Below are 144,179 nucleotides of genomic sequence, written 5' to 3'. Positions count from 1 at the left end.
GATAACCATTAACAAAAAGAAAAATTTAATACTACCACCAGCTCGATATCGTCAAGATATAGTGGGTGTAGCAACAGCCGTATTCCCAATCATATTGGTGGAAAAGAGAAAACAAAATAAATACAAATAAATTGAGCAATGCAGGAATGAGATCTGTACAGACAGAACAATACCATACATTATCATGTAGTGAGGGCTAACCAGGATAACGCATGTGTTAATATGTTGGCATAACATAGCTAGCAAGAGCTGTCATAAGATGACTGTAAGTAACTGATTGGAACCATATACTCTGCTCGAGAGTGACTAAAGAACACTCATCTGTGTTAGAGACAATAGAAAGGTTGCCGAGCAGCAATCAGGGAGGCAGGGGTACCGGGTCGCTGATGTCAGTAGCATTGTCCCGAGAGAGTTCCCGCAGATAGTCCTCGGCATCTTTAGGAGAGAGGAAATCTTTGTGGGTGGAGCCATCGTAGATCCGTAAACGGGCTGGGTATAGCAAGCTGAATTTGCGGCCCTCAGTGACTAGCTTTGAACATAACGGAGAAAAGGCCTTGCGAGCCCTAGTCAGTTCCACGGAGTAGTCCTGAAAAATGAACAATTTATTGCCTTCCCACTGAAGATCTTTGACACGTCGGGATGCCGACCAAAACGCCATTTTGTGTAGGTAGTTTAAACATTTAAATAGCGTGACACGTGGTCTCGGTTTCGAGGGAGTCGGTGCAGGGCCCACCCTGTGTGCCCGTTCAATCACTAAGTCCCGGCATTCCTGAGCAATTCCCAATAAATCAGGTAGCGTGTTTCTGACAAAATGAGCAATCGCTGGCCCTTTAATGGATTCAGGTAAACCGACCAGACGTATATTATTACGTCTCGAGCGATTTTCGATATCGTCTAGCTTGTTCCATATCTGGTAGTTATCAGATGTTAATGCTTTAACACTGTGACGCATGTCAGCAACTTCATGTAGTGTAGCCCCCAGCTGATTCTCAGCCTGTGTCACCCTATGTGTAAGGGCTTTCAATTGGGAGGAAATGTCTGTTACAGCCTGGGAGAGGAGCGGTGCCATGGTGGACCGTATTGCTTCCACCACATCCCCATAGGTAACAGGGGAGTCAGGAGAGCGGCATACCTTATGAGGTGAGTCTGACAGCTCAGCGGCCGTCTTTTTAGAAGCAGGGGCTGCAGCGTCCGTGCCTCGCTCCGGCGCCATATTCCCCTCAGAGCGGCGTTTCTCCTGACGTGGCGCGGGCTGTCCCGGCTGAGCTCCGGATGTCACAAAGCGGTCCATCGGGTAGCACCCGGATCGCAGTAGAAAGCTGGTGGTTTTGGAGGCTGTAAACAGCCGTTAGAAGGTATCGTTCGCGGGCGGGAAGCGGAGCTCCGGTGTTAGCCTGTTAGCCCATGCGAACCCGGAACCGGAAGTCCCTGTACAGCTATTTATAGGTAATTTCTGTATGCACATGGTGATCTTGTATGGTACTGAGGACAGGTGTATGCTCCGAAACGGTTATCTATAATACAAGTAAATTCTGCTACAAAACAGTCTCCAGTGCTCTGTCTTTGGGTGAACTGAATATGTTTGTATTATTTATTACTCAGGCACGGAGACCAGCTGAGATTTTGATTGGGAGTGCCGGCTGCTATGGATCTTGTTCATATATATATATATATACATATATATATATATATATATAATATCTATCTATATATCTATGTACACACACACATATATATATATATATATATATATATATATAAATATATAGCACTGTGCAAAAGTTTTAGGCAGATGTGGAAAAATGCTGCAAAGTAAGAATGCTTTCAAAAATGGAAGTGTTATTAGTTTATTTTCTTAATTAACAACATGCAAAGTGAATGAACAGAATAGAAATCTAAATATAATCAATATTTGGTGTGACACCTTTGTATGCAAAAAGGAATAAATTGTTGTATGTACACTTGCACACAGTTTTTGAAAGAAGTTGGCAGGGAGGGTGTTCCAAACATATTGGAGAAGTAACCACAGATTGTCTGTGGATGTAGGCTTGCTCAAATCCTTCTGTTGCTTCATGTAATCCCAGACAGACTCGATGATGTTGAGAGTTGGACTCTGTGGGGGCCATATCATCACTTCCAGGACTCCTTATTCTTCTTTGTTAGCAAACAAACATGGGTTAGCAATTAGACAAAACCATGTTGTAGTGCAGGTAGGGCAGATTTAATATGTGCAGAGAGATTTAAATTTGGATGGGTTATATTGTTTCTGTGCATAGTAAATACAGGCTGATTAATTTCTACAATGCTATTTAGATTTCAGTTTGAATACACCCCACCCAAATCTAAATCTCTCTGTACACGTTACATCTGCACCACTTGCAGTGCAACATGGTTTTGCCTAATTGCTAATTTTTGGGGTTTGCTAACAAACCTGAATAAAGCCCATTGGCTGTATGTTTGGGATCGTTGTCCTGCTGCAGAATAAATTTGAAGCCAAACACCTCCCTGATGGTATTGAATGATAAATAAGTACCTTCCTGTATTTCTACATTGGAGGAGATACTAACTCTCAGTAGTAATCCAACTTAAACTGAGGGGTATATCCCAGATGCTGCTTAACCCACTGGGATACTGAAGTTGTTATTAGTTCCAGAGATTAGCTAAACATGTATAGACTGAGATTCTGTGTGAATGCCTTTACTTGGAATTAAGAAAGGATTCAGTGATCACCATCTAAGTCTACATAAACATCAGGGAAGTCAAGTACTATCAGGCCCAGGATTGTACCTTTCAAGTACCCAACATATCAATGCCAAATCTGCTACTGTCAGGATTCATTGTTGATGCATAAGCTATTGTATAGGGACTGTAGCTCTACTTTACTAATTTCAAGGAAATGGATCTCAATAACTTTTCACCTAATGTGCACCACCAAAAAATGTCTGGCCAGAATATGCAAATATAATATTCACTCTGTTATATAATGTGACCATTGTTAAGTATAGTGTTAGTGTGTCAGAGTACTTTTATTAGGATTTAAGAGAGTACTAGTAAGGAAAAGGTTATCGTACTTAAAGTAGAAAAGTAAATAAATTGATAATTTGTAAGAGATCTTGCTGTGAATATGCATTTTGTGCATGTATCTTTTATTTGACTGATTAATGGTATTCACTTCTACAGTGCAAGCACCTAAAAAGGTCCAATGTAATAAAGATTTTATTTTTGTTTTGTGTGTCCATTATCTAATTACTATGTCTGTCAAAATTACTATTTATCTCCCTTGAGGACTAAATTTCCCTTAAATAAAATAAATGTACTTTAAGGAAAACTATGATTTACTGTGTTTGGGAAATTGTTATACCTTCACCTCTGTGCATGGTAGGGGAAAATATTGCTGTATATACAGTAGCGTATATATATTGACAAGTTAAGGGCAGTGTGTTGAGAACTCATGTGGGGATCCATTCAGAATACCAGCATTTGGCATCCTGACAGTTGGAATGCCGGCGCTGGAATCATGACACTGCTTGGAATGTCGACACTGGCATCCTGACAAGGATCAAAATGGAGACGCCGGACTCCTGAACACCAGAATCCCGAAAACACTGGAATCCCGAACAAGGTCTGCCGGGCCTCCATATTGATAAGCCGTGGTGATGGTGATGAAGGCGAGGGGGGGGGGGGTGTTGGTTTAGGCTGTGGGAGAAGAGTTAGGAAAAGTCTGTGGGGAGGGGAGGGTTAGGTAGTAGCGGTGAGGGTTAGGGTTAGTCTGCAGGGGTGGCAGGGTTACGTTTGGGCTGCGGAAAGAGGGGGTTAGCGTTATACTGCGGGAGGGGGGAATATTAGGGTTAGGCTGTGGGAAGGAAGGGTTAGGGGGGTAAGGGTATACATACTTACCCATACCTTGTTGGTATTCTATGCTTTGGGATGCCAGTGTCATACAACCGCTGGCATCACAGCCGTCTGGATATCGTATGTATCTCGCTGTGTGATTTAATTGATCATGGGTTTAATGAAAACATGGGTACTGTAAGTTAAATGATAGAAAGTGAGGTTGTTTATTTCCATCATCCATTCATATGTTGCTTTCAATGCATGGAGTTGTGTTTATTTGCACTATAAAATCAAAAATAGTTTCAATAGTTTCTAAATGCTAAGAAGTACAGTATGTCTGTTGCTTTATTATTCTGTTTCACTAACTCACATCAACTTTTATGTTAGTCTCAGAATTGCAAATAGCTTTGGCTAACATTGTAGGTAATATTGAATTACTGCATATCTTTGGCTGACACAAATGATTGATTACACTTTGTCTGTTCTGGACTTAAGCATTGCTGCTAACTCACTTTAAATATTCCATTAAAAGTTTATGAAAGACAGTGTATTCTTTATTCTCCAATTTTATAAACTTTTAAAGTTACAGATTGATCCTCTCTGGTATTGCAAATAACTTGCTTCATTTCTGAAATACTTTTAAGTGTTCTGAAAAATCACTTTGTTGCAAATGTTGGTGATGGCATTTGCTAGCACATAAAAGGTAGGATATTACCCAGATAGACTCCTTAGAGCACATAAGTCCTCCAAAACAAAAAATATATACAAAGTGCAATAAGACAGAAGTGTCACACAAACCCCTCGTTTGTTTTAGATTCCACTTTAAAGCAAGATGGCGGTGTTTGCAGCAAATCATCAATTGGCGCAGGTTTATGGAAGGCGTTAAGCATGAAATGCACTACCACTTCCACTTTCCAAAAAGTATTGCTTCGAGCACTAGCTGACAAGTATTAATAAGTGTAGGGTCTTTCCCTAATCTCCAACCACTGAAGTACATTTCAATCTCTCTTCCTACAAAATAACATATTAATTTTGCATTCAATCACAGTCCTGCACCCAGTTCTCAATCAGCAAGGATCTCCCCAATCTTCATATTACAAAGAACACATTTTTTCACCACTGTAGTTGAGACTATGGGCCATATGTAATGATGCCCGAGATTGCGACTTGCAGGCCAATCTTGGACTTTTTTTTAAAGGGGCAATCACTTAGAAGGCAAAAATAAGTGATTGCCCCTTTAAAAAAATGTTTGCACCCCATGCGATCTCAAGTGCTTCCTCAAATAAATGGAAAAATAGGTGGGATTTCCTCTGCAGGCTGGCAGAAATATTGTTAGAATGTTGAAAACAACTTCAGTGGCGCTGAGAGGGGGGGAGCAGGTACTAATTACCTGGAACTGGGTAGCTGAAGGGGTCCAACAGGGGCCGGAATCGGTTGCATTCCCCTCCCCCTCCTCCCCCTGTATATTTATTCTAATGGCAAATGAACAACTGGACAACTCCTTACTGCCAGTCGAAACAGAGGTTAAAGAAACACTGCTGTGCTGATAACCCTACCCACTCATACTTAGGGCCGGCGCCATCTTCCCAGTGACATCTTCGGGAAAGATGGCCGCTGCACATTGAAAGCAAAGATGCTGGCACTGTACCAGAGTCTTTGTTCTCTAGTGCACAGCCAAGGAAGGCCTCCCCACTCCACCCTGCATGATAATGGTGCCCCCACTCCCCCCGTGAAGCATGGCCCCACAAAAATCATATTTTTAAATGAAATTATTTTAATGGGATGTGGTCACGTCCACTTTATAGGCTACACTTCCTATTGTTCTACACCTATAGGCTATATCAACAGTAACACTAAACAATGGTATATACTTTTTATTGGTTTATTTAATTTTTTTTTAGGTTTAGTAGTCTTTTAAAGTTGTTGTTGTTATTTTTATTATTATTATTATTATTATTATTATTATTATGTTGTTTGTGTCTTACAGAACATTGAAAGTGGTGGATGATGAGAGTCATTGTTGATGCAATACTGATAATAAAATGGTAGGTCACTGCTAAATTATTATTAAAACATTCTTCTGATTAAATACTTTGTGCTTCTGTGGGCATTGTGATTAGGAAAGATCAAAATTCAGATGTGATTAAGCTTAAACGCTACCATTGTGTAGTATTTTTCTTTTTTTTCTTTTTTTATTAAAATGACCAACCAACTTCAAACCCGAACAGAGGGGGAAAAAATACAAAATAAACATAAAACATGGTTAAATACTTTACAATATACAGTGTCTTCTGATGAAACAGCCTCATTACTAGAGATGAGCGGGTTCGGTTCCCCGGAATCCGAACCCCCCCGAACTTCACCCATTTTACACGGTTCCGAGGCAGACTCGGATCCTCCCGCCTTGCTCGGTTAACCCGAGCGCGCCCGAACGTCATCATCCCACTGTCGGATTCTCGCGAGATTCGTATTCTATAAATGAGCCGCGCGTCGCCGCAATTTTCACTTGTGCATTGGAGATGATAGGGAGAGGACGTGCAGCGTTCTCTCAGTTGTGTTCAGTGTGCTGCAAATATCTGTGCTCAGTGTGCTGCAAATATCTGTGCTCAGTGTGCTTGCAAATATTTGTGCTCAGTGTGCTGAAAATATCTAAGTTCTCTGCCTGAAAAACGCTCCATATCTGTGCTGCATTGTAGTATATAGTAGGAGGACAGTGCAGAATTTTGCTGACCAGTGACCACCAGTATTATATCAGTACGGTACAGTAGTCCCCTGCTCTACCTACCTCTGTGTCGTCAAGTGTACTATCCATCCATACCTGTGGTGCATTTTAGTTGTGCGCAGTATATATAGTAGAAGGACAGTGCAGAATTTTGCTGACCACCAGTATATAATATATAGCAGTACAGTACAGTAGTCCACTGCTCTACCTACCTCTGTGTCGTCAAGTATACTATCCATCCATACCTGAGGTGCAATTTAGTTGTGCGCAGTATATATAGTAGGAGGACAGTGCAGAATTTTGCTGACCACCAGTACATAATATATAGCAGTACGGTACAGTAGTCCACTGCTCTACCTACCTCTGTGTCGTCAAGTATACTATCCATCCATACCTGAGGTGCAATTTAGTTGTGCGCAGTATATATAGTAGGAGGACAGTGCAGAATTTTGCTGACCACCAGTACATAATATATAGCAGTACGGTACAGTAGGCCACTGCTCTACCTACCTCTGTGTCGTCAAGTATACTATCCATCCATACCTGAGGTGCAATTTAGTTGTGCGCAGTATATATAGTAGGAGGACAGTGCAGAATTTTGCTGACCACCAGTACATAATTTATAGCAGTACGGTACAGTAGTCCAATGCTCTACCTACCTCTGTGTCGTCAAGTATACTATCCATCCATACCTGTGGTGATTTTAGTTGTGCGCAGTATATATAGAAGGAGGACAGTGCAGAATTTTGCTGACCACCAGTATATAATATATAGCAGTATGGTACAGTAGGCCACTGCTCTACCTACCTCTGTGTCATCAAGTATATTATCCATCCATACCTGTGGTGCATTTTAGTTGTGCTCAGAATATACAGTAGGAGGACAGTGCAGGATTTTGCTGACCACCAGTATATATAGCAGTACGGTACAGTAGGCCACTGCTCTACCTACCTCTGTTTTGTCAAGTATACTATCCATCCATACCTGTGGTGCATTTTAGTTGTGCGCAGTATATATAGTAGGAGGACAGTGCAGAATTTTGCTGACCACCAGTATATAATATATAGCAGTACTGTACAGTAGTCCACTGCTCTACCTACCTCTGTGTCATCAATTATACTATCCATCCATACCTGTGGTGCATTTTAGTTGTGCACAGTATATATAGTAGGAGGACAGTGCAGAATTTTGCTGACCACCAGTATATAATATATAGCAGTACGGTACAGTAGTCCACTGCTCTACCTACCTCTGTGTCGTCAAGTATACTATCCATCCATACCTGTGGTGCATTTTAGTTGTGGCAGTATATATAGAAGGAGGACAGTGCAGAATTTTGCTGACCACCAGTATATAATATATAGCAGTACGGTACAGTAGTCCACTGCTATACCTACCTCTGTGTCGACAAGTATACTATCCATCCATACCTGTGGTGCATTTTAGTTGTGCACAGTATATATAGTAGGAGGACAGTGCAGAATTTTGCTGACCACCAGTATATAATATATAGCAGTACAGTACAGTAGGCCATTGCTCTACCTACCTCTGTGTCGTCAAGTATACTATCCATCCATACCTGTGGTGCATTTTAGTTGTGCGCAGTATTATATAGTAGGAGGACAGTGCATAATTCTGCTGACCACCAGTATATAATATATAGCAGTACGGTACAGTAGTCCACTGGTCTACCTACCTCTGTGTCATCAAGTATACTATCCATCCATACCTGTGGTGCATTTTAGTTGTGCGCAGTATATATAGAAGGAGGACAGTGCAGAATTTTGCTGACCACCAGTATATAATATATAGCAGTACGGTACAGTAGGCCACTGCTCTACCTACCTCTGTTTGTCGTCAAGTATACCATCCATCAATACATGTGGCGCATTTTAGTTGTGCGCAGTATATATAGTAGGAGGACAGTGCAGAATTTTGCTGACCACCAGTATATAATATATAGCAATACGGTACAGTAGGCCACTGCTCTACCTACCTCTGTGTCGTCAAGTATACTATCCATCCATACCTGTGGTGCATTTTATTTGTGCACAGTATATATAGTAGGAGGACAGTGCAGAATTTTGCTGACCACCAGTATTAATATATAGCAGTACGGTACAGTAGTCCACTGCTCTACCTCTGTGTTGTCAAGTATACTACAAAAGTTCAGTAAAATGACCCAAAAATCAAAATTGAAAGCGTCTGATGAGAAGCGTAAACTTGCCAATATGCCATTTACGACACGGAGTGTCAAGGAACGGCTGAGGCCCTGGCCTATGTTCATGGCTAGTGGTTCAGATTCACATGAGAATGGAAGCACTCATCCCCTCGCTAGAAAACTGCAGTGCCACTCCTAGATGGGCCAGGTGTTTGTGTCGGCCACTTGGGTCGCTTAGCTTAGTTACACAGCTACCTCATTGCACCTCTTTTTTTCTTTGCATCATGTGCTGTTTGGGGACTATTTTTTAAATCTGCCATCTTGTCTGACACTGCAGTGCCACTCCTAGATGGGCCAGGTGTTTGTATCGGCCACTTGTGTCGCTTAGCTTAGTCACACAGCTACCTCATTGCACCTCTTTTTTTCTTTACATCATGTGCTGTTTGGGGACTATTTTTTAAATCTGCCATCCTGTTTGACACTGCAGTGCCACTCCTAGATGGGCCAGGTGTTTGTGTTGGCCACTTGTGTCGCTTAGCTTAGTCACACATCTACCTCATTGCACCTCTTTTTTTCATTGCATCATGTGCTGTTTGGGGATTATTGTTTGAAGTGCCAACCTGTCTGACACTGCAGTGCCACTCCTAGATGGGCCAGGTGTTTGTGTCGGCCACTTGGGTCGCTTAGCTTAGTCACAAAGCTACCTCATTGCACCTCTTTTTTTCTTTGCATCATGTGCTGTTTGGGGACTATTTTTTAAATCTGCCATCTTGTCTGACACTGCAGTGCCACTCCTAGATGGGCCAGGTGTTTGTATCGGCCACTTGTGTCGCTTAGCTTAGTCACACAGCTACCTCAATGCACCTCTTTTTTTCTTTACATCATGTGCTGTTTGGGGACTATTTTTTAAATCTGCCATCCTGTCTGACACTGCAGTGCCACTCCTAGATGGGCCAGGTGTTTGTGTCGGCCACTTGGGTCACTTAGCTTAGTCATCCAGCGACCTTGGTGCAAATTTTAGGACTAAAAATAATATTGTGAGGTGTGAGGTATTCAGAATAGACTGGAAATGAGTGGAAATTATGGTTATTGAGGTTAATAATACTATTTGATCAAAATGACCCCCAAATTCTATGATTTAAGCTGTTTTTGAGGGTTTTTGTAAAAAAAACACCCGAATCCAAAACACACCCGAATCCGAGAAAAAATTTTCAGGGAGGTTTTGCTAAAACGCGTCCGAATCCAAAACACGGCCGCGGAACCAAATCCAAAACCAAAACACAAAACCCGAAAAATTTCCGGTGCACATCACTACTCATTACCAAGGCTGAGAAACCGGTCAAACAGTGCCCTGTTTTCACGATTTCTTGACCCTGCACCCAAAGTCACAGCACAGGCTTTCAGCGCTCTGTACTGACAGCCGGCGTCAGTGCAGCAGCGTGAGCAGACCAGTGGATACAGGCGGTTCCCAGTCATCACATACGGATGCGGCTAGCTCCGTCATTCCAGCTTCTGACAGACATCTGCTAACCATGGCTCCATTCAACTTAAAGTACGTCACTCCTGCATTGGAGATTTCTAACCCCGATACAGCAATTCACCTGTATTCATCTTTAAACGACAGGTGAGGGGTATCTTAACATATGGAACTGTTGGAGCAGGAATCTGCTTAAATTGAACTGTCCTGGAAATGTTTGCCACATTGTAATTTCTATCATAAAGAGTCTGATTCAATCCCATTGTGGAACTAAAAAAGACTGGTGCAGTGTTGTCTCAAATTGGATAGTCTCATTAATATAGACTTTTTATTATTTTAATTTTTTCATTTTTTACTCATTTTAATTTTTGAAAATCGCTTTTCCTCCTGGTTATATATTCACAGCTGTTCAGTTATTACTGGAAAAATTGAAATCAGTTATTAATGCATGTGACCTTTTTAATTGCTTAATACATGTTTATTGCTGGGAGGGATACTGCAATTAATATTTGTGGTATGTCAATACATATGTGATCTATTTAATAAATCAAATAATTACACTTTTTTCTTTATGGATGGCGCTTCTTTAAACATTCCCCCTTTTTCTTGTATAATATTGAGATTTAGCAAACTCAATTTAGTAGCTGCAGTCCGGGGAACCATAGGCGTGCGCACGGGGGGTGCCTGGTGCGCACAGGCACCCCCTAATGTCCGGCACCCCCCACACGCCACGCATGCTGCAGCACGATGATAGCCGAGCTGTGATCAGAGCCCAGGCTGTAGGCAGGCCCGGCGCATCCCTCTCTGCAAGGGTATGCAAAGCAGGAAGGCGCTCTCCCCGCTTTGCTAACCTGGCTACTGTCTGCCGCAGTGCTGCGGCGCTGTGCCTGTCAAACTTCATGACAGGCAGCAGCACCGGCGATCCCTCCCACCTGCTGATCTCTGTCCCGTCCCTCCCTTCTTGTCCGTTCCGTGTGTCGTCACGCCGCAATGGCATCACATATGTGCCGCCGTGTAGGGCTCTGCGTGGGTGCCACTGATGGGATGCGCCACTTGCACTGGATCCTCTTGACTAATGGAGCGCTGCCTGGAGGAGGAGCCGCCGCAGAGTCTGAGTACAGTAAGAGAACTTAAGGGGAGGGGAGGAATACCATAACCAATACAGTGGCATGTCTGTGGGAGAACTTATTAATGGACACAAAAGGGGGGGGGGGATAATACTGGACAGAGGGGGACACATAGTAAATGACACGGGGGGGCATATAATAATGGACATGGGGGACTAATGATGAACACATAGGGGAGGCATAATAATGGATATGGGGGGCTAATAATGTACAGAAGGGGGATACATAGTAAATGACACGGGGGGGGGGGGGGTGGCACATAATAATGGACATGGGGACTAATGATGAACACACAGGGGTGGCATAATAATGGGCAGGGGGGGGGCACTAATAATAGACACAGTGGAAGAAGTGTAATGGTACAGAGGGGAGGCATAATAATGGGCAGGGGAGGACACTAATAATATACACAGTGGGAGAGGTATTATAATGGGCACAGAGGGAGACATAATAAAGGAAAGAGGGAGAACACATAATAATGGACAGAGGGGGGCGCATAGTAGTAATGGACACAGAGGGGACATAATAATAGACATGGGGGGAGATACAATGCAGAAATCAAGAGCAGACAGTTATTGCTCACTACTATCATCTATTCCTTGTGGCATAGACTATACTTATCTTCAAATATAACATTGTTGTATGGGTGGTCTTCAGTATGCCGGCTGTCGGGATCCCGGCGCACAGTATACCGGCGCCAGAATCCCGACAGCCGGCATACCGACACTTATTCTCCCTCGTGGGGGTCCACGACCCCCCTGGAGGGAGAATAAAATAGCGTGGCACGCGTGAGCAAGGGCTCATTTGCGCTCGCCACGCTGTCGGTATGCCGGCGGTCAGGCTCCCGGTGCCGGTATGCTGGTCGCCGGGAGCCCGACCGCTGGCATACCATACTACACACTTTTGTATAGTGACAAGTAAGGCTATTTCACACACTGTCGGATGGCAAAAAGCAAGACAAACTTTGTCCAGGTTTTTACCGTCTGGCAGGTCCTTACACACACAACGGTTTTGTGCCTTGTTTAATACTGTGCGCATGCGTAGTAGCAGCAACACAAGAACCCGGTGTGTGTGAAAGAACACGTTCACACACACACACTCCAGGGATGGCACGGCCCAGCAGCCGTCCTCTTCAGTGGATAGATCCGGCTGCTACACGGCGACCATGCCGCATCCGTGCCGTGTGAAAGAAGTCATCTGGCATAAGTATTGACTACAATCCCGGCATTGCAAACAACCGTCTGGGAGTTTGCTGTGCCGCTTAAAACCGGGGTGTGTGACATAGCCCTTAGACTGCAACTTGTCAGATGGCTGTTGCTTGACTGGGGGCCAGTCAAAACACAATATAAACAGGGGGGGGGGGGGAATGCACAAAATATTGTAGGTACAGTATATATCTGCTTGTTGATAAAATTGATAGAAGGCTTCTCTTTATACAAATAAAACAATATTTATTATCCTGAATACTTACAAAAATTCACAGACATGTATAAATACACAAATTTTAAAGCCCTTTTTAGCTAAATTAGCTTTATTAGGTTACTGTAGATTAAAACTCAAATGTTCGGCCCCCTAAATCTCCCATACTTATCAGAATGGCCCTTTCAAAATCAGGGTATAGATGCTGAGGGGTGAGAGGGTGCTACGGGTGGGATGCGTGTGTGTGTGTGTGTGTGTGTGTGTGTGTGTGTGTGTGTGTGTGTGTGTGTGTGTGTGTGTGTGTGTGTGGAGGGGGGAGTGCATAGGCACCTAGGCCCTCCACTCTCTAGTTCCGCCGCAGGGTCAGGGATATGTTGGGGAAGTGTAAGCAGCGATAGGGTGCAGTGACAGCTAGGACTAGAGGTTATGCCGTAGCAAACAATCATTTTATTTCTCTGGGGTTTATTATATCTACTTGTATTATTAGGAACTACGGAGAAATTAGATTAAGCAATGTGATTTTAGTGAGAGAATGTAAAATAGTGCTAGACACGCCCCTCCAGCGGTGCACCCCCTAATAAAATTAGCTGCGCACGCCTATGCGGGGAACAGGTGTAATTCATTGACAAATACCTATAGACAATTGTGTAGTAGTTTTTTCAAGTGTCTCCAAGTCATTTCACTAGCGCCCACACTCTCTTCCATTTTTTATATACAGTATCTATTTAAGTTCAAGAAGACAACATTTTATAATGTATGTAAATATTTTTAAGCGTTATGAGCTATTTGCACCTGTCAAATCCATGTTTGTACCTGAGACTCTTGAACTGGTTAAATTATATTGATCAATTCTGAACCAGTTTGAATTATTCAGGCATCTCTAATTCAGTTGACCTGATTCTTGAAGTTGTTTTATGCCTACCGAGGTCTAAACTGAGCACACATAGACAAGCAAGAGATGAAGACAAGTAACAAGAACGTGCTCTGATCAAACATTTTTAAAGAATTTTGCTCTACTAAGAGGATTCAAGAAATACTCAGTAGAATGTGCAACAGTTTTTGCCCCAGTTTGCCCATAGTTTATACCTGATCTGTTCAATTTATGCTAATCACACTGAGGGGAATATATTAGCCTGCAATGTTATTTTAAAACTGGCTCAATTCCAGTGGTTTGGCAAGTAGCCATATGTAACAGAATGTATATCGCCGCACAGTCATCAGATATTTGCCATAATGAAAGCTCCAGGCCGCAAGTGAGGTCCCCCTTGTAATTTCCATTCCCAGCATTACACATCACCATCCTGGGCTGGTGTCGCTATAGCAAGGGGGGGACACAGCATGGGGCCCACCCATCATAGTGCCTGATAAAGTAAAAGCTCATAATACTTAATAACTTCTTGTAATTAAGCTGCATTATAATAAAGATATTCTTGATATCATACATATTAGAGTTTTTATACTGAGTTTGAATGTTTTGTGCAAACACGAATGTTGTTCAGATAACAGTAAGAGCCTTTTGTAATCCATTTTGTCTGACTGTTTTGCCAGTTAATATTGTGAATTATATTGTGTTTGAAATTGCAAATGTTGAATGTGTAGAAATGGTTTTGGTTCTGATATGCCAGCAGTTGGGATGCCAGCGGTCAGAATGCCGACTGCGGCATCCCAATGGTGAGAATCCTGACAGGGGCAAGGTAAGTATACTTACCTTTCCCCAATAGCCCCCTAACCCTCCCTTTCTACAGGCTAAACTGAACCCTCCCCTCCCCCACAGCCTAACCCTAACCCTCCCCAGTGGTGCATAAACCTAACCGCCCCCTTCCAGCAGCCTAAATCTAACCCCCCAACCCTGCAGCCTAACCCTAACCCTCAGGGCCGCCATCAGGGGGGTGCTGGGGGCACATCTGTCCCGTGCCCAGCCTCTCTGATGTGTTCAACCCGGCAAACTGTGCTGTGTAAACGGTAGCTGGGTCGCGTCGACCCAGCTCCCGTTTACAGTGTTTAGATGGGCGGAGCTTGGAGATCATGTGATCTCTAAGCACCGCCCCCACCATTTCAGAGGCATATTGCCGGGTTGGTATTGCGGTGTGAAAGGGGGCTGACGCGGGTGGCAGCCGGGTAGCACCCATGTCATACTCCCGGCTGTGACCTGCGATATTTAGTCTAAAAGAGGTATAACTCAGGTGGCTGCGAAATCCCGCGATTATCATGCCAACCAATGATTGTATTACAGACAATGATAAGCATAATGAATTAAGGATGTGCATTGCTATTTGTAGTTACTGTAGAACAGTGGCATAAGTTCATTCCAGTCACTTGGAGGAAAGTTGAAGTTTGGTGCCCCCCCCCTTAAAAAAATGGAAAACAATTATGTGTGTGTGTGTGTGTGTGTGTGTGTGTGTGTGTGTGTGTGTGTGTATAAATATATTTCTGCTGCGGGGTACACTGGGCTCCACAAGTAAAGACATAGGAGTATAGAGTAAGATCTTGATCTGAGGCACCAACAGGCTCAAAAGCTTTGACTGTTCCCAGAATGCATAGCGCCGCCTCCTCTATAACCCCGCCTCCCTGCACAGGAGCTCAGTTTTGCAGTTGGTGCCGCAGATAGCAGGAACATAACAGAGCTCTGGGCAGCCCTAAGAAGACCTTTTTTGAGAAGAAAAGTGAAGACTTCAAGGGCTGTAGCAGTGTGTACATGTCTAGTGACATTCACTGCTGCAGCTCCATCTCTCCCCAGCGGCGCTGTACACACCCGAGCCCTGGTTGCCGGGTAACTACAGCAGGAGTCTCCGGTTTTCTTCTGAGTCAGGCACACACAACGGGGGCTCTCCGGGATCGCGTTGCCGCGCTTCAGGAGGTGGTGAGTGGGTCCTGCTCGCGGGACCCGTGCTTTATCACGATCTGGCGCGGTCGGTGGGAGGCGGGCCGTGTGCACTGGCGGTGGACACTGTGGCAGTACAGGCGATCCCACTAGATCACCAGGGCATGGGTGCAGGTCAGGTTTTCTCTTAAAACCTTTTTTAGTGTGTAGCCCGCAGTACCTGGTGGTTTTGCCAGCAGAGGGGATAAGGCTTAGACCTGGAGCCCCTCCCCCAGCCCCAGGGTGCCATTTCCAGCAAATGTTCCCGCCCTGGAGCTGGATATCTGTCTCTCCCTCACTCCCTGTCAGTGTCTGGGCGCCATTTCTCTCAGCTACACTGTTCCTGGGACTGCTTGGGCAAATCCTCCTGTGTAAAGCCGGCTGGTTGTCAGCGCTGTGACTTTACATGACACTTAAGTATTCTACATGTCAATTAGACAGTGTTAGTTAAGAAAGAGTGCATTTAGTCAGGGTTCTCTGGTACAAGTACCCTGTGATATACATCCAGTTCTTACTGTGCAGTGTTATATCTATTGACTACATAGCTATATATATAAGCTAGTCCAGTGCAGTATTATTGTTAGTAATAACCTCTGCATTGTTTAACTGTGACTATATGTGTGTGCATTAGCTTGCTGAGTGGTTTCCATTTCGTGTCTCTCACTCAACTTGCTATCCCTATATTCTATAACCTGAGGGGGCTTGGTGCGTCAGGTTTTATATTTATATAGGATTTTCACAAGATATACTTAAATACGTATTTTTCCCTGTGATTTTATCACTATATCTCTCCTGTATCTCTGCTTGTGCTGACTACACTGCGCAGGGGTTTGGGCAAGAGGTATTGTGCTGCTGACAATTGTACTGTGTTACCTGATACTGCAAGTTATATTATGTCTGCTTCTGAGGGTAACGGTTCAGGGGCTAAACACACTGCCGGTGTTGCTGACGCCACAGATCACTATGAGGAGACAACAGCAGCTGTCGGCTCTGGTTCTGGGGGCTTCTTGCCCCCCAGTGGGACTGTGGCAATGGGGGTACATAATGACCCACCATGGGCTACTTTCTCCACGCTTCTACATACGCTAGTTACTAAACTAACACCCCCTATGGGACCTCCTATGCCGGTGCAACCGTATGTGGTCCCCGTAGCTAACCCGCAGTGGGCGAATAATTTATCTGCTCAATTGAAGAAATTGAACCAGTCCTTGACTAATAAAAGTCTGACCCTCGCTCGCCTAAGACCAAGGGGTCCTCTAAGCGAGCTCTTTTCTCCTCACAATCCACTGCTGTCACTGACACCTCGACTGATGAAGATGGCGCTTACACTGACCCCACAGATTCTGACACAGATACTGCTGATGGGGAGGGTAGTTCACATGTGGATGTTCCTGATCTTTTGGAGGCAATTAAGTTAATTTTACAGATTACGGATGATCCCGAGCCATCCGCCCCTCCTAAGAAACCAGATAGGTTCAAGCGTCAGAAGGTGGTTAAACAAGTTTTACCTCACTCTGACCACCTAGTGGATATACGTAAGAAACCCTGGGGAAACCCGGGTAAGAAGTTTGTGCCTCAAAAGAAGATGCTGGCTCATTATCCCTCGCGCCAGAGCTGTCTATAAATTGGGAAACGCCTCCTCCAGTAGACTCACATGTGGCTAGGATGGTGGTTTCCTCAGCTCTACCTGTCACTACCGTCACGTCTCTAAAAGAGCCTACAGATAAACGCGTGGAGGGTTGTCTGAAAGTGATTTACACCCTCACGGGTGCTGCACAAAGGCCCACTATTGCAGCAACATGGGCTGCAGAGGCTATTTAAGCATGGGCCCTAGAGTTAAAAGCTGAATCTCTTCTGACCATGCTAGACAATGCTTGTCATATATTGTCACAGCTTCTCACTATATTAAAGAGGCGGCTTCTGATGCCGGTATCCTAGCAGCCAAGGCCTCTACTACATCAGTCCTGGCTCGCCGGATATTGTGGCTGAGATCCTGGTCTGTGGATCTGGACTCTAGAAAAACCCTGGAGGTACTCCCTTTCAAGGGAGATATTCTGTTTGGGGAGGACTTAAATAAGATTGTGGCTGACTTGGCTACTGCCAAAACAGCCTGTCTGCCAAGTACCACTCCTTCTGTGTTGAAGGCTAAAGGTACTTCCTTTCGCCCCATTCGTCCTTCAGGTAAAGCAAAAGGTCAGGCGTACAACAAGCAGGCCCGCACTTCCAAACCTGGTAAGCCGAAGCCCAAAAGAGCCTGGGCTGCCCGTCAGCCAGCTTCCAAGACTGATAAGCCTGCCACATGACGGGGCGGGCCTCCCCCTGGGGGATCCCAGGGTGGGGGGCCGGCTTCTAGGGTATACCCAGGAATGGTTGAAGACCTCTTCAGATGCCTGGGTACGGGAAGTCGTCACTCGAGGTTACGCCATAGCCTTCAAAAGCCATCCCCCTCATCGATTTTGCTGGACAGACGTCCCGTTGGACCAGACAAAGGCAAACACTCTACATTCGGTGGTACAGACCCTCCTGGATACAGGAGTCATAGTACAAGTGCCTCTAGCTCAGAGGGGCCGGGGGTACTATTCTCCGCTGTTTTTAGTCCCGAAACCGAATGGGTCCTCTCAACCCATTCTCAATCTCAAGGCATTGAACAGGTTTGTGAAAGTTTCCAAGTTCCGTATGGAAACCCTTCGCTCTATAGTTCTGGCCTTGGAACCTGGGGATTACATGGTCTCCCTGGACATACAGGATGCTTACCTGCATATTCCTACAGCAGTGTCACATCAGCAATACCTGAGGTTTGCGATTGGCAACCTCCATTACCAGTTTCAGGCGTTACCTTTTGGTTTAACTATGGCTCCGTGAGTCTTCACCAAAGTTATGGTGGTGATGACGGTGGTACTCCGCCGTCAAGAGGTCAGGATCCTGCCGTATCTGGATGACTTGTTAATCCTGGCAAATTCGCCAGAACTTCTCCTACGTCATCTGGATATGACTGTCCGGTTTCTACAAGCCCACGGGTGGCTCATCAACTGGAAGAAATCCTCCCTGGTCCCTGCTCAGAGCATGGTGCACCTGGGAGCGCTATTGGACACTCACAACCAGCGGTTGTTCTTGTCTCAGGAGAAAGTCCTGAAGCTTCAGGACAGGATTCGTTGCTTCCTTTCTCGTCCGCAAGTGACGATACATTTGGCGATGCAGGTGCTGGGCCTCATGATCTCAGCATACGACATAGTGGAGTATGCTCAATTCCATTCTCGCCCCCTCCAGAGGCTGATTCTAGCCAAGTGGGATGGCCTGCCTCACCGGATCAGGTCTCACATACATGATCTCTTTGACTCCGGAGGTCCGTCTGTCGCTGCACTGGTGGCTCCAGGACCAACGATTGTGCAGGGGCCGTCCCTTCTGGATATCCGACTGGGTCCTGTTGACGACAGATGCCAGTCTAAGAGGTTGGGGCGTGGTGCTGGAGCAACACTCCCTTTAGGGTCGGTGGACCAAGGAGGAATCTCTCCTCTCGATCAACATTCTGGAATTGCGGGAGGTCTTCAATGCGTTGAACCTGGCCCAGCATTTAATTCAGAACCGTCCTGTTCAAGTACAGTCGGACAATGCCACCACAGTGGCTTACATAAATCATCAAGGTGGCACTCGAAGCCGTTTGGCAATGAATGAAGTCTCACGGATTCTACAATGGGCGGAACGCCATCTACAGGCCATATCGGCATTATTCATTCCGGGGGTCCTGATTTGGGAAGCGGACTTTCTCAGTCGTCAGGACGCACATGCCGGAGAGTGGGGCCTCCATCCAGAAGTGTGGAAAAGTGGGGCCTTCAAGACGTAGATCTGATGGCGTCTCGACACAATCACAAGGTCCCGGTCTTCGGAGCAAGGACAAGGGATCCTCAAGCAGCATTCGTGGATGCGCTGGCGGTGCCGTGGAGGTTTCGGCTGCCGTACATGTTCCCTCCGGTGTCACTAATTCGGAAGTTCAAGCAAGAAAGAGGAATTCTGCTTCTCATAGCTCCAGCTTGGCCCAGACAACACTGGGTCTCAGAACTGCAGGGCCTATCGTCAGAGCGTCCACTTCTAATTCCACAATGCCCAGACCTACTCGTTCAGGGCCCCTGTGTCTACCAGGACCTAGCCCGGCTGTCTTTGACATCTTGGCTCTTGAAGTTTCCGTCTTAAGGGCTAAAGGGTTTTCTGAGGCGGTCATTCAAACTATGTTGTGGGCCCAGAAACCGGCTTCTTCTTTACTATAGGGTCTGGCATTCTTACTTTGTTTGGTGCGCATCTATCGATTATGACGCTTCCAAGTTTAGTATAGCCAAGTTGTTGGCCTTTCTTCAGCACGGCCTGGACTTAGGTCTGCGTCTGGCCTCCCTCAAGGTTCAAATATCTGCCTTGTCGGTGTGGTTTCAGAGAAAGATTGCGACCTTACCTGATGTGCATACCTTTACTCAGGGTGAGTTGCATATCCAACCTCCCTATGTCCCGCTTGTGGCTCCTTGGGACTTGTCGGTGGTTTTGGAGGTGTTACAAGAGTTTTCGTTTGAACCTCTTGGTTCAGCTGCTCTTAAGTGGCTTTCCCTTAAGGTGGTGTTTCTGCTGGCTATTGCTTCAGCTAGAAGAGTGTCGGATTTGGGTGCCTTGTCTTGTAGTTCCAATATCGGATATTTCACCGTGACCAGGCGGTTCTTAAGACTCGTCCAGGATATTTACCTGAGGTGGTTTCTTCATTCCACCATAACCAGGAGATTGTGGTTCCGGCACTTGTTTCTCCTGATCTGTCTCCCAAAGAGCGGTCTTTGGATGTGGCACGGGCTCTCCGTATCTATGTGAAGAGAACTGCTTCTCTTAGGAAATCTGATTCTCTCTTTGTGCTGTTTTTTTTTTTTTTCAAATAATTTTTATTCAATTTTTTCTCGTATAATACAGAGACAAAATGTTCAGTAGACAGAGAATAATAGAAATACATTTTTCAAAAAGAGAAAACTTAGGTACAAAGTTTCGGTTGAGATTTTGTTACTTTACATCAGTCTTCTTCATGTTAGAATTTGTTATATTAACATTAAATCAAAAGTACTGTTTCCTACCATTGAATAGTAACATAATATTAATCCTGCAAAACCTTTCACAGTTAACTAACCAAAACTGTATGTTATTCTACTATCTTGACTGATTATGTACTCCAAACTGAAATTAAAATAATCTGGATGGGGAGGGGAAGGAAAGCAAGAAAAATGGGAGAAATGTAAAGACATATAATAGGGAAGAAATAAAAGAAGAGAAAAAGAGAATAGAAGACAAGACATAACTCCACTTCTTGGTAAGCCTTTTCTAAATTGAAAGGCAACATTTCCTAAAAATCTTATCTAAGAAATCCGCTACTGATAATAAATGTCTTAATATAATGACGTCATCAGACTAAAAAAACAGACCTATCTTGAAACATCTCCAAATATTCCATAAATATGTGTTTGGACTTGTGGGTCCAAGGTGTCTATAAATGGAGCCCATTTGGAATAAAATTTATGTATCCTTGCATCTACAGTGAGGTAAGCATATTTCCGTTCATAATATAGAATATTTGTCAGCTTTTGTTTAACCTCTAAGAGCGAAGGTGCTGATTTTTTAGTCCAATGAAGTAGAATACATTTCTTGGATACAGTTATGGTAGTAATAAGCAGCGGTAATATACATTTTTTATTTTTACCCAGATGCCAAGCAGAAATACTAATTCCTAAACAAGCCTTTGGATCAGGGTATAATTGCGTACCAAACATTGAATTTAGAAAGCCTATGATCTTGTGCCAAAAAATTCTCAATTTATAACAATCCCATGTGCAATGTATAAAGTTGGCAATTGTGGTCCCACATTTACTACACATACCCTGTTCCTCCTTTACCATGTGTCTCCTTTGATGTGGGGTAATATATGCTCTATGCAGCGTGCGTATGTATACTTCTTGTAAGTATGTTGAGGAGAGAACTTTTGAGGATAAAGCCGCTAATTCTATTAGCTCAGAGATATCCGTCAGAGAGGGAATATCTGCTTTCCATTTTTGTACTAATATATCCCATTGCACATGTGAGGTTGGTCCTACTATTAATTGATATAGATATTTAATTTTATAACTGTTGGTCATAAGAAATGAAAATAGCATATCTAATGATTTTACTTGAGATAAATGAATGCCTCTCTTAGGTTTAAGAAGCATTGATGCTTTAATGGAAATCAAAAAATGACGTATTTGAAAATACATAAACATATGGTGTTTCGGAATAGAATAGGTATGACAGATATCTGAGAACGTCAAAATTGAGCCTCCTGGATCGAAAACTTTATGTGATAAATCCAGACCTTTCATCTTCCACACTATAAAGCCTGAATTAAACAATGAAGGAGGGAAAGAGGGATTTCCCCATAAGGGTATAAATTGGGTAAGGTATGGGTTAGTTTTAAGTCTTTTGTTAATTGTTAGCCAGGCTTTGTATGTATCAACAAATAGAACATGAGTTTTAATCCATTGAGGGAGTAAAGATATTTTGGATTGTAGAAGGGCACCTGGTGCATATGGATAAAATATTGCCGTTTCCAAGTCCAAATCAACATATTCAGATTTATTTAAGATCCAAGCATTAATGTACCTAAAAAAGGTAGCTAATGAATATACAGATAAATCAGGGTATCCTAGACCTCCTTTTCTTTTGTGTACGACCATCTTTGCCCTCGAGATACGTGGACGTTTACCCTGCCAAATGAATTTGGAGAACATTGAGTCTAATTTCTTGAGATCCGATTTAGACAAAGCTATTGGAATTTGTTGCATACAATAAAATAATTTTGGAAATAATATAGATTGGACAACAGCCATTCTTCCCATAAGAGAGAGAGGTAAGTCTCTCCATGACTCAAGTTTCACCCCTATTTTTGTTATTACAGAAGCGAAATTGGCTGCATACATCTGTGATAAATCTGAACAAATTTGTATTCCTAGATATTTGATGCAGGAGGGGGCGAGAGCTAAAGGAATATTCATATAGTTTAAAAAACCCGAGTCAGAATTCCCCAATAAAAGCACTTCTGACTTTGATACATTGATTTTATATCCTGAGATTTTTCCAAAAGATTCAATCAAGTTGAACAGAGCCGGCAACGAACTGGAAGGCTCCGAAACAAAAAGCAGTGCATCATCCGCAAACAATCCTATCTTTAGTTCTTCCGAATTAATTTTTATACCTTTTATCAGTGCTGAACCTCGGATGGCAATTGCTAAAGGTTCAATCGCTATAGCGAAAAGCATCAGGGACAGGGGACAACCTTGTCTGGTTCCCCTCTGTAAATAAAAGGGAGAGGATATTGTACCATTACAAGCTACTTGGGATTTAGGATTAGAGTATATAATACGTATTATATCAATAAATTGGGGAGGGAAACCAAAGTTAAATAAAGTTTTAAATAAATGGGGCCACAATACTAAATCAAATGCTTTTTCTGCATCTAATGTGACTACAATCTGAGGTGAAGATAGAGAAAAAGCATTAGAAGACACATACTGTATTGCAGCTAGGACTCTTCTTACATTCACCACCGAATGTCGTCCTGTGATGAATCCAGTTTGGTCTTTATGAATTACCGAGGGTAAAATATTTTTTAAACGTTCTGCAAAATTTTTTGTAAGTATCTTGTAATCATTATTCAGGAGCGATATAGGCCTATAAGAACCTGGGAGTTTTAAATCCCGGCCTTCCTTAGGTAACACTTTGATAATCGCATCTGAAAAGTGTAAGGGGAGTTTACCAATTCTGATGGCATGATTAAAACATTCAGCTAGTGATTTGGCTATGTGTGGTTTCATCAGCTGGTAAAATTCGGTTGAAAAGTCATCTGGGCCAGGTGCTTTTGCTATTTTCAGTTGTTGGATAATTTTAGACACTTCCTCAGGAGTGATTGGAGCTATCAGAGTACTTGAAAGAGAGTCAGAAAGTTGAGGCATAGAAAGAGAATCCCATAGGGACATAGTAGGAGGGGTATAATCTATAGGAGTAGAGGGAGAAGAATATAAATCTTCGTAAAAAGATTTCAAAATATCTGTTATATGACGATCTGTCGTAGTGAGAGATCCATCCGGGGTTTGCAAAGGGTGCACCACTGTCCTATTTCTAGAACCTTGAAGTAGGTTAGTAAGAAGCCTTCCAGTTTTGTTACCAAAACTATAAAACTTTGAGTTCACATTAAATAAATATTTATCTCCGCTTAATTGTAGCAATTCATTAAAGTGTGTTTGGGCATTAACAAATTGAGTTTTATTATGGGGGGAAGGAAATTGTTTATATACCTGAAATGCTGTAGTGAGTTGAGATTGGAGACTAATATAGGACTCATTTCTCCTTTTCTTTAATTGGGATTGTACTTGTATGAGATCGCCTCTCAGAACTGCCTTTGCTGTCTGCCAGAAAATCGAAGGGTTATTTTTGGCATATTCCTCATTGTGGGAGACATAGTCTTTCCAACTTTGCATCAACTTATCTTTGAATAGCTGTGATTTAGACAGTTGTGCTGGGAATTTCCACGAAGGAGTAAGGTTGCCCGATTTTTTAAATTGTATAACAGTATATACTAAGCCGTGATCTGATAGAACCGGTGGCTCTATATATGCTGATTGAACATTTGGAAATAGGGCATTGGCAACAAAGATATAGTCAATACGAGACCATGTGGAATGAGTCATGGAGAGACATGAATACTCTCTCTCTATGGGGTTAAGCGCCCTCCAAGAATCTATTAGATTCAATGTTTTAGCAAAGAAATCAATACCTAGCTTAGGAAGTCGTAATAATGATTTTGGGGGGGGGAGAACGGTCTAAAATAGAAGCTATCAGGTTGAAATCTCCAGCTATTATCAGCGTGGATGGGTCATAAGTGTGAAGTTTGGCTAACAAATTGGTCATAAATGGTTTATTGTATGGAGTAGGTGCGTAAACACTACAAATATTGTACCCGATACCTGCAATTTTAGTTTCAACTATTACATATCGACCTTCTGAGTCATTGACCATAGATGAAACTTGTAAATCAAGAGAGCGTTTGGCAAGAATCGCCACACCTCTGGATTTGCTATTAAAAGAGGATGAGCCTAATAGTACCCAGTTTAACATTTGTAATTTTTTGGCTTCAGGTAACATCAAATGTGTCTCTTGCAAACAAACAATATCCACTGAGACTTTGTTAAGATACATCAGTAATTTCCGCCGTTTGGCTGGTGTGTGGATACCACGTATATTCAGAGATCCAATTTTAATAGACATTTTTATCTGTAAAATGTATATCTATAGTAGATCTCCAAGTTGCAGAGTTAGATAGTAAAGATAAAGCGTAGAGGAGAAAAGAGAAGAAAAAGGGGAAGAACAATAGGGAACATAAATTAACATCACATAAACAAACCATATCGTATTGATATAGAAAGAACCTGAGCAGATTATGAGCTTTTGCAAAACGAACCTCCAGTGTCAAACCTCGGACTATTTCTTCTGGGTATTCAACCCAAGGAATGCCCTCGGTGATCTAATAATAAAAACAAAGAGAATCCGGCACAGCTCCACTTCCCACCACCAGTATCAACATGTCACAGGAAATCACCTATACATCACCTATAATCCGCCGTTACCACTTCTACATAACATTATGTAACTGACCAAGCTAGATCTACTATTTGAAAGAAACCAGCATGTTTAAAACTTTAAATTTCAACAGTTTTATAGTAATAAATCACCCATCCGTAATGTCAGAGCCATGTGTCCCGTTCGCTTCTTCTTTTAAGAAGGCAGCTGCATCAGCAGGGTTGGTAAAGTCCAAATGTCCTGAATCCGTGAAAATCCGCAATCTTGCTGGGAACATCATAAAGAACTTTCGGCGGTTAACCACTAATTCTGAACACACTGGTGAAAAGGACCTCCTTAGATTAGAAAGTTCCACCGAATAGTCTTGATATATCCTCAGAGGGTGACCTTCCCAGACCAATTCTTTAACCTTTCTTGACGCTTGCCATATTTCCTGCTTGTGTAGATAATTTAAAGTCTTGAAAATAACTGCCCTAGGGCGATTCGTAGCTTGTTTTGCAGTGCTTCCAATTCTGTGCACCCGCTCTATAATAAGGTCACTACAGACATCTTCGATACGCAACATCTTCGGGAGTGTATTCCGTATAAAATGTGCAAGGGGGGCTCCAGCAAGTGACTCAGGGAGACCTATAATTCTCAAATTATTTCTTCTTGTTCTGTTCTCAATATTGTCCAATTTTTCAGTAAGACGAGCATTATTTAGAGATAAAGTATGGACTTTCTTTTGCAGAATGTCTATATCATCTATAGCAGTGCTGATATGTTTCTCAGTGTCAGACACTCTGCTGCTAAGCTGGTGCAACTGAGATGTGATATCCGTCACAGCTTTTTTCAGCAGAGGTTCAACAGCAGCTTGTATAGCTGCTATCATGTCAGTAAAAGTTGAAGTAAAGGTACCTGTCCCGTCCGATCTTTCTCCGATTTGCAGGGACTCTGAGACTGTGTCCTGTATTATTTTCTTAGACGCTGGCGTCCCTGGAGTCGAGTCCGTGCCCGGCGCCATGTTGTGTTCTCCGCGCCGTTTCTCCTGACGCGGCTGCTGGGCTTGTGATGCTCCTTTCGGAGGCTGAGAAGCGGCTAAATATTTGTCCATAGGGACCTCTGCACGGCGCGGGGACCGGGAACGGTGTTTGCGAGTGGTAGACAGCTTTAAATATATTCTGATCTGGGGCGAGTTGCGGAGCTGGTGAGAGACGCTGCTCACGTTCTCATGCCGGAACCGGAAGACCCTCTTTGTGCTGTTTGGATTTCACAAATGGGGCTGGCCTGCTCACAAGCAAACTTTGGCCAGATGGATTAGAATGGTGATTGCACATGCTTATGTGAGGGCTGGTCTATCAGCTTCTGCTCACATTATGGCCCATGCTACTCGGTCTGTTGGACCTTCTTGGGCGGCCCGCCGTGGTGCGACCCTTGAACTGTTGTGCAAGGTGGCTACGTGGTCTTCAGTGAACACGTTCATAAGGTTCTATGCCTTCGATACTGCCGCTACCCAGGATGCTTCCTTTGGATGCTGGGTTCTTGTGCCCGCTACAGTGCGTCCCCTCCCATAAGGAACTGCTTTAGGACATCCCCTATGTCTTTCCTTGAGGAGCCCAGTGTACCCCGCAGCAGAAAACGAGTTTTATGGTAAGAACTTACCTTTGTTAAAACTCCTTCTGCGAGGTACACTGGGCTCCACAAGGCGCCCACCCTGAAGCACTTAGCTTCTTTGGGTTGGTATGGCATTAGCCGCTGACACTTCTCTTGTCGTGAGAGTGTGGTGTATGTGGCTACTAACCGTTGTCGTCTTTTTTCCTGCTACTACATTGGGCTGGTTAACTAAAAACTGAGCTCCTGTGCAGGGAGGCGGGGTTATAGTGGAGACAGCGCTATGCATTCTGGGAACAGTCAAAGCTTTTGAGACTGTTGGTGCCTCGGATCAAGATCCTACTCTACACCCCTATGTCTTTCCTTGTGGAGCCCAGTGTACCTCGCAGAAAGAGTTTTAACAAAGGTAAGTTCTTACAATAAAACTCGTTATATATCTATATATACAGTAAAGTCACATTATTATGACCACCAGCTAGTAGCCAGAGTAACTGGCGTGTGCAGCACGGACAGCTACTGGACGGGCTGAACTGTCATTTTAGACACACGTCTGGTAGCCCCCAGGTTCATTTTGACAGCTTGCTGCTTTACTGTAGCCACATCAATGGCACGTGGTGCTCTGCAGTTTCCACGTCGGTTATTCGCAATGATGCCATTTGTCCAGTCATGATACACCTTCACCACAGCAGCACGCAAACAGTTCACAAACTGCGCTGCATACTGAAATACTGCCACCCCTGGCCCGAAAGCCGATAATCATCCCTTATTGACACTCGGATAAATCGTCCCTTTTACCCATTACAGCAATGAGTGATGTGTGTGTACATAGACGGCCTATCACACACCTTATATACCCACCAAGCCAGTGCACAACACGTGACGTACTTCATGGGCTATGCGCTGCCGCCATCAAATGTAGGAGGTGGTCATAATAATGTGATTCGAACATGTGTGTATATATACGTCATGTGGACTATTGTGTACAATTACTGAAGTGATTGGAGGCGAGCACCGGGCGCAGTAATGACTGTTTTGGAGTGCCGGCCAGTACAAGTGAGTGTATATACTGTATATATATATTGCAGCAGCACTTGGATATTCTTTTTAAAAGGCAAAGTGTATTAGTACAAATGACCTGTGTATGTGACCACAGAAGTGAAGTGCCGGGCTGTCTCTGTATTCTCTATCTATCTATCTATCTATCTATCTATCTATCTATCTATCTATCTATCTATCTATCTATCTAGATATATATACTGTATATATGTCTATAGACCCCTTGATGCAGTCTTAGGATGAAACGCGTTGAACCTTCCTCACTGTGACCTCCTGCCTTGATAAGACATACCTCCTGTCTTTTGATATATATTTAAAAAAAATTTTTTATTGTTTCTCTTCTCTGTTTTATATATATATATTTTGCTTTTTCATGTACCGCTTTTTTAAACTACTTTTAATAGGCTGATTTTTTGTTCTAGTATAGCTCCACCTACAGTGTGTTGAATTTTATGCTTGTTATATACTTTGTCTAAAATAAAGTGCTCATGTTAATTTTTAAATGAATATATTCTTTCTTGATAATCAGTACTGTAACGACACCATTGGTCGCTGATATCCCCATGATATCTGTTTACATTGTTCACCCAGCAGTTTACCACTGCTACTTACTTGGGGTTACCTGACACCCTATATCACATGGAGTGTCTCTTTATCAGACTAATGAAATTTTGAATTACGTTAAGGGGGTATACCACAAGTGGCGCTGAACCTCACTATTTTATATATATATATATATATATATATATATATATATATATATATATATAGTCTAAAGTCCAAGTCTAAGCACAGAATGCATTTATCTTTCATATACACCTTATACACCTTATACACACAGCCTTAAGGACATTTTTAATAACTCTGTGCATTAAACAAAGTTTGTGTACATTGGCCCTCATTCCGAGTTGTTCGCTCTGTAAATTTCATCGCATCGCAGCGTTTTTCTGCTTAGTACGCATGCGCAATGTTCGCACTGCGACTGCGCCAAGTAATTTTGCTATGAAGATAGTTTTTTTACTCACGGCTTTTTCTTTGCTCCGGCGAACGTAATGTGATTGACAGGAAATGGGTGTTACTGGGCGGAAACACGGCGTTTTATGGGCGTGTGGATGAAAACGCTACCGTTTCCGGAAAAAACACAGGAGTGGCCGGAGAAACGGAGGAGTGTCTGGGCGAACGCTGGGTGTGTTTATGACGTCAAACCAGGAACGACAAGCACTGAACTGATCGCAGATGCCGAGTAAGTCTGAAGCTACTCTGAAACTGCTAAGTAGTTTGTAATCGCAATATTGCGAATACATCGGTCGCAATTTTAAGAAGCTAAGATACACTCCCAGTAGGCGTAGGCTTAGCGTGAGCTACTCTGCTAAATTCGCCTTGCGAGCGATCAACTCGGAATGAGGGCCATTGTGCCATCAGAAAACAAAGGTTTCACTATCTCACTCTCACTCAAAGAAGTCCGTATTTCGGAATATTCCGTATTTCGGAATATTTGGATATGGGATACTCAACCTGTGTATATATATATATATATATATATATATAGTAACCTAAGCGAATGGAACTCATGAGCTCTCGGTCGTCTGACCGGAAGCTGCGTTCCAATTACCAGAAGCGCGACATGTAGTGGGGCACACACCGCTGTGGAGGTGTGCTCCACGATAGTAATAGCCTTTGTAAGTGAAACACATGAGCACCATTTGCGTTCCAATTACCAGAAACGCGGCATGCTGTGCAACGCACACCGCGCTCTCTGTTTGGGATATCGGATATGTTGTGGACACCAGTTTACCTGATGTAAACTAAGGACAATGGCACTCACTGGTATGTTTTTACTTGTTGTGTGATTTTATACACTATTGGTATATTGTAATATGCATCTATTGTTGTAGGGGGAGGATTTTTTTTGCTAATTAAGGGGGAGGGCTATATGGTATATATGTGGGTTATTCACACTATATTGTGATCTTGACAAACTGTTATGCTGATGGTCTGATTAAATAAAGCTTTGATATGAAGACTGGTAAGTGATGTTAAGATGAACAGTCTCTCTCTCTCTCTCTCTCTCTCTATATATATATATATATAGCTCTGGATACGACCGGCACTCCTACAGCAAAGGATAAACACCAGGGTGCCCTCCCGTGGCACTACAAGGCCCAGCAGACAAGGTAAAGTAAAGGGCGGCACTCCAATGGTTTTGGGAAAAAAACAGCTCACTAGGCCAGCTTAGATTCAATCAACGTTTCAGGTGTCTTTATTAGCACCTTTCATCAGGATATCAAAATACAAACTTACATACCTTAAATAGCACCAGCGTGTACAGCAAGCCACGTTCCCCCTGCTTCCGGCACCCGGAACCGACGTCACAAACGCCGTCCCCTACTGTGACGTATGGTGTGGGCGGGATGGTAATCATGGCAACGGCCCTGGGCGTAAGAAAATCACAACAAAGTTCCACAGGCCGCGCTCGCCACGCCTAATGGGCGCGGCGGTTACCATGACAATAAGCTAAACAATTCGCCCGGTTACCAGAGCAGGGAGCCCAAGGCAACACCGTGTGATGATACCGCATAGTATAGCGGATTTTTCCCATATGGAGCATAAAGGACTGAGAGATATTTCATACAGTCACAAGCACTCCAATGGGGATAACAAAGTGACAAAACATTTATACCACCACCAGGAGGGACAAAAAAATATATATAGTAAAGAGCAGGTTTTTACGTGGCTATGAGAATAGTAGTAGAACCATAGTACAACGCACAACATATAGCATGCAAAGAGGGTTGCCTTATGGATGTATAGTGATACACTGACCAAAAAGACTAGAATCACTATTTTAGAAATAAACCAAAATATTATCTAATAGGCTGGTTACTGATAAACAACAGGTTATATGTGCACAGACACTCACAGGCCATGGACCCAACCATGTAGAAAAGAAAAAATATATTTTGAATGCAGGTAAAAAAAAAATAAAAATCTCACACAACTTCCGGAAACATGCACACTTGCAAGTGTTGACGTAGTGAGCCTTTATACGAACATCCCACATTCTGAGGGGATTGAGGCCGTGAGAACTCTACTATCACGTAATTCTATCTACACAGGACCAGATGTGGAATTTTTTCTTGCTTTACTGGAAAAAACACTCACACGTAATTTCTTTTATTTTGACGGACATTTTTATTTACAGCGGCTCGGCTGCGCCATGGGGAGCAATGTAGCCCCGGCTTTTGCAAATGCCTATATGCTAGATGTAGAGAGGCGCTTATTTCTTCAAAATCCATCTTTTTCAGAACGGCTTCTTCTCTTCACACGCTACATTGATGATCTGCTACTCATTTGGGCAGGCACTCCAGAAGAATTTAAAGATTGGATGCAGACAATCAATCATCTGGATGCCAACATTAAATTCACGTTTGAATGTAGCACTGACGTTATCCACTACTTGGATGTACAGATCACAAGACATGAGAACCATCTACAGACATCAGTGTATCATAAGTCTACGGACAAGAATACGTTATTACATGCCAAAAGCTTCCATCCCATTGCGATGAAAAAGGGACTACCGTTCTCGCAATTTCTTCGTGCCAGACGCATCATCAGTAACCAGGATGAGTGCGAATTAGAATTAGATGGAATGATCGGGAAATATTTAGAGAGAGGGTATCCGTTGAAGGACCTTGAGAGTGCAAAAAGAAAAGCTTTGGCACTTCCACGCACTCAATGTCTACAGCGGAGAGAAAACCCCCCAGAAAAGGTAATACCGTTAATTACCACCTACAACACTGCAAGTACAGTAGTGAGAAAAAAGGTTAGAAAACTGTGGCCAATCATCAAGACTGATAGATCTCTACCATCCCTTAACCAATACAGAGTGTTGAATTGTCACCGGAGGGGACGTAATCTGAAAGATTGGTTGGTACACAATGACACTACGACAGAGAAAATGGAGTTACGCTCCCATTTTTTAACTAAGAAACCTGGCTCATACAAATGTCTAGGTTGTACTACTTGCAGGTACTTAGAGGTAGGTCCAGTGTTATTACACCCCCATTCGGGGAAGAAAATTCCCATCAAACATGTTTTGACCTGCACATCCAAATACGTGATATACATCATAAAATGTCCCTGTGGCCTTGCTTATGTGGGCAAGACCTCCTGTACCTTCAGAGAACGGGCAGCGCAACACAGATCAGCTATAAGGCAGGCCTTGGAGGGGAAGGAGATGGAACAGCCTGTCGCCAGACATTTTAGAGAGGCACGACATACGATGGCTGCTCTGCGATACAAGCTCATAGATCATGTCCCCCCTATATCAAGAGGAGGCGATCGGAACAGGAAATTATTACAGCTGGAGGCATGCTGGATCTTCGAGCTCAATACTGTGGCCCCTTTGGGACTGAATGAAAATCTTTCCCTCCTTTGTTATTTATGATATGTTTGTCTACGATCTGTGTGGCCTCAGTGTACCTGTCTATTATCTTGAGCTTGCCTTTTGGATTTGAATTCCTTGAAATACATATTTTTCTCTATGTATATTTTTTTACCTGCATTCAAAATATATTTTTTCTTTTCTACATGGATGGGTCCATGGCCTGTGAGTGTCTGTGCACATATAACCTGTTGTTTATCAGTAACCAGCCTATTAGATAATATTTTGGTTTATTTCTAAAATAGTGATTCTAGTCTTTTTGGTCAGTGTATCACTATACATCCATAAGGCAACCCTCTTTGCATGCTATATGTTGTGCGTTGTACTATGGTTCTACTACTATTCTCATAGCCACGTAAAAACCTGCTCTTTACTATATATATTTTTTTGTCCCTCCTGGTGGTGGTATAAATGTTTTGTCACTTTGTTATCCCCATTGGAGTGCTTGTGACTGTTTGAAATATCTCTCAGTCCTTTATGCTCCATATGGGAAAAATCCGCTATACTATGCGGTATCATCACACGGTGTTGCCTTGGGCTCCCTGCTCTGGTAACCGGGCGCTTTGTTTAGCTTATTGTCATGGTAACCGCCGCGCCCATTAGGCGTGGCGAGCGCGGCCTGTGGAACTTTGTTGTGATTTTCTTACGCCCAGGGCCGTTGCCATGATTACCATCCCGCCCACACCATACGTCACAGTAGGGGACGGCGTTTGTGACGTCGGTTCCGGGTGCCGGAAGCAGGGGGAACGTGGCTTGCTGTACACGCTGGTGCTATTTAAGGTATGTAAGTTTGTATTTTGATATCCTGACGAAAGGTGCTAATAAAGACACCTGAAACGTTGATTGAATCTAAGCTGGCCTAGTGAGCTGTTTTTTTCCCAAAACCATTGGAGTGCCGCCCTTTACTTTACCTTATATATATATATACATATATATATACACTGCTCCAAAAATTAAAGGGAACACTAAAATAACACATCCTAGATCTGAATGAATTAAATATTCTTATTAAATACTTTGTTCTTTACATAGTTGAATGTGCTGACAAGAAAATCACACACAAATTATCAATGGAAATCAAATGTATTAACCGATGGAGGTCTGGATTTGGAGTCACACTCAGAATTAAAGTGGAAAAACACACTACAGGCTGATCCAACTTTGATGTAATGTCCTTAAAACAAGTCAAAATGAGGCTCAGTAGTGTGTGTGGCCTCCACGTGCCTGTATGCAATTTAAACATGCTTGGGATAGGCATATGAATATCCTTACAAAGAATTTAGGTTCAAAAAGGGTTGCGATTACCTAAAGGATGAAAAAAAAATGGGCAGACTAGATGGGCCAAGTGGTTCTTATCTGCCGTCAAATTCTATGTTTCTATGTTTCTATGTATGACCTCTCTACAACGCCTGGGCATGCTCCTGATGAGGTGGCGGATGGTCTCCTGAGAGATCTCCTCCCAGACCTGGACTAAAGCTTCCGCCAACTCCTGGACAGTCTATGGTGCAACATGGCGTTGGTGGATGGAGCGAGACATGATGTCCCAGATGTGCTCAATTGGATTCAGGTCTGGGGAACGGGCGGGCCAGTCCATAGCATCAATGCCTTCGTCTTGCAGGAACTGCTGACACACTCCAGCCACATGAGGTCTAGCATTGTCTTGCATTAGTAGGAACCCAGGGCCAACCGCACCAGCATATGGTCTCACAAGGGGTCTGATGATCTCATCTCGGTACCTAATGGCAGTCAGGCTACCTCTGGAGAGCACATGGAGGGCTGTGCGGCCCCCCAAAGAAATGCCACCCCACACCATTACTGACCCACTGCCAAACCGGTTATGCTGGAGTATGTTGCAGGCAGCAGAACGTTCTCCTTGGCATCTCCAGACTTTGTCACATGCTCAGTGAGAACCTGCTTTCATCTGTGAAGAGCACAGGGTGCCAGTGGCAAATTTGCCAATCTTGGTGTTCTCTGGCAAATGCCAAACGTCCTGCACGGTGTTGGGCTGTAAGCACAACCCCCACCTGTGGATATCGGGCCCTCATACCACCCTCATGGAGTCTGTTTCTGGTCGTTTGAATAGACACATGCACATTTGTGGCTTGCTGGAGGTCATTTTGCAGGGCTCTGGCAGTGCTCCTCCTGTTCCTCCTTGCACAAAGGCGGAGGTAGCGGTCCTGCTGCTGGATTGTTGCCCTCCTACGGCCTCCTCCACGTCTCCTGATGTACTGGCCTGTCTCCTGGTAGCGCCTCCATGCTCTGGACACTACGCTGACAGACACAGCAAACCTTCTTGCCACAGCTCGCATTGATGTGCCATCCTGGATGAGCTGCACTACCTGAGCCACTTGTGTGGGTTGTAGACTCCGTCTCATGCTACCTCTAGAGTGAAAGCACCGCCAGCTTTCAAAAGTGACCAAAACATCAGTCAGAAAGCATAGGAGCTGAGAAGTGGTCTGTGGTCACCACCTGCAGAACAACTCCTTTATTGGGGGTGTCTTGCTAATTGCCTATAATTCCCACCTGTTGTCTATTCCATTTGCACAACAGCATGTGAAATTGATTGTCAATCAGTGTTGCTTCCTAAGTGGACAGTTTGATTTCACAGAAGTGTGATTGACTTGGAGTTACATTGTGTTGTTTAAGTGTTCCCTTTATTTTTTTGAGCAGTGTATATAACCACGACTTACAGAATTTATAAAGATAGCACTCTCATCTGGTCTACAGGAATCAGAGCCTGCTGTGAATTGGCAGGGCTCTAGCTACACTGTGTGACAAAGGCCAGTTGATCAGGGTCAGACTCACAAGATTCAGAATCAGCTTTCTCCTGTGGGTCACATCTCACAGTCTAGCAGCAGTGACGGGTGCACCATTGCTGGCTGCAGCGCAGGCTGATTGGTACCAGGCAGGAGCCATCCTGTCACCTATTGCAGGTGTTAGTAGGTCTCCTAGGACAGAGCCGATATACTCTGCAGCAGCAGCGTGTGCACCGCAGAGATTCATTGGAAGAGCAGTGGTCACACTTGTATCCCATTGTGAACCACACAGGTGCCGTTGTACATTCAGGTGCCCCTTCAGGGCTTGGAGTCTGGAGGCAGGTGTCTCCATTGCCTCTGGGAGTTATGCCCCTGCTGTAGAATGACTTTGAGCTGCATGTAGCATAAGTAAATTGTAACTAATTGCAGTGACATCATCGTTATAATAAATTTTACATTATCTGACCATTTGGACACTGTAATTCTATTAAAAAAGAACCTTATCAGTGGATTATAGCTCTAGGTTGGCCAGCGCAGGGCTGTATTGCATTGGGGCATTATGCCCTATAATAAAGGGCAGGCAACAACTAGGAAACACTGCTACACCAAAGCCTTTTATTGGAGAAAAAAACACACTATCCTCAGCTGATCCCACATTCACCAATCAGAGCACGAGCGTTCACTTGTATGGAATTGATCTTCTCTAAGTTCAGTATCATCGCTGTGGGGTTTTTTTGTGTGTGACTGCTACATGGAAGGAGTAGGACCAACCATGTGTGAGCAATAAATTGCAAGGGATGCGAGCTATAGGTTGACATACATTAGGTCGACAGTCATTTGGTCGACCCCACATGATCGACATGGACAAATGGTCAACATAAACAAAGGATCGACACTGGAAAAAGTCAACATATCAAAGATCGACACTGGAAAAGGTCGACATGCTCAAAATGTTGGCAATGACAATGGGAAAATCAAATATGGTCGACACATGTTTTTTGTGTCCAGAGAAGCGGAGCAAGACACTGTGTGATAAGTGTGGCGAGCATTTCTACAAATGGTGGTCCCAGATGAAAAAGCTATCCACACTAATGTCAAAAAATGAAAAAAAAGGGTGTTGACCATTTTTGTTTGGATCATTGTCATGTCGACCTTATGACCCTGTCGGCCTTTTGTACATGCCGACCGTTTTTCCAGTGTTGACCTTTCACATGTCAACTTTTTGCCCCATGTCGACCTTTTGTCCATGTTGATCTTTCCAGTGTCTACCTTTGATATGTTGAGATTTTGACCAAGTCGACATTTTTTCTGTCAACCATATGTTGTCATCCTAATGACTGTGTGGGGGTGTTCTTTTTTCAACAAAAGACTTTGCAGTTAGGTGTGTTCACTGTTATTTTTTTGACACTGGAGATGTCAGCAGGTCCTGGATGCTAGGGAATGCTGGTCCTTCTGGTTCTCTAGTGCCAGGATGCCCTAGCAGCCAATAAAATTGGTAATGACAAAGCTTGTTGGGACCTGTATTGTATAAGTAGATTAAAATATTGTTTCTGTTATTATACAATATTTATTATACAGCACCCACCAGTATGGGGCTAGTTTTCCTAGGGGTGTTGGGCTCACATTGTTTGATGGCTTGATCCCTCTAGGTTCCCAAATTATGTGCTTTGGCACCCTTGGGTGCTGTGGGGAACATGCTGGGGTGTGTAGATTGGTGGTCTAAAATCAAATCAAATTATGGGGCAGATGTATTAAGCCTGGAGATGTGATAAATAAGTGATAAGTGGAAGGTGATAAGGCACCAGCCAATCAGTTCCTTACTGTAATTTTTCAAACCTGTAATGGTTGGCTGGTGTGTTATCACCTTCCACTTATCACTTCTTTATCACTTCTCAAGACTAATAAGGGGTACATTTACTAAGCAGTGATAAGAGCGGAGAAGTGAGCCAGTGGAGATATTTCCCCATTAACCAATCAGCAGCTCTGTATCATTTTATAGTATGCAAATTATAGATGTTACTTCAGTGCTGATTGGTTGATGGGGCAACTTCTCCACTGGCTCACTTCTCCGCTCTTATCACTGCTTAGTAAATGTACCCCTTAATACATCTGCCCCTCAGACTCCAAATCGCAAGCTATTACGTTGAGTGATTTGAAGGCAAAAGTCATCAAAAATACGCAACTTACTGTATTATATTGTGGCCTGAGCAATGTTATTATTATTTTCTTATAAGATTATTATCTATTCCTATATAAATGTCATTTACAGTATTAACATGTTTCATTTTTATGACTTTTATTTAGAATTCTATTATTGTTATATTCAATTTGGGAGCTATTCTGCTTTAGGCATTATAAAGAAAAAGTATGAACAGAATTTGAAAACTGAAGAGAGTCTGCGTGTTGTTATTGGCAACCAGTAAGAAGTACAATAAATTACTGCAGGCTTTGTATAGGGAGAAGTATAAATAGAACGAGTGTCAGTGAAATATCTTTATTTTTATGCAAAAGGTTGTATAGAACTTTGTGTGATCTAGGGGCATACCTAATAGTCAGTATATGTTTTCATAGTCATTAGATTCATATGAAAACTTTAATGTATCAAAACTAAAAAGTTCAATAACAAGGATAAAAATTGCATTATCCTTTCCTCCTGTGCACAGTTTGTTTCAAGGCAAATAGCATTTCATGAGCAGACAACTTGTAGGACATATAAAAATGAGGCCAACTAGCAATTTTTGGTTTACATTTTTGGTTTTGCTAATCTACCAGATGTCCAGGGGAACACAACAAAATTTGAGTGTCTACTGAACATTCTGGAGAGTGTGCAAAAATGATCTGTATATGGCAGATACGTTTTATATAGAAGTTAATGACAACAAAGCTTGGCTGCATTAGGGGTGTGTTAGCAGAGGGGTAACCATCAGTAGCGAATTTACCATTAGACATGTGAGGCACGTGCTTAGGGGTCGCACCTGTTAGGGGGCAGCATTTGGATGCTTGTGTTTGTACTGTCAGCCCAAAATGTACCAGTAATTGCAAACTATTTCCACTGTACTGTACCATGTGCCATCTTGAACCGAGTGTAAATGGTGAGGACATGTACATATTTCCCTTATAAGCTGTCCCACTTAGTAAATATGTGTATACATAATTATAAGTAAAAAATGGTATAGTTAGTGGCTTTTTTATTATTCTATTACATTGGCTGCCATCAAATGAGGGCTTATAACCAATCGATAAAAATAATAAAATTAGCAGGTGGGGGCAGCCATTACTGTTGTGCCCAGGGGCGCCCTCACCCCTAAATCCGCCCCTGGTAACCATAGCAGGATAAACACAGAATTTCTAAATGGGGATTTCCAATCGTTTGATTTAGGTACAATGGGGCAGATGTATTAAGCATGGGGAAGGGATAAAGAAGTGATAAAGCAGTGATACGTACAAGGTGTTAAAGCACCAGCCATTCAGGAGCTGATTGGCTGGTGCGTTATCACCTTGCACTTATCACTTCTTTATCCTTCTCCATGCTAAATACATCTGTCCCAGTGGGTGCAGGTGCTATGGTGCATTCCTGACTTCCTTGTCTGTCCCATGTTTCTATGTGACTTTTTGGCAATTGAGTGGTATATGGGAACCTTAGAAATGCTGATATGGGGCCCACAAGTAAATAGTTACACCCCTCATCAGCCTTATGTGCAATGTATGTAATACTTCACCCAAATTCAGGGTCAGATTGGCCCACAGGTTTACAGTGGAAACCCCCGGTGGGCCCTACTGCCTCGGGCCCCCACCCCCTTGAATTATACATTATACATATGTTACATTATACTGCACAGAACTGTGGTGAATTTTCTACAGTGCATTACTGTTATCAATCTGGTACAATATCATGCATGCACTAGCAGTAATCAATATATATATATATATATATATATATATAGTTCAGGGGTATAGCGGCGGCACTCAATCAGACTTAACGACTGCGATATAAACAAGTGGTTTATTGGACCAACATGTTTCGGGGATTAGACCCCGTCCTCAGGGCCAGACAATCCTCAAAATGCCTTACAATCACACATTTATAGACAGCACAACAAACATTAACACAAACCCTACTCACCTGCTCCACGGCACGACCGCCCGCCAGTCCTTCCAGCCACACTTCCGCATCGCCGTCATCTGACGTCACGGTGCGCCGCGTCGCAGGAGAGTTCCCATGGCAACCAGCCGAAGCCAAACGGGAGCTAAACAGACAAAAACAATCACAATACACATAAAATCCATTAATACAGTGTAAAATATTCAAAATGTTACGTGTATCTAAAAAGCCACCCCAAAAGGAAGCCACAAAAGAAGTTGCAATGAATAGCTAGTTAATACACAGAATGTCATTGTCATAATTGTAAACAAACTGTCACACAAGGAGGTAATAGTACTACTAAAGACATAATCTAATCTGTCACCACTATGTTACCATCCCTATCTGATAGCATCCTAACATTATTACATATAAATAATCTGGGGTGATTCTATAACTTTAAGCTTTTTACAGAAAGCATTGTATACCAAGGTTTTCATTCAATCCCCTGGGTGACAATGTCCCCAGAGTGTATATCTACCTGGACTCTTTCTGTAACAGTCTCCTATCACGATTTCCACCCCTTAGCGAGGTGGGAACATGATCAATGAGTATGGCCCTAATGCTGGCAACATTGTGACCAGCAGTGAGGCAATGCCGTGCAAATGGTTGATCACTGAAGCCTTTTTCATGTGCTTTCTTAATGGCACTCCGATGCAGTGCCATCCTTTCCTGAAATTGACGTATGGTCTTGCCCACATAGGCAAGACCGCAGGGACAAGACAACATGTATATAACATGTGTTGTAGTACACGTTAACCGATGCTGAATTTTTATTTTCTTACCCGTATGGGGGTGGTTGAAGGTGACACTCGTGATTAGTGTGTTACACGTGGCGCACCCCAAGCACCTATAGCAACCATTCTTGGTCCGCAGAAAATGGGATTCCTGGTTCTTAGTAAGGTTAGTGATATACAGCTTAATTACATAATCACCTATATTCCGACCTCGGGTATGGCTGGGTAATAAAGTGGTATCAGACAAGGATGATAAGGCCTGATCTGATTGAATGATCGGCCATAATTATTTTGCCTTTTTAACGATCCTATCTGTACCGGTAGTATACTTATTAACCCAGGGAAGCCTATTGTGTCCTGACTCATTATTTTTATGGCCAGGACATAAGGTTTGTTCTCTGGTCACGTTCAACACTTGAGTCTTGGTCTTCTCTAATTCTCTCATAGGGTACCCTCGTTCTGCAAATTTCAAGAGCATACGATCCATGGCTACTTTCGTCTCCACAGGATCTGAGGTGATGCGACGTACCCTTAAGAATTGCGAATAAGGCAATCCTTTATGTAAAGAAATGGGGTGAAAGCTCTGATGATTTAATAAAGTATTTCTATCAGTGGCTTTGACAAAAATAGATGTGACTAGGGCCCCTTCTTTAACTGTAATAGTGACATCAAGATAATTGACAGTAGTGTCATCCACCACATAGGTGAACTGAACCTCATGGCGTATATCATTATGGTTCTCCCACAGAGCCACTAACTGCTCTCTTGAACCACGCCACAGGACCAGTAAGTCATCTATAAATCGTCTGTAGTAAATTACATTCTGAGATACCTGGGGATTTATGTAAAACATCTGGGTTTCTACCTGATGCATAAATGCATTGGCGTACGACGGGGCCACTGTTGACCCCATCGCACACCCGGCTAGTTGTAACCAAAAACCCCCATTAAATACAAAGTAATTTCTCTTCAAAACCTTATCCAGGAGTGACAGGAAGAAGGAAACCTCCGGCCCCTGGTATGTAGAATTATTATCAATAAGCTGCCTCACCGCCTCTATACCGTCAAGATTTAATCCGTTTTAAAAAGGATAAACTGAAGACGGTACAGAGGGATTATGAGCAGCGGCAACTCTACCCGTGGTTGGGCTGTACACCCCATCTCAGGATCAGAGATATCCGAATCGCCGACAACAAACCCGCCGACGCAGAGAACAGCAGCAGGGATTGCCTTATTCGCAATTCTTAAGGGTACGTCGCATCACCTCAGATCCTGAGGAGACGAAAGTAGCCATGGATCGTATGCTCTTGAAATTTGCAGAACGAGGGTACCCTATGAGAGAATTAGAGAAGACCAAGACTCAAGTGTTGAACATGACCAGAGAACAAACCTTATGTCCTGGCCATAAAAATAATGAGTCAGGACACAATAGGCTTCCCTGGGTTAATAAGTATACTACCGGTACAGATAGGATAGTTAAAAAGGCAAAACAATTATGGCCGATCATTCAATCAGATCAGGCCTTATCATCCTTGTCTGATACCACTTTATTACCCAGCCATACCCGAGGTCGGAATATAGGTGATTATGTAATTAAGCTGGATATCACTAACCTTACTAAGAACCAGGAATTCCATTTTCTGCGGACCAAGAATGGTTGCTATAGGTGCTTGGGGTGCGCCACGTGTAACACACTAATCACGGGTGTCACCTTCAACCACCCCCATACGGGTAAGAAAATAAAAATTCAGCATCGGTTAACGTGCACTACAACACATGTTATATACATGTTGTCTTGTCCCTGCGGTCTTGCCTATGTGGGCAAGACCATACGTCAATTTCGGGAAAGGATGGCACTGCATCGGAGTGCCATTAAGAAAGCACATGAAAAAGGCTTCAGTGATCAACCATTTGCACGGCATTGCCTCACTGCTGGTCACAATGTGGCCAGCATTAGGGCCATACTCATTGATCATGTTCCCACCTCGCTAAGGGGCGGAAATCGTGATAGGAGACTGTTACAGAAAGAGTCCAGGTGGATATACACTCTGGGGACATTGTCACCCAGGGGATTGAATGAAAACCTTGGTATACAATGCTTTCTGTAAAAAGCTTAAAGTTATAGAATCACCCCAGATTATTTATATGTAATAATGTTAGGATGCTATCAGATAGGGATGGTAACATAGTGGTGACAGATTAGATTATGTCTTTAGTAGTACTATTACCTCCTTGTGTGACAGTTTGTTTACAATTATGACAATGACATTCTGTGTATTAACTAGCTATTCATTGCAACTTCTTTTGTGGCTTCCTTTTGGGGTGGCTTTTTAGATACACGTAACATTTTGAATATTTTACACTGTATTAATGGATTATATGTGTATTGTGATTGTTTTTGTCTGTTTAGCTCCCGTTTGGCTTCGGCTGGTTGCCATGGGAACTCTCCTGCGACACGGCGCATCGTGACGTCAGATGACGGCGATGCGGAAGTGTGGCTGGAAGGACTGGCGGGCGGTCGCGCCGTGGAGCAGGTGAGTAGGGTTTGTGTTAATGTTTGTTGTGCTGTCTATAAATGTGTGATTGTAAGGCATTTTGAGGATTGTCTGGCCCTGAGGACGGGGTCTAATCCCCGAAACATGTTGGCCCAATAAACCACTTGTTTATATCGCAGTCGTTAAGTCTGATTGAGTGCCGCCGCTATACCCCTGAACCATATTGTGGAACGCAGTTTTCACCAGGAGGGCACCGCAGCAGCTGTGTCCACAGAACGGGAGTGCCGGGCTGATTTGCAACCTATATATATATATATATATATATATATATATATATCAAGGGGCCCAGACCATGCACTAATGGTTAGCCAAGACTCTAAGCATGGGCCCCTACGACTGCATTTCCCCTACTACTGCATTTCTCCTATGGGCCCTTTATGCCCCAGTCCGACACTGGGGCCACTGGTCACTGTGAGCCATTAGATGTGGCAGTAAGGCCAACCCACTTGAGATGAATATTTTTTTTACAGATGTGGGCACCAATCCAGTGTATGTCATACAGTATTATTAATTAATACTGTGTATGATCTATATCATAGACTGTATGGGAGATAAAATAAAATAAATTCTGTATCAAACATTTATCTCATACAAATAATACAAGTTGTCGGTAAAAAAGGTTAAATGCCCCATAATTAATATACAGACATAATATAATCAGAAGGAGACAGATCTGAGTTTTCAAAGTGCACTTCTCCCACCTCGTGTTAAAAGTAAAACCCCTATTTCTTCTTGCTGGTAGCTGCAGACTTGGTAGGAGAAACTTTTGCCACCAGACATGGGCATGCGTAACTGTCCCATGTGTACTGTATGTTAGTTTTAGTTGTTGGAATGTTTGTAAAGCTGATCAACTGCACCAAAAGTCTACTTCACCTGGTCAGTCCTAATCTACAGTATCATTCAGAGTTTTAAACATGGCAATTGCTATCATATTAGTGATAGTAAAATTCTATATCTTGCGCACTGTGATGAACATCTTTTAGCCTTAGGGGACTGCCACTTGTTTAATGTTAATTTCCGGTTTCACAAATTCAGCAACACCCACTAAAATTGGCCAATGGCAATATACTACTAACCAACAAATTTCTGAGGTTATGCACTCCTTCTATGAATCACTTTATTCAGTCCCCTCTGACCACCCCCCAACAGAGAATGTCCCAATCAACCCCACGTCACTAGACCTTCATTGGAGATACCCGCCTCTCCCTCAAGTCCCCCACTACTTACTCCCTTCTCTGACTGCCCCCATTTCTCTTGATGAGGTCCTCTGGACCATTAAACAGTTAAAACTCACAAAAGCCCCTTGCCTTGATGGGTTCTCTGGGGAATTCTACAAAATACTGGCTCCCAAAATAGCTGACACGCTAGTCCTGGTTTATAATTGCATTATTTCTGACCATTCCATACCGTTATACTTTAATTCAGCTCTAATTAAAGTCCTCCCAAAACCTGATAGGGTCTTGGGAGGACTTTAATTAGAGCTGAATTAAAGCTCTATCTCCCTATTAAACCACCCTATCTCCCTATTAAACCTCGACTACAAAATACTTAAAAAAAATTTTAGTGGACTGCCTCAAACCTATTCTCCCCCTCATTGTTCACTTGGATCAGACCGGATTTATTACTGGTCAGCATTCGGTGATGTATTGAATGTCCACAAGGTCTTCTCGGATATCCAACACCTGAGCAATTCTGGATCTTAGGATCCTACTATAATTCTGGTCGTGGATGCCAAAAAGGCCTTTGTCATGGTCCTATGGCCTCACCTGTATACCACACTTTTGAAATTTGGATTCCCTCCATCTTGTATATCTCTGATAAGTTCGTGGTACTCTGGCTCCACCTCTCAAATCTCATGTAATGGTCTCCTTTCTTCCCCTTTCAACATTGTCAGAGGCACGAGGCAAAGTTGTCCCCTTTCCCCGCTAATATTTGCCTTCGCCATTGAGCCCCTAGCAGTTGCTATATGCTCCTCCACACTTATTTTGGGCATGATGATAGGCTCAGTAGAATTGAAGATATCCATGTTTGCGGACGACATGCTACTATTCCTATCGAACCCTGTTGACTCTGTTCCATCTGTTATGAATCTCATCCTCTCTTTTGGTTCAGTTGCTGGTCTTAAGATAAATGTCTCCAAATATGAGTTTCTACCTATTGCAGGACCTCATGATATTACCAACTCTATTCCCTCTATGTCTATGTTTAGAATGGCCATGGAGAAGCTCAAATACCTAGGCATATATATTACTCCCTCTATTTCTCATATCTAAAAAGCCAACTATACCTTTACACTGAATAAGTTTTCTACCCTATTTCATAATTGGCAAGGTCTTCCCCTTTTGCTTTTAGGCTGAATAGCGGTTATAAAAACCATAATTTTTCCAAAAACATTCTACTTAATCCAAATGTTACCTATATCTCTGACTCCCTCTGACTTTACACACTTCGATCGTCTAGTATCTTGATTTATATGGAAACAAAAATGAGCTAGGATATCTTTGGCCAAACTTAAGGTGCTCAGAATGACTGGAGGACTTAAGGTCCCTAACCATCATTTTTACTCACTCTCTGTCTTGTTTAGGTATATAAACAACTGGACTCTAAATGCCTCCTCTTATACTAACCTACAGCTAGGCTATGCTCTGTTCCACCCCTACTCTCCTAGTGCCCTTCTCCACTCCAAACGATCTAACGTACCTCTGACATTTTCAATCACGTAATTTTTAAAGACACCTACACAGCATGGCTCTCAATAAATAAAAAACTACATATAGATCACTGCTCCACCCCCTTTGTTCCAATATGGGGAAACCCTGCATTCCCTTCGTCTCTGTCTAACTCCGCTTTTCTTTGCTGGAGGGATAAAGGTTTTTTACTTTCCTCCAAGGTGTTTGACCCAGGAGGATGTATATTGTGCTTTTCTGAACTTCAGACTATTTGCAAGCTACTGAATAATCAATTCTTCATGTACTGTATTACAGGATCGTATTTTGCATCATCTTTTGATCCTGCTACACGTGTGTCTACTAAAATGGATTTTCTGGTACAGTATCTCTCCTCCAATTTTTACACCGTTTCCCTTATAAGATTCCACATTTATAGTTTTAGCTCCTACCAAACCCTAATACCTCTAACCATCTCAAAATAATAGATTCCTGGCGACAGGATTTTTCCTACTTGGCCTCAGCCCTAGACCTATTTAAAATTTCAACCAATCCTTGAAATGGCTACAATACATATCTTCAGGAAGTCCACGTTAGGATCATTCATAGAGCTTATATATAACCATGGCTCAAAAAAGCCATGTTGTCCCTGACGAAATGGGCGCATGCCAAAAATGAACATTTCTCCCCATTAAAGTTGTCCATTTCTTCTGGTCCTGTGGGAAAATTAAAATATTCTGGTACAAAATCATTGGATTTATTAACAAAATGTTTAATATCCGAGTAGCTCCTGATATCCTTGCTTGTATGTTTGCCAACTTCACCACTTGGAATTTGGGCCCTGGTAGCCTTAAGATGCTCCCCCTCTTGATAACAATAATAACGGTAGCAAAAAAGGTGACCTTAATACACTGGACTACCAAAAACTACTTCAGTTACTATATTTCGATAGGAAATCTCATTTTCCGAACCCAGAAAAGGCTTTGTTAAATTTCTAGAGAAATAGAGTCCCTTCATTGATTCACTGACTGCACTACAGATAAAGATTCAGTTATAAAGATTTTGAAGGCCCTAATTGGTACCTATGTCGCCCTACTATCTCTTAGTCGGCTCTGTGTCTCCAGTCCATGCTCACCTTTTTGCTCCTGTATCTCTTCCCCCCTTCACATTCAGTGTCCTTACCGACAGGCTTGGACTGGCCCACAGGGGTACAGAGGAAACCACCGGTGGGCCCCACTGCCTGCTCTAAGGATCAGGTTCCAGACTGTGCACTTGAATTATACATTATTCATATGTCACCTTATACTGGACTATGGTGTATTTTCTACAGTGCATTGCTGTTATTAATCTGTTATTAATCTGGTACATTATCATGCATGCAGCAGCTGAATTTACTGTATATGTTTATGAAGGGGCGCAGACGTTGCACTCTCTAATGGTTAGTCAAACCAATGAGGTGGCAGATCACACCCCTTCTGCAGACTGACCACACCACTACACAGGGGCCCCTACCACTGCATTCCCCCGGTAGGCCCTACATGCCCCAGTCCTACACTGCTTACCGATGCTATCTCCTCTACCTTGATGTAGTTAGAATAAAAAATTTTTATATTTAGCATTGCCATTGCTCCTATATGCACACATGTTTTAGAGATCAACTCTTCTGTCTTTAAGCAATTGGTTGGTTCTAAATTGGATTGGGAGAAGGGACCTTTTGACGTCACTAGGGGAGGAGACACATCACCAGGGGGAGGAGCTACGGCCGAACAGGGTACCCCTTGCAGCACATGTAATATGTTGTTCATGTATCTCTATGTATGACTTGTCTCCTCACGAAGGTCACATTTTCTATCCTAACCTTTTCTGTATGATTGTATGGTTCACATGCTATTCCCCTTGTCACATCTCAAAATCATCTGTATGACAATGTCATCCTATTATCTGATTTTATTATTGCTGCCTTTTCTTCATGGTTTGTTATTTTTCAAAACTAATACATTTGTATTTGAAAAAAAGGCGTATTTGTGTACATACTGTATGCCATGCTTGCCTACCTGACCCTCTCCATGAGGGAGAAAATGCTCTGTTCCTGGACAGGAAAGTCCAGGAACAGAGCATTTTCTCCCTCATGGAGAGGGTCAGGTAGACAAGTATGCTGTATGCATAGCTGCAAAAATCACAACATACATTCAAGTCTCTGACCATAGCATAGGTGCTCAGTTTACATACGGCATACATACTGTAAAATACTGCAGCATTATATCCATGTTTTATTAGTTAAATAAGCATTCGGTATAAGGTTTCAATTTCTCAAAAAGAAAAAAAATAATCCTCTTAAATACAGCCGCTACTAATCTACTGAAAAAAGTTTCAACTTAAGAAATCATAATACATGCACGAGCAATGCAAAAGAGCATATACTGTAGGAGCTTCAGAAATTAATCTGCAATCAGCCAATCAGAGCTAGTGACCTCATCACCAGTTGTGTATTTTCAGGCACTTTTTATTACAAGCTGTGGCAAAGTAAGGGACTTACCAGATGTGCTTTGAAGAGCTTTTGCTTTCACTTCTGTTTGCAGATTTTAATGTGGGGCTGCATTCAGACAGAATACACAGAAAACCTGGGCTAGTCAGCTTTATAAAGGAAATGAGGAAGCTGTCAGACTCAGGGGGTAGAAACATGGGTTTAATGCGACCCAATTAGGATAGGTCTTTTTGTTTGTTATAAAAGTGCTGCTAACTGTGGGCAAGGTGATTGATACTGGAGAAACTGTCAAAGATAAGAATGCGGTGAATGCTGCTATCTTAGTAATAAGGAACATCAAGGAAAAACTGAATGTATTGTTTTATAAAGGCCCAGATGAGACAAAAAGTGTGTGTAAGAGACAACTGAGGAAGTCGTGAGTGCATGCTAGTGCAGTACAGGTGGATGGTATGTAGATTCACATAATAACAGTGTTAAAAGATTAAGGGCTCTATTTACTAAGCCTTGGATGGAGATAAAGTCGCTGGAGATAAAGTACCAGCCAATCAGCTCCTAACTGAACCGCCTCCTAACTGAAAAATGACAGCTAGGAGCTGATTGGCTGGTACTTTATCTCCAGCGACTTTATCTCCATCCAAGGCTTAGTAAATAGACCCCTTAAAGCATGTGGCAGAGCTTGGTAAGGAATCACACAATTCAGTTGGTCCAAGAGAAGTCTTGTTGGCTGGAGTAAGAGGTGGTTATCACAGGCAAGGCAAGGTATTTTAAAATGAGAATTCAGATATCTTAAGGGTTATTTTATTGAAGGCTTTGTAGGACAGCAGTGATTGCTGGGGCTCAGTTATCATGGTGATGCATACCCTCACTCACTGCCTATCTTGGAGCTTCCTATGTCATGAAGCCCTCAACCAATGCACACAGAGGCCATATATTGAATTCTCAACTACTTTCAAAAATGGCGTGGTGGCATCACTGCTGCAGGTACATCTGCCCATCTTTGTCATAAAGGACTACAGGCGGGAAGCGGTTACAATACCGCTAGTCGAGATCTCAAAGGTCACAATGCCGACATCAGAATCCCAACTAGCAATGAAATGCTGCTGCCGGAATACTGGCGCCACAGGCTTTTTTCCCTCTATGGGTGTCCACAACACCCATAGAGGGAAAATATAACCTGCGAGCACAGCAGCCCGCAATGGGCTTACTAGTGCTTGCCCCGCTGCCAGCATACTGGTAGCGGGAGAGAGGTTATATTCTCCCTCTGTGGATGTCAGAATCCGCTGTCGGTATACTGACGGATGGAATCCCGGCCGCCAGTATTTCATACTGAACCCCTATAGATACAGTATTTCTTCATCTGTGACTCTGGCTCATTCTACCATCTGAGATTTTCTGAGATTTCTACTCACTATTCTCAGGTGCATTGGGTCTGATTTTGTTTCGAACGCATCTGCCGCTGTTTTTCAATTCAGCTGCTGCATCCAACTTTGTTAAAATTGAGCAATGAGGTCGGACTACAAGCGCAACACTCTTCCATGGCACTTCTATAAGATGGAACAGCTCCATGCACTCGCTAGGTCGCCACCAAATCGCCACCCAGAAACGCCCATTTCTTGTCAAATGCAGTCCATTGAATTCGATCGCATTAGCAATCTACATTAGTTAGCGTATGGCTGATCCTGTACAGTCAACAAATTCTTTCTTCAGTGCATGCAGAGTATGCTGAAATCTGCCAGATGCGTCCGTTTCTGTAGATATGTCTAATTCAGGATCAGGCCCATTGTTTGCTATAAAGACAAGCAGCCATTTAAGCGATTCACTATATGAGACTGCTCTTACCTCCTCATGTTTTTGGAAATCACCATTTAATATTTTACTTTTACAAAAATATACTGGAATTGGTAAAAAAAAAAAATCTCTGACACTGATTCATTGATTCATAACAAAAACATTTGAAAACGTGCTGGAATTTAGAGAATTATAGTAAAAGCATATTAAATTAGATTAGAGATGATCAGGTTCGGATTTACTTGTTTCTTTACGCCAGAATTATCGCCATTTCTTATTTTCTGGATTTTTCTTATTGGCTATCCAAAATACATGACGTCCGATAGCCAATAAGGAGATTCAGGTAAATCCAAGTAAATCCAAGTAAAACCGAACCTGCTCATCTCTAAATTAGATACATTTTAGCAGGTTCAGCCATGATCGAGTCGTATACACACTATGTTCAAGCAAGCCTGTTCCCTATTGTCATACATGTGAGCCAACTCAAACATATTTGATGTTAACTTTATTGATTAACTGTTGAAGCAGCAAGAGCAGGGATGGATTAAGGTCTGTGGGGGCCTCTGTGCACCAAATTTGTATGGGCCCCTATCAAAAAAGTGATATAGTGGTGATGTTATAAAAAACAAAGCATAATGGCATATAAGGGAACCCGTGGCCAGAACACCAGCACTGAATTGCCAAAATTGCTCTCAATGCCGAAACCAGAATCCTGACTTCCGGCATCCAGATCGTAAGCATGCGGGTTAGGGTGAGGCAGCAGGGTGGGGGGAAGGTTAGGTTTAGGCACTAGGGGGTGGGTTAAGGTTAGGCTGCGGGGGATGGGAGGGTTAGGCTACAGGGGGAGTGTTAGGGTTAGGCTGCGGGAAGAGAGGGTTAGGTAAGAAGAATGACTGAGTCAATATTAATTATGAATTTACCACTTAAACTTGGATGAATTAGTGTATATACACATAACCACAAATAATAAAATTTATGTTTTTTTTTTTTTTTACATATACAGGTAAAATAAAAAGTATTCCATGCTAGAGAGACAGCCACTAGGTAAAAATTAGTCCAATTTTTCTAATTTACTCTGCTCTGCCTGTCTGGTCACGAAGCGCTGCACAACGGAGGTTTGGGGTGCGGTGAAGCCAACCAAGATAAAGCAACCAGCCACCACCCATCTGCCAGCACTGCTGAGGTTGGAGCTGTGAGTCACTCACTCAGCTCCGTCACTTTAGCATCAATTCCCAGTGTGTGCGTGTGGATCTGTGGCAATGAGTGTCTTGTAGGATTTGACTTCCCGTGAGACTGACCGTGCACTGTGAGTAGCCCTCGGCTGCTGTGCCGGTTGAGTCTATTTTCCCTTCATGGAAAGGACCTGGATGTGACATCAGCTGAGAGTGGAAGATGGCTTCTAACCTTACAGCAAAATTATGTGCTTACAGTCTAAGATCTTGAGATGAGTGCAGAGATTTCATCCAGTTATTGAAGAGAGTGAACTGAGGGAAGATATAACAGTGTATTAAAGGGGTGTGCAATAATTATCTATCTATCTATCTATCTATCTATCTATCTATCTATCTATCTGTCTGTCTGTCTGTCTGTCTGTCTGTCTGTCTGTCTGTCTGTCTACACAACATATAGTATAGAAAGTGTGCTTAGTTAACAATGTGCGTATACTCAGGGCAGTTGAGAGCCACAATGGGCCCAGGTACTTTTCAAGGGGCGTGGCCTAATCACAGGAGGTGTGGTTGTATACCCGTAGAAAAATATACTGGGAAAAAAATAGTATTTAAGCACCTCCATGGCCACACTGCAGCCCAGTGCACAGCAGTATGTGCTGGGCTGAGGAAAAGAGCTGCTGCTGCTGCAAGGTATGGGGGTGGGAGCCTGCTGCTGCTAGGTAAGGGGGTGGGGGCCTGCTGCTGCTAGGTAAGGGGGTGGGGGCCTGCTGCTGCTAGGTAAGGGGGTGGGGGCCTGCTGCTGCTAGGTAAGGGGGTGGGGGCCTGCTGCTGCTAGGTAAGGGGGTGGGGGCCTGCTGCTGCTAGGTAAGGGGGTGGGGGCCTGGGCCCCTACTAGACCCTCACTGGGCCCCTCCATCAGACCTGGGCACTGTAATTTGTACCATCTACCCCCTCTCTCGGTACCACTGCATATACTTAATATACAGTATTTGTCTTTTTAAAATTAAGTCCAGCTTGATTTGTACACACTAATAGCACAAGGATTTCCACAGTCATAACTAAATGCTGCTCCCTTAAACATAAAACCAGGATTCCAGTGGAGCACATGGAAATCTGTTAGAACAAAGCTGATAAGGGGCGATCCATAGTGCCTAAAAGTTTTTAATATAAAAGCTTTTTAAAAAGCCAACTCCACCAAAGGAGAAACTGTGTGTGCTTAATATCACATGACTCAAGTCATATACAGCACTGGGACACGATTCCCGGTGTAACTGCCTCCACCAGGCTCCCACACCGCCGACTGTACTTAAACCTCCACGGCGTGCCAGGACCACACAGGCTGCTGACATGGGTGAGGGATTTAGGTAGTCACTTCTCATAACCAAGCCAAGCCCTAAGGTGTTTCATCACAGACTTCATTATAGGACTGGCAGGGCCGAAACTAGGGGGGGGCTAGGGGGGCAGGCGACCTGGGCGCCGGATTGGAGGGGGCGCCGAGACCCCCAAACACCGCCGCGGCACTTTTAAACCCCCTTCTCCCGAGTGCCCAGCTCGGGGGGCGGGGTTTCGCGGAATGACGCGATTGCGTCGTGACGTCCCGGCGCAAACGCGTCATTCAACGAAACCCCGCCGGAGGAGGGAGAACTGAAGGGGGAGCCCGGAGCCGCGCAGACGAGGAGGGAGAGGCGGCTGAAGAGCGGCGAGAACCGCTTCAAATGTAAGTCAGCCCCTCTCCCTTCCTCTCTCTCTCTCTCTCTCTCTCCCTCCCTCTCCCCACCACCTGCCGTAATGTTTAAAATGGGGACCTGTGCCTGCGTACTGTGTAAAATGGGGACCTGTGCCTGCGTACTGTGTAAAATGGGGACCTGTGCCAGCGTACTGTGTAAAATGGGGACCTGTGCCTGCGTACTGTGTAAAATGGGGACCTGTGCCAGCGTACTGTGTAAAATGGGGACCTGTGCCAGCGTACTGTGTAAAATGGGGACCTGTGCCAGCGTACTGTGTAAAATGGGGACCTGTGCCAGCGTACTGTGTAAAATGGGGACCTGTGCCAGCGTACTGTGTAAAATGGGGACCTGTGCCAGCGTACTGTGTAAAATGGGGACCTGTGCCAGCGTACTGTGTAAAATGGGGACCTGTGCCTGCGTACTGTGTAAAATGGGGACCTGTGCCTGCGTACTGTGTAAAATGGGGACCTGTGCCTGCGTACTGTGTAAAATGGGGACCTGTGCCAGCGTAATGTGTAAAATGGGGACCTGTGCCAGCGTACTGTGTAAAATGGGGACCTGTGCCAGCGTACTGTGTAAAATGGGGACCTGTGCCAGCGTACTGTGTAAAATGGGGACCTGTGCCAGCGTACTGTGTAAAATGGGGACCTGTGCCAGCGTACTGTGTAAAATGGGGACCTGTGCCTGCGTACTGTGTAAAATGGGGACCTGTGCCAGCGTAATGTGTAAAATGGGGACCTGTGCCAGCGTACTGTGTAAAATGGGGACCTGTGCCAGCGTACTGTGTAAAATGGGGACCTGTGCCAGCGTACTGTGTAAAATGGGGACCTGTGCCAGCGTACTGTGTAAAATGGGGACACTTGCCAGCGTACTGTGTAAAATGGGGACCTGTGCCTGCGTACTGTGTAAAATGGGGACCTGTGCCAGCGTACTGTGTAAAATGGGGACCTGTGCCAGCGTACTGTGTAAAATGGGGACCTGTGCCAGCGTACTGTGTAAAATGGGGACCTGTGCCAGCGTACTGTGTAAAATGGGGACCTGTGCCTGCGTACTGTGTAAAATGGGGACCTGTGCCTGCGTACTGTGTAAAATGGGGACCTGTGCCAGCGTACTGTGTAAAATGGGGACCTGTGCCAGCGTACTGTGTAAAATGGGGACCTGTGCCAGCGTACTGTGTAAAATGGGGACCTGTGCCTGCGTACTGTGTAAAATGGGGACCTGTGCCAGCGTAATGTGTAAAATGGGGACCTGTGCCAGCGTACTGTGTAAAATGGGGACCTGTGCCAGCGTACTGTGTAAAATGAGGACCTGTGCCAGCGTACTGTGTAAAATGGGGACCTGTGCCAGCGTACTGTGTAAAATGGGGACACTTGCCAGCGTACTGTGTAAAATGGGGACCTGTGCCTGCGTACTGTGTAAAATGGGGACCTGTGCCTGCCGCAATGTGTAAAATGGGGACACTTGCCAGCGTACTGTGTAAAATGGGGACACTTGCCAGCTTACTGTGTAAAATGGGGACACGTGTCTGCCGCAATGTGTAAAATGGGGACACTTTTTCCTGCCACAATGTGTAAAATGGGGACACTTTTTCCTGCCGCAATGTGTAAAATGGGGACACTTTTTCCTGGATATGAAATTTATGTTAGAAAAGGCAGGTTTTCAGGTTAAAAAGTTCTGAAAGAGATATATATATATATATATATATATATATATATATATATATATATATATATTTATTCATTTATTTATTTATTTATTTTTTATTCTATTATTTTTATTTATTTATTGTAAAATAATTTTATTTATTTTTTGCGGGGGGGGGGGGGGGGTCAAATGACTACCTTGCCCCGGGTGACAGAAATCCTAGTTTCGGCCCTGGGACTGGCCTGGTGAACTGGCACACCTCTTTTAGATATATCTGTAGCCAGTCATGATCAGAGATACCTTTCTCCGTCTTAGCGCAAATACTGCAACACTGTATCATTAACAAATTGTTCATATTAGTTTACAACTATCCACAAGGAACTCACTAAAATCCAATAACTAAAGCAATTCATATATATGCGGCAACATATATGATTATATAGTTTCTGCCAATAATATTATAGTTACAAATTTAACCTCACCATGGAGAGAGTTTACAAGACAGACATTATCACCACAATAAAATACATGACTCTCAATTTTAATAGCCACTAAATAGGGCAATTTTATCAACTCGTCATAATCACAGAGAAACTATATTAACCCAACTTTTAATATCATATTCACCTTAAAAGATCCAGAAATCACGTGAGATCACATACCTACTAACATATGGCACATAAGGAATACATACAATATTAAATGATTTAAGCTAAGCATACAGTAGAGTAATGTCATCATTTTAAATCATGTTAAGAAAGGAATAATCTCACAGTTATCAATTAGACTTCTGTGCACTAGAGTGTAATGTAATAATCCAACATGTCTCTTTTTATTAACTGACTTTCTCTATCTACCGCTCTTTTATTAATAGGGATAGTTCTATACCTCTAATTCTCAAACAATCAGGATTACTCCCATGAACCTGTGTAAAATGGGAGGTACAGTAGGCTGGTATCCAGACTCTGGGTCGACACCAATTAGGTAGACACACATTACGTTGACACCCATTGGTCGACAGTGGCTAGGTCAACACTAGAAATAGGTCGACTCAGCCATTAGGTCAACATGAACAAGGTCGACATGGAAAAAGGTCAACATGAGTTTTTCACTTTTTTTTGGGAGGGGACTTTTTCATACATTATGATCCATGTGGACTACAATTGGGAACGATAACGATAAGGGGAAGCGGTGCACTAAATGGGGTTCCTGATCACTTGACGGAGAAAATGACACAAAAATAAACTCATGTCAACCTTGTGCGTGTCGACCTAATGGTTGCGTCGACCAATTTCTAGTGTCGACCTAGCCACTGTCGACCAATGGGTGTTGACCTGATGGGTGTTGACCTAATTGGTGTCGACCCTGAGTCCCGTACCCCAGTAGGCTATGGTTAGTAACCCAAGTACTAATATTTCAAGTGTGCTCCAAAATTAAAATTTTTAAGGGTCTTTAACAGTTTTCCTGGTGTATTTCAGCCCACCGGGGCATGTTATCATGTATGCAATAAACCAAGATTTACAATTTATATGGTTAAGTTATAAAAAATTTTTTATCTAACCTATTACCGTCAACAGTTTTACCCCCTCGCTGTCCTAGGGGGCACACCTTACAACCTCCAAAGGGGAAAAAGCCTCTAAGTATGTTACAAGAATTTTGAATTTTGTTGCCACTGCCAGGGAATTATATGTATCCAGACAGCTTTTGGCAGCATTTCATTTAATACTACTTGCTTTTTTATATACTATATTTGGCTGATCAGGGAAATAATATAGGATCTAGCATTAATATATACCAGTTTTTATTCAGAATGTTTTGAATCTGCCTTTCTGAACTGTTGTATTGCGTCACAAAAGAACACAAATATTTTTTTCTTTTCTATATTCTCCATTTTATATCTATATTCTAGTAATTCACATCTACTTCTATTTCTAGCTCAATTTTAAGATTACTATATAACTTCCTCAGGATTCCACAATCCAAAATACTGCTTGTCATATTTCTCCACTTATTTTCTCAAAGTAGTGCAATTCCTCCTAGGACGGGAAAGCTGCAAGTATGGGATGCTCTTTTGCCAGTGTGAGCGGTGACAACTAGACAATTCAAGATAGCTATTGTGATCAACACTTTTAAAGTGGGTAAAGGTTTTCACTGCTCCAGTTGTTTTCAAGTTTACTGAACGCAATAGCAAATCTAGAAACTGTATTCTGTTCATTTTAAAATTCTAGGTGCATTTAAGATTATACTCATTATCATTAATCTTTTCCATAAATATCTCAAATTCTTCTCTTTCAAACTACAGTATAAATATATCTTCTATGAATCTTCCTAATAATATTATGTTTTCATGTTTAATACCTATTAGATTCTTTTTATTCCAGTTTCCCATATACTGGGTGGGGGTCACTTCCAGCGTTATTGATGCAATTTTCTGACGAAGCTCACTTTCATTTGTCTGGCTATGATAACAAGCAGAATTTTCATTACTGAGCAGAAAACAATCGTCATCAGCTTCATCAGAGGCCTCTACACAGCCAATGGAGACATCTGAGAGCTGAGGTCACAAACATCAACCAAGAACCATTAATGAACTGAAAGCTGCTATACTCTAGGAATTGACTATATTATATTCAAAACCAATTAAAAATAAACTGTATTCCATGCACTTTTAAATTTTGTACTAAAATTTTGAATATCATTTACCATGCCCCTTTTTAAATCTGGTAGGTTTTATTGCCTCATCCTGTATACGTTTGCCAAATGTGGTGCACAAATGGTGCCCATCACTGTCCCACAGACTTGGATGAAGCACTCCCCCAAAAATGTGAAGTAACTCTACTTCAATACAAAATCAAGACAATTACAAATATCACTAGTTATATCTGGATATCTTTTCAGTACTATTCAACCCGCTCCCATATCTCTATCATGGGGAATTGAAATATATAATGACTGAAGATCAATTATACATCATTTAAAAAGATCTTGCCACCCCAAATCATTTACAATCTGCAATATGGGGGTGGATCTCTCACATATGAATTCAGTTCTGGAACATATATATATATATATATATATATATATATTAAACTCTGTATCACAATAGAGATAATAATATTCCTACCAGGATGAAAATAACTATCTCTAAAATGATACACCAAAAATAGCCTCCTTTTACCATACCCTTAAAATTCATAAAAGTACTACATTCCCACATGTCCAATAGTGGCTGGAATTGGTTCTCTCGCTTCTAGAGTTTCTGAATATGTTGATGTATTTATAAAAAATATGTTCCAGAACTGGACTCATATGTGAGAGATTCCACCACACCAATACACAACGAAACAAAGACATGTAATTTAGTATGCGCTCTTACTTTTTGTGCATAGCATGTTTTCTGTTGTTGAAGAAGACATTAGTTCTTTATGACCCTTTATAATTAATTTGACCACAAGAAATACTTTGTTTATATCACTATACACTTTTTGTTGCTGTTTGCATATAGTTAGTAGATTGAAGAGCACACTGGCATCGTTATCTGAGATTTGAATATGACATGCAGTGTACACAGTCAACTATCTGCGGTTCACACACATATAACAGCCATTATCAGTTGTGACAAAACATTGTGAAAGACAGATCGGGGTCAGCAAGGTGTTTCTTTCTGCCATGAGTTTCTGTTTGATGCTGTCAGCTGTGTACTTTTTATATTCCAAAGATAGTAATTCACAAGGCAACCTGTCTCTCCATGATCTGTTAGCAGATAAGGATGATGGCTGAACAGTGAGCATCAGAATAAAACACCTGCCAAGCTGTTGTGTTTTACCCTTTGTCTGCTGTCACGTACAGCAGTAAGTAATTATAGGGATCATTTATATAAACATGCATGCTGTTTTGTATTCAGTTAAAAGATCTTATTGATGCAATAATGAAAACAGAGGCGCTCGGTAAACATTTTAAATGTAACTATTTTTTAAGAATAATTATGTCTGGAAGGATAAACAACACAGACGCCTTATGCAGATTATTTTTCATGCACATAGAGAAGGAAATGAAGTGTAGATTCTCTAACACATGATATGGTTTTCTGCAATTGCAGTTACAAGACGAAACAATCCCAACTAAATTTACTCTTGACATTTAAAGGGACTTTTCACCTTTGAATACTTCAATTTACTGGCTCCCTGAAACGTTTACTAAATATATTGATTTTTCTATCTAGATTTGGTCTGTGCTTTTCAGCAATGCATTGTCTTCGTAGTATACAGTAGAGTTAATTGTAAATGTTCTTGAATAGGGCACAGAGTATCATTTGGATACAATTGTAATCCAAATTCAGAAGTTGTTGTGTGCCAGATTGGAAATGCACAATTGTATAAACATGACTGAAAAGCACAGAAGGGAGTTAGAGAAAATCGGTGAATACATTTGTGCCTTTGAATTTGTGTAGTGATAAACTTTAAATAAGCATATAAAAAATAGCTAAAATGAAATGTAGAAGCATACAAATATACAGTTTGTCGTTAGAACAGAAGGTGGCTAAACATGAAACAGAACACAAACTGTAATGTATGGAATACAGGGGGTCATTCTGAGTTGATCGCTAGCTGAAAATGTTCGCTGCGCAGCGATGATGCAAAAAAACGGCACTTATGCGCATGCGTATGCGCCGCAATGCGCACGCGCGACGTACTTTCACAATGGCCGATGTAGTTTAACACAAGGTCTAGCGAAGCATTTCAGTCGCACTGCTGGCCGCAGAGTGATTGATATGAAGTGGGCGTTTCTGGGTATCAACTGGCCGTTTTCAGGGAGTGTTCAGAAAAATGCAGGCGTGCCAGGAAAAACGCAGGCGTGGCTGGCCGAACGCAGGGCGTGTTCGTGACGTCAAAACAGGAACTGAATAGTCTGAAGTGATCGCAAGCGCTGAGTAGGTCTGAAGCTACTCTGAAACTGCACAAAATTATTTTGTAGCCTCTGTGCGATCCTTTCGTTCGCACTTCTGCTAAGCTAAAATATACTTCCAGTGGGAGGCGGCATAGCGTTTGCACGACTGCTAAAAACAGCTAGCGAGTGATCGACTCGGAATGACCACCACAGTCCAGGATAATGAGAATATGGTGAGTGAAGAGCTATGAAATCTTGAAAAAGATTTATGTTCAAATACTTTATTGAAAAAAAAAAATGAGATTCAAAGTAATTAATGCCTAAATATTTAATAAGAAAAAATATCTTAAAGCCGAGAGAAATTTTGTTTGAAAGAAATAAAAAAACATATATTTAATTTGCTTTTCATCATACTTTGGTGGTGATTCAGACCTGATTACTGCTGTGCGTTTTTGCACAGCAGGCAAACAGTGATAAATTACGCATGTGTATGTACCGCAATGCACGCGCGCGTCGGCCAACAAGAACAGGCTTGGCCAAACAGCGCAAGGCTTGACAGAAAACAGCCATTCACAATGTGATTGACAGGAAGAGGCCATTTGTGGGTGGTAACTGACCATTTTCAGGGTGTGTCTGTGAAAATGCAGGCTTTACCAAGCGTTTTCAGGGAGGGTGAGTGACATCAGCTCCTGACTCGATCAGGAAGTACTTTTAGCACTGTAGGAGTAAGTCCTGGGCTGCACACACACTGCACACACTGAGTGAGGTGCGAACGGATTTGCAACCGCCTGCATGTGAACGCACACCTGCATGGGCGAATTTCTATTCCCCCTTGGGTGGGTGACTATCCGATCGCAGGACAGCAACATTAGCAGTACAGCGATAAGGTCTGAATCACTCCCTTTGTTAGCTTGTTCATTTTCTGTGCTGTGCAAAAGTGTATCCATAGCCACAGTCACGTTCCACTTTCTAATAAAAGTGAGATCTCATATTCATTGGTCTATGACTGTGTGTTTGGTGTTACATAATTTGTGCTAATTACTCTGATTGGTTTTCCATCACCTCTCAAATATTTGTTTGCTTTATTATTATTATTTATTTATATTTTAATATACGTATAAGGGGATTTAATTACCCGCAGTCAATGACTGAGGGTAATTGTATCTCCTGGGGCTATCCTATTAGCCCCGATGTGGAGCTCTCTTCCGCCTGATGAGGGCATTTATCGTGGATTATTCTTTGGATGTCTCACGCACATAAAGTATAATCTGCGACAAACGGCTACCGAAGCCGCGATAACACATGGGATCGTGGACTTATACCTGACCCTATGTGTTTTCGCGCAATCGCTGGTCTGTTTTTGCTGATGAAAATGGCCTGTAATAGGATTCCGTGATAATGACCATTGGTCAGTAATCATGATATCCGTCCATTTTCACCTGCCGAAAACGTATCGGCTTTAATTAGATACCCACCCATAGTGCCCCCAAATAGCTTAGAGCTGCAATATTTGTCAGTCACGTCAATCCGTGCAGCATTGGAGCTTAGAGCCTATGGAGGAGATTTATCAAAGCTTAGAGGGAGATAAAGTGTAGAGAGATAAAGTAACAACCATTTAACTCTTTCATTTTTCAAACACAGTTAATGGCAGTGAGAAAAGGATTGGTTGGTACCTTATCTCTCCCCACTTTATCCCTCTCCAAGCTTTGATACTGTAAATCTCACTCTAAGGGGTCCTTAGTAATAAGGGGGACATTTACTAAGCAGTGATAAGAGCGGAGAAGTGAGCCAGTGGAGAAGTGGCCCCATCAACCAATCAGTATGCAAATTATAGATGTTACGTCAGTGCTGATTGGTTTCCATGGGCAACTTCTCCACTGGTTCACTTCTCTGCTCTTATCACTGCTTAGTAAATGTCCCCCTTAGCCTTGGATGGAGATAAAGTCGCTGGAGATAAAGTACCAGCCAATCAGCCGGCATGGCCGTTAGGAGCCGATTGGCTGGTACTTTATCTTCAGCAACTTTATCTCCATCCAAGGCTTAGCAATAGACCACTAAATTCGGGATCAGTACGTAATCCCTCTGGACGAGATCCCGGCGGTCGAAATACCGACGCCGGAATCCCGACCACACAATCTCAACAGGGGTGGCGAGCGGAACGCAGCCCCTTGCGGGCACGGTGTCTCGCTACGCTCGGCACACTATTATATTCTTCCACTATGGGTGTCGTGGACACCTACGGAGGGAGAATATGTTGGGATTGTGGCGGTCGGGATTGTGGCGGTCGGGATTCCGGCGTCGGGGATCCCGTCCAGCGGGATGTTGACCGCATCCCCTAAATTCTTTATCCTATGTACACAAAAACTGTGAAGCAGCAACGTCTCTCTCTCATTTACTCTCTCTGTCCACCCCTTTCTCTCTCTCTCTTTCAGAACTCGGTAAAAGATACATAGATGCACCACAAGGTGACAAACTAAGTATAGGATAACCAATGTAATAATAAATAATGTACCCAACTCCATTATTTAGTACATAATGTGTTTTATTTTTTCAAACAATATTTCTCTACTTATATTTTGACTCTTAAATAATTGAGACATCTAAACAGTAGTCATAGAAAAAAGAAGTAATATAAAAGAACTGCCTGTAAGCACACTTCTGGAGGATAACTATGTTCTCTGTCAGATCTGTACAACAAACTCACACAGAAGAACAAATGAAAGAAGTTTTCACTATAAACAACTTTTGGAACCTTTAAAAAGTTGTTTTTTTTAAATCTTATTTTCTTTATGAATTGATATTTAACAATTCACAAGTTGTCTTGCCGAAAATTGAACAATTGAGAATTGACCCAACACCACAAATTCTCCCACGAAACGCGTGAGAAGCTATTATTTTTATGATGACATCCCATCTCTAGCACTTCTCATTCAAATTCACCCCATAGCTAATCTAATAATAAGAATGTCAGCTATTTATATCGGCTCAGCCGGTTACTAATTAGCATTCTCTGTGTTAACTACATATACGAGACAAATTCATTATCTTCCTCCTTTTTCAATGAAGTTGACTGTTTAAATTGGGGTTAATATCAGCAAAATCTGTGTTCTTACAAGATTAAAGTGTCTGTGATAAGGTCAAGTGGTGCATTTGCATAAAGCGCTATCAGTCTATTCAGGCAGTGGGAAATTCTCTGTATAAGTCACTTTATCTGGGAGCGATGTGATCAGCATTTTTAGTGTTTTCCAAATGTGTAAATTCTCCAGCACAAATTCATTTTGATGAGCTGCTTTTACTTTGTTTGTGGGTCAAACGCTTTAATTGTGTTTTTTACAAATCCACAATTAGCCATTTGCCAATGATATGTTAATAGCTAATAAGATGAGGCACTGCAGATCACATGAAAACAATAGAACCCTATTAGAGCTTGTACTGCATGTATTGGCTAATTGCGGATTTATTACCCATAATGGCAATCTGAGCTACATTTGAATATGGATGGTGTACGGCAGTACAGATGGTGTAATGGTTAGCATTACTGCCTCACTGCAATGAGATCATGGGTTCAATTCCCACCATGGCCCTAACTGTGTGGAGTTTGTATATTCTCCCCGTACTTGCGTGTGTTTCCTCCAGGTACTCCGGTTTCCTCCCACAATCAAAAAATATACTAGTAGGTTAATTGGCTCCAAAATAAATTAACCCTAGTGTGAATGTGTCTGTGTGTACATGCAATAGGGAATATAGAATGTAAGCTCCACTGGGGCAGGGACTGATGTGAATGGGCAAAACATTTTCTGTAAAGCGCTGCAGAATATGTGTGCGATATATAAATAACTGGTAATAAATAATAATACAAAGCAATCTGGAGAAGATCATTTATGTGTTAGAAGGTTAAATTACTAGTCATCATGTTTCCTGTAAATAGTTTTAATTCAAAATAATGCTAAACATTTTTATTTCAATGGTGGGCAACTGGCACACAGGGCTGGATGGCCCTTTAAGAAGGTCACATGCTGACCTCTGACATTAGCAATTCCATTATTAGGAGATGATTAGTTATCCTGACATTCCAACTTCAATCAGTCCAAGGCATTTTGTTGCACCTGAAAAATGTTATGTTGCCCACTCTGGGTCTGTATAATTCAGGTCTTAAATTATCCATAAAAAAACACATATAAGGCCATAAAATACACAATAAGTGGGTGAGATTACCAGAAAAAGAATAGTAATGGATGATTAAAAAGACGCTATAACCAGGGTGAACGTCATAGTAAAATGAGTAGATAATTAAAAATTAAAAATATATGTGAGTATATATTATGTACTGTATATGTGGTAGGAGAATGGAGATGGATTGTATTCTTTATTTTTTGCCTACTTGATCATTTTCACCTATCTGTTAGTCTCTATTGAAAATGATGCTTGATGGATGACCAGTTGTAAGGTTTTGATGATCTGTCTTGGCACCCTTTATCCTGATGCCAGTGCCATAACAAGACATTTTAGCGCTGTGTGCAAGAAGCAGCATTAGCACCCCCCCATCATATTTAAAATAGGACTAGTGCACGCCATAGGCGGGTGCCAAAAATATAGGTGTGTGGCTTCATGGGGAAGAAGCGTGGCCACAAAAAAATGCCAATTCATATTATGCTGCCAGTAGTCTCCATTATTCAAATTATGCCACACAGTAGCACCACTTACACACATTTCAGCAAGCAGAGCCCCATTTTATACATTGTGGCAGGTAGAGTCCCTTTTCACATAGTATGGAAGGTAGACTCCCCTTTTACACATTATGGCAGGTAGAGGTCCCCTTTTACAAAGTATGGCTGGTAGAGGTCCCCTTTTACACAGTACAGCAGGTAGAGTGCCCTTTTACACAGTATAGCAGGCAGAGTCCTCTTTTACACATTACGGCAGGCAGAGTCCCCTTTTACACATTACGGCAGGTAGATTTCCCCTTTTACACATGACAGCAGGGAGAGTTCCTTTTTGCACAGTACGGCAGTCAGAGCTCCCTTTTACACATTACGGCAGGTAGATTCCCCCTTTTACACATTATGGCATGTAGATTCCCCTTTTACACAGTACAACAGGCAGAGTCCCCTTTTACACAGTACGGCAGGTAGAGTCCCCTTTTACACATTACGGCAGGTAGATTCCCCCTTTTATACATTACGGCACGCAGAGCATCTTACTTTCTCCCCTACCCTTTGGGTATAGTGTAGTGTACTGTAGTGTACTGTAGTGTAATGGAGTGTATTGTAGTATAGTGTAGTGTACTGTAGTATAGTGTAATGTAGTGTAGTGTAATATAGTGGAGTGGAGTGTACTTTAGTGTAGTGGAGTGTACTGTATTGTATTGTAGTTTACTGTAGTATAGTGTAGTGTACTGTAGTGAGGTGTAGTGTAATATAGTGTTGTGTAGTGTCTGTGTAGGCACTTAAGTGATGTTTGCATTGTTCCTGTGCTGTTTCCGGCTCTTGTACAGAACTGCCTCCTCTGTACACTTCACAGACAGAGAGGGGGTGGGCTGCGGGAGCGCAACAGCATAGGGGGTATAAACTGTCCATTGCTGCTACTGACTATACACAGTGATCAGCATCAGAGGGTCCAGCTGGTGGAGCTAGGGGCTGCGGGTGGCAGGCACAGGGGAGTGGGAGCGGGAGGGCATCCGTCAGCGGGAGGGCTATGTGGCCACTCGGGGTGTATGTATAAGGTGCGCCCACAGGGCAAGTTCGCTGTGGGCAATGCACCTTCTGCTCACATCTAGTTATGGCCCTGCCTGATGCAGTGTACAGTAGGTGAAAGGAGGGGTCTTTCTGATAATCTTGTTCATACAGCGAATACAGATAGTCAGAGGACACTAGCAGTTTGGATGGAATCCTTTGTTCAAGAGCTGTGCCAAGATGCGGAATCTACAAACGTGGAACCTGGAGCTGTTCATGGTGAACTCAACCCCATCACTTGAACCCAGGCAAGCGAAACTTACAACTTGAAACACAGTACTTTCTGACTCTTGGTATCACCATCAACTCCAGAATGTTACCCAGACTTTCAAGGGGACTATTAACACTTCTACATTGGTTTCTTATATCATCTTTGAGATACATTTCAGGCTTCAGAGTGGAATCTCCCCATTTTTCTCTGGCCACAGCTATACAGTTCTGGAACCTTACCCTGACCCCAGACCTGGAACTGGAACCTTGACCCAGAACTCAGCAACTGAAAAACAGAAATTGGGAACACAGGACTGCCACCTGGAATCCGCACCCTTATCCTCAGCACTGGAACTGCTGAAACTCAGAGCCTGCTCCTGCAATAAGACACCCAGGGACTTCTATTACTAACAAGCCATATAGTGTGTTAATTGACATCCTCTATGGAAAGCCAAAGATACAGGCAGTACAGGACACCAAGTATAGATGGAAAGCCCAGAGTCTGCTGGAGCAAATACTGAGGCACCTGAGGCAGGTGGTGATGACAGGCACACAGGTATGTATAAAGATTGGAAACCACAGAGCACTGGTACTGGATGGTGCTGAGTAGAAGGAGATCACAGGAACAGTGCAGTATGCCACTGAAGCCTGTAGCCTAGAGTTATCCAACTTGGAGATTTCCCGATTATCAGGGTTTATCCCACACAAGACTTGGAAGATAAGAGAATGATGCTAAGACCGACTATTACAAGAGATAACAGAAAAGAGTTTCATACATGTATCTTGGGGGTTGGCGGTGCTCCCCGGGAATTTGGGGTAATACTAGATAAATAAAAACAGGGTTCCGGCTTAAGAAGAATATGAGAAAGTTCAGTTCAATTCTAAGAGTCCTGTGTGCACTTTACACCTGCCCCTATAGGTACCTTTTTATCTACCATTCCCTCTTATTTCTCCATTCAAATACCCTCTTATTCTGACCTCTCTATCCCAATGTCACTGCAATGTTATATTAAGACACCAGTGCGGGCAGCTTGAGTGTGGAAAGGGGCAACAGTAAGTCCCCTGACCTCACCCTCACTCCCCCATTCTGTTTTCACATGGGAGAATAGCAGTAGTAGCCAATGGTGACTGAACCTGTACCTCTATTTCTCTATCTTGCTCAAACAGCCCTACACACATATTACTATTATTAAGGAATATTACCAAAACTGTGCAAGCTTACTTACGTATATATGGTTCACTTCAAGCTATGGAACAATATCATGTTATATATTCCTTTTCGACCTGTGCAATTAGTACAGTATACTGATCCACACTGACATAGTTTTCACTTGCAGTAAGGTAAATCAGGTCAGTCACGAAAGTGCAGGTAATAAAGGGCACTGAAACGTTGCTGTTTGAGCCTGCATTACTCAAGACATCAGGAGTGCTGCACCTACTGTATGTATATATTTTTCCATTATCCAGGCACCCAGTGCATTGTGACTTATTCAGGGAGAGCTGGACCTGCTATGTATTATATATATATATATATATATATATATAATCTGTATGTTTTACAGGTACATGGGATGCCAACAGCAGCATCCTGTCTGTTGGAAGCGAGGCAGCGAGTTCCCTCATGGGCTTGCTGCGCTCACAATGCCTCGGGCCCAGTGGCTCACTACACTCTCCACATGTTATATTCCCACTCGGTTGGTGCCTTGGACCCACCAACCGAGTGGAATACCCTGTGGATGTCGATGTCAGGATTCTGGCGACGTTCTCCTGAACGGCGGGATCCTGACAGCCGGCATTTTAACTGCATCCCATATATATATATATATATATATATATATATATATATTTAAAGAGAGAGAGAGAGAGACACATACACACCCATGGAAACCCCCCTGGATAAATCCTGCATTTGCCCCTGGTAGGCGCTATGAGTAGACTTATTCTCACTACAGTGAAAACAGATCAGGAGATAATATGTGTGGATTTATATTGTCTAAGTTCTCTTAATGTAATCACTGTGTAATTTACTGTATTAGTGGCAATATTAAGAGGATATGCATTACTCCCTCACCCACTACATAGTGCCCATATAGGCCCTCATTCCGAGTTGATTGCTCGCTAGCTGCTTTTAGCAGCATTGCACACACTAGGCCGCCGCCCTCTGGGAGTGTATCTTAGCTTAGCAGAAGTGCGAACGAAAGATTACCAGAATTGCTACTAAAAAATGTCATGCCGTTTCTGAGTAACTCCAGACCTACTCCTATCTTGCGATGACTGCAATCTGTTTAGTTCCTGGTTTGACGTCACAAACACGCCCTGCGTTCGGCCAGCCACTCCCCCGTTTCCCCAGCCACTCCTGTGTTTTTGCCTGGCACGCCTGCGGTTTTTAGCACACTCCCTGAAAATGCCGAGTTGCCGCCCAGAAACACCCACTTCCTGTCAATCATACTATGAACACTTGAGCGACTGAAAAACATCGCTCGAGCTTGGGTGAAACTACAAAGTTTTGTGTGAACGTACTTAGCGCATGCGCGCTGCGTACCATGTGCATGCGCAGAATTGCCATTTTTCACTTGATCGCTGCGCTGCGAAAATTGGCAGCGAGCAATCAACTCGGAATGACCACCATAGTACAAAGACTTGTCCTTTTGATCTCATTGCAGCCCCCTGGTACTTCCCCCGTCCCACCACCTCTGACGCATCCATAATTTAATTTCACACTACATAACATTTAGATACACAGACTCAAATCAGCCCTAATTAGTGACATCCTTTAAAAACAGAAACGATAAATTAATTAATATACAAAATTAAGAAGATAAAATTTGGCTGACCCCACTGTGGTACTTTTCACATTCCCAGGGAAATAATTTACAGATCTCCTTATTTGCAAGAAAGAAAGGAGAACCTGGTATAAAGAGAATTACTTGTGAATGTGACCTTCTGATAGGAATTCTGTATTAATAATAAGCTGTAATCATACATATTTACAAGAATTATTTTTTTTGAAAAGTTCCCCATTTGGCATTATAAATGTACCAGACTGTCATGTAAACACTTCCAAAAGCTATAAAAGCTCTGAAAAGGAACACAAGTTGCACCTCTGAAGTGTGATAAAAAGTGATATTGTGGAGCAATATTTAAATCAGGAATTAAAAATATCTGCATTGTAAGTGTAAGGGAAAAACAGCGGTGACCTTTACTGGATCAGTCTCATTATATAAGTCGTGTTAGAATTTCTGCAAACACACTATTCCTTTGATTTTATGTGTTTTTAAAGTTATTAGCCAATTAGTAAAGATGAACAGTCACTTTTCTAACAGTAAAATAGGGGCACGGCTGAACTTTTGAAAAGTTCTAGTACTGTACAACAATTTTGGAGGAAGATGTCATATTGTATGTTCTTAAAAGTTCCACCTTCCAAGCTGTGAATGTTGATTGTCAGGCTGTGGTGGAGCTGTGTTGTTTGGTAAGTAGCTGATATGATGTGCTTACTGCTGCATGTGTGTTTGGGAGGTGGGGGAATTTGATTTTTTGGGGGGTATTCTTTATCCATGCTTCACAATGTTTAGAGAGAGTGTGCTCTGGGCTGTCTCTCTGTCTGGAACTAGGACCCCAGGTATGCCAGAGGTGCGACCTCAAGTGCTGTGTGCTACTGCATCTTCAACGCAGTCCTCCACGCTAGAAGGACATTCCCATGAGAGTTTCCAGTGATACTCACAAAGAGATGGTGTTACATGGGCCAGTGACCAGCGGTGGATTTTCCACTAGACAGGTGAGGCACTCACCTAGGGGCGCCACTTGCTGGGAGAGCTGCACACCAGGCTGATGAGGCCAGTTGTTTATTTTTTTTGGCATTACAACTTATTTTTCTAATTATCAATTTTGCAACTGATGGGCTAGTGGGGCACTGGGCATAAAATTGTGGTCCAAGAGCTTGTGGTGGGGTGAAGTTGGGGCTGCTTTGGTGTCTTTAAGGAATATAATTTGGCCCCTGAAAATAAGGGGGCAGTGCCGTGATTGGAGGGGGGCAGTGTTAGGGGGTGGCAGCAAATATTGTGCCTAGGGGTGGCCTGACCATTAAATCCACCCCTGCCAGTGATTCCAAATAGTTCCTTTGCAACGCTATACTGCTGCATGTATAGAGCCAGTGTGCATACTCCACTGCACCCACTGTATGTACGGACATAGGTGTGTGCTCCCACCCGTCACACACCACCTGTGCTCTCCTATACATCCTAGCTGCATCTGGTGCATACATATACAGTGCTGTATACCTGTTATACATACTGCTGCATTAACCCTGTGTCATCCTATAAACCTTTTCTGACTGATTAATAAACCAAAGACCCGGTTACTTTATTCACAGTGTGAACTAACCTCCATCACATAATGTTGCCATCTACACAATTTATAGGGTCTGCCAATACTCACCCCTTTTGAAAGGAGGGGCATGGACTGCACACTCTAATTTTAAAACAAGTAAAAGGTGCTGCCATGCTGAGAACTGTAGTGTCTGCATGAAAAAGAAAATTCAGTTGTACACTTTAATTTCTAATACTGATAGTTAAAACAATTATGATAAATGCTACATGGTGTATAAATTAGGATGAGCCCTTCCACCGACTCAAGGTGAACACCATCAGATTATTATTATTATTATTATTATTATTATTAAAACCCTTCACAAACCAACAATATTTGGACTGCAGCTACAAATATATGTTCACTCCTAATATTCTCCAATCCTCACTTACTCAGGAAACTATACATTCACTTTCTGGAAAAAACACCTGCAATGCAACTTTTACTCGGACCCTGTAAATACCTGGAAAACAAATGTTTCATTGAGAAGCATACTGTAGTTAATGAAGTAACACTGACTTGCGGTTTGCTAACACTGTGCAATTTTCCATCTAACATCAGCAAAATATTTGACTTACTGTTAACCTGTAGACATTAACCACATTTTAAATACTTGCAAATCAAATTTATTTCTGCAAATTTCCCTGCTCTCTCATTCAGCCACTACTCCTCCTATTCTAATTTTACTACCACTATTTACCCGATCCACACTATGGCCAGGCTGGCAACATCCCCATTAATACTTGTCTTCCTAATCCTTCATTCTGTCCCCTGGTACCACCTCTATCCCTCTCTCCCAGTCTCCTACATCTCATCCTCTCTCCTCTCCTCTGTCTACCATCCTCCCCTCTGCCTCCCTTCCCCTCCTCTTCTGTTTCCTCATTGCAATTTACTTCTGCCCCTTCACACCCTTTCTACCCCACCACTCAACCCTGCTCTCTTCCCTCCTCTGCCTGTCACCTCACCTCTCTTCCACCACTATCATACTGCACCCCCTCCCTGCCTCACTCCTGCAGTCTCCCTGCCTAGTCAAGGCCCCAGCACCATCATTACACCCTCTTTATCCCTTTGTTCCAAATTAATATTACCTCAACACTACAGCAACCCTGATAATCTCATTCACATCTATCCCACAAAATCCTACCCCCTATCCTGTGCCCTCTGGAATGCCAGATCTGTTTGTAACAAACTGGCCCCCACTCGTGACCTTTTCATTTCCAACTCCCTGCATCTCCTGGCCATTATAGAAACCTGGATTACTCCCTATGACACCACTTCTCCTGCTGCTCTCTCTGCTAGGGGCCTCACATTCTCACACACACCCCGACCTGGGGGTCGCCACGGGGGTGGTGTTGGGATACTTTAACTCTCAAGCTACACATACCAACTTATTCCTCAAGAAAGATCCCTTACATTCTCTACATTTGAGGTCCATGCAATACGCCTCTACCAGTTTACTAATCTTCGAGTTGCTGTCATTTACCGTCCACCTGGCATTTCCTCCAAATTCCTCGACAACTTTGCTTCCTGGCTACCTCACTTCCTCTCTTCTGACATTCCCTCCATTATCCTAGGTGATTTCAACATCCTTATCGATAACCCCACAAAATCACCTGCCTCTAAACTCCTTAACCTCACCTCTTCACTTGGTCTCTCCCAGTGGACCTCCTCACCCTCCGATGTGAACGGGAGCTCACTGGTTCTGGTTTTCACTCACCGCTGTGATATTTCTGATTTCTCCAATTCCCCTTTTCCCCTCTCTGACCACCACCTGCTCTCTTTCAACTTATCTATTTCTGCTTCCCCATTTATCCCTCCTAAGGCTTCAATCACTAATCATAACTATTGACTATTGACACCTCATCCCTATCCTTCCTGTTTGACTCACTTCTCTCTTCTCTTCTCTCTCAACACATGCCCTGAACAAGCCACATCCCTATACAATGCATCTCTCCGCCAACCACTATTCACCCTTGCAGATCAACACCTCAACCCTGGCACACCAAATGCACCAGATATCTTCAAAAATACTCACGTACTGCTGAGCGACAGTGGAGGAAATCAGGCTCTAAAGCAGACATCCTCCATTTCAAATTTATGCTCTCATCCTTCAGTACTGCCCTTTCCCTCGCTAAACAATTATACTTAAAAATCATCATCTCTACCCAGTCTTTAAACCCCCGGCGCCTCTTTGCCACTGTTAACTCCTTCCTCTGCCCACCACCACCTCCTCTCCCTTCCTCATTGTCTGCTCTTGACTTTGCCACTTATTTTACATCCAAGATTGACTCCATATGTCAGGGCATCACATCCCACCAGACCAGCAACCAGCCACCACCCATCCTTGCCACCCCTCTCCTTCCCTCTTGCCAACTCTGACATCTTTCTCCCATGTTTCTGATGAGGAAGTCATGGCCCTCATCCGTTCCCCCCCTCCACAACCTCCCCACTTGACCCTATCCCCTCCCACCTCCTCCGCTACCTCTCTCCTTCTGCCTGTTCCCATCTTGACCACCTTCTCAATATCTCCCTCTCATCAGGCACTGTCCCCTCTGCCTTCAAGCATGCTCTTGTCTCCCCTATTCTTAAAAAACCTACCCTTGATCAAAACACTCTGTCCAACTATCGACCCACCTCTTTTGCCTCCAAACTTCTTGAGCGTATTGTCTATAATCGCCTGACTGCTTTTCTTTTCTTTCCTCTCACTCACTACTTGACCCATTCCAGTCTAGTTTCCATTCTCTCCACTCCACTGAAACTGTCCTCACAAAAGTCTGCAATGACCACCATGCAGCCAAATCTAAGGGCCACTACTCTGCTTATTCTTCTTGACCTCTCTGCTGCTTTTGACACTGTGGACCACCCTCTCCTTCTGCAAATTTTTCACTCTCTTGGTCTGCATGATATTGCCCTCTCCTGGCTGTCCTCCTACCTCTCTGATCATTCCTTCTCTGTCTCCTCTCATGATGCTACCTCCCCCCCACTTCCACAAACTGTTGGTGTCCCCCAAGGCTCTGTTCTTGGTCCTCTCCTTTTCTCTCGCTATACATCCTCTTTAGGTGAACTCATTCATTATTTTAAGTTCAAATACCACCTCTACGCTAATGACACTCAAATCTACCTTTCCTCCCCTGATCTCTCCATGGCTCTCCTCACACGTAACCTCCAACTATCTTTCTGCTATCTCTTCCTGGATGTCCCAGCGCTTTCTTAAACTCAACACGTCTAAGACTGAGCTGATCATCTTCCCACCCTCCCGCACAACCTCAAATCCCACAATCTCATTATCCATTGATGGCACGACTATCTTCTGTAGCCCCCAAGTACGCTGTCTTGGCGTAATCCTTCAAACCAAACATTCAGCACCTCTCACAAACCTGTCATTTTCATCTCAAAAACATTTCCAGGATCAGACCTTTTCTCACCCAGGATGCCACTAAGATCATTATTCACTTACTGATTATTTCCAGACTGGACTACTGTAGTCTCCTCCTAACTGGCCTCCCTGACAATTACCTCTCTCCACTACAATCAATCCTCAATGCTGCAGCCCGGCTTATCCTCCTCACCAAACGCACTACAGCCACCTCCCCTCTCCTACAAGCCCTTCACTGGCTTCCCTTCCCTTTCAGAATCCAATTCAAACTTCTCACACTCACTTACAAAGCACTCACCCACTCCTCTCCCATTTACATCTCTGACCTTATCTCCCTTTACTCTCCCAACCGTCCGCTTTGCTCTGCTAATGCACGCCAACTCTCCTGTCTTCTGATTACTTCCTCCCACTCCTATCTATTTTACGTGCTGCTCCCTTTTTTTGTGAATTCTTTAGCTCTCCCCCTCAGATTTTCCACCTCTCTGCAAAACTTCAAACGGGCTCTTAAGACCCACTTCTTTACCAAACCCAGCCAAATATCATCCTAACCCTCTGTTCCATGCTCTCTTTGTACCCCATATGTGTCACCCCTGTCTGTCTACCTCTCCCCTTAGAATATAAGCTCTCATGAGTAGAGCCCTGTTCCCGCATGTGCTTATCCTTTTCTTACTTTAATAATCCTCAACTGCCCAAATCCCGCAGTTTTTTGGCCACCTTGAAACTTATCTCTATGTCGTTTACTGGTGTAGTTATGCTTAGTTACCCTGTACATGTCCTATATTGTCTTTAACTGTAAGTCACTGTTTTCCTGTTTTGATTATGTGCATATGTACTCTGTAATTGGGCGCTGCGGAACCCTTGTGACGCCATATAAATAAAGGATATTAATAATAATAATAATTATCATTATTATTATTATTATTATTATTAATATTATTATTATTATTATTATTTTATGGCGCCACAAGGGATATGCAGTGCCCAGTTACAGAGTACATAAAAAAATAAGAAAAACAAGAAAACAATGACTTATAGGTCAAGACAATATAGGACAAGTACAGGGTATATAACCATATCTGCATTGGCAGACAACACTGAAATAAGTATCAGGGTGGCAGAAAACCAAGGGATTTGGTGTGGTCGAAGGGAGAATGGAGCAGAAGATGGTAAAAGTAAGAGAAGGAAAGGCACATTAGGGAAGAAGGACCTGGTTGTGAGAGCTTACATTCTAAAGGGAAGGGGCAGACAGACTGGGGTGACACAGATGGGGAAGACAGTGAGCGTGGAACAGAGGGTTAGGATTAGAGATGGCAGTGTTTGGTGAAGAAGTGTGCCTTGAGAGCTTATTTTAAGTTTTGTAGAGAGGTGGAGTCTGATAAGGAAAGCTAGAGAATTTTTATAGATAGAGAGCAACATGTGAAAAATCTTGGAGGTAGGAGTGGGAGGAAGTAATCAGTGGGCAGGAGAGGCGGCGTGCATTAGTGGAGCGAAAAGCACAGGTTGGAGTGAAAGGGAAGATTAGGTCAGATTTTTAAATGGGAGAGGAGTGGGTTATTGCTTTGTAAGTGAGTGTGAGATGCTTGAATTGGAATCTGAAATAGAAGGGAAGCCAGTAAAGAGCTTGTAAGAGAGGGGCAGTGCACATAGTACATTTGGTGAGGAAGGTGACTGAAGCAGCATTGAGGATAGATTGGAGTGGAGAGAGGCATTTGTCAGGGATGTCAGAGAGAAGATTATAGTAGTCTAGTCTGGAGATGACCAGTGAGTGAATAAGGGTCTTAGTAGCATACTGGAGGGCAGATTTATTAAGCTTGGTGAAGTGATAAAGTGGAAGGTGATAACGCACCAGCCAATCAGCTCCTAACTTCCATGTTACAGGCTGGGTTTGAAAAATGACAGTTAGGAGATGACTGGCTGGTCCTTTATCACCTTCCAATTTATCACTTCACCCGGCTTAATACATCTGGCCCTGTGTCAGAAAGGGTCTGATCCTGGAAATATTTTTTGAGATGAAAACGACAGGTTTGTGAGAGGTGCTGAATGTGTGATGACAGGCAGGAGAAGGCAGTATTATGAAGACTAAGGGAGTGTTGGATTTGGAGAAGGAAAGGGAGGCACAAAGTATCAGAAGTGGAGTGGTCAAGGAGAATAAGCAGAGAGTAGTGGCTCTTGGATTTATCAGCACGGAGGTCATTGCAGACTTTCATGAGGGCAGTTTCAGTGGAGTGGAGAGGATGGCAGCCAGACTGGAATGGAAAGAAAGGGAGTAAGGTGGTTGTAGACAATATGCTCAAGAGATTTGGATGTAAAATGGAGGAGAGAGATGTACGGTAGTTGGAGAGGGTTCTAGGATCAATGATAGTTTTTTTAAAGAAGGGAAGATGAGTGCTAGCTTGAAGGCAAGGGGACAGTTCCTGATGAGAAGGAGAGATGAGGAGGTGGGCGAGATGGAAACAGGTAGAAGGAGAGAGGTAGCGGCGGAGGCAGGTGGGGGTAGGGTCATGTGGCGAGGTGGAGGGGGTGGGTGGAAAGGATGACTGCCACATGACCACATACTGTTTGGGAGATACTGTCAGATGTCAGAGTTAGTGATAGAGGGATAGGGAGGGGTGGTAGGTGAAAGGAGGTGGTTGGTTGCTGATGCTCTTGTTGGATGTGATGTCCTGATGTATGGAGTCAATTTTTGTGAAGTAGGTGACAAAGTCAAGGGCAGACAGTGAGGAGGGGAGATGAGGTGGGGGTGGGCAGAGGAGGGAGTTGACAATGGCAAAGAGGTGCTGGGGGTTCAAAGACTGGGAGAATATGAGGTTCTTGAAGTATGAAGTATGTTTAGCAAGAGAAAGAGGAGACAAAGCAGTGAGGTGACCACTAGGAGATAGCAGTCTCAAGTGTGCCCAAACACCAATAATCTGGAAAACCAGCGGTGCTGCATAGCAGGATCCCATGAGAATGTGTATTCATGCAGAAAATAAGATCATCGTATGTGTAGTCATTTTGTTAAGCCCCATTTCTTTTGAAATCTTCTGAAACCCTTTAAAGTTCTAATTAAGAAGACTTTGCATATCTAATGCTGAAAGACTATTTATATGTAAGACAACATTTCTTACTAACAATTTTGTAATTATTGTTTTTTTATGGGAATAAAAATTTTGAAAGGTAAAAATCATAACAGAAGTTATTTTGTGGATTAGAGACTTGTTGCATCATCTGCAGTATAGAAGTTAGAAAGGAGATCGTGTTGCAGCGTTTTTGTGGCTTATAGAAAGATACATTTTTATATAAAGAAAGATACATCTGGAGGACAGTGTTCGTCAAAAGGGATTCATTGTGACTATTTACTGAAATTTTTAAAGTATAACAGCAGCACTTTGAAAATCTCTGTTTTCTATATAATTGTATGGGTGTTGAGTGGGAGCCACTGGAAAGATACACAGCTGCAGCTAGTCTGAGTGCTCAGGTGGAGTTTCTTGATTTTGGCAATATAGCACCATATAACCCTTAGAATTATAATAAATGCAATAATTATACATCATATACAAGGCTTTTGTCATAAATCTGGCAAATATTATGAGCCTACCCACCAATCATCAAGGTAACCTCATGGGGAATGTCCCTAACATTATAGGTGTTCACCTCTGGGGCACAGGGCACCATCAAACCACCCCTGTCAAACCACACATGGGCACCACACAAATGAAAGATAGCAGTGAAGTATCAGTGTTAGGTACAAGTGAAAGTAGCTGCTCAGTGTTAAAGAAAAGGATAGCAGTGAAGGGAGATTTGCTGCTCTCTGTTAGAAGTGTTCAAAAAGTCACAAATAGATGTGTGAAAATGCTACATAAATAAATAAATAACAAACACAGAGTAATATAAGTGTTAAAAAGATATGTTAAATGGTGATGCCCAAAAGCGGCCCAGCTAGAGCAATCCAATGAGCCCCACACCCTAAAAGTTCACCCTGCTACTGACTTACTGTATAATTATAAATGCATAAAGACCTTTGCTATGAAGACTGTGCAATCAGCAAATGCTAGGTCCTTATTTCAAAACATCGGGGGAAATTAACTAAGGTGGGAGATTTTTAGAACTAGTGATGTTGCCCATAGCAACCAATCAGATTACATCTATTATCTGTTAAAAGCAGCTAGATAAATGGTAAGTAGAATCTGATTGGTTGCCATGGGCAACATCACCAGTTCTAAAAATCTCCCACCTTAGTAAATTTACCCCATCATATAAAGGTGGAGAGGGTTGACAATCTAGATTGAAGGAGTCTTGGCCTTCAGGTGGGGTGTAGTATGTTTCCCCGGCTCACGGGATCCCGGTGCCGGAATGCCGGCAGGGTAGCGAGCGCAAAAGAGCCCCTTGTGGGCTCGCTGCACTCACCACACTGCAGGCAATCTATTTATTCTCCCTCCAAGGGTGTCGTGGACATCCCATGAGAGGGTATACTGGCGGTCGGGGTTCTGGCATCAGTATGGTGAGCGCCAGGATCCCGACAGCTGGTATATCAAGTGCCACCCCTTCAGGTGAATATTCATACTGTGAACATAATATTGCATATATTAGAGGAAAGGGGCCTAGGCTGCACACCGTAGCTACTTATAATGGAATGTGCTACCTAGCTGAGACTTAGGCGGACATTTAATAAGCAGTGATAAAAGTGGAGAAGTGAGCCAGCTACTCTGTATCCTTTTATAGTATGCAAATTATAAATATAACGTCAATGCTGATTGGTTGCCATCGGCAACTTCTCCACTGGCTCACTTCTCCACTTTTATCATTGCATAGTACATCTCCCCCTTAGTAGTATAACAGACATAAGAGAGCAGGAGCACTATACAACCATTAGAATTTTAATATATTGAAAAATTATACATCATATAAAAAGTTTTTGGCATAGAATGACCCAATATTATGAGCCCACAAATCATCAAGGTAACCTCATCAGGTAGGTCCCCAACATTATAGAAGATCACCTTTGGGTTGCAGGGCAGTTGGAGAGAAACTGGGGGATGGACTGACAGAAGAATGCTGGTGCTGGAGGACACTAGGGGCTGGATGTGGCAGCTGCAATCCCAAACTCAGATAGAGGGGGTGTGATCAGGAGCTGTGTTCAGTGTATGAGAAAGGGAAGCAGGAAATGAGAGATGCAGAAAACGAGAGGGAAGTAGGGAGTAACAGGTGCAGCTGGAAAGAGGGAAGCAAGGATAAGTTTTACAGTATACTACATACAGATGAGTACACGTACATCTTTGCTGTAGTCACACCAAACAGCCCCTCTTGGTATACCAGGTCCCATGAGACTTTGCTGGCATTGACAGATTTTTTTTTCATCTTTTTGCCGAAATGTACCAGGAGCATGTGATGTTTAATTTGATACAGGGTCACTGTCTGTGGGCCCCTTACCCTCCACTATGGATCAGGTTCCAGAGTGTGCACTTGAATTGTACATTATACATGTTACCTTACACTGCACAGGACTATGGTGTATTACTCTGGTACATTATCATGCATGCGTTAGCAGTATTTACTATATATATTTATCAAGGGGCACAGACCATGCACTCTCTTAGTCAAACCAATGTGGCGGCTGGCCACACCCCTTCAGGAGACTGGCCACACGTCTAAACATGGGCCCCTACCACTGCCTCCCCCCCGGTGGGTCCTTTATGCCTCAGTCCGACACTGATTTGATATGCTACACTTGTATACCTGTGTGCGACTGAGTCTCTGAATCTGCATAGAAACTACTACGATGCAGTGCCGTGGCTTTTTTCCCGGTTCGGTCGTACTTCGTATACTGTGGTACTATAACAGAATGTAAATTAAATTTCAAATTTTCCAAATCCCGTAAACTACTGAGGTCCCGGCTGTCCTATTCAAATATCCATGCCCCCACTACGGGTACTGGTAATCACCATGCTGTACTGCTCGCTAATTTGTAGTTGTCATCAGGGATGACATTGGACAGAGTTGGTAACGTTAGGGTTAACATTACTAGGTATAGAACAAAACGTTCTTTCAGGAAATTTAGCAGGAGAACAATATTATTCTTGACGAAGTATTTTTAAACAACAGCTCCTCCACTCAGGAGGACGTAAAATTAAACTGGGTTTCTGACTAATGGGCACTGCTGGTAGCAGGATATAGCTCTATGCTCCTCCAGGATTTATGGATTATTATTAAGTTATTATCAGCATATATAAACTCAATAATCCTTTTCTTCTTATACTGCTTAATAATTGGTCCCATCATCATGTTTACTCTCCTCTTCTTCTTCCTTTATTCCAGTGCTATGCAGCTGATCTTATGCAGCTGTCCTTATCATTCAAGCTTGAAGTTTATTTAAGAATCTTAATTTGTTAACTTTTCTCTGGCTTCTCCACTTTGGAGCAACCTACTTAATAAGATGTTATCCTCGTCGTTTAGTTTTATCATTCTGATTTTTACGTTTACTTTGATCGCAACCAACATTCCTTCCCCGTTTAAAATATCATCCATTTAACTGAGGTCTTTACGTCAAGGTCACAGATGAGATTTGGGTATTGATTGTTGTTTCCGATGGTAGTTTCTCCAGGTTGACTAAATAGCATATTTATACAGTACAAGGTCAGTACAAATAGTCAGTGGATGTGTTAGATACTTTTGAAGCAGAATATATGTACCAGTAAAGGTTAAGCCATCAGTATTTGCTTTTTTTATGAGAATAAAATATTCATTTATTTGAATGCCAAATGCAGTAATACTATTTATTAATATATTTTCATATCATATCTATTTATGTAGCACCAGTAAATTCCATTGCACTTTAAACAACAGTAATACATAAAATGTGGCCGAGAAATAGCAGACAGACAAAGCAGTAAGAGGGTCCTCACAAGCTTATAATCTACTGTATAGAAATAGGAATTAGATAAATATAGGAAAAGTGCTACAAACTGCATAGTGGTCTTGCCAGATTGCTGAAGTTCTTGGGGGCTCTATGATCCAATGTGGACCGCAGGATGTGTGAGTAGAAAGAGAACACATTTAAAGCTATAGAAAAGAAATATGGCTGTGCCTGGTTTTACCCATATTTTCATGGTACCAGCTGTGTGGCAGTATTAATGCCATATACAGAAGTGACACTCTTCAGCTTAACCACAATTGTAGGTATTCGTGGAAAGTTTGCTGCACATAATGTGTGCACATTCAATGGATCATGGGTGCGACTATACAGTATGCATACACCCACCATCTATTGAAAATGCATTGAGCGTTCAGAGGTGTGGCTAAATGCATTTTGCTGTGAATAATCGCAATTGAGGCAAAATCGCACCTGTGACCTATTTGCAGGTAAGATGCAGGTGACCACATCTGTATGTATTCAAAACAGAAAGATTTTTGCTATCAGAGCTAACTATCATACCCTATATGATACTCATCATATATGATACTATATATACTCATACGCTACTCATTTTTCACGGGTTGAATGAACACGGTTACATATGTATAATATAGAATTGAAGTATATAAATGTGATTTTGTAGGTCAGAAGTGGCATCTGTAAATGAAATGCTTTATTTCAAGAAAAACAATAAATTAGTAATGTTTATAGCTCCTTTTTGCGATGTGTGTGTGTGGAGTCCAGAGATCACTGCGTCAATTTGCCCTTTGATGTAAACAGTCAGGATCTGGTTGAGATTACTATCCCTTTCAGCCACTACTTTATTCACAGAGACTCTATCTTCCGATGTTGCAATCCTGAGTTGGCCCAAGCAAAGATCCCGGGCAATATCCGTGACAAGTGTGGTGGATGGAGCACCCATCTGTTATGATCTGGGGAATATATCTGGACGGAGTGTTGTGGAGAACTAGGTACTAGTTGGTGATGAATAGATAACTTGACACAGAGTCAATATTCTTGCAGTGACCCCTGTACACTTGAGTTGAGACTCATGGAATGCACTCAGCAGGTCTTCTTGCCTATAAGAGACGCTTTTCCCATAAGGCTTTATGTGCCTACCGGTACTAGGATGCCCACCAGGATTACGCCACAGGCAGTAGTATGAGCTCAACCCTTGAGTGACCTGTATCAATGCCGGTAGGAAAGACAACAAGGATAAGACCAAGAACACCAAAAGACAAGAACAAGACAAGAGAATAATGAATTAATAACAAGGTATGGTAATAGGGTAAAGGTACTAATGAAACATATGGGTATTGAGAGACACAGAAGGAGTGGTGCACTAATGGTAATAGTAACATGGAAGTAGTCTGGAGAGAAGGCAATAACAGACTAAGTGGCTGGGTAATCTAATTAAAGAGACAGGCAAGGAACATAATCAAATGGTACATAAATACCAAGGAAAGCTCTGAACCCACAGTAGTTGCTACTGGCAACAATGGAAGTGCATAACAATAGAATATAGAGAGAGAAAGTGGAACAGACACTTACAAGCAACACAGAATGCTCCAGGCCAGTGGACGTTACTCCTGGCAACCGCAGTACCAACACAGAGGAGCAGTACTACTGTAGGAGTAGATTAGACAAGGACAGACGGAGAAGACTGAGACCAGGAATTGTTTTGAGGACAGACTAATAGGGCTGTCACTATGTACACGGATAAAAAGGCCTGAGAGAGACTGTAGTGGACTAGGATTGTGGTAATAGAGACAAATGTGGTGGTTATGTGTAAAGCAGCTGTATGCAAGTGAAATGATAATGGATAACAATCCAAAAGATCAAAGATACAGACAAGACAAAGAAACATGTATAGTGTGGAAGAATCTACACTGCAACTAAAGCCAAGACAGACAGGAACCAGACTGGATTGGGTCAGGCAAGGATACTTTAGCACAGGATCTCACAGGACTGGAATATGAAACAGAGAGCCAAAGGCTTCCATGGCAACCAGGATCTATGACCAGCAGGGAGTAATGGGCAGATTGGAAATATAAAGGGAGCATCAACCAATCACAAGGTTTAATGCAGCCAGGCTCTCTTTAATTAGTGATCCTATGCAGCCATGCACTGCACATCCACTAGACTCCTGACTTTCACAAGAAACAGTCTGGAGTCAAGAAAAAAACCACAGGGTGGGATCCTTCTTCTAAGCACTTAAAGATGAACTGCAGCTGTATTATTCCAAGGAACACTGATCAGCCAATCAGCACCATACCATATAAAAATACATAAAAATCCTTGAAAATCTCCACAGCGCTGTCCTTAGTCAGCTTTACACGATATAAAGATTATCGTCTTATACTTGTATGCACAAATATGGGTGAATTCTATCACCATTCCAATTCTGTTTAACACCAAAATGTCCAAGAGAAACACATATGCAGTCCAGGCGTAGGTAAAAACAAAACTTGATGTATTAATTAAACAAAAAAAATTTTAAAAATTGTCCTCCTCCTTATCATACTTAGTACAGAGTTCAGCGGTTTCACAGTTCAGCTCTTAAATGTTAATAAACATGGAATTATCTCACCGGACCTCCTGGACGCCAATTATAGATACGTGTTGCCTCTTCACCGAGAATCCTATTACCCGGGGCTCAGCACAAAGGATCTTTTTACCACTGGCTGTCCTCTGGTGTGATGTCCTGAGCACAACTCCTGAGCCGCTGATCCTCCCGCTATTGACCAGGAGTCAGGTAATAAAACATTCCCCAACAGGCGTGCTTCTACAGCAAATAAGCAGATAGAATAGAGCTGCAATTAAACTGACAAAACAGAGCTACAGAGAGCACATGTAACACCCGCAAATCCTGCTGCAAATGTCCCTGCAGCCGGCCATTGCCAATGATGTCACCTGTCAGGCGGCAGATAGGAAGATTGTTGGAAATGCACCTGGCTCCCACAATAGGCAGTACCAACGCGTTTCATGTAGTCAATACACTTTTTCAAGAATGACTGAATGAAGTAAGGAAAAAAAACTGCTAAAAAAACAAAAGTTTATATAAAAGAAGTGGGAACCTCATGTCTCTGAGGTATTTGTCTTTGATCCATATATAAAGGTGCCACTTCTGAGAAATGTATTAAATGAAAGTTTTAAAGATTTAAATTATTAAAATGATGTCTATTAACAAGTTAAAATTTCATGTAACAGACTTTAATGATAAAAGAAAATGAAACAACTTGGTTTTGTTTTTTTGTAAATAGATTTTATTGGTTTTCCATCAGAAGTGTGGACATTCCATATTATTACCATAAAATAGAGCAAGTACAAATACACTTAGAGAATGTATAAGCAGAATGGAGAAACATAAATCATTGTCCAATTGGTCTGAAGTAAGGGAGATATTGTTGTCATATCCCGCAAACCTGTCAGAGTACATGTAATAGGACAATGAAAGAAAAAGATAACAGTCAATATGGCGCATTATAGCGACAACATGTAAACAAAAAGATTGGGGGGAAAAAGAAAACAAGAAAAACATAACATATAAGGGAAGAGGGACAGGGAGAGGAGGGGGGAGGGAAAATATATCATTGGAAATCAGGGGTTCAGTTCTGATCCAGATAGTGCATCAACAATAGGTACACATGCGAACAGCAGTTATATGTCAGCAGAAATTCTTCTAAGCAAATTCCAGGAAGTATTTTCAAATATTTTGAGAAAATGATTCTGTGAATGTTCAAGTGTTAATTAAAAATTCCCATTTATAGTAAAATTTCTCAACACCATTGTCAATGTCAGGAATAGTAGTCCGTCCCTCATAATACAATATTTGTAACAATTTTTGTTTGACTTCCAATAAAGAGGGAGTAGTAGTATGATGGGTCCAATGAATGAGAATTAGTTTTTTGGCAACTGTAATAATTCTAATTAGTAATCAGAGTTCCAATTTCTTATTGAGGCCCAAGTCCCAAGTCCTAAAATTCCCACAAAGACATGCCAAAGGGTCAGGAATCACATGAGAAGAGAACATGGAATTGATAAAATGAATTATTTTATTTCAGAACGTTTTAATTTTGCCACATTCCCAGACACAATGAATAAATGTAGTATGAGACATTTTACATTTAGTACAGGCCCCGGATTTAAGGGCTGTCATATATCTCCTCTGTGCAGGGGAGATATATACGCTCTGTGTATCATCTATTATATGGACTTCCAGTAAATACGAAGACTGTAAAAATTTAAGAGTAGAGTCATATTGAGATATAAGGTCTGGTAATAAACTGATTCTAGAGACGTCTGAGGACCATTTCCTTAAAGTGGGTTCCCACTAAGACGAAGCCGATAAGGAAGCCATCGGTTTATACAATAAACTAATTTTGTAAGGTATAGAGGAAATAAGTTTAAGAAGATAAAGAAATGTTGATGCTATATTATCTGTAGTCGATGGGATGGGCAGAGAATGAATGTAATGGCATGTTTGGAGGAACATATAGAAGTGATGAGCTGGAATAGAATATTGGGATTGTAGGTCAGCAAATAAAAACAAGTTGCCACTGGGGTCAAAGACTTTTGCTATTGAGGCCAGGCCTTTTTCTTTACACTGAAGAAAAGTGATATTAGATAACGATGGGGGGAAAGCAGGGTTTCCCCACAATGAAATGTATGGGGAGTAGCCAGGTTTACCATGAAATTTTATATTTATAATAATCCAAGAATGATAATTATCCATAAATAAGGGGTTTTCCTTAATAAAAGTTAGTACATGTATATCTGATAATTTAGAGTGCAGTAGAGCATTTGGAGAGTAAGGGGCAAATAGAGCAGAATCCTGATTATCTGTGTAAGAGCTAGCGTCAAGCAACCAATCACTGATATATCGAAAAAATATTGCATTGGAATATAAGGCTAGATGAGGGAATCCAAGACCTCGTTTCTGTCAAGGTAATCTTCATTTGGTGTAGGCTATTTGTGGACGTTTCTCTTGCCACAGAAAATGGGAAAAGAGAGTGTTCAAAAGTTTGATATCTTTGGTGATGAGTCGAATCGGTAGCATTTGCATTACATAAAAAATCTTTGGAAACAAAACACTTTTTATGGCTGCTAATCTGCGTAAGAGAGAGATGGGTAGGGATTTACAGTTGTCTGAGTAATATTTTAGCTTGGCAATTATTGGTATAAAATTTAGATTATAAAGTTCTGTTAAGTCTGCCGATATATGGATACCCAAATATTTAATGGAAGAATAAGAAATATGAAAGGCCTGGAGAATAGGTAGTGATTGAAAATATGAGGTTGGGCCATGAATAGGGAGGATTACTGATTTGTCTAAGTTGACTTTGTAGCCAGAAATGGAGCCAATAGAGGAGATGAGGTTCAGGACAGCTGGAAGAGAGATTGCTGGATTTAAAAGAAAGAGTACCATGTCATCCGCATATAGTGATATTTTGAGTAGTTTGGAACGGATATAAATACCTTCGATTAGAGTTGAGTGACGTATTGCAATCGCCAATGGCTCTATGGTTATGGCAAATAGTAGGGGGGATAAGGGGCAGCCCTGTCGTGTTCCATGAGAAATAGTAAAGGATGATGATATACAACCATTGCAGGAAATTTGTGACAGGGGGGAGTGATATAGGGATTGTAAAATAGATATAAAAGTAGGTGGGTAACCAAATAGGTGTAGAGAAGTGAAGAGATAATTCCAATTTACTAAATCGAATGCCTTTTCAGCGTCGAAAGAAACTATTAACCTAGGGGGAGCAGAAACAGAAGAGTTCGAGTGATGATGAATCACTGCCAAGATTTTCCGTACATTGACAACTGAATACCTACCTAGAATAAAGCCGGTCTGATCCGGATGTATAATCTGAGGCAGATACAATTTCAGTCTGTCAGCAAGAATTTTAGTAAGCAATTTGAAATAAAAATTCAGCAAGGAAATAGGTCTGTAAGATCCAGGTAGGGATAAGTCTTTACCCGGCTTAGGGAGTAACGTAATGATTGCCGAATTAAAATAAAGTGGGACAGAATGAGTAGAAATTATATTCTTATAAAACCAAGCTCTCCCCAAACCTAGGCAACAAAATCTTACAGAATTCTGCTGACAGGCCATCCAGACCAGGGGCTTTCAAGGGTTTGGATTGTTGAATAACTCTCGTAACTTCTTCAATGGAGACAGGGGCCTCCAGTAATTGTGAGAATTCTTCCGGAAATTGGGGAAGGGGTGGAAACATCCACGAATTTGAGGGATCATCGTCAGTTAATGGAGAATCCGTGTTATGAGGGTTCGAATAAATTTTCTCATAATTTTTTTTCAGAATATCAGTGATTTGGTCACTCGAGTCCGCTATGGAGCCTTCGTCACAACATAGAGGGTGAAGTAACATAGGTGGTTGTAAGTTGGAAAGAAGTCGTCCAGTTTTGTTTCCAAATATATGGAATTTTTAGTTAGTAGAAAAAAGTGAACAATCACTTTTGATCTTAAAATATTCATCAAAGTGAACTTTTGCAGTTTTATATGCCAACTTATTAGATGGGGTAGGGGCAGATTTGAAGGTTTGATAAGACTCAGTTAATCTGGATTGTAAATCAAGGTAAGCTGCAGCTAAATGTTTATTTTCAGGTGCCAGGTAGGAGATAATGACACCTCGGAGGACTGCCTTACCCATTTGCCAGAATAAAAAATAATTAGAGGTCTCACAATCTAAATTAGCATGTTTAAAGTCCATCCATGCCGACTCAATTATTTGGCGAAATTATATAGATTGGGATAGATAATTAGGGAATTTCCTGAGTCTATAAGGGCCTCTATCCATTGCAGTCTGAAGAGTTATCCACACCAGCGCATGGTCAGTCAAACCTATAGGTTCGATGGAGACATCATGTACTTTGGGAAATAAGGAGGTAGACAGTAATATACTGTATAATCAATACGGGGAAGGGTCTGATGGGCTGCTGAAAGGCAAGTGTATTCTTTTTCAGTAGGATTCATAGCTCTCCAAACATCAATTAAGCTGAGTTGCTTAGAAAGTGCTGGGACTCCTAGTTTTGGGAGGGAACTGGGGGATTTCTGTGTTGAGGATTTGTCAAGAACAGGAGAGATAAGATTAAAATCTCCCAATAAAATCAGATAGCTAAAACTATACAGTACCAACTTGGCAAGTAAGGTAGTAAAAAAGGATTTCCTATACATATTTGGTACATATATTGTACATAGGACATACGGGGAATTATTTATTAAAATCTCAGTGATCAGATAACGACCTTCCAGGTCAACCTCTGAAGTAGAGATAGAGATGAATAAGGATATCCTGACCAATATGGCTTCTCCACGGAATCTAGAGTTATATGGGGCGGCTGCCAATAATTTCAAGCCTAATATCTGTAGCTTCAGGGATTCAATGAGAGTTAAATAGGTTTCTTGGAGACAAACGATGTCTAATTTTAGTTTGGAAATATAAGTAAGTATCTTACGTCTTTCGACTTGACCTGTTAATGAAAGAGAAAATGGGAAAGGGGAAGGGAGGAGAAACAGAAGGAAAAGGACATACATACAAACAGGGGGACAACAAATGACTACAAATACAAATCCACATAATTAAATCAATTACCATTGAAAGCATGGTAAGTAGTAGACAAATCTAGCAATAAAATACAATGGGCATGATGAGCCTTATTAAATAGGACATGGTAGAGAGACAACAGATAGGCCTCTATCTCAGACACTAAATGTTATATCAACATTAAACCATAAACAACATAAAATGTGTTTAGTTGGAAACATAGAGTAGCAAATTTTGATGCAAGGAGGACTCTTCGCCAGATGTATAAATCCACAAATTAGAACTTTGAATCTGAAAAAATGGAATAACAATTATAATGAACAAAGGCAGGATAAGCCATAGCTACTAGAGAATATTAAGCAATTCCGCTAGGTTTGAACAGTGAAAAGGATATGTGGTATCATCAAAATCTTGCATAAGTTAGCGAGTAGAATGTCGCTAAAATGTCCACTTGGGATGCAGAACGCCCTTCCTCCACTAGGAAAGCTTCTGCATCTGCAGGGGTATTGAAATCTTTGTAAGACCTTCCCTCAAACAGTCTGAGTCCAGCTGGGTAGATCAGGGCAAATTTACGTTGTTCCGCCACTAAACGGGAGCACACTGGAGAAAAGGCCTTTCGTGCTCAAGACAATTCAACTGAGAAATCTTGAAAGAAGTATAGTTTCGATGACTCCCATGGAATTAATTTCTTGTTGCGGGAGGCTGTCCATAATGCCTGTTTATGTAAGTAGTTGAGGCAGCGAAATAGAACAACTCGAGGGCGGTTAGAGGCAGATGGAGAGTGTTGACCCACTCTGTGAACTCTCTCAATGATGAGGTCACAACATTCAGATTCAATCCCAAGAGGGTCGGGAGAGTATTACGCACAAAGTGGGCCAAAGCTGGGCCTTTGACCGATTTTGGGAGCCCCACGAGATGGATGTTATTTCTCCTTGAACGATTTTCGAGGTTGTCCACCTTGTTCCAGAGATGATAATTGTCTTTTTCCAATTTGGGAACTACTTGCGTAAGACGAGAAACATCCTGAAATAAATTGCCAACTCTATGTTCAGTTTCTGCAACACCATGAGTGAGGTGCTGCAATTGAGAAGTTATATCCGAGACTGCTTGTGACAATAGTGGACTCATGGTCGCTTTGATAGCATCCACCACATCATTATAAGTAACACAGGAATCCTGAGGAGCTACTGGTTTTTTGGCAGCAAGTGATAGTGCCATGGTATCATAGTAAGAAGTCATGTTGGGATTTGCCCTCCTTTTCTCCTGACGTTGTTGAAGAGGCTGCATGGATGCAGAAGTCATGAGGTATTTTTCCATATAAGCAACAACAAAGACAAAAGAATGCTTGGAAAGACACAATAGGTGTTGGTGTTAAAATGTCTCTACTGAATTGACTAAGAAGAGGCCTGTGAGGAAGGCTATCAGCTCATTGTATAAAAGTAATTACATATCAGATCATATGGATGAATTTTCCTGTGAATGAGTCCCTGGAAGCATATGCAGATATCACAAACAGTGTTGAGACGAAAGGCAGCAGCCCGACCAGCAGAACTGCAGGTTTCCTCACAAGGTATAGAGATCTTCAGGGACAGATAGCAAGATATTCAGATATGTGGTAATGAAGATCACAGGAAATGTGGGGTTGATGTGGATGATGACAGAATCCACAGGCAACTACAGACCGGGTGCACAGGGCTGTAGCAGTGGATATAACATAACATGGTTGCACTGGGCAGTGCAGTGTATTTCCAGCCAGTGTGTGTAATAAGCACAGCATTTGGTTGAGTGAAGAGGCCAGGAGGATAAAACAGAGAGCAGTTTAAAGATTATGTAACAGTCTTTTGAATGCCAAGCAGGCAGGGAGATTATAAAGAGAAAATAGGATTTTAATACCTACCGGTAAATCCTATTCTCTTAGTCCGTAGAGGATGCTGGGGTCACATCAAGAACCATGGGGTAAAGACGGGATACACAGGAGACATGGGCACTTTAAGACTTTCAAAGGGGTGTGAACTGGCTCCTCCCTCTATGCCCCTCCTCCAGACTCCAGTTATAGGAACTGTGGCCAGGGAGACGGACATTTCGAGGAAAGGGATTTATTGTTAAACTAAGGTGAGATACATACCAGCTCACACCTCATGCACGCCGTACAACATGGCATTTAACACAACGCAAGTCAACGGCATGACCATCATCAGCAACAGGATAACTATAAACGATAAACTATAAACAACATGTGTGTAACCACAACTAATAACTGCAGATACAGGACGCACTGGGACGGGCGCACAGCATCCTCTACGGACTAAGAGAAAAGGATTTTCCTGGTAGGCATTAAAATCCTATTTTCTCGTATGTCCTAGAGGATGCTGGGGTCACATCAAGAACCATGGGGTTATACCAAAGCTCTAGAATGGGCAGGAGAGTGCGGGTGACTCTGCAGCATCGATTGACCAAACATGAGGTCCTCATTAGCCAGGGTATCAACTTGTAGAACTTCGCAAAGGTGTTTGAACCCGACCAAGTAGCTGCTCGGCAAAGTTGTAATGCCGAGACCCCCCGGGCAGCCACCCAGGACGAGCCCACCTTTCTGGTAGAATGGGCCTTCACCGATTTCGGTAACGGCAATCTAGCTGTAGAATGAGCCTGCTGAATCGTATGACAGATCCAGCGCGCAATAGTCTGCTTGGAAGCAGGAGCCCCAATTTTATTGTGAGCATACAGGACAAACAGAGCCTCTGTTTTCCTAAACTGAGCCTTTCTTCTGACATAAATTTTTAAAGCTCTTACTACATCGAGAAACTTTGATTGCAGCAAGGCGTCAGTAGCCACTGGCACCAAAATAGGTTGGTTCAAGTGGAACGTCAAAACTACTTTCGGCAGAAACTGCTGACGAGTCCTCAATTCTGCTCTATCTTCATGGAAGATCAAATAAGGGGTCTTGTGAGACAAGGCCGCCAATTCAGACACCCGCCTTGCGGATGCCAAGGCCAACAGCATGACCACTTTCCAAGTAAGAAATTTTAACTCTACCTTCTGCAAAGGTTCAAACCAATGAGGTTGAAGGAATTGCAACACCACCATAAGATCCCATGGTGCCACAGGGGGCACAAAGGGAGGTTGGATGTGCAATACACCTTTCACGAAGGTCTGAACTTCTGGAAGGGAGGCCAATTGTTTTTGGAAGAAAACCGATAAAGCTGAAATTTGAACTTTAATTGAGCCCAACTTTAGGCCCGCATCCAAACCGGCTTGTAGAAAATGGAGAAAACGTCCTAACTGAAATTCTTCCGTAGGAGCCTTCCTGGATTCACACCAAGACACGTATTTTCTTCAAATACGGTGGTAATGTTTAGACGTTACTCCCTTCCTAGCCTGAATAAGAGTGGTGATAACTTCCTCGGGAATACCCTTTTGGGCTAGGATCCGGCGTTCAACCTCCAAGTCGTCAAACGAAGTTGCGGTAAGTATTGCAACACGCACGGCCCCTGCGAGTAATTCCTGAAGATCAGGATACCAAGCCCTTCTTGGCCAGTCTGGAACAATGAGGATCGCTTGAACCTTTGTTCTTCTTATGATCTTTATCACTTTTGGAATGAGTGGAAGAGGAGGAAACACGTACACCGACTGAAACACCCACGGTGTCACTAGGGCATCCACTGCTATTGTTTGAGGGTCTCTTGACCTGGAACAATATCTCTGAAGTTTCTTGTTGAGGTGAGACGCCATCATGTCTATTTGAGGAATTCCCCAAAGACTTGTCACTTCCGCAAAGACCTCTTGATGAAGACCCCACTCTCCTGGATGGAGATCGTGTCTGCTGAGGAAGTCTGCTTCCCAGTTGTCCACTCCTGGAATGAAGATTGCTGACAGAGCGCTTGTATGCCTTTCTGCCCAACGGAGCACCTTTGTGGCCTCTGCCATTGCGGCTCTGCTCTTTGTTCCACCCTGGCGGTTTATGTATGCTACTGCTATTATGTTGTCCGACTGAATCAAGACGGGCCGATTGCGAAGATGTTCCACTTGCAGAAGGCCGTTGTGAATGGTCCTTAATTCCAGAACGTTTATGTGTAGACACATTTCCTGGCTTGGCCATATTCCCTGGAAGCTTTTCCCCTGCGTGACTGCTCCCCAGCCTCGGAGACTCGCATCCGTGGTCACTAAGATCCAGTCCTGGATCCCGAACCTGCGTCCCTCTAGGAGGTGAGAGCTGTGCAGCCACCACAGGAGTGAGATTCTGGTCTTGGAAGACAAAGTTATCCTTTGGTGCATGTGCAGATGGGACCCGGACCACTTGTCCAACAGGTCCCATTGAAGCACTCTGGCATGGAATCTGCCAAACTGAATGGCCTTGTAGGCCACCACCATCTTTCCCAGCAACCGAGTGCATTGATGGATCGATACTCTTGCTGGTTTCAGTATTTGTTTGACCAGGTTCTGAATTTCCAGAGCCTTTTCCACTGGAAGAAAGACTCTGTAATTCTGTGTCCAGAATCATTCCCAAAAGCGACACCCGTCTTGTCGGAACCAACTGTGATTTTGGCAAGTTTAGGGGCCAACCATGTTGCTGCAGAATTGTCAGGGAGAGCGTAATGTTCTGCATCATTTGGTCTCTGGATCTCGCCTTTATCAGGAGAACGTCCAAGTACGGGATAATTGTGACTCCTTGTTTGCCTAGGAGGACCATCATTTCGGCCATTACTTTGGTGAAAACCCTCGGAGCCGTGGGCAGACCAAACGGCAACGTCTGAAATTGGTAATGACAATCCCAAACTGCAAACCTCAGGTAAGCCTGATGTGGGGGATAAATGGGAACATGCAAGTAGGCATCCTTTATGTCTACCGACACCATAAAATCCCCCTCCTCCAGACTGGAGATCACTGCCCGGAGAGATTCCATCTTGAATTTGAATTTTTTTAGGTAGAAATTGAGGGATTTGAGGTTCAGAATTGGTCTGACTGAGCCGTCTGGCTTCGGGACCATGAACAGGCTCGAATAAAAGCCTTCTCCCTGTTGCGACGGGGGAACCCTGACAGTGACTTGATAGTGACACAATATTTGTATTGTGGCGCATACCACCTCCCTGTCTGGAAGAGAAGCTGGTAGGCTGATTTGAAAAATCGGTGAGGGGGGACGTCTTGAAACTCCAGTTTGTACCCTTGGGATACTATTTCTAAAACCCATGGGTCCAGGGCCAAACAAGCTCAGAACTGACTGAAGGGCCTGAGACGTGCCCCCACCGGTGCGGAATCCTGCAGAGGAGCCCCAGCGTCATGCGGTGGACTTGGCAGAAGCCGGGGAGGACTTCTGCTCCTGGGAACCGGCCACGGCCGGTGATCGTTTACCTTTTACCTTTCCTCTCGTAGCAAGGAAGGAAGACCCTCTGCCCCTTCTGTATTTATTGGGCCAAAAGGACTGCATCTGATAGTGGTGTGCTTTCTTTTGTGGTGCAGGCACATAATGTAAAAATGATGACTTACCCGCGGTAGCCGTAGATACCAAATCAGTGAGGCCATCACCAAACAACACACCACCCTTATACGGTAGAGACTCCATAGCTTTCTTAGAGTCAGCATCAGCATTCCATTGATGAATCCACAATGCTCTCCTAGCTGAGACTGCCATGGCATTGGCCCGTGATCCCAAGAGGCCAATATCTCTCGCAGCTTCCTTTAGGTAGACTGCAGCGTCCCTGATATGACCTAGTGTCAAAAGAATGCTATCCCTATCTAGGGTATCCATTTCAGATGACAAGTTATCTGCCCATTTTTCTATAGCACTACTCACCCACGCAAAAGCAATGGCTGGTCTGAGTAGCGTACCCGTGGTGACATAAATGGATTTCAATGTATTTTCCTGTCTATGATCCGCAGGGTCCTTTAGGACTGCTGTGTCAGGGGATGGGAGAGCCACCTTTTTGGAAAGCCGTGACAGAGCTTTGTCCACAATTGGGGGTGACTCCCATTTTTCCCTATCCCCAGAGGGAAACGGATTCGCCACTACAATCCTTTTGGGAAGCTGAAACTTTTTGTCAGGACTTTCCCAAACCTTTTCACAAAGTGTGTTCAGTTCATGAGAGGGAGGAAACGTTACCACAGGTTTCTTTCCTTTAAACATACAGTCCCTAGTATCAGGAACAGTAGGGTCCTCAGCAGTGCCGTAACTAGGTATGTGCGCTGTGTGCCTTGCACACAGCGCAGGATGACCTGGTGCGCAATCAGCCGGTCTCACAATGAGTAACTGTCAGCTCCGCGAGTAATGCCCGCCCCCGCCAACTCAGAGCCGCCTCCTCTCCCAGCCAAGCTGGAGCAAATAGTGCAGTGAAGCTGCAATCAATGTCCGTCCTCCACCCACCTGCCTCCTCTCCCAGCCAAGCCGCTGCCGCCCCGCAGTAGTGGTGTGGCCTCACCTGAGGATTTGCAATATTATAGGATTTATCAATGGGGGGGGGGATTTCATGTAACGTTCCTGGCCCCTGTCATCATCTAATGTTGTACCCTGCACCCCATAGAAGGACAAGGGAATACTTGTTATGTTGGTGCTCCTGTAAATGGGTGATATGTGCTCAGCAGCACTTTGCTTTGAATTGAATTTCATCCCATGTATGTGCTTGTTTAATCATACCGCTCTCAGATTGCAAATGCCGGGTTGCACCCAGGAATTGAAACTGGTCCTTCCCAGGTGCGACCCGGCATTGTACCCTGAGAACTGGCTGCAGCTGAGTTCTCTGTCAGGAGCCAGCAACAGCGCTGGAAGAACGTACATGTACACATCACGTAAGTGCCTACACAGACACTGCACTACACTACACTATATTACACTACACTATATTACACTACACTTCACTACACTATATTACACTACACTACAGTATATTACACTACACTTTACTACAGTACACTTCACTACACTACACTCTAAGGGTGGGGGGGGCGTACTGTGTTAAAGGGGGACTCTGCCTGCCATAATGTGTAAAAGGGGGACCCATCCTGCCGTAACGTGTAAAAGGGGGACTCTGCCTGCCGTAACGTGTAAAAGGTGGACTCTGTCTGCTGTAATGTGTAAAAGGGGACGATGTCTGCCGTAATGTGTAAAAAAGGGGACGCTGTCTGCCGTTATGTGTAAAAAGGGGATGCTGTCTGCTGTAATGTGTAAAAAGGGGCTCTACCTGGTGTAGTGGCGCTACTGTGCGGCGTAATTTGAATAATGGATACTACTGTGCACCACTATATGAATTGGTATTATTTTGTGGCCACACCCCTTTCCCGTGAAGCCACTCCGGTTTACGTTACAGGGGGGTGGGGGGTGTCGATGTCGTTTCTTGCACACAGCGCTAAAATGTCTAGTTGCGGCACTGGTCCTCAGTGATAAGTAATACATCTTTTATAGCCACAATCATGTACTGAATGCTCTTTGCCAGTTTTGGATCTACTCTGGCATCACTATAGTCGACACTTGAGTCAGTGTCCGTGTCGGTATCCGTGTCTGTCAGCTGGACAAATGAAAGTTTTTGTGACCCCGAGGGGGTCTGGACTTGAAACAACACATCCTCTACGGATTTCTTCCAAGCCTGGTCCTGAGACTCAGATTTATCCAATATTTTATTTATCAGAGCCACATTTGCATTCAAAGCACTCAAAACATTCACCCAGTCAGGTGTCGGCGGTGCCGACAGGGTCACTCCCACAGCCGTTTGTGTCCCTAACATAGTCTCCTCCTGGGAAGAGCACTCAACCTCAGACATGCCGACACACGTGCACCCACCACACGCAGAATCACTGGGCCTATAGGGGACAGACCCACAGTAAAGCCTGTCAGAGAGAGACACAGAGGGAGATATTGCCAGCTCACACCCCAGCACCAAAAACCTGGTCTGAACACTACAGAAAATGTCCCAGGCCTGCACCGCTTTTCTAAATTACATACAATGCACCAAAATCACTGTCCCCCCCCCCCCGTTTTGAACCATGTTACTTGTACAGCAGTGTGAGGAAGGACCAGCGTCTCTGCAGCCTGTGTAGAGAAAATGGCACTGGGCTCTGTGCTGTGAGGGCTAAGCCCCGCCCCCGTAATGGCACGCTTCAGACCCGCTCTTTCTTAAAACTTTTTTACACTGGCGGGGGTCCGGACAGTGCCCTGTCACTATGTCCGCTCTTGCCAGTCAGTTATTTGAGGTTAAAATGCTGCCCAGGGCGCCCCCCTCCCGCGCCCTGCACCCTGTAGTGCCTCTGAGTGAGGGAGCATGGCGTGCAGCGCGGCCGCTGTGTGGTACCTCAAAGCCATCACTGAAGTCTTCTGATCTTCTTCTACTCACCTGTCTTCTGACTTCTGGCTCTGCAAGGGGGGTGACGGCGGGCTCTGGGAACGAGCATCTAGGCGTACCTAGCGATCAGACCCTCAGGAGCTAATGGTGTCCTGTAGACAAAGAAGCAGAGCCTTTAAACTCACAGAAGTAGGTCTGACTTCTCTCCGCTAAGTCCCATGAAGCAGGGAGACTGTTGCCAGCAGTGCTCCCTGAAAATAAAAAACCTAACATAAAGTCTTTTCAGAGAAACTCAGTAGAGCTCCTCAGTGTGCATCCAGTATGCCTGGGCACAGATTCTAAACTGGAGTCTGGAGGAGGGGCATAGAGGGAATCGCCAGTTCACACCCCTTTGAAAATCTTAAAGTACCCATGTCTCCTGTGGATCCCGTCTGTACCCCATGGTTCTTGATGTGACCCCAGCATCCTCTAGGACGTATGAGAAATATAAGATGGCCGCCGCTGTTGTAGTGAACAGCGTGTGGATAATGGCACACAGTGCACCACTCACCTCCATTGCAGTGCAAAGGATAAAGCCTCTGAGTATGTCCCCGGTGTCCGTCAGGTCAAGGGAGGGGAGGCCAGTGCTGTGAGGTCGATAGTGCATGCAGGAGTTGTGTCTGCGGCTCCGGTCACCCGCGATCTCCGTCGTGGAGCTCAGCTGTCGGGTAGAAGCTGGAAGCAAGTCCCCGGCTTTTCCGGCGAGGGAGGCCGCAACCCGCAGAGACCTGTAACAGTGTCTCCCGGCTCCGCAGCTCGTCTCAGTCGAACCCGCTGGTGGCAGGAGGTAACTGGGTCAGCGAGTCGGGAGTAAATAAGGGTGGAGGTATGAATAAAAGGGCACTTTTATGTCGGTGGAAGGGAGAGAACTGATGAAGTGCTGCTAATCCGTATCCTAGTCAGGCCACGCCCCCCTTTAAGGTCCAAATATTTATTTTTTTAATAAAACTTTTCAACTCAATGTCAATGTTCAACCTATGAGGCTGGAAAGTTTGCAATTCAAAAATCCATTTTGTTTCCTTTCTTATTTAGACTAATTACTATGTCTCCTCTCGAATTTCTTATGACTTCCCGAATCACTACAAATTTTAGACCAGCTGGGTTTTATTGTGGGCTTCTTGGAAATGTTTGGACATGCTTTGCCTTTTTTACATTATAAATATGTTCAAATAGTCTTATTTTTTACTTTCTTTCAGTATGTCCAATGTATTGGAGCCCACAAGAATATTCAAGCATACATATTACTTCCTCTGTATTGCATGAGGTGTGTCCTTTGATTTGATATGTTCTTCCAGATTTATTTGATTAAAATGTCAGAAGTGGTTTAGTGGTTAAATTACCATGATTATTGGATGCTTTATAGTTCAGACAATGGTAAAAACCTTTTGTTTCCTTTTCTTGAAATGCATTTTCTATTGGTTTAAATCTCCTCACCAGTTCTTGCTTGATGTTCTTTGCTTTTCTGTATACTATACAGTACATTGTCTGGCTGTGATTAATGGTTTCAATTCTTGGTTTAATTGTAGAACATGCCATTGTTATTATTATTATTATTATTACTACCAGTGTATGATTGCTGATACATTGAGTGATAAAGAAGAGATCATTCTTTTCTCCTTTTCTTTCTCATCTTCTTCTTTGTAATGAATCAAATGTATTCTTGTAATCTGTTGCATTTTTCTATCTGTTTTGTTAGCTGGGCTTCGTTGTATTCTTTTTGCATACATTTTTGTTTCAATACCTTGCTTTTGATTTCAAATGTGTTATCTTCAGTGCAGATTTGTCTTATTCTCCTGAATTGACCTTCACAGATATTAGCAATACAGTTGTAGTGATTTACTTGAAGTGCTTAACATATTATTTCCAAATACCTCTTTCATATGAGTCCTGGTTTGTATTGCATTATATTTAACAAATATTTCTAAAGCAAGAAAGGTTACCATGGTCTTGCTAGTCAATGATGTAAATTCAGGCTAATGTCATTGTTGTTGATGTAAATCGAGTGATAAAGAAGAGATCATTCTTTTCTCCTTTTCTTTCTCATCTTCTTCTTTGTAATGAATCAAATGTGTTCTGGTAATCTGTTTCATTTTTCTATCAGTTTTGTTAGCTGGGCTTAGTTGTATTCTTTTTGCATACATTTTTGTTTCAATACCTTGCTTTGGATTTCAAATGTGCTATCTTCAGTACAGATTTGTCTTAGTCTCCTCAATTGACCTGCACAGATATTAGCAATACAGTTGAAGTGGTTTACTTGAAGTGCGTAACATATTGTTTCCAAATACCTCTTTCATATGAGTCCTGGTTTGTATTGCATTATATTTAACAAATATTTCTAAAGCAAGAAAGGTTACCATGGTCTTGCTAGTCAATGATGTAAATTTCAGGCTCATGTCATTGTTGTTGATGTAAATCAGAATGTTTTACAGATCTTTTTTCAGATCCTTCCCAGAAAAAAAGACATCATCGATATATCTATAATTTTTTTTTTAGATTTTATTGCTGTTCCAAACTGTTTGTTCTTCCCATTGCGTCACAAAATATTTGCGTAACTGGGCACAAATGAAGTGTACATTGCAGTTTCACATTTCTAGTTATAACATTTTCCATCACACCAAAAATAGTTATGATTGTAAACAGAAATCTATGTTTGACATGAAAAAAAAAAATTTGTTCATTTGGAATTTTGGTGAGAGATGACTCTGCAACGGATGTACTCACAACTGATATCATGGGCAATGCAAGTGTAAAGTGATTTTATATCACTTGTGCCTAGTATAAAATATTTTTCCACTGCAAGTTTTCTATTATCTGTACAATGCTCATCGTAACTTATAAGAAACTTTTTTACTGAATGACCCAGAATTGCAGGAAATAGTCTATATATGTTATCAGGTGTGTGGTAATTGATCTTATACTTGATATTATTGGATGGCCAGGAGGTTTATTGACATCTTTGTGTATATTCGGTAAAAAAATAAAATATGGGCATTCTAGGATTTTCTCTGTCATGAATTTGTGCTCTTTCTTATTAAAAAGTTTTATTCTTAGTCCCTCATTAAGCAGATCTTCTAGTTTTCAGGAAAATCCTTGGTTGGGGTCATTCATTAGTTCTTCATACAGAATCATTTCAGGTCTGATTTATAGTTTTCTAATTCCAAGGCCACCAGTCCTCCACCCTTATCAGCAGGCTTTATTACAATGTTGCTGTCATTTTTTAACTCTTGCAATGCCTACCCTTCTTTTGAGAGGTTATTTTTAATCGTGAAGTTCTGCAATTTCTGTGAAATGTGACCCTTTGCTTTGGATGGGATTGAAAGTAAAGGATGGCTTAAAATGTGTATGTTTATATTTTATATTTAAGGTTACAATGCTTTTTGTTGGATCTCTTGCAAAAAACTTTTTAAAACAAAGTTGTTGCACAAACTTGTTTCTGTCTGTTATGAGTCGCCAGCATGGCTCATCATTTCAGTGGGTTGCAGCTGTTGCAAGGCAGCCAGGATGCCACGTCACTCTGTTGCATGGGTCGCTAGTCCCACCAGTTGCTGAGCGACCAAGATGCTAGGTTGCCACTGGGCACTCTGGGTCTAGATTAACTTACCAGCCAGAGCTTGGCTGTATGTGCCTTTGTGCAGCTGATGTGAGTGTCTTATTAGAAAGTCTGGTCCTCTCCACAGCTTCTGATTGGTGCTTATCTTTGTTATTACCCAAGCAGTGCTGCACCACCAATGCTAGTGATAGTTTACACCTCAGTGCTGCTGCCTGGTTTGTTCCACATGTATCGTAGTCCTGGTCTCCTGCTCTGCATATGCCTGCCGTTTCTGTTTCTAGTTGCTACATTCTTGTGGAACCTTATTCTTGTATCTACTAACTGAAAGTACTATTATTTCTACACAGTGAATTCCATCTGTGCTGATTATCATCTGCAAAGTCACGTGTGTCCATGCTTACTCAGTGATTACCATTCTGCTGATTACAATCTTGAACTATAAGAATTTTGGTAATTCAGGTGCATGCTGTGCTGGACTTTATGTTGCTATTATTGCTGAAATGTTTTCAGTTACATACTGAGTTGCTGCCATTATTATTACAAGTCTTGCAGTGGTGGATAATTGTCTGCTTTTAACCTTTGTGCAATTCTGATGCTCTGAACTGCAATTAACCCTGCTCATGCTTGTTCTAGATTTACAAATTATCTCTACTCTTCCAGTGTATTTGTGTTTACTACAGCCAATACTTTGTGATCATCCCTGAATTGAATGAGCCTGCAACTTTTTACAGGTTTAAAAGCAAAGCATGTTTAGTACACTGTGAGTGGTGTTTTGCTATATCTGCAATGGAACTTTGAGGCACAAGTTAAAGGAAAAATGGTATGCTGCACCACACAGAGCATGTCAGTCATGCGCATAGATGCTACAGTAGGTGTATGAAGACACATCTGCATGTTTGTTTGGCAGTATCCAGAACCTTTCAATAACAGAGGTATATGTAAGAAAGGCATTAGTACATGAGATTATTACCTTTTAAAATGATGTCATTGGGATTTTATAACTATAATGTTGTATTAAGACTAGATCCATGGTGAACATGTCACTGTCTGCTTGAAGAAAATGAATAAATATATATATATATATATATATATATATATATGTGCATGTATTTATTTTATGTAAAAAAAGTAGATGGATCCTTCACAACACCTGTATTGGCTGGAAGTGGGCATAGAGTTTAGTCCTGCTTAGTGCCCAATCAAGACCACATGGATCTTAGGCATTTTTTTTTAACTTTCAGAAGAGTTTTAAAATGTAACACAAGATAAAAGAAGCTAAAATGTGCAAACATCCAATAACAATAACAAATACAATTTGAGGATTAGCTCATAGATTTCGAAGTACATCCAGCCTGAGCACAGATTCAAAGATTGCAAGGGGTAATAGAGGGTTGAGAATGAGTAGACAAAATACTTAGGTAAAATATTAGCAGTTAGGCACCACGCAGCCACCCAGACCTGCGGGTACAATAATAGTAATCAAACAATAAGAATGGTTAATCTTTGCATCTGTACTGGGAAAACAACCCCCTGAGTTTTCTGTCCTGGCCACTCCAGGTCATCATACCTTAACACTTATACTCACATTTTTGTGTGATTTTTGTAATTTGTGATTTTTTTTTATCAATGTACAGTATTTTTTCACATAGTCTTTATTCTTATAACACTGCACTGAGTAACTACTTTTACATACCTGATATTCTGTAACACTTCACTACTATTTTTCACTTCTGTGATGCCCTGGGAGGGGTTTTGGCTGGGCTTGTTTGGGGGTGCCCTGCTCCCCGGATGTGAACTCCAGAGTGTTATGTACTTGCCCAACAGAGGTGACCTGGACACGGTGGGCAGGCCCATTTCTTTGGCCAAATTTATGCAAAGAACCTCTTATGATTTTTAAATGTAATAGATATTTCATTTTATAGTAATGATTGCATAGTGCATCTGCATCCATTTCCTCTGATCTCAGCAAATAACTCCTTTCTTTACAAGCAACTAATGTGTGCAGGCTAGAGACACTCCCCTTGTACCATCTATTTGTTGGACATTAAAATTATGGTGACCAACTTCAAAATGTTCTACTGTATCAGCACAAATTGAGATCCCCCCCACACACACACACAGACTCACTGAGATCTTTTCTTGATTTGCAGAGAGCTGTTCTCCCAGCTGGGTAATTTTTCCCATTGGGCTTTCCAACTTCTTATGAGTCTGCAGAATATTGCTCTCCTTATTGTCAAATTGAACAAGTCACAACTTTTGTTTGGCTATTTCTTATAAGCTCTTATTCTTGGCTGTTCTTTTTCCCCTGTAGATTTTGGAACTGTTTCTGTGCACTTTATAGACACTTCTCAAGGTTCACATTCTCTCCTTACAACTATTCAATCACAGCATGTGGTACAGTTCTTTTTTTCTGAAACTGCACTTACTGTAGTTCTGGATTCATGCAGAATTTCCTCCTGAAACACATTTCTTTCAGCCAGAAACTCAGAAATTCCTCTGGCTGTAGCCAAGTTTAAGCTTAGTGTCTGTATTTGCTTCTTGAAACTTGAAGCTAGACTATTTCCATCTACTAAGTTAGTTGAGTTCTCTCTAAGTCACTCTTTGTAAGTTTTGTATATGGACGCAATTAAAGAGTCTTTCTCTATTAACACTAGATCTAAATCTAACACTTTTCCTTCTGTTTCCTGAGTCACACTAATGTCCCTTTATACATTATTTTAATTCATCCACTTCCAGCTGAAGTACCACTCACCTTTGTTGCAACTCAACAATATCTTGATCATTCTTTTTAAGAAGCACGTAATTTTCATGCTCTTTTTCAACATAAATTCCTCAAATATTTAATTGTTTGCAAGAAGCACATCAATTCACACTTAGTAATACATGTTAATGCTTCAGCCTCCTCGAGGCATTCCAACATACAGTAAGCAACAATTTAAAGTCTGTATCTTTTAGAGCTTTAATTTCCAGCTTTTATTCTTCTTCTTGTTTAAAGGATATTTTTTGGAGAGGATAATTTGATGTTTCAACAATTTGGTCATACAACAATTTCTCTTCAGCAAACTTTTAAAGTAACTTATCTGTGCATGATAATATGACTGCCTTTTAATATGACATTCTTTCATGCATAACTTTGTTCCTATGGTCAAACCTTCCATGTTAATATATTAATTCCCTGGTAGACCCAGCACCATATACTGACCAAACACACTGTTAGTTTTACTCTGCTATGTCATTTTGATGTCGCTATCTCTGGAACATCACTTGGCAACACATAATTTTGAAAAGAGTTATCACAGATAACCTCCTTGCAAAACACATGCTTTACTTCCAGACTGTAGTCTCCAGTCTTGGATTTGTGACTCTCCAGCTTGAGAGTGTGGACTTGTAGGCATCAGGCTCATGCTGGGAGCATATTTATTTTTATTTCCCATCTTTGTCAGCACACAGAATAAACCCAGGACCAGATTTTATCTTCAAGGTATTACCCTTTGCTTTCAAAAGTATTCTCAACACAGCAAAACACTTTACTTGATATGTCACTACAATTACCAGCATGTATCAACAACTGTCCCTTTAAATGCCTCTGAAAAAGGAATCTGCCATATCCAATCTTGATAAGGCAAAAACTCACTATTCAGTAGGAGAAATACGCTTGGACTTTCATCAATTAACCCTTTCCCTGCTGCATCAATTTCACAAACACAAGCTTTTGTTTGCAGAAATGCTTGAACAACTTATTGTTCTTCCTCTCCAAGGACAAAGTGTAAACTCAACACTTGTGATTCCACACACTTGCTCTTTAGCAAATTTTGCATCACCTTTTTGAATTTTTACTTATTCAGATAATCTTCTGTTGAATCAACACTTCACAACAGGCTTTTAACCCCACACCAACTCATTGAACTTCATGCAGATGAATCATCTTGTTTTCTCAATTATGCTGAGCAAAAGCATACATAATTTCCATTCAGATGCTGTTACAGTATAATCCACATATCTCTATTCTTCACTATGCTTGACATTCTGAGGAACTGTAGAGTGTTTACTGGTGTCTTGTTTAGTTGCTCAAATCACTATCAATATGCAGCTTTTCCAGGTTCAGTAAATAAAATGGAGCTTTACAGATGTCAGCAAAATGCATAAATGAAAAAAAAAAAACAAAAAAAAAAAAAACAAAATACAAACCTAGTCCCCATGAGGGGCACTACCTTACCTCTTGTCCCCTATCCATTATGGCATGCAAAATCTCAAAGTCTTTTGAGTACTTTCTCTCACATGTATGGCTTCTAGCACTGTGCAGCTCGCCAAGCCTGACTTGGCCCCTGGTTTATGGCTGCCTCAGTCCCACCCAGGCTCTGTAGGGCAGCCTGTTAGGTGCAAACTTAAGACTGTGTAGCAGGACATATGTTTCTGATACATTTTCAAATGTGAGAACTGAGATTTAAAATTGCTTTTGTTTCTGATTTTTATATTTTGTGAATATGTGAGTATTAGTTTTTTATTTTCTTCTTTTCCCTAATTTTTCCCTCTGTTTTTGTCTATATTTCCTTTTCTTCTTTGAATGTTCATTCATATCTTCCTTCCTAAAATAATGTTCTTCAGATAACAGGGCTAGGAAGCACAATATGCACTTGGGTCAAAAACTGGTTAGATAATAGGAAGCAGCGCGTTGTGGTTAATGGATCTTTTTCAACTTGGACTGAAGTGTTAAGTGGTGTGCCGCAAGGCTCAGTATTAGGACCGCTATTGTTCAATATTTTCATTAACGACCTAACAGAAGGTCTAGAGAGCATGGTGTCAATTTTTGCAGATGATACTAAATTGTGTAAGGCTATAAATACAGAGGAGGATGCCGAGTCTCTTCAGAACGACTTAGTTAAATTAGAAGCATGGGCAGCCAAATGGAGAATGCGCTTCAGCACAGACAAGTGTAAGGTAATGCACTGTGGTAACAAGAACATAAATTACACCTACCTACTAAATGGGGTAAAATTAGGGGTTTCTGTACTGGAAAAGGACTTAGGTGTCCTCATAGATAGCAAGCTAAGCAGTAGTACCCAAAGTAGGACTGCAGCAAAGAAGGCTAATACGATATTAGCATGCATAAAACGGGGTATTGATGCTAGGGACGAGAGCATTATACTCCCGTTATATAAATCACTAGTGAGGCCACACCTTGAATACTGTGTACAATTCTGGGCACCGTACTACAAAAAGGATATCCTGGAGCTTGAAAAGGTAAAGAGGAGGGTGACCAAACTAATTAAGGGCATGGAGACGATGGAATACAAGGAAAGGCTTGAAAGACTAGGCATGTTTACATTGGAAAAGCGAAGACTAAGAGGGGATATGATCAATATCTACAAATATATTAGGGGACAATACACAGAGCTTGCGCGGGACCTTTTTTTGGTTAGATCAACACAGAGGACTCGTGGACACTCGCTCAGGTTAGAGGAGAGGAGATTCCGCACAATACGGCGTAAAGGCTTTTTCACGGTAAGGACAATACATGTTTGGAATTCCCTGCCCGAGGGAGTTGTAATGGCGGAATCTGTCAACACCTTTAAGAATGGGTTAGATAAATTCCTAATGGATAAGGATATCCAGGGGTATGGTGCATAGTCATGCATTATAGTTACTATAAATAGGGATAAAATGTAACGGCTGACAGCAGCATCAGTCTGAAATTTTAGTCAAATCATCATGCATAGGAGACCACAAATAGGTTGAACTCGATGGACAATTGTCTTTTTACAACCTCAGATACTATGTTACTATGTAACATGAAATCTATTGTAAATTTGTGAACAAAAAGGGTATTCAAACTGTCACCAGTTAGGAGAGTGAACTGTCTCCACAGCAGCCCTGTTTTCAGTACTCACCTCTGCTATGATAACACCAGAATCAGGCCTACCCCTCCAGCAGAGAGCATGGGGACTTTCTCCAGGCCTACCCCTCCAGGTGAGCAGGGAGCTTAGGAGTAGAACACCAGTACTGCCCTCTGAGCAAGGGGGTAGATAGCCTCAACAGTAACATATCTACCAGACACTAGTGGACTCTCTACATTCTCACACCCACCCATGGCTCCCACATGACCAAGACATTTTTTTATACCATTTTATTAATGTCATTTGCATTGCCCCAGTTTTCCTCCTTCTGCCTGTCACATGCACAAGTGTTTTTATCATTGTACTGTCAATCCTTACAGTTGCAGTAAGGAGTGATAGTACAACCATTCTTTTTTTTTTTCTTTCTTTGTAATTCCTCACTGAATTTTGCACTTCTGTAAGTAACTTGTCCTGCCCACTGTAACCTATTTTGTGCATCCTAGATGGCTGACTCGTCTGTAATATTTTAAGAGCAGGATGAACAACCCATTGAGGTGTTGATACAGGTGGTATTCTGTTAGCTGTCTTTCACACATTGTAACTAATGCAGTGGCTACAACATGGCTGCCTCACCTGATACACTGTGTAGAATAACAAATGCAGGTTCTGAGCAACTAGCAATAATCTTGCCTAGTATTTTGATCTTTACTATTGTGTCATCAATTTAGGCATTACCTATTCTGTACAGTGTGACCCTATGTAGTGTACCTAAAATGGTTGCCTCACTTGGATCCTCTATGGGTAGGATGGCTGCCAGACCTTTTGTATAATCTGCAGGGTCCCTACTCTTCTACATACAAATCCAAACCTCCATAGTATATTAGACGTAGGGATGAGCAGACTTAGCTTTCTGAAAACCGAGCCCACCCGAACTTACGGGATCTGAGGGAATCCGAGCCCTTGCTCATGTTTTCCTGCCAGGCTCGGATTCCAAATGAAGGCAAAACATCATCACCCAGCATCGGATCTTCTGGGTTTCAGATTTGATATATGTCCCTGCAGTAGTGACACAGGTGCCATTTCACAGCAGATGCTGAAGAGCTGTGTGCTGCTGACAGCCTGTGCTGACTCAACTTGAGTTCTGAGTTGAACGACTGTATCTGTCCACCCACTCCAGTGCTGAGCTGATCTATCTGTCCACTCCAGTCCACTGAGTGTTAATAATATTGGCCGAGTAAGATACAGTACAGGCAATTAGCAAGTCATTGTTTATTATTTTGTATTATTTTTTATAGTGCAGGAACCTGGACGTTACATTAATTGTCTACTGTAAGTGTGTCCTACTGGTGCTGCTGCATGACCCTAAGTGTCACATTGGTGTACTTTTTTTATCACTTCCCACAGTGAAGCTGCAGCCCAGAGCTCCATGTAGAGCAGCATTAACCCTTGGTGCATAGCACACTGGTGTTGTTTTGTCACTGCCTACAATGCAGCCCAGAGATAATATCTTTTTTGTACACTGGTGTGTGCTGTAGGGATGTAGTTATGTGACCGGCGGTCAAGAGACCGCCTGTCACAACACCTCCACCTACATCCCACCGCTTAAAATCCTGATGGTTGGCATGCCGACCAACAAGGTCTATTCCCCCTCGTGGGGGTATATGACACCCACAGAGTGAGAATAGAACCTGTGGTGACCGCAGGTCGCCACTGAGCCTGCATGGGGCTCCTTGTGCTCGCCCCCCCCCCCCCCCTCCCACCCCGGCAGAGGTATGCTGAACGGAGGTCTCCTGACCGCCTATCACGCATACCCAACCAATGCTGGCCAGGTAAGCTACCCCTGGCTACAGTTGCATCACATGCGACTATTCCAGGCAAGGGGTTATTGACATGGAATTACACAGCAGCTTCCTTGCAGCTGTGGAATTTCATCCAAACATGAATTAGGCCCAGTGTGTATAATACAGTGTTAATAATTACCATTATCGACAGGGGTGCCGAGAGGGGGGGAGCATATACTCTTTACCTGGGTCAGGGACTGTTAGAGGGTCCCAGGTCCCACTGCCCCCTCTACCCATTGTAGGCAAAGGCACTAGGAGCAGGGAGTGAGAGGAGTGATCGCTGCAGCAGCAGCCTCTCTCCCCAGCCCAGCACAAATGCTGCTGTGTGCTTTGTTGGGGAGGGAGGCAGCTGCTGCAGTGGTCACTCCTCTCTCTTGCTGCATGTTGCGCTCCTCTCTCTCCCTGCATGCTGCATGATGTGCAGAGACACCAGCAGCGTCTGCCGGCAGACACCTGATTTTTATGCTTCCAGCCACAGAAATTTCAGTAAGTTTTTCAGTTACTATGTCTGAATGAACAGAGGGCAATTTTTGACTCATTACTAGAAGCCCTTTATAAGAGACTGCTTTCCAGCATTTACCAGTATTACCAAAGGGCGTTTCTGAACTTGTATTTATTTCAAGCTTATAAGGATTTGTCTACTGCATTTCCATAGGAATTTGCTACAACATCAGAGTGACAATTTGACACCTTATTTATCCTAATAGCGGATTATAAAGGTTTTTTAGAGTAAGTGAGTAAATCGCCAATGGGCGTATCACGAACCAGTATATGCTACATGTGTGTATGTTATGTCAGTGTTACAGTATACCAGTATTAGGAATCACTATTAATGATAATTGTATATTAACATAACAATTAACTCTGATACAAGCTTATCTTTCTTGTCTTTAAATAAAGAAAATATATTCATTTTATTCAGTGATAGTAGACCATTATTCTTAGGCACATTTAGTGCTCTAGTGGTGAGTGTTTATAATACATTTGATTAAATTAGCGCTGGGAAGTACCCCTTTCTTTTGTATGATGTCCAGGTACACGTGCCCGCCTGCCACCTGCGCCCATCTGCCCCCCATGCCAGTACTCCCACTGTCCAGCATTTCATATGGAGGGGGTTGGCATGTCGACACATTGAAATGGTCAAAAAGTTTGACTCATAAAAAGGTTGACATTACATTTTTACACTTTTTTGGTGTCTTTTTTGTGTGTAACCAGTAACCCCAATTAGTGCACCGCGTCCCCTTGCATGGCTCGCTTAGTTTGCCATACTGTGGGCAAATTGCTATTCCCAATCGTAGTCCACATGGATGGTAAAGTGAAAAAGTAAAAAATATATTTTTTTTCAAAAGTCATGTCTACCTATTCATGTGTCGACCTGTCCCGTGTCAACCAGTTTAACATGTTAACCCTTTTCCTGTGTCGACCATATCAATATCGACAAACAGTGGTCGACATACTGACTGTTGACCTGATCCATGTCGACCTATTATCTGGATGCCCTGTAAATGACCCCATACCCACTTGCAAAGTCACTTACAACATTCAGGGGCATTGTGGCAGCAATGTAAATCTTTGAATGCATTTGAAAAGCAATAAGGTCAATTGAGTGACCTCTAAAGACCTACTAAATGGAAATCAAAAAACAGTAGCTCAAAGGCGATTCGATTACATGCATGTTGCAAAACACAGCCTTGAGCAGTTTATATATAATATACATTTGTTAGAACATTTTAACAAATATTCTGGATTAAATGTTAAGTGAAATACCTTAGAATCCTTTCATGTATGCATTAAACCAGATATTTACTAAAATATGTTTTGTAAACCAAGCACATTTGCTATGACAGTTTTTTTGCATAATTAGGATTTCATAATTTACTATTCCGTATTATAAAATGAGCATAAAGTAGTTTTGTCTTGGGAGCCAACCTAGCAAGAAGTGCAAGCACAGAGATTAGCTCATTGCTGGGCTATTATTGACATCTATTCTGCTAATTTTGGTGTCTATGGCACCTGTATATCTTACCTTGATCCCCCAGGGTTTGAAGGGAATGACCTAGCTTGCCATTAATCTTTCCACTACTGTCCTCTTTCTATCTACAGTGTAGAAGCGTATCTCACCAACCGTGGATCACACACCAATTCCTGGGGGTTCCTTGTTGATTATCTACTGGCTGACATCAATGCCAGGTCTAGAACGTTCACTGATGCTCTTGACTAAAGCAGGGCAGTAGAGAGCCTGGCTGGGCCCAGGTGCTTTTCAGGGGGCATGGCCTAATCACAGGAGGCGTGGCCATGTACCCTTAGAAAAAAATACAGAAACAATTGTATGTGTGCTGGGCTGAGAAAAAGTGATGCAACTGCTGCTTCCAGATGTGTGTGTGTGTGTGGGGGGAGGGGGGGGGAAGGGGGGGGGCTGGGCACCTCCATCAGACCTGGGCCCATTTAATTTGTACCCTCGCCCCCCTCTATTGGCACCACTGGACTTAAGCCTTCTTTATATCCCACAGCCAGACCCCCCTGTCCATTTACTGCTTTAATCACTGCTTGCATCCTATCCGTGGCAGTTCCCTTGCAATATCATCATATTGTAGCATACTGCAATAGAGCTTATCCACATGGTAACTGCCTCTATTTCCCTTAGTGATCTTGCATACAGGTGCAACTCTTATACCTGCCATCTATAAAATACATTTTTGGTTATTTTCATTTGTTGTTCTTTATAGGACTAATTCTTTTTCTATTGTCCCACGTGTCATATTATGTTGGTTAATTTCTACCTTCAGTACCTAGAGGTTTTTTTATCTCTTTCCATTATCACCATGTTCCGCACAAATTTGTAAAGGGATCCGTTCAATTTGCCGGCTGTCAGGATCCCAGCGGCCAGGATGCCGACGCCGGAATTCCGCAGCTGGCAATGCCGCCAGCCGGAATACTGGCGCACAGGGGCTATTTCCACTTGTGGGTGTCCACGACACCCATAGAGTGGGAATAGATAGCTTGCCACTGAGCACGAAAGGGGACTCATACCACTCGTCCCGCTGCCGTTATTCTGCCGGATTGGATGCCGCATTCGAGATACTGACAGCCAGCGAATGTAATCCTTTGAAAATGTAACCTGTGTCTAACACTTAGATCTCACTCACATGACCTTGACATATAGTCTAAGCAGCTGCAAATTTTTAGGCTATTGAATTGCTTAGCATCACAAGTGAAGCTGAAAGGATATATACGCCCATCTGAGCCATCTGAAAGTTTTCAGCAACTGCGTACGCATACTGACGTAATAACGAAGAACATCAACTCCTAGGGTTGACCATCATAGGGTTGACCATGCAGATTGGCCACGGCAGTAGGAATGCTGGCGCCATGTTTCTCTGCAACATGATCAGAACTAAAGGCAGATACACTGCCAAAAAATGGCCATGAAACACCTGTGTTTTTGGCGCTATTCCCAGTTACCTCCCCCAATTGGTCCCTTCCTGTCAGTCACTCTGTGAATCAAATGTCAGTACAAGCGCAATTGCAAAGATCCCTTGGCACATGTGCAGTCTGCAAATAATCACTCCATTGTGTGAACATCTGCGTTGCATACAAACATGAATTAGGCCCATAGTACAGTAGGGTTCATTGACTTTTATGTTCATACAGCAACTTCTTACTCACTACAGAGAAATCCTATGTGCAGTCTTTGATTGGGCCCCCTCCTCACTGGTGGTGCAGTAGACTCTGGCATTGTGCCAGAGTCTACTGAGCATGTGCGGGTCTCCGGGAACATGCCACCCGTGCTGCGTTCCCGAAGACATCTTTATTGTGCATGCACAAATCACTGGAAAAATAGCTGTGGCAGCCATTTTCTGAGTTATGTTTGCCTCTCGGCTGCCAGCCCTGGGCAGACGGAGAGGAGAGTATAATTTAATGGGAGCAAGGTGTGCGGTGTGGGCCCCCCTGGACCCAGGAACCCGTGTGCACCTCAAACCTTGCACCCATTAAGATACTCACTCTCCCTGGGCGGTGACTATCTGATCGCAGACCTCTGCAAATTTGCAGCATAGCGATCAGGTCTGAATTAGGCCCTGTGTTTACTGCTCCCGTCTCTCATACTCCAGCATAATCTTAACACTTTAAAGCTGAATGGAAACGTGGGGGAAGGGGTCAATCCTCTACTTCCGTAGATACAGTGTCTAGTGTGGCACTTATAAAACTGCCCCAACCACTAGACACAGCCAACTCATCTTCCAGATCTTAAGCTCAACAGTCTAGCACTTATGGTGAGGATATTTTGCCAAATAAGGAAACCATGATCAATTTTTTCAGCCTCCTCACCAGGCAGCTGGAAATGAAATTTGGATCAGTGAACAAATGCACCATATTTCTAAGCAGCAACACTGAATTGCTTCTAGATGAAAAACAAATGCTTTTGTAATTATGAACTAAAATTGTTGATTTAGAGAATTATTGCCCTTATAATAATTTCCATTTGGTCAGTCGGCTGGGAAATATCAAACATCAGAGACATTATTCCTCCCTACAGCCTTCACGCATTAAATTCCTTCCTACAGACCACTATACCACTGTGCTAATATTGTGGAAGAGCTGGAAGGCCTGGAGGTTGAAAGAGGACACCTGAGCACCATGAAGGATTTGAATATTGACAGATCAAAGAAAGTGATCTTTAAATGCCTAAAGTATGCACACAATATTATACTTCGGATTATAGCTAGGACTGGCAAAATGCCATTGTCAGATCATCAAACTTATTAGAGAAAAAATATATAGTCCCTCCGATTTATAGTGAGGGACTGGGATGAGACATTTATGGGCTTCTGTCTCCCCAAGCAGCTCAGCCACAATTATGCAATGCCCCCCTAGACCCCACCTCCCCAGTTAATGTCTAACATGGACTCCCTTTCAGGCTAATGTTCAGTGGTGGCTCCAGAGGTGGGGCTGGGGCACTGTCCAAAATTCAAATAGGGGAGTCACACCAACTGTCACCCCAAACGCTGTTAAACGTCACCGACCAGGACTCACTGGCAGTTGGTGTGGCTTCCCTTTTTGAATTTTTGACTGCGCTGCAGCCCCACCTCTGGAACTGCCACTGTGAACTTGGACTCCCACCAAAATACTATTTTTATCTTTTTTTTATTTCTAAGAGTGCATGGCCACACCTCCTATGGTTACACCATGCCCCCTGAAAATTACCTGGGCCCAGCCAGGCTCTCTACCGCCATGCAGGTAGGTAGAATATAATGTAGGCAAGGGAGCCCCCAACTGTGCTGAAATTGGGACAGGTGGGTAGTGACCTCAAAATGGCCTTATCCTGCCTGAATAGACAGTTGGGAGTTATGTATTCTACCACTCATGCTATTATCACCGCTTAGTAAATCTCTTCCAGTACTTTTATGCAAAGTAAAACAAAATATGGGGGTAATTCTGACCTGATCGCACACTGCAGTTTATCGCAGCAGTGCAATTGAGTCTGAACTGCGCATGCGTCGGCGCCGCAGTGCGCCGGTGTATGCCAGACATCCGAAGGCGATCGGGCCGCTACGATCGCCTCTGCCTGATTGACAGGCAGAGGCGGTCGCTGGGCGGGGAAGGGCCGGAACGGCGGCATTCGGACGCCGTTTTGTCAGTGCGTTCCGGCCAACACAGGACAAGTGACGTGCGGTGGGGTGAGGCAGAGCCTTTCCTGTCATACTTACGTTTAAACCAGAGTTTTGACTGTATAAAGTATATGAAAAATATTAATAATTTGTTAGAAATATCTTCTTTGCATTATTCTAATCATTTTTATAGCACAAACTCTGGAGTAAAAAGTCTATGGCAGGTGAGGCAGTGCCTCACCTGTGTATCCTTTCCACACATCTCTAATCAAAACTCAGGAGCTTATAATGCTGCACCCGTGTATAATGCCCAGATGTACCCTTTGGCTCATATATTGCATGTAAATCTGGCTCTGGGGTTAGCCAGTGCCTTCTGAGCCATTTAGCTCACCGCACGTCCCTGCGGCCGGGACAGGCGTGGCCGGACCAAACGAGTGAGGGCCGCAGTGGCTACGTGATGTCACACGCAGGCGATGCGGCCCGTGGAGCGATGAGTAGCTCCCGGCCAGCACGCTAAAGCTGCGCTGGTCGGGAGATACTCTTGAAGTGCAAAGGCATCGCCGCGGGGTGGGGGGGTGGGGCACTGACATGCGGGGCGCGGTAGCCCTGTGCTGGGCGTCCCCCCACATGTCAGTGTGAATGATCGTAGCTGTGCTAAATTTAGCACAGCTACGATCATCTCGGAATGACCCCCAATGTTCATTCTTATGTTACATCATGCAAATTTGGAATGTTAAATATTTTAGTCTCACATGTACTGAAATGAAACCGCCAGTATTTACAAGAGATGAACATTTCTGAAAAGCTGAACATAATAAAAGCTTCAGTTAGCTAGGGAGCTGAATTTCCTGGCTTGGCATGAAAAGGTTTAATCTTGGAATGGTTTAGAAGTTATTTTAATAATACTGCCAGAATAATGCAGGATTTGCATTAGAAATGATGCTTGCACCATTTGATTAGAAATACCCGTGACTCAGAAAGTTATATAAAAAAACCTATTCTTGCTCGACATTTAATTTTCTGAAGACGTTTACCTTTGGGATGTAGAAGTTACAGGCGGCACTTTCTTAAGCATTTATAGTGATACTGATTAAGTGACAACATTTGTTTATGATGCATGCTATGAAATACTGCTCACTGTAACATTTTAAAATAACTTGAATTTTTCTTCTTTGACATTAAAGTGGCGATGTCTGTAGTGAGATAATGCAGAACAAAATCAATATTTTACTGTATAGAACTGCAGTGGCGCACCCAGGGGGGGGTTTCCGAGTACCCAGAAACCCCCCTCCACTAAAAAAAAAAATTTTTTTTTTTTTTTTTTTAAATTTAGCTGCATGAGTATTATTAATGACTGTCTAGCGTCCTCTGCAGCCTGCTGTCTTCCTGGTGGCACTTGCAAGTGCAATAAAAGTTTACTTTATTTTAATTATAGTACATATATATCCATGTGCCTACATATATACACATGTATATACATACATACATACATACATATAAACACACACACACACATATGATATATATATATATATATATATACATGTGTATATATATATGTGTACTGTGTGTGTGTGTATATATATATATATATATATATATGTATGCATGTTTAATATGCTATGTATATGTGTATATGGGTTCACTACGATCTCCCGGCGGCCGGCCTCCCGGCGACCAGCATACCGGCGCCGGGAGGCCGGCCGCCGGCTTACCAACAGTGTGGCGAGCGCTCCACACTATTCTATTCTCCCTCCAGGGGGGTCGTGGACCCCCACGAGGCAGAATAAGTGTCGGTATGCCGGCGGTCAGGCTCCCGGCGCCGGTATGCTGGTCACCGGGAACCCGACCGCCGGCATACTGAAGACCACCCGTGTATATGTATGTGTGTATATATATATATATATATATATGTGTGTGTGTGTGTGTGCAGATATATGTATACTGTATATATATGTGTGTATATATATATATATATATATATATACACACACACACACACACAGACACACTAGTTTTACGGACCCAGCATATACTGGGTCACCTCAGTCCCCACCCCCGTGATTGGCTCCGCCCAGTTCTGGAAACCCCCCCATGCAAATCCTGCGTTTGCCACTGAACTTGAACAGATTTACAGTACAATTCATTAAAGATCGTCCATTTAATAAATAGCTAATAGTAAAATATATTTGCTGAGGTTTTTTTTCTGCTATGTATTATGATATTTCAGCCTGTAGCAGTTACAGTGAGACTTCTTTAATCCCTTCACCACTGAGGGTTTTCTTACCCCTGTATTGAGACTATTTTGGCGCTTCTTTCTTATAAATAAGGGGTGACACTGAGCAGTGGCTTAACTAGAAATTTTTCTCCCCCAAGCCAAAAAATTCTTCGGCGCCCCCCCCCCCCATCCCCCATAATTGACACTATTAAAGGGATAAATGTGCGTGCGTCGAAGGCGCGCGCCGCAAAATAGGATGTGTGGCTTCGTTGGGATGGGCGTGGCTTCACATAAAGGGGCATGGCATTGCAGGAAAAGACTACGTTATACCCCAGTTTTCCAACCTGCACGCCCAGACGTTAGCCACCACAGGGAAGAAAAATAATCCTGATTCATGCCTCTTACATTATTTGTCATTTTTCCTCCTTATAGTAATGCCCAGTATACATTATGCCACATACTGCAATGGCCCTTAGACATTATACCACACACAATAATGCACATGACACAATATGCATACACCATAATGCCCCCGACACATTATGCCACACACCGTAATGCCCCCGACACATTATGACAGGAATCGCAATGCCCGTTATACATTATGCTACACACTGCAATGCCCCTGATACATTATACAACAATGCCCGTGATATAGTATACAACACACCGTAATGCCTGATACATTATGACACACACCGCAATGTCCGTGATACATTATTCCACACACTGCAATGCCCGTTATACATTATGCCACACTGCAATGACCCTGAGACATTATACCACATACCAAAATGCCCGTGATATAGTATGCCACACACCGTAATGCCTGTGACACATTATGACACACACCGCAATGTCCGTGATACATTATGCCACACACCGTAATGCCCATTACACATTAAGTCCTACAGTAAGGCTTCTAATTACTTTTAAATTACCTGCTCGTTGCCAGGGGTTTCATGCACTGGGTGTGATGCTCGTTGCCAGGGGTTTCATACACTGGGTGTCATGCTCGTTGCCAGGGGTTTCATGCTCTTGGTTCCATGCACGGTGCCAGGGGTTTTCATGCTCAGGGTGCCATGCTCGTTGCCAGGGGTATCATGCACTGGGTGTCATGCTCGTTGCCAGGTGTTTCATGCACTGGGTGTCATGCTCGTTGCCAGGGGTTTCATGCACTGGGTGTCATGCTCGTTGCTAGGGGGTAGTGCTTGTTGCTAGGGCTGTGCTCCCAGTGCCACATATGTCCCCAGGGCCAGATATTACCCCACGGTGCCAGGTACTCACATGACCCCAGTGCACAATATAGCCCCCCCCCGTGTGCCAGGTACACATATACACCCCAGTGCTACATATGCCCCCCAGTGCCAGATATTCCTCCTCAGTGCCACATATGCCCCCAGTGCCAGATATTCCCCCCCAGTGCCAGATATTCCCCCACAGTGCCACATATGCCCCCAGTGCCAGATTTCCACCCCCAGTGCCACATATGCCCCCAGTGCCAGATATTCCCCCCCAGTGCCAGATATGCTCCCAGTGCCAGATTCTCCCCCCCAGTGCCACATATGACCCCAGTGCCAGATATTCCCCCCAGTGCCACATATGCCCCCAGTGCCACATATGCCCCCCAGTGCCACATATGCCCCCAGTGCCAGATATTCCCCCCAGTGCCACATATGCTCCAAGTGCCAGATCCCCCCCCAGTGCCACATATGCCCCCAGTGCCAGATATTCCCCCCAGTGCCACATATGCCCCCAGTGCCAGATTTCCTCCCCCCCCAGTGCCACATATGCCCCCAGTGCCAGATTCCCCCCCCCAGTGCCATATATGCCCCCAGTGCCAGATATTCCCCCCAGTGCCATATATGCCCCCTCAGTGCGTGCCCCTCCCCCGCCGCCGCTCCCCAGCTGGTTTGTGTTGTAGGGACACGGAGGGCACAGCGTGCGCCTCTCCTGTGAACCTCCTGCATCATCTCCGGCGGCCGAGGGTCTAATAGAGGAAGTGCCTGTTCATTTATTAGACCCGCGGCCGCCGGAGATGATGCAGGAGGGACACAGGAGAGGCGCGCGCTATGCCCTCCGTGTCCCTCCAACACAGCAGGGAGGGTTAGTAGGAGCAGATTGACATGCGGACGCTCATCCGCATATCAATCTGCGCTAAATCAGTGGCGCCCCCGCAGCCCCTCGCCCCCAAGCCACCGCGAGGACTGCGGGGGCAGTAGTTACGCCACTGACACTGAGTCTCTAGGAGCCAGGATGGACGGATATCAGGTACTTTTAATGCACTACCCCATTTCCAAGTTTAGGATGTTATTGTCTAATGCAGTAGTTCTAAAAAACTCGGTCCTCAGGACCCCACACAGTGCATGTTTTGCAGGTAACCCAGCAGGTGCACAGGTGTATTAATTAATCACTGACACATTTTAAAAGGTCCACAGGGGGAGTTAATTATGTCACTTGTGATTCTGTGAGGAGACCTGCAAAACATGCACCGTGTGGGGTCCTGAGGACCTAGTTTAAGATCCTGTGGTCTAATGTGATCCCCAGTGAATAACTGCTAGAGAACTCCAACATTCGAAAAAAGGGGCCTCCCTATCTTAAGGGTGCCAAGTGGAGATGTGCGGCGGGCACTTTTCGTGTTTTGGGTTTGGATCTGGATCCCCACTCGTGTTTTGGATCTGGATTGGTTTTGCCAAAACCACCCTTTTGGGTTTTGTCTTTGTTTTTGGATGTGGATGATTTTTTTAAAAAACATAAAAACAGCTAAAATCACAGAATTTGGGAGTAATTTTGATCCCACGGTATTATTAACCTCAATAACATTCATTTCCACTCATTTCCAGTCTATTCTGAACACCTCACAATAATGTTTTTAGGCTAAAGGTTGCACCGAGGTCACTGGATGACTAAACTAAGCGACACAAGTGTGCGGCACAAACCCCTGGCCCATCTATGAGTGACACTGCAGTGTCAGACAAGATGGCACTTTCAAAAACTAGGCCCCAAACAGCACATGATGCAAAGAAAAAAAGAGGTGCACCGAGGTTGCTGGATGACTAAGCTAAGCGACACAAGTGTGCAGCACAAACACCTGACCATCTAGGAGTGGCACTGCAGTGTCAAACAGGATTGCACTTTTAAAAACTAGGCCCCAAACAGCACATGATGCAAAGGAAAAAAGAGGTGCACCGAGGTTGCTGGATGGCTAAACTAAGCATGATAATCTGAGCCACCAGTCATGAACATTGGCCAAGGCTTTAACCTTATCTTGCCACTTCAATTAGTGAATGGCATATTGCCAATTTGACGTTTTTCTCATCAGATAATTTCTTTTTTATTTCTAATTATTAATTTTTGCTTCTTGGATTTTACACGCCCTCTATGACATTAAGCATCGGCCTTAGCAGATGACGTTGATGGAATTGCATCGTCAATGTCATGACTGGTGTCAGCAGCAGCTTCCGCACTAGCACTAGGAACTGGAAGTGGTTCCTGATCTTCTACTATTTTTTCCTCCAAATTGTTGTTCTCCATTTCACAGGACAGCACCTCTTTATTATCACAGCACACAGAACAGTGCCACTTTATTTTCACAGCTCACCTGTATTCTTACAGCATACAGGACCAGTGTAATGTTATTTTAACAGCAGCAGCACCCCTGAATTTTTATAGCAGACAGGGCCAGTGTAATGTTATAAAAACATCAGCACCAGTATATTTAACAGCATACCGGAGCAGTGTGCTTTTAATTCGTAAGAACTGCACCCCTGAATTTTTATAGCAGACAGGGCCATTGTAATGTTATTAAGACATCAGCAGCACTCCTATATTTCACAGAATACAGGAACAGTGTGCATTTAATTTTTAACTGCACCCAAACTTTTATAGCAGACAGGGCCAGTGTAATGTTATTAAGACATCAGCAGCACCCCTACATTTCACAGCATACAGGAACAGTGTGCATTTAATTTTTAACTGCACCCAAACTTTTATAGCAGACAGGGCCAGTGTAATGCTATTAAGACATCAGCACCCCTTTATTTCACAGCATACAGGAACAGTGTGATTTTAATTTTTAACTGCACCCAATCTTTTATAGCAGACATGGCCATTTTAATGTTATTAAGACATCAGCAGCACCCCTATATTTCACAGCATACAGGAACAGTGTGCATTTAATTTTTAACTGCAACCAAATTTTTATAGCAGACAGGGTCAGTGTAATGTTATTAAGACATCAGCAGCACCCCTACATTTCACAGCATACAGGAACAGTGTGCATTTAATATTTAACTGCACCCAAACTTTTATAGCAGACAGGGCCAGTGTAATGTTATTAAGACATCAGCACCCTTATATTTCACAGCATACAGGAACAGTGTGGTTTTAATTTTTAACTGCACCCAAACTTTTATAGCCGACAGGGCCAGTGTAATGTTATTAAGACATCAGCACCCCTATATTTCACAGCATACAGAAACAGTGTGGTTTTAATTTTTAACTGTACCCAACCTTTTATAGCAGATAGGGCCAGTGTAATGTTATTAAGACATCAGCACCCCTACATTTCACAGTGCCCCTGCCCCCTGTACAACACAGTGACAGCCAGGACAGCAACACACATGTACAGCTTGTATAGGAATATAGTGTCCCGCGCTTATGTAAAAAAGCACCTCAATAATTATTTGGATTTTAATTGGGAGAAATTAGCGCTAGTAAGGGTAATTAAGAACCAAGTAAGCTGTAAAAGAAAGTTTGTTAAAAATGTAAAACATATTTTTACACTCCTTCTATGAAGGTTTAGGGGTAATTGATGATGGTCTCCAGAGCGGTGGTGGTGTTGCGGTAAATGAGATACTTTCCCTATCTTACCCTCAACACATGTAGCAGTCACGTTCTCCCTGGTAGCCCACTGGTCCTTGCTTCGGCTGACCATGCCGCGTTCCCAGCTCCAGCGCTTTGGCGGTGATGTTACGGGCCGCACGTATAGAGATGGGAGGTTAGCGCTGATGCCCGCTGGTGTCCGCTCTGTTAAGTCAATTGTCCCTAGGTTCACCCCAATGCATTTCACACCCAGTTCTTTTTTCAGTGTATCATCCAGAAGTAGTATATGCCAGTTGTTAGTAAGGATTCATCTATTTCACTATGGTCACTGCTGTATTGTGTAATGAATGATATTTTTGAAAATTCTTGATTTTCTTTTTGTTTGTATTTGATGAGTTCTTGGGCCTAATTCTGAGTTGATCACAGCAGCAAGTTTGTTAGCAGTTGGGCAAAACCATGTGCACTGCAGGGGGGACAGATATAACATGTGCAGAGAGAGTTAGATTTGGTGGGATGTAATCAAACTGAAATCTAAATTGCAGTGTAAAAATAAGGAAGCCAGTATTTACCCTGCACAGAAACGAAATAACCCACCCAAATCTAACTCTCTCTGCAAATGTTATATCTCCCCCCCCCCTGCAGTGCACATGGTTTTGCCCAATTGCTAACAACTTGTTGCTACGAACAACTCAGAATTACTCCACTTGTCTCTCTGCCATTCACACATAAGAAAGAGGTGAATGGCAACAATTTCCTACCGCTATGTAGCAACTAGTGATGAGCGGGTTCGGTTTCTCGGAAACCGAACCCCCCTGAACTTCACCTTGTTTACACGGGTCCGAGGCAGGTTCGAACCTTCCCGCCTTGCTCGGCTAACCCGAGCGCGCCCGAACATCATCATCCTGCTGTCGGATTCTCGCGAGATTCGGATTCTATATAAGCAGCCGCGCGTCGCCGCCATTTTCACTCGTGCATTGGAGATGATAGGGAGAGGCAGTGGCTGGAGTCCTCTCCGTTTATTGTAGAAGACAGTTGATTGGTTGCTTATTGCTTAATTGTGGGGAGGATTGGGGAGCAGCTGTTAGGAGTACAGTGCAAGGTTTTGCTGATAAGTGACCACCAGTTTTTATCCGTTCTCTGCCTGAAAAAAACGCTCCATACCATATCTGTGCTCAGTGTGCTGTATAATATATCTGTGCTGAGTGCTCACACTGCTTAATTGTGGGGACTGGGGAGCAGCTATAGCAGGAGTACAGTGCAGAGTTTTGCTGACAGTGACCACCAGTATACGTTGTCTGCCTGAAAAACACTCCATATCTGTGCTCAGTGTGCTGCTTTATTGTGGGGACTGCGGATCACCAGTATAATTAATATTATATAGGAGGAGTACAGTGCAGAGTGCACTGCTGTACCTACCTCTGTGTCGTCATCCATTAAGTATACTATCCATCTACATTCTATACCTGTTGTGCATTTTAGTTTTGCAGTTTGCTGACAGTGTCCACCAGTATACTATATATAGCAGTACGGTAGGCCACTGCTGTACCTACCTCTGTGTCGTCACTCATCATCCATTAAGTATACTATCCATCTACATTCTATACTTGTGGTGCATTTTAGTTTTGCAGTTTGCTGACAGTGTCCACCAGTATACTATATATAGCAGTACGGTAGGCCACTGCTGTACCTACCTCTGTGTCATCACTCGTCATCCATTAAGTATACTATCCATCTACATTCTATACCTGTGGTGCATTTTAGTTTTGCAGTTTGCTGACAGTGTCCACCAGTATACTATATATAGCAGTACGGTAGGCCACTGCTGTACCTACCTCTGTGTCATCACTCGTCATCCATTAAGTATACTATCCATCTACAGTCTATACCTGTGGTGCATTTTAGTTTTGCAGTTTGCTGACAGTGTCCACCAGTATACTATATATAGCAGTACGGTAGGCCACTGCTGTACCTACCTCTGTGTCGTCACTCGTCATCCATTAAGTATACTATCCATCTACATTCTATACCTGTGGTGCATTTTAGTTTTGCAGTTTGCTGACAGTGTCCACCAGTATACTATATATAGCAGTACGGTAGGCCACTGCTGTGTACCTACCTCTGTGTCGTCACTCATCATCCATTAAGTATACTATCCATCTACATTCTATACCTGTGGTGCATTTTAGTTTTGCAGTTTGCTGACAGTGTCCACCAGTATACTATATATAGCAGTACGGTAGGCCACTGCTGTACCTACCTCTGTGTCGTCACTCGTCATCCATTAAGTATACTATCCATCTACATTCTATACCTGTGGTGCATTTTAGTTTTGCAGTTTGCTGACAGTGTCCACCAGTATACTATATATAGCAGTACGGTAGGCCACTGCTGTACCTACCTCTGTGTCGTCACTCGTCATCCATTAAGTATACTATCCATCTACATTCTATACCTGTGGTGCATTTTAGTTTTGCGCAGTAAATATAGTAGTAGGCCATTGCTATTGATACTGGCATATAATTCCACACATTAAAAAATGGAGAACAAAAATGTGGAGGTTAAAATAGGGAAAGATCAAGATCCACTTCCACCTCGTGCTGAAGCTGCTGCCACTAGTCATGGCCGAGACGATGAAATGCCATCAACGTCGTCTGCCAAGGCCGATGCCCAATGTTATAGTAGAGAGCATGTAAAATCCAAAACACAAAAGTTCAGTAAAATGACCCAAAAATCAAAATTAAAAGCGTCTGAGGAGAAGCGTAAACTTGCCAATATGCCATTTACTACATGGAGTGGCAAGGAACGGCTGAGGCCCTGGCCTATGTTCATGGCTAGTGGTTCAGCGACACATGAGGATGGAAGCACTCATCCTCTCGCTAGAAAAAAGAAAAGACTTAAGCTGGCAAAAGCACAGCAAAGAACTGTGCGTTCTTCTAAATCACAAATCCCCAAGGAGAGTCCAATTGTGTCGGTTGCGATGCCTGACCTTCCCAACACTGGACGGGAAGAGTTTGCGCCTTCCACCATTTGCACGCCCCCTGCAAGTGCTGGAAGGAGCACCCGCAGTCCAGTTCCTGATAGTCAAATTGAAGATGTCACTGTTGAAGTACACCAGGATGAGGATATGGGTGTTGCTGGCGCTGGGGAGGAAATTGACAAGGAGGATTCTGATGGTGAGGTGGTTTGTTTAAGTCAGGCACCCGGGGAGACACCTGTTGTCCGTGGGAGGAATATGGCCATTGACATGCCTGGTCAAAATACAAAAAAAATCAGCTCTTCGGTGTGGAATTATTTCAACACAAATGCGGACAGCAGGTGTCAAGCCATGTGTTGCCTTTGTCAAGCTGTATTAAGTAGGGGTACGGACGTTAACCACCTCGGAACATCCTCCCTTATACGTCACCTGCAGCGCATTCATCATAAGTCAGTGACAAGTTCAAAAACTTTGGGTGACAGCGGAAGCAGTCCACTGACCACTAAATCCCTTCCTCTTGTAACCAAGCTCCTGCAAACCACACCACCAACTCCCTCAGTGTCAATTTCCTCCTTACCAAGGAAAGCCAATAGTCCTGCAGGCCATGTCCCCGTCAAGTCTGACGAGTCCTCTCCTGCCTGGGATTCCTCCGATGCATCCTTGAGTGTAACGCCTACTGCTGCTGGCGCTGCTGTTGTTGCTGCTGGGAGTCGATCGTCATCCCAGAGGGGAAGTCGGAAGACCACTTGTACTACTTCCAGTAAGCAATTGACTGTCCAACAGTCCTTTGCGAGGAAGATGAAATATCACAGCAGTCATCCTGCTGCAAAGTGGATAACTCAGGTCTTGTCAGCCTGGGTGGTGAGAAACGTGTGTCCGGTATCCACCGTTAATTCACAGGCAACTAGAGACTTGATTGAGGTACTGTGTCCCCGGTACCAAATACCATCTAGGTTCCATTTCTCTAGACAGGCGATACCGAAAATGTACACAGACCTCAGAAAAAGACTCACCAGTGTCCTAAAAAATGCAGTTGTACCCAATGTCCACTTAACCACGGACATGTGGACAAGTGGAGCAGGGCAGACTCAGGACTATATGACTGTGACAGCCCACTGGGTAGATGTATTGCCTCCCGCAGCAAGAACAGCAGCGGCGGCACCAGTAGCAGCATCTCGCAAACGCCAACTCGTTCCTAGGCAGGCTACGCTTTGTATCACCGCTTTCCAGAATAGGCACACAGCTGACAACTGAGGAAGATCATCGCAGAATGGCTTACCCCAATTGCACTCTCCTGGGGATTTGTGACATCGGACAACGCCAGCAATATTGTGCGTGCATTACATCTGGGCAAATTCCATCACGTCCCATGTTTTGCACATACCTTGAATTTGGTGGTGCAGAATTATTTAAAAAACGACAGGGGCGTGCAAGAGATGCTGACGGTGGCCCGAAGAATTGCGGGCCACTTTCGGCATTCAGGCACCGCGTACAGAAGACTGGAGCACCACCAAACATCCCTGAACCTGCCCTGCCATCATCTGAAGCAAGAGGTGGTAACGAGGTGGAATTCAACCCTCTATATGCTTCAGAGGATGGAGGAGCAGCAAAAGGCCATTTAAGCCTATACATCTTGCCACGATATAGGCAAAGGAGGTGGAATGCACCTGACTCAAGCGCAGTGGAGAATGATTTCAACGTTGGACAAGGTTCTGCAACCATTTGAACTTGCCACACGTGAAGTCAGTTCAGACACTTCCAGCCTGAGTCAGGTCTTTCCCCTCATCAGGCTTTTGCAGAAGAAGCTGGAGACATTGAAGGAGGAGCTAAAACTGAGCAATTCCGCTAGGCATGTGGGACTTGTGGATGGAGCCCTTAATTCGCTTAACCAGGATTCACGGGTGGTCAATCTGTTGAAATCAGAGCACTACATTTTGGCCACCGTGCTCGATCCTAGATTTAAAACCTACGTTGTAGCTCTCTTTCCGGCAGACACAAGTCTGCAGAGGTTCAAAGACCTGCTGGTGAGAAAATTGTCAAGTCAAGCGGAACGTGACCCGTCACCATCTCCTTCTTCACATTCTCCCGCAACTGGGGGTGCGAGGAAAAGGCTAAGAATTCCGAGCCCACCTGCTGGCGGTGATGCAGGGCAGTCTGGAGTGAGTGCTGACATCTGGTCCGGACTGAAGGACCTGCCAACGATTACTGACATGTCGTCTACTGTCACTGCATATGATTCTGTCACCATTGAAAGAATGGTGGAGGATTATATGAGTGACCGCATCCAAGTAGGCACGTCAGATAGTCCGTACGTATACTGGCAGGAAAAAGAGACAATTTAGAGGCCCTTGCACAAACTGTCTTTATTCTACCTAAGTTGCCCTCCCTCCAGTGTGTACTCCGAAAGAGTGTTTAGTGCAGCCGCTCACCTTGTCAGCAATCGGCGTACGAGGTTACTTCCAGAAAATGTGGATAAGATGATGTTCATTAAAATGAATTATAATCAATTCCTCCGTGGAGACATTCACCAGCAGCAATTGCCTCCAGAAAGTACACGGGGACCTGAGATGGTGAATTCCAGTGGGGACGAATTAATAATCTGTGAGGAGGGGGATGTACACAGTGAAAGGGGTGAGGAATCGGAGGATGATGATGAGGTGGACATCTTGCCTCTGTAGAGCCAGTTTGTGCAAGGAGAGATTGATTGCTTCTTTTTTGGTGGGGGCCCAAACCAACCAGTCATTTCAGTCAGAGTCGTGTGGCAGACCCTGTCACTGAAATGATGGGTTCGTTAAAGTGTGCATGTCCTGTTTATACAACATAAGGGTGGGTGGGAGGGCCAAAGGACAATTCCATCTTGCACCTCTTTTTTCTTTCATTTTTCTTTGCATCATGTGCTGTTTGGGGACAATTGTTTTGAAGTGCCATCCTGCCTGACACTGCAGTGCCATTCCTAGATGGGCCAGGTGTTTGTGTCGGCCACTTGTGTCGCTTAGCTTAGTCACACAGCGACCTTGGTGCGCCTCTTTTTATCTTTGCATCATGTGCTGTTTGGGGACAATTTTTTTGAAGGGCCATCCTGCCTGACACTGCAGTGCCACTCCTAGATGGGCCAGGTGTTTGTGTCGGCCACTTGTGTCGTTTAGCTTAGTCACACAGCGACCTTGGTGTGCCTCTTTTTTTCTTTGCATCATGTGCTGTTTGGGGACTATTTTTTGAAGTGCCATCTTGCCTGACACTGCAGTGCCACTCCTAGATGGGCCGGGTGTTTGTGTCGGCCACTTGTGTCGCTTAGCTTAGTCACACAGCGACCTTGGTGCGCCTCTTTTTTTCTTTGCATCATGTGCTGTTTGGGGACTATTTTTTTGAAGTGCCATCCTGCCTGACACTGCAGTGCCACTCCTAGATGGGCCAGGTGTTTGTGTCGGCCACTTGTGTCGCTTAGCTTTGTCACATAGCGACCTTGGTGCGCCTCTTATTTTCTTTGCATCATGTCCTGTTTGGGGATAGTTTTTTTGAAGGGCCATCCTGCCTGACACTGCAGTGCCACTCCTAGATGGGCCAGGTGTTTGTGTCGGCCACTTGTGTCGCTTAGCTTAGCCATTGTCACAACTGAGGGCCTGAGCTGACGGAAGGCAGCCTCAGTTGTAGGGGCTGAGATGTACCGGAACCTGGGAGGTTGTATCAGACCCCTGGACATGTAAGTAACATGAAGAGAAACCGCCCGAAGGCGTGACCACGACAACTTGAGTAAAAGTCAATGATATTTATTTATGACAAACTCCATGCATCACAGTAGCAGTAAAAAGTAACATAAAAATCAGCAGAGAAATAATAATACAGTTCCTGGGTACTACAGGGTGGCAGGGGCCACAGAGCTCTGGTGGTATGAGACAGTTCTTATTATCTGCAAGTTGGAAAGTCCTTACCAGGCTCAACTGTAGCAATGAGGAAAGCCCAGGGTCGTACCAGCTGATGTTCCAGGGAAAGCTGGACTGCTGTAGATAAAATGCTGCTGTGGGTACTGGTTAGAACCAGACAGGTGTTGGCACGGAGTGGATACTGGCTGGGACCAGTTAAATAATAAATAAAGCTTGAGAGCGATGCAATGTAGATGAAATGTAGAATTTGAGAGCGGAGAAATAATAATACCGGTGGAGAGTGGTAAACTGCAGAAAGGACACCGGCCCTTTAAGATAAGCTGTACACTGCTGGAAGCTGAGCTGGAAGCAGGTGATGTTGTAGCTGGAAACAGGTGAGTCCAGAATGGATCGGAGAGTCAGGCTACACCGCAGATGGAATGCTGGTGCGGGTCTCTATAGCAGAAGTCTGGAGCCAGGAGCTGGAACCTGGAAGACATTCACAGAAGAGAGACAAACTGGAACTAGGTTTGACAACCAAAGCACTGACGCCTTCCTTGCTCAGGCACAACCTATTTATACCTGCGGCAAGGAAGGCATTGGCTAGGCAATTATGCAAATTAATAATACTGACAACGGATTGGTAGGAAAGATCAGCTGACAGAATCCAAGATGGCTGCGCCCATGCAGACACTTGGAGGGAAGTTTGGATTGTAATCCATGTGGTCTGGAAAACAGTAATGGCGGCGCCGGCCACCGGAGACAGGAGACGCCAGGCTGACAGATGCACATCCGACCACGCGGACACAGCGGAGGCCGCGGCTGACGTAATCGCCACTCTGAATGCAGAAGCTCAGGGACGGCGGCGGAGGCCGCGGGAGACGTCATGCCAGATGTATAAGGCGTTACTGTGACTGCGTCCAGAGAGACAGGAGAGGATGCGGGAATGTGCACATCAGGATAACAGATGGGATCCGGTCCTGGAGCACTGAGCCAGCCTTAGGAGGCATCTGATAGGTAAGAAATGGCGTCCAGATACCCGGATCGTGACAGCACCCCCCCCTTTAGGAGTGGCCCCAGGACACTTCTTTGGCTTTTGAGGAAACTTGGAATGGAATCTCCGGACCAAGGCAGGAGCATGGACATCAGAAGCATTGGTCCATGAACGTTCCTCAGGACCATAACCCTTCCAGTCAATAAGATACTGAAGTTGACCGTAACGGTGACGTGAGTCCAGGATCTTGGCTACTTCATACTCAACGCCTCGTTGAGTTTGGACTTTCGGAGTTGGAGGAAGTGAGGAATGAAACCGATTCAAGATTAGCGGTTTCAACAGGGAAACATGGAATGTCCTGGGTATTTTTAAGAAGGGAGGCAACTGGAGTCTGTAAGCAACAGGATTGATGACTTGATCAATTTTAAAAGGACCGATGTAGCGAGGTGCAAACTTCATACTGGGAACTCTTAACCTCAAATTCTTCGTGGATAACCATACCCGATCACCCACCTTGAGAGCAGGAACTGCTCGACGCTTCTTATCCGCAAACTTCTTGTACCTGAACGATGCCTTGAGCAGAGCTGATCGTACGCTCTTCCAGATATTGGCAAACTGATGCAAGGTGATATCCACTGCGGGAACAGAAGTTGCTGGAAGCGGTTGGAACTCAGGGACTTTAGGGTGGAATCCAAAGTTGGTGAAGAATGGTGTTGAAGAAGATGAAGAATGATACTAATTGTTATGACAGAACTCGGCCCAGGGAAGTAATTGAACCCAGTCATCTTGAGAGGAGGACACACAGATGCGGAGGAAGGACTCCAAGTCCTGATTCACCCTCTCAGTTTGACCATTGGTCTGAGGATGGTAAGCCGTGGAAAACTTTAGCTTGACTTGGCGGACTTGACATAAACTTCGCCAGAATTTGGCTGTGAATTGAACTCCTCGATCTGAGATAATTTCTTCTGGAAGACCGTGGAGTCGAAAGATCTCTTGTATGAATACTTGAGCCAACTTGGAAGCTGACGGAAGACCGGTAAGAGGAATGAAGTGTGCCATCTTGGTGAACCGGTCAACTACCACCCAGATGGTATTAAACTTGTTGCACATGGGCAAATCTGTAATAAAATCCATCGACAAATGGGTCCATGGTCGACGGGGAACAGATAGTGGAACCAGTTGCCCCGCAGGCGACTGGCGGGATACTTTATGTTGAGCACACTTTGGGCAAGATGCAATAAACTCCAAAACGTCCTTTTTCAGAGTTGGCCACCAATAGGACCTAGAGATAAACTCCAGGGTTTTTTGGATACCTGTATGTCCGGCAAAGCGGGAAGCATGGGCCCAATGCATGAGCTTCTTCCTTAGTGTCGGCTTCACAAAACTTTTCCCTGATGGGGGCGTAGAGTCCATCCCTACCGTGGAGAATGCCAACGGATTTATAATAGGATGCTTGTCTGAAGACTCTGACTCATTTTCTTGCTCCCATGAGCGGGAAAGGGCATCGGCCTTGCGATTCTGAGAGCCCGGACAGAACTGGAGTTTAAAGTCGAACCTGGAAAAGAAAAGTGCCCATCTGGCCTGACGAGGGTTGAGACATTGTGCGCCTTTCAGATATAGAAGGTTCTTGTGGTCTGTAAGGATGGTGATTGAATGAGAAGCTCCCTCCAACAGATATCTCCACTCCTCTAGAGCGAGCTTGATGACTAGCAACTCCTGGTCGCCAATGGCATAGTTGCGCTCCGCTGGGGAGAACTTCCGTGAGAAGAAACTGCAAGGATGTAAATGGCCATCTTTAGCCCTCTGAGATAACACCGCTCCTACTCCAACGGAGGAGGCATCCACCTCTAAGATGAAAGGAGAGTCGATGTCAGGCTGTTTTCAGGACAGGCGCAGAGATGAACCTCTGTTTTAAAAGATGAAAAGCTTGCATGGCTTCTTCAGACCACTTGGACGGGTTAGCACCCTTCTTGGTGAAAGCAGTAATAGGCGCCACAATGGTGGAAAAGTCTCGTATAAACTTTCGGTAATAATTGGCGAACCCTAAGAACCTCTGGACCCCTTTGAGGGTTAAGGGTACCGGACAATTCTGGATTGCTTGTAGTTTCTCAGGATCCATCTCTAGTCCGGAACCGGACACAATGTACCCTAGAAACGGAATGGACTTGACTTCAAAGACGCATTTCTCTAATTTGCAATAGAGATGATTGACACGGAGACGGGACAGAATCTCCTTTACCCAAAAACGATGTTCCTCTAAATTGTTGGCAAAAATGAGGATATCATCTAGATAGACCACGACATGACGGTATAGAATGTCTCTGAAAATCTCATTGACGAAATGCTGGAAGACAGCTGGAGCATTGCTCAATCCGAAGGGCATGACGAGGTACTCATAATGTCCGTCACGGGTGTTAAATGCGGTCTTCCACTCGTCACCCTCACGGATCCGGATGAGATTGTATGCACCTCTCAAGTCCAGCTTTGTAAAGATGGTAGCTCCGCTAACTCTGTCAAAGAGCTCAGTAATCAGGGGTAAAGGATAGCGGTTCTTGATGGTAATGTCGTTCAAACCTCTGTAGTCGATGCACGGCCGCAGACCACCATCTTTCTTTTTTACAAAAAAGAAGCCTGCGCCGGCTGGAGAAGAAGAAGGTCGAATGAACCCCTTTGCTAGGTTCTCTTTAATGTATTCCTCCATAGAATGCGTCTCAGGCAGAGACAACGGATAAGTTCGGCCTCGAGGTGGAACCTTCCCTGGAACGAGATCAATCGGGCAGTCCCATTCTCTATGAGGAGGAAGGATATCAGCAGAAGCTTTACTGAACACATCCGTGAAATCTTGATATGGAGGAGGTGGAACATCAGACGACCTGGGGGAGGAAGAACAGACAGGCAACACTTTAAACAAACATGTCTCAGCACAGGAGGGACCCCATGCCAGAATTTGCGTAGTCGACCAATCAATTGTAGGATTGTGAAGACGGAGCCATGGAAGGCCCAGGACTACAGGATGTGTGGCTCTTGGAATCACTAAAAGTGAAATAAGTTCGGAATGAAGAACTCCCACTCTCAGACGAACTGGTAGAGTCCTTAGAGCAATAACTGTATCAAAAATGTTACTGCCATCCACGGCAGTTAAGGAAAAGGAGGAAGGAAGTCTCTCGGTGGGTAGGGACCACCGTTTAACATAGGCTTCGGTAATAAAGTTCCCAGCTGCTCCGGAATCCAGGAGGGCAATGACGTTCTGATAACGTTGAGCAACTTGAAGCGAGACTGGGAGATTACAATCTTGAGGAGATGGAGAGGAGATCATTACTCCTAGCCGGCCCTCTCCTTGGCGAGCTAGGATTTGGAGTTTCCCGGACGTTTGGGACAGGCATTAATAGTGTGAGACGGAGCTGCACAATACAGACAGAGAGACTCAGAGAGACGTCTTCGGCGCTCAGCAGGAGTTAAACGGGAACGGCCAATTTGCATGGGTTCATCTTTAGTTGGTGACAGTTGGCGAGGAGGAGGAGCAGAAGATTTTGGAGCAGATGATCTTCCACGCTCAGTTGCTCTCTCTCTGAAACGTAAGTCAACTTTCGTACAAAGTGAGATTAGCTCATCTAACTTGGAGGGTAAGTCTCTGGTAGCTAACTCATCTTTAATACGCTCGGATAAACCATGCCAGAATGCAGCATACAGGGCCTCGTCGTTCCATGCCAGTTCAGATGCCAGAATCTGGAACTGTATAAGATATTGTCCTACAGTACGTGATCCCTGGCGTAAACGGAGAATCTCAGACGAAGCTGAAGTTACCCGGCCTGGCTCGTCGAAGATGCGCCTGAATGTTGACACGAATGCAGTGTAAGAAGATAGCAGGGTGTCGGACCTCTCCCATAACGGTGATGCCCAGTCGAGGGCTGAGCCACTGAGAAGAGAGATGATGTAGGCAATTTTTGTACGGTCACTGGGAAAATTGCCAGGTTGTAGCTCAAACTGAATCTCACACTGGTTGAGAAATCCCCTGCAGAATCTTGGAGATCCGTCAAATTTTGCTGGCGTTGGAAGATGAAGACGTGGAGCAGAAACGGGTAAGGTGGGTGGGGTTATAGTTGGAGTCACTGTGGTTGACGCCCCAGATGCGCTTGATCCACGGAGAGTTGTCTGAATCCCATCCAGCCGAGTAGAGAAATCCTGGAGACAGCGGATGATGTGGCCCTGTGCAGCCTCCTGATGTTCAAGTCGGGCTGCCAGTTCTTGCATCGGCCTGGCCGCTTGATCCTGGTCTCCGGCTGGATTCATTAGTTCAGTGCTTACTGTCACAACTGAGGGCCTGAGCTGACGGAAGGCAGCCTCAGTTGTAGGGGCTGAGATGTACCGGAACCTGGGAGGTTGTATCAGACCCCTGGACATGTAAGTAACATGAAGAGAAACCGCCTGAAGGCGTGACCACGACAACTTGAGTAAAAGTCAATGATATTTATTTATGACAAACTCCATGCATCACAGTAGCAGTAAAAAGTAACATAAAAATCAGCAGAGAAATAATAATACAGTTCCTGGGTACTACAGGGTGGCAGGGGCCACAGAGCTCTGGTGGTATGAGACAGTTCTTATTATCTGCAAGTTGGAAAGTCCTTACCAGGCTCAACTGTAGCAATGAGGAAAGCCCAGGGTCGTACCAGCTGATGTTCCAGGGAAAGCTGGACTGCTGTAGATAAAATGCTGCTGTGGGTACTGGTTAGAACCAGACAGGTGTTGGCACGGAGTGGATACTGGCTGGGACCAGTTAAATAATAAATAAAGCTTGAGAGCGATGCAATGTAGATGAAATGTAGAATTTGAGAGCGGAGAAATAATAATACCGGTGGAGAGTGGTAAACTGCAGAAAGGACACCGGCCCTTTAAGATAAGCTGTACACTGCTGGAAGCTGAGCTGGAAGCAGGTGATGTTGTAGCTGGAAACAGGTGAGTCCAGAATGGATCGGAGAGTCAGGCTACACCGCAGATGGAATGCTGGTGCGGGTCTCTATAGCAGAAGTCTGGAGACAGGAGCTGGAACCTGGAAGACATTCACAGAAGAGAGACAAACTGGAACTAGGTTTGACAACCAAAGCACTGACGCCTTCCTTGCTCAGGCACAACCTATTTATACCTGCGGCAAGGAAGGCATTAGCTAGGCAATTATGCAAATTAATAATACTGACAACGGATTGGTAGGAAAGATCAGCTGACAGAATCCAAGATGGCTGCGCCCATGCAGACACTTGGAGGGAAGTTTGGATTGTAATCCATGTGGTCTGGAAAACAGTAATGGCGGCGCCGGCCACCGGAGACAGGAGACGCCAGGCTGACAGATGCACATCAGACCACGCGGACACAGCGGAGGCCGCGGCTGACGTAATCGCCACTCTGAATGCAGAAGCTCAGGGACGGCGGCGGAGGCCGCGGGAGACGTCATGCCAGATGTATAAGGCGTTACTGTGACTGCGTCCAGAGAGACAGGAGAGGATGCGGGAATGTGCACATCAGGATAACAGATGGGATCCGGTCCTGGAGCGCTGAGCCAGCCTTAGGAGGCATCTGATAGGTAAGAAATGGCGTCCAGATACCCGGGTCGTGACAGCCATCCAGCGACCTCGGTGCAAATTTTAGGACATAATAATATTGTGAGGTGTGAGGTGTTTAGAATAGACTGGAAATGAGTGGAAATTATTGTTATTGAGGTTAATAATACTATGGGATCAAAATGACCCCCAAATTCTATGATTTAAACTGTTTTTTAGGGTTTTTTGAAAAAAACACCCGAATCCAAAACACACCCGAATCCGACAAAAAAATTTTGGTGAGGTTTTGCCAAAACGCGTCCGAATCCAAAACACGGCAGCGGAACCGAACCCAAAACCAAAACACAAAACCCGAAAAATTTCCGGTGCACATCACTAGTAGCAACCACCACAGACAGTGGATTAAGAATATACAAAGAGGACAATTTCAAAGACTCAAAAGAAATTGTTCCGAAAACTCAACATTCTACCACCAAAGTTTGGAAATGAAAATCCGATTTCAGCAAAAAGGCTATAAGGAACAGTTTCTGGAGGAAGAAATCAGGAAAGTGTCCATACTGGAGAGACAAGAACTCATCAAACATAAACAAAAAGAAAATCAAGATTTTCCAAAAATATCATTCATTACACAATACAGCAGTGACCATAGTGAAATAGAACGAATCCTTACTAACAACTGGCATATACTACTTCTGGATGATACACTGAAAATAGAACTAACAACGAAACCGAAAATTATATATAAAAGAGCGAAGAATCTACATCATGAACTAACTAGAAATTATCTGAAAGAAGAAATCACTTCAAACAAAACCAAAGGATTCCACTTTTGTCTAAATTGCATTGGATAACCAAAAATCAAGCACAAAACCAGTTACCAGAATTCACTCTAACCAAACCAAAAAAGAATACATGATAAAAACATATATGAATTGCAACACTGAAGGTGGAATATATGTGTTAAAATGTCCATGCGTCATCCAATGTGTAGGTCAAACAAAAAGGAAAATAAAAATCTGCATTGCAGAACACATTTACAATATAAAACGGGGCCTGGAAACGCACAGTGTGTCTGCCCACTTCAATACATTTCATAGAAAGGATCCACGTGGGCTAACATTTGTGGGTATTGAGAACATTTCACCTTTCTGGAGACGTGGCAACGTTGTAAATGCATTGAAGAGGAAGGAGACAGAATGGATCTATCTCCTAAACACTTTGGAGCCCTATGGACTGAATATAGATACAGAATTATCATTTTTTTTATAAAAAACTTTTTTAAGAAAAATTATTACATTCCAGCTCACCTTTATTTTATAAACTGCTCATTTACATAAAATATTTTTTAAATATTTTTTGAGCCAAGTAAACTGTATTTTCTAATTTTTTAAATTAGCATGTGCTTCCCACTTTTCTAAGGAATACAACTTCCGTTTTATGATGACCACATCCTGTGAAATAAAGTATAAATAGATATATGAAACAACAAGCTTCATCCTTAACAAAGCACCCTGTTTGAGTGTGAAACGTGTTGGAGTGAACCTGGGGACAATTGACTTAACAGAGCGGACACCAGCGGCATAAGCGCTAACCTTCCATCTTGACACGGCGGCCCGTGATGTCACCACCAAAGCGCCAGAGCCGGGAACGCAGCACGGTCAGCTAAAGCAAGGACCAGTGGCCTACCAGGGAGAACGCGAATGCTACAAGTGTTGAGGGTAAGATAGGGAAAGTATCTCATTTACCGCTACACCATCACCGCTCTGGAGACCATCATCAATTACCCCTAAACCTTCATAGGAGTGTAAACATATGTTTTAAATGTTTAACAAACTTTCTTTTACAGCTTACTTGGTTCTTAACTACCTTTATTAGCGCTCATTTTCCCCAACTTAAATCAAAATCATTATTGAGCTGCTTTTTTACACAAGCGCAGGACACTATATTCCTTTACAATCTTTATACCAATATTGATCCGCTGCTTCTATTAATCATGAGTTCAACACATATAGCACACAAATACAGGAGTGAAAACCTCTCCGAAATATTTTCCAATACTGCAATACCCGTGGAACCTGCCGGAGAAGATGACAGATTTTGTAACCAATTTATTAAGTTTGAAAAATTGTACATACAAGAAACACGCCAATGGTGGGAAATTACCGCATTGAGAAAGTATTTGGAGGAAGACCTCATTCCACGTGGATTGAGAATCCAAAAAAATCCAACATTTGAACCCATGGGTTCCGACTTCTTTATTAAATGGAATAACATTTTGGACAATTGTTCAAAGAATTTAATGGAACTAATCATTAAAGATAGAGAGTGATCATTACACAGTATTGTATAGAATATTAATATCTTTGAAAAGCGATTTGAACCATTAAAAAATATGGAAGATTTAAAAAAAATCTAATGACAATAACAAACGATAAAATTAACAAGATAGAGGAAGGCATTGTCACTCAGAAACAGAGACAATTCCAGAGAGACAAAATTGACAAGACACACATAGAAAAAATTATTAATGAAAGAAGGACGACAAGTCACAATAAGAACATGAAACCACAAATAAACGAAAATAAGATCACAAGACATTACAATCATTAACCACAGAGATCAGATAATCGACCAACACAAGATAGGAACCAATCACGGAATAGACCCAAATATGACCGACGACCACTAATAAAATATCCAGGAAGACCAGCACAACAAAGAAATTACAAACCCTTTAACCAAAATAATTTCTCCTATCAGACATCAGATTCATACAAGTTAATCACTACTTCATTCAAGAAAGGTGTCAAAAATGCAGAAAAAGAAGAACATCACAATTATAAAACTCTCGTTGACAATATACAAAAAGAAGACAAAATGACTTCCCCTCGCAAAAAGTCCCAGAAATGAAACTATGTGGAGGAACAAGAATCAAGTGACGATAGTGACTTGGATTTTTTAGAGCCAGGAAGGAACATAAAGAGACCACTGCAGCAAGCACCATCTGCACAGAAGAGAAGAAATAACAGTCCAGGAATACAAAACGAGAAACGAGAGCAGGAAAAATAAAAAAAGTAAAGAGCGACATAGAAGATACACAACAAACTATCTTCAATCTCAGCTCGAAAATATTGACAAAGGAAGAGAAAAAAGTTTTAAAAAAGGCCTTGAAATTTGCTCCACATTCTACATCAAAGAAATTCGATCTGTACATAGATACTCAGAAGTTTGTTCGCAAATTGTGCCTAAAGAAATTTCATGCAAGAAACGCCACATCAACACCATCTACAGGCATAACCACAGAATATATTAATAGCAATTACAAACCAACATCAACATTTTATCCATCTTACATAAAGGGATCTCACATTGAGACTTTCCAGAAACTTGTAGAAAATGAAATTTCACAGTTGCCAGAGAAAAATAAGATCCACTATAATTTCACAAAGGAAGAAAAGATAGCACTTAAAAATCTCAAGAAGGACACAAGTATAGTAATCAAACCTGCCGATAAGGGAGGAGGAATCGTTATACAAAATAAAGAGGATTACCAACAAGAAGCAAGAAGACTCCTCTCTGATGCAGAAACATATAAAAGGTTAACCAAGGATCCAACCAAAGAATTCCAAGTTAGATTAAAACAACAGTTAGAAGAACGTCTAACAATAGGTATTATAACCAAGAGAGAATTTTAATTCATCAACAACGATTATCCCAAAATTCCTACCGTGTACCATCTACTGAAGATACACAAAGCCCTGGACAATCCCCCAGGCAGTCCGATAATTTTGGGGATAGGATCAATTACAAGCAATCTATCCAAATATGTAGACTTCTTCTTGCAACCCTTGGTTTCCAAACAAAAAAGTTACCTTCGCTATACCACCAATATCCTACAAATCATCAACAACATACAATGGGAAGATTCCTATATACTATGCACAAGTGATGTCACATCTTTATATACCTGCATTGGTCATATACAAAGATGCAAGGCGACCCAACACTTTCTATCTATCAACTCAGAGTTAATGAATGCCCAAAATAAATGTTATTATGGACAATATAGACTTCATTTTATATAACAACTACTTCTGGCATGATAACTACTTCTATGTACAAACTAAGGGGACAGCAATGGGAACCTCCTTACAAGCTACGCCAATCTATTTGTGGCTTGGTGGGAGGAGGAGACAATATGGAACAATAACATCTACAAGGAACATCTAACATGTTGGAAAAGGTACATTGACGATGTTTTCTTCATATGGAATGGACCAACAGACATACTGCTGCCATTTTTACTCTATATAAACAGTAATTTTATCAATCTCAATTTCACCACCAATTATAGTGATCTTCTTAGATTTAGAAAACTTTGTGGATAGCAACAAACTACAAACAAGAACACATAGGAAAGAGGTGAATGGCAACAATTTCCTACCGGTATGTAGCAACCACCACATACAGTGGATTAAGAATATACCAAGAGGACAGTTTCAAAGACTCAAAAGAAATTGTTCCGAAAACTCAACATTCTACCACCAAAGTTTGGAAATGAAAATCCAATTTCAGCAAAAAGGCTATAAGGAACAGTTTCTGGAGGAAGAAATCATGAAAGTGTCCATACTGGAGAGACAAGAACTCATCAAATACAAACAAAAAGAAAATCAAGATTTTCCAAAAATATCATTCATTACACAATACAGCAGTGACCATAGTGAAATAGAACGAATCCTTACTAACAACTGGCATATACTACTTCTGGATGATACACTAAAAAAAGAACTAACAACGAAACCAAAAATTATATATAAAAGAGCGAAGACTCTACATCATGAACTAACTAGAAGAAGAAATCATTTCAAACAAAACCAAAGGATTCCACTTTTGTCTAAATTGCATTGGATGCAAGAACCAAAAATCAAGCACAAAACCAGTTACCAGAATTCACTCTAACCAAACCAAAAAAGAATACATGATAAAAACATATATGAACTGCAACACTGAAGGTGGAATATATGTGTTACAATGTCCATGCGGCATCCAATATGTAGGTCAAACAAAAAGGAAAATAAGAATCCGCATTGCAAAACACATTTACAATATAAAACGGGGACTGGAAACACACAGTGAGGTATATTTACTAAGATTCGTAATGTTCAGAATTTGGTTGAAGTTTAAAACACGACTGACATCGGTAGTGTTAATTTGCAATTTTTTATTTTTTTTACGACTCATTTACTAGGCTTTCGTATTTTGTGTTTTCGGATTTTTCGATGTTGATGTCATTCGTATATTTTTTAATGTGAACGCGGCAGAATCTTGTATTTGCGGTTGTATTTTGGTGGATTTTTACGTATTCGTAAATGAATTTTTAACGGAAGTGTTTTTGTCCCTTCCCGGCCGTGTTATTTTCTAACTTTCGTTTTCGTCACTCGTCCGTGATTGGTTGTGTTTGTCATGGAGGAGTGTCTGTGCTCATTAGTATAAAAACGCCCCCAACCAGCCGCACCTCGTGGGTTTAGCTAGTGGAGAGGTGAGAGGAAGTTGGTGTTTTGGAGTTGGTGATTTGTTGGTTGGTTTTGGAGGTTTCTTGCAATTGTTGAGTGCTGTATTGTGTGTAAGTAGTCTTGTGATAATTGTTGTGTAGTCTCTTTAAAGTTTGTGTCATTTTTAGTGTTTGTGCATTTTAGTTACAGTCTGTTGTCATTGTTTGTTTGTTTGTGAGTGTGTGTGTGTGTGTGGTTGGTGTGTTGTGTGCAGTGGTAGTGGAGGAGTGTGTTTTGTGTTTTTTTTAATTAGTGTTATTAGTTGTTTGTCATTATTATGTCCCAGTCAGAGGTGAGTGAGAGGGAGTAGGTGAGTGAGAGGGAGGAGGTGAGTGAGGTGGAGGAGGTGAGTGAGGGGGAGGAGGTTAGTGAGGTGGAGGAGGGTGAGGTTGCTGCTGTGGCCTCGAGTGATAGTGACAGTGATGGTGGTGTTGCTCCGCAGCCATGCACCACTACCAAGACGGGCAGAAATGTTAAATTTAGCTATGCGGAAAATATGGTTTTGGTGCATGAGTTGATGCGCCATCATCGCCAGCTGTTTGGGCGTGATGCGGCCAAGGTGCCTTCGCGCAGGAAAACTGTTCTGTGGGGGAAGGTAGTAGCGGCAGTAAACAGTGAGGGTGTGGTGAAGAGGACCGAGGACACATGTCGGAAGAGATTCTACGACATCAAGCGCCGTGTCAAGGCAAAGATGGCAAAGGAGGCTAAGTCAGCCAGGCAAAAAGGGGATGGCCTTCCCTTTATAGCGTCTTATCGAACCTGTGCGGACCCTTATTCCGCATGAAGTTGTTGGTGCGACTAATGTGCGGGATTCGGATTGTCCTAGGCATGATGGTGAGTTTTTTTTTTTATTTGTTATATCTGCATATGTGTTTATGCCTAATTAGTATTTTTTAAATGATATTGTATTGTTAATATATTTTTATGTTATAAATTGATTAGCTATTTGTGTTTGTTTTTTAATGATTTTGTGTTTGTATAGTGAGGTTTAAGGTAGTAATGGTTTTGTGTATATTATTATTTTGCTTGGTCCATTTTGTAAGTTGTAAATTCTTGCATAGATGGCTTTATTTGTAAAGGGACATTAGTTACGTGTGAGTCACATGTTGTTTAGAATGTAATGTTTTTGTTTTTTTATTTGTTTAATGTATGTTGTATTTTACTTGTCTTTGTGGGCAATATGTTAGTGTAGATGGCTAAGTATTGTATGTTTACTTTATATTCACTTTGCAATTTTTTGGGTATTTAAAATTTAAATGACATATTTTCAGATTATTGTAATACTCAAAAATATGTGGTAATACATGGGTGTATATTCAGCTGTTGGCCATGGAAAATTAGACTACTTAGCTATGTTTTTGTCTTTGGAAATGGAACCTCATTAGCCTTTTCACAAACAATGAAGCAACCCATTTTTAAATAATTTATTGGTAGAAAGTGTACTCATAATGGTAATCATATGGCCACATTCACTAAATGTTGCTGCTTACAAAAGTACACACTGTAATTAAAGGTCATAAACACCAACTTATCATTTTTACAGTACGAAAGCAAGCCACCACTTCCAGAACACAAGCAACACTGTCAAGAGCTGTGGATGCTGGCGATACAGGTTACGCAAAATTGACACCAGTTAATGTGCCTACCACAAAATTTACAAACAATCTAATGTTTGCATTAATCCATAGGAACTTCAACATCGCATCACAGTCCACAAAGACATCCTTCACAGGGTTCTGGCAGCCACACGAGCAGGCCTACCAAGAGACGTCGTCCTGATGTTGCACCAACACCAGCATTAAGCCCACCCCCACGTCGTATTTCAACTGTGTTGCCTCAGCCACCAGAACACATTTTGGAGAGTCCTCAATCACCGAAACCACATTCCCCTCAGCTGTCTGGTGAGTAAACACAAAACAAAAATTACAAATAACATACTTACACACTGTTTTTGCACACAAAATACACATCAGCAAAAAATAATAAAAATCCTAGTACTTATCCACAGCAGCAAGCACATGGCTTGCAAATTAAAAATGACCCAATCTCCACTATAAAAGTTGCGCAAATTTAGAGTGTTCTCTTGCGCCTTACAGTAGTATTGTGTTGTTATTATTTAATTGAATAGGAAAAAATTGTGCTTCAGGTAGATTCACACCCTTTCACAATGGTGATATAATTCATATTGTCATTTACTGTTTGATATATTAATGCAAGTAGGATATGGCGGATGACAAATCACTTTTTTTCATGGGGTAAAGTTTGTATCTCTGTGTGTTTGTTTCGTAAGTGTGGTCTTTGTCAAACATGTGTCCACTTTTGTTTTGATGTAATTTTTTTCTTCATACAAACCTACATAATTGGCCTTTTTGATTGTGTATACGAGTCTTGGTGAACATCCTAATTTTCATTTGAAAAATGTTTGACAAACAAGTCTAGAAAGTTAAACTAAATAATAAAACCAACATCAGTAAAAAAGATTCTCAAATGTTGTCCCCTTAAACCCCATACAGAACCAGACATCATGCCCCCGGAAGCCCAGCAGGAATCTGAACATCAGGAAACATACACCTTCCATCTGCAAGCAATAGATGTTAACCAACCTACCACGCCTCAGGAAAGTACACCGCCACCCCAAATGTCACCACACCCACAATTGAGACAATCAATCCACCCACAACAACCTGACCCATCATTTTGGGTAACATGGAACCAACAACAGGCACAGAATATTGATTGCCTACGCACACACACCCAATACCTAGCCAGTATGCCCCATCATCTACCGAGACTGTGTAGAAACACAAGCAGGCTCAATGTCCAGCTATGCAGAGTCGCAAACAGTATGGAGCAGATGAGAGCAGATAACAGCCAACTTATTGTTACCTTTCAGCGCATAATGGATGAGGAACACCGCCATCAACAAGCCCTCATCCAGTTAATTCAAAATAATCAAATTATATCAGAAACCATGTCCTGCATCATAGACAACAACACAACAGCCACAACACAACTTACCGCAACCCTGGCTAACCTCAGTCAGAATATTAATTTGATGGCACAACACCAACAAGGTTCCAGCTCAGGGACCAACACACCTACACAGACCACAATTTCATCACCAGTTCGAAGATCAAGCCGAACCCACTCCACTGTCCAAACCAAACCCATGTCAGCCACCAAAGAACAGCCTAAGAAATAACATACCCTGCAGCTGGAGACGCATTGTTCACAATCCTAGGCCAACTAAATAGCACTTATTTGAAATGAAAACACATGTTATACAGTAATAAATGTGAGAAATGATTGATGTGTTATGTGAAAATAACTGTCAGTGTAACAGGATAATTCATTGAGTTATCATTCACATGTGTTGGGACTAATCTAGCATCATTACTAACATGAAGGTTTACCACATCACAGGCATAATTATGTGTAAACAATTTTGTAAGGTTGGTGTTAGGCAATGTATGTTTGGCTAATTGGCACACATTAATCAATGTCCATTATGTTGTGGTAATGAGGTTACATATTTCAAACACAGCTTCAGAAGAAAGTCTACACACAACAAACACAAACAATAGGCTAAACAAAAATGGTTGTTAGGGCATACTAATTTATTATGTAGTATTGTGGCAAACATTACCATAGAATTGGAAAAACAAACTTTTTACATTCTAAACACATAATTACTAACAAAAATCTATATACAAATAGCTAAGTAACTGATACCCAACAGTTAGACATAAACACATATAAAGCAAATTAACAACACTCAGCTGACTAGCTCGAGAGGGAGCAAGAGCCACATTACTACAGAAAATACATTGGTGTGCCTTAATTGTTCATATACAAAGCACACAAGCAAATTTACTTACCGTTAAAATGTGCCAAAATCAGTCTTGCCTTACCTGCCTCCCTTTATCTGTAGTCACAGTGTCGCCAGATGTTTCTCACTCCTCTGCTTGCTGACTGTTTTCTTCATCATCATCATGTGGCAGATGTTGCTGCAAACACATGTTATGAAGAAAACAGCAGCAGAACACAATCCTAGTAACCTTTAAGGGACTATACAACAAAAGCCCGGCAGACTTATCCAGACACCGAAACCTTGATTTCAGTACACCAAAACATCATTCTATCACATTCCACGTAAACTTATGTGCATGATTGTAATTGTGTTCAGCAGGGGAATCAGGGATGGACAATGGAGTCAGAAGCCAAGAGTAGCAGCCATAACCCCCATCACCTGAAAAATAGAGATTGGCAACATTGAAAAATATTGATGCACAGACACAGTGCTAACATAATGTGCAGGTTGAGGTAAACACAAAATTTAACACAAATACTTGGTACATACCCAGCAGCCAGCCATCCAACATTTCTCCAGCCTCAAATTTATCAAAGAGGGATGACTGACTGAGGATGAAGGAGTCATGGCAGCCGCCAGGGTAACCCCGCAACAAGACTCATAATTTTGAGATTTGCATCACAAACCACCTGGACATTAGTTGATTGGCCAAGATGTCTATTTATATAAATATATTGCCTGCCCCTAGGTGGTCTCAGCTCAACGTGTGTGCAATCTATGGCACCCAGCACATTTGGCATGCCAGCAAGCTCAGAGAAAGCTACCCTGACTGCATGCCACTGAGACTCCTGGGTAGGGAAGCAGATAGAGGCATCTATGTGGGGTTCCAATGCATTAAAAGCCTGAGTGTACATTCAAAAATATAAGGTGTCTTAAGCACTTTGGTCAAATATACTGTATAAATTCACATTACACAATACAAAAATATGGCATAGAGAAGTATGTATGGTTTGCCTCACCTGATTTAAATATTTTGAAAAGGTGGGCTGTGAGATTCCTATTACATCGCCTGTCACAGCCTGAAAGCTGCCAGTAGCCATAAAGTGCAACACAGCCAGGAGTTTGTGCAGGCCTGAGATAGAGCAAGAGCATGCTGTCTCAGGGTCTAGGTTCAGTTTGACTAGGTCATACAGACGGAAAATGTTGTTCCTATTTAGCCGGAACATCTGTATAACCTGGTCATCGGCCAATGCGTTTACGTTTAAACGCCCCCTAAAAAAACGAGGCCTGCGCAGCCTCCTGGTTTCTTGTTGCCTCATGGAGCAGTCTCAGGAATCCCACAGCAAAACCAAATTCACTGCTACACACGGCAGCAGCCATTTCAGAGTGATTGATTTGACAAATGTGCTGGCCCACCTTTTAAAGGGCCAAAAATGCAGGTGTGATTAATGATGAAGTCGGAACACATGTAAACACGCTTCTCAAAAGCAGGTCTACTTTTTTTTTGTCTTTTTTTATGAATTGTATATTTTTACGACCGCAAATGCACTTTCACGGTGAAAATTACAAATACGAATGAATAGTAAATGACCGAGTTCTATACCTAAACAGCCGTGTTTGACTGATGGTGTATTCATTCGTATTTCTGAACTTGGGCCGCACAAAAAATACGAATGCCCTCATCACGCCCGAGATTTGAGTTTAGTAAATTCCCGAGATGACACTTTGAAGAAAAAACACCAAATCGGTCAAAATCGGGAGCTTAATAAATATACCCCAGTGTGTCTGCTCACTTCAATAAATTTCATAGAAAGGATCCATCTGGACTAACATTTGTTGGTCTTGAGAACATTTCACCTTTCTGGAGAGGCGGCAACATTGTAAATGCATTGAAGAGGAAGGAGACAGACTGGATCTATCTCCTAAACACTTTGGAGCCCTATGGACTGAATATAGATATAGCATTATCATTTTTTTTATAAAAAACTTTTTTTAGAAAAAATCTTACATTCCAGGTCACCTTTATTTTATAAACCCCTCCTTTACATAAAATACGTTTTTAATATTTTTTGAGCCAAGTAAACTGTATTTTCTCATTTTTTAAATTAGCATGTGCTTCCCACTTTTTTAAGGAATTCAACTTCCGTTTTATGATGACCATATCCTGTAAAATAAAGTATAAATATATATATGAAACAAGCTTCATCCTTGACAAAACACCCTGTATGGGTGTGAAAAGCGT

The sequence above is a fragment of the Pseudophryne corroboree genome, chromosome 10, assembly GCF_028390025.1.
Source record: "Pseudophryne corroboree isolate aPseCor3 chromosome 10, aPseCor3.hap2, whole genome shotgun sequence".
Taxonomy (NCBI): domain Eukaryota; kingdom Metazoa; phylum Chordata; class Amphibia; order Anura; family Myobatrachidae; genus Pseudophryne; species Pseudophryne corroboree.
Note: the sequence above shows the minus strand (reverse complement) of the source record.